Source organism: Micromys minutus (assembly GCF_963924665.1).
Source record: "Micromys minutus genome assembly, chromosome: 26".
Lineage (NCBI taxonomy): Eukaryota > Metazoa > Chordata > Mammalia > Rodentia > Muridae > Micromys > Micromys minutus.
This window is the reverse complement of record NC_137961.1, coordinates 42733705-42874282: the sequence shown is the minus strand read 5'-3', so window position 1 is coordinate 42874282 and position 140578 is coordinate 42733705. Positions and strand designations below refer to the sequence as shown.

The following is a 140578-nucleotide window of genomic DNA, read 5'->3' as shown; positions in this document are numbered from 1 at the left end:
CTCTCTTTCGCTAGCTCTCTCTCCTCGGTCATTCTCTCTCCTGTTCTCTCTCTCTACTCTCTTGCTCTCTCCCTCTCTCCCTCTCTTGCTAATTTCAAATTGCTCTCCATCAGATAAAAGGATTTAATAAACTGCATTTCAGCTCTTGCCATTGCCTTGGTGCCTGTGTTCACCACCATCAAGTGAAGCTGCACATTCTTTTGCCTTCTTTTAAATTGTAATCTTTTCTAAAATATTAACAGATATATTTTCTAGCACTTTATACTACATAAATGTGCATTTTACTCGTTTCATATTCACAGATTTGATTTATCTTTATTTTTCTTATAAAGTCTTTATCTGTGTTCATTTTACAAAAGAAAACATGAAGGAAAGAAATGTTTGCGTCAGTCTTTATATGCTTTAAGTATATACTCATAACCATATGTGCACCATCTTATTTGTGTGCAACTAGCTTTTACCACACCACCCAAAAAACAGCCTTACTCACCAAAGTTACAATGTCAGGGAGCACAGTGTGTGTGAGAGACAGCAACATGCGTGTTTTCTAATTAAAGACATTGGTTAACTTTCTAATTCTTCATTCCTGAATGGAAAACGAATATGCATTAATTCATCCTCAGTATTAGAAACATCTCACAGAGAGAGACAGAGACAGAACATGTAGCATTTACTATGTGTAATTTAAAGCCATATATATCAAGGAAATCATTGATAATTGGTGGCATTTAGCTCATTTTCTACTATGTTTTTTCTTCATGGCTGATTATAAATCCCATTAAATATATTTTTTAGCATCTTTGGATATTTTAACCCGCTCGAATTAACATCTTGCTTGCAAGTATTTTAGGTAATGAACAGTTTGTATTAATGATTGGGAAAAGTACTAACTACTCCACTGATCATTGTGTGGCTGGCAAGAATTGTTTACACTATTTTTTAACTTTATTTTAAAAAATAAAGATAAATGTACAGATTTTTAAGCATTTTTGCATAAAAGTATACAAATACATCTTTATAAGGTTGTAATTAATATTTATGGGTACTTATACATACACATATGTTTATATGTAACAATACTATAGGAAAAGAGGTTATTAATTTGAGGGGATAGGAGAGAAACTGGGAGGGGCTGTATGAAAGAAAAGGGGATGTGATACATTACTATTTTTATTAAAAATATATTCTATTTTTTTATGAACTTCACCCTGTCTGTGAGTTTTATCTGTGTTCAGAGCTTTCTGGGATTAGTATCCCATTATCACTGTCTGCATATTATGTCTGTTCTTTTGTGACTGGGTTATCTCACTCAGGATGATATTCTCTAGATGCATCCATTTTCTTAAGAATTTTGTTAAGCCATTATTTCTGATAGCTGGGTAGTACTCCACTGTGTAAATGTACCACAATTTTTGTGTCCATTCATCTACTGAAGGACATCTGAGTTCTTTCAGCTCCTTCAGTCCTTTCTCTAGCTCCTCCTTTGGGGTCTTCATGTTCAGTCTGATGATTAGCTGCAAGCATCCTCATCTGTATCTGTAGTATGTAGTATGCTGCAGTAGTTTTACTTCTTGTTTTGGTGGAGATAGAGTAGGTTATGGATGAATTGCCAAAGTAAACTATTTCAGAAAGAATCAAAAAATGGTCAAAGCAAATATTTATTTCTATTTTCCTAGAATTTTATAAGAGCTTTTACATAATGAGAAATAGATTAGGCTGTTCCATAGTGATTTAATATTTTTCTAAGCTGAGTATTTGGGCTATTACTTACCTTCACACATAATCTGAAGTATACAAAAGCCATGCCAATTTAAGTATATTTGCCTGTGCTGCACAGGATGATAAAATACTGGAATTTACATGAAAATACATGAATTAGTAAATAGGTCTGTAGGGTGTCAAGTTATTTGTATCTTGTTAATGGTCTCAGCATGACAATATTGCTTTAAATATTTTACTCACTACATGATAATCATATGTTTCTAATTAAATCTGAAGTTGGAGAACTTTAATCCAGAGTAAAAAAGGAGTTATGGGTTGTTTATAATATAAAATTAAGACTGGGATGTGTGTGTGTGTGTGTGTGTGTGTGTGTGTGTGTTACACTAATATTAGTCTTTAGATGAGACCAGAAATTTTCAAATTGTGGCACATAAACCTTATGAATTTTCTGACAGTCTACAATGGAATCTGTGAAATGAAAATATTTTCAACTTATCACTTTCTTCTAGTTCTCTCAAACAAAGTTGAACAATTGAAAACAATAGTCTCCACACACAAACCTACACATGCACACACATATTTTAAAAACACAATATAGCTTTTTTCATAAAATAGAAATTTATTTTGTCATACTTTTTAATTTTAGATGAATTAGTACTATAATTTTTCAGTTTATTCCTAATATGTTAATTATTTGATAAATACAAATCTCAAAAACAAAAGCTTTTTGGAATCTAGATTTCCCCCAAGAATTTAAGGAGGGATCCAGAAACTAAAATTTTAAGAACTCCAGGACTGGACAAAAGAACAAGTCATCTTATCACTAAATTGGGATTTTGTCCTTGTAAATTCTGTATATTTTAAAGCCTCAATATTGGATTTAATACTTTCTGAAGTGAAGTAGAACAATGAATGATAATTCTTGAAACTAAACCTAAATAAATTGATCGGTAATGAGAGCTGTTAAGTTTGCTGGTCATAGAAAACACTATTTCCTTGTCATGAACAGCTGCACTAACCACAAACTTCATGAAATTTTATTTTATGCCTTCTTTATTGTGTTTGAGTCGAGTTTAGGTTTCACACTTTTAAAATCCCTTTGCTACACTTCTGGTATTATAGACTGAGTTTCTTAGCATATATTTTATAACTAAGGGACTTATCAGGAATAAGGATATATATTTTTATGTTTTGCCTTTCCTACCTGATTGATATTGATTTGCCTTTGATCATTTTTAATAAAGATTTATTTTTGAAGAACATATTTAATGCCTTTCTAAGCAGCAAGTGAGTCGAATTCAACAACTTATATTTAAATTAAAAACTCTGCTCAAAGTTCCTCCAATAGAATGACTTTCAAACCTCCAGCTACATTGTTTGTGTCTGGAATCCTTGAACTGGTGCTTTTTTGAATCCTTGCTATAAGAGTAGCAATGAATTATATATGTTTTGAATAAATGACTGCTTCTTTTCCTGTTGACTAATAAAAGAAGAGAGGTGATGTTTGTTGATTGCTAATGATAACTTCTTCAAGACGCCTGACCTGATCCAACAACTATGGAAGAAGGGTTAACTTAGTTCTGTGCAAATAGGATATATTTTAATTCACATTTTCAAATGATTGGTTTACATTAAATTATGGTATTAAACTTTTTATGTCTATATGAGATATAATTGTCTTATTTTTCTGTGGTTTTGGTATGCTAAATAAAGCTATTTTTAAACCCAACAGTTTATTTTTCTTATATATTAATAATTAGATAGAAAATAATGTATAAACTCTTAATAATTACATTCTTTTATTAAGTAAAATTATTATATTTTTATGAAATGGTATAATATCACTGTACAGAAATCAGAAATAATCAAGTGCCAACCTCAGTTTTTTCAGCCCTAAAATCTTTCTATACAATTTTTTAATTGTGTATAGAAATGGAAACATCAGCTTCATCTGAGACACCCACTATTGTGTATTTTGTGAACTCAGAGTAAAAATGATTTCTACAGATATTTTTTAAGAAAAATCTGGCTTTTTGTGCTTAAGATAATTTGCTATTGGGATTTTGCAAAAAGATGCCACATGAGTAAAATATGTGAGCACGTGGAATTCCTCCAAGTTTAGTTAACTTAAAATAGCAAAGGCTGATTTCAATAAAATTAAGGAGGTTTTTTAAACACAGGATTCGATCTTTCTGATTATAAAATGTTATTTATACTTTTGAGGAAAATTTAAATATAAATTTTAAGAATATATCTTTAATTTGGGGTAAAAATTTTTGCTTAATTATGCTAACCATGAATCTAGTGGCATCAAAAATGCACAGCAGCCCAGAAGACATTTCCATATGTACAACATTGTGACCTCTCTATAGTCACACAAATATTTGCTAACTAGTCATTAGAGCACAAGAACTGATTACCCCTGTGGCTGAATTGGAGGAAAGCTGAAAGAAGTTGAGGAGAGGTGGGCAGCACTGTAAGAGGATCAAGGGTTGGTATATATATATATATATATATATATATATATATATATATATATATATATATATATATATATATATTCCAATATACAGATAACAAAGCAAGATATTATATTGCTGATGCCAAAATGCACTTGCTGACAAGGAGTCTAATATAGCTATGTCCTGAGAGGCTCTGCCAGAGCCTGAGTCCCCAGCACTGGAAGGACTGAAGGTGCATAAGGGGTTTGCAACCCATAGGAAGAACAACAATATTAAGCAATCAGACTCCACAGCACACAGGGACCAAACCACCAACCAAAGAGAACACTGGAGGGACCCATGGCTCCAGTTGCATATTTAGCAGAGGATGGCATTGTCAGGTATCAATGGGAGGAGAGGCCCTTGGACCTGAGAATTCTCAATACCCCAGTGTAGGGAAATGCCAGTATGGGGGGTGCGGGGGGTGAGCATGCTTAAAGCACTGGGGGAGACAAAATGGGACATGGGGTTTCCAGAGGGGATAAGTGGGAAGAAAGGGTATAACATTTAAAATGTAAATAAAATATCCAATGAAAAAAAGACAAATTCCCTCTAAAATTTTTATCTGAGACCAGTGTTTTGAGATTGATATCTTGTGGAATTCTTCTCTGGCAATCCTTCTTAGGACTCACCCTTCTTCCTTTTGCTTTTCAGCTTCAACAATTTCAAAACAGTTTTTTTTTCTTACCTCCAGTAGGTAGGACAGGTTGTTGCCTGCTTCTTTACTATCTGATTCTGAGATTTTGACTTGGTATTTTTGCTCTGTACTTAATATTATACTGTTAGTTTTTAATTTAAAAATATGCTTTAATGTGCCATCATAATTGCTTTAGCTTTTTTGCTAAAAAAAGAAAGCAGTTACTACTGCATAACTTCATTTAGTATGTATGACCATATACAAAGTACATTCATTATACATTTTATCAAAGTACGATTGTACAATTTTTCTATACCTTATCTTTTGTAAATGGTTTCTCTTGTCTCACCTAGAGTTGGTGACCAAATCCAGGGCTTTGTGCTTTGTAGATAAGCTGTTTTACCACTGAGCTCAATTTTCAAACCCTAAACTCGCTTCTTAAGAGAAAAAAATCTGCACAAGAATACTACTGTTTTTTTAAGTTATATTTTATCTGAGCCCTTTTATATTTCAAATGCTATTTTCATATAATACTATAATATATTTAATTTCTCCAAACTAATGAAATGTTTTAAAGCAAGGGACTCTTTCTATTTTTTCCCCAGAGAGCAACACACTGTAACTTTATTTTCTATTTTATCTAGCCCTACATTAAGTGCTAAAACATGCTTAATGTTTGGAGTTGTGTATTGGATAAATTCAGTAAACAGATAAGCAGTAATATACCAAAGGCAGGCATTTTAAGGATGTTTTTAAAGTAAATGTCTTTTTAGAATAAAATGTTACAAAATCCAGAATTGGATTATAATGAAACAGTTTACTAAAACAAAGCATAATCTTTAAGGTAAAATTATGAAGAAATTATATAAAGTTAATATAAGATATTTTTAAATAACCTTTGGGGGAAGAGGCATGAGAATTTAAAATAGGGTAAACATTCATCATAGAATATTAGCCATAACATAGTACTACCTGAAGATCCAGCTATTCCACTTCTGGGCATATACCCCAGAGACACTCCAATATACTACAAAGATACATGCACCACAATGTTCATAGCAGCTCTATTTATAATAGCCAGAAGCTGGAAAGAACCCAGATGTCCTTCAGTAGATGAATGGATACAAAAATCGTGGTACATTTACACAATCGAGTACTACTCAGCTATCAGAAACAATGACTTAACCAAATTCTTAAGAAAATGGCTGCATCTAGAGAATATCATCCTGAGTGAGATAACCCAGTCACAAAAGAACAGACATAATATGCAGTCACTGATAGTGGGGTGCTAACCCCAGAGGCTCGGACTGCCCCAGAAACAACTCACAGACTGTGTGAAGTTCAAGAAAAAAAGAAAACAAAACAAACAAAAAAAAAACATTATGCTCAATCCTTACACACCAAGAAAACGTTGAGTAATTCCGGGTTACATCCTGTTTTACATGTACTTTTTGCTCATTGTAACTAGTAAGACCTTAATGCAGAGTATCAAACCTTAAGAGAAAGAAAAAAAGCCCTCCCCAGACATGGCCCTGGGAGGCGGCAGCACGTGGCGGCCGAGGCGGCCGTGAGCACGCCCCCGGCCAGCCCCAGCCCGCCCTGAGGCTGCCAGCGCCCGCTGGCCGCGCCACGGCCCCGCCGCCCCCCGCCCCGCCGCCGCCATGGGCGTGCAGGGCTTCCAGGACTACATGGAGAAGCACTGCCCGAGCCCGAGCGCCGTGGTGCCGGTGGAGCTGCAGAAGCTGGCCCGGGGCAGCCTGGTGGGCGGCGGGCGGCAGCGGCCCCCGCAGACCCCGCTGCGCCTGCTGGTGGATGCCGACAACTGCCTGCATCGCCTGTACGGTGGCTTCTACACCGACTGGGTGAGCGGCGGCCAGTGGAACCACATGCTCGGCTACCTGGCGGCTGTGGCCAAGGCCTGCTTCGGAAGCAACATCGAGCTCTTCGTCTTCTTCAACGGTGCGCTCGAGAAGGCCCGGCTGCACGAGTGGGTCAAGCGGCAGGGCAACGAGCGCCAGACAGCGCAGCAGATCGTCAGCCATGTCCAGAACAAGGGCACGCCACCGCCCAAGGTCTGGTTCCTGCCTCCCGTCTGCATGGCCCACTGCATCCGCCTGGCGCTCATCCGCTTCCACGTCAAGGTTGCACAGAGCATTGAGGATCATCATCAAGAAGTGATTGGCTTCTGTAGAGAGAATGGTTTCCATGGCTTGGTGGCGTATGACTCTGATTATGCACTGTGCAACATCCCCTACTACTTCAGTGCCCATGCCCTGAAACTGAGCCGCAACGGGAAGAGTCTCACCACAAGCCAATATCTGATGCACGAGGTTGCCAAGCAACTGGACCTGAACCCAAACCGTTTTCCTATTTTTGCTGCTCTGTTAGGAAACCAGATACTACCTGATGAGGATCTGGCTTCCTTTCACTGGAGTTTACTTGGTCCAGAGCATCCACTCGCCTCACTGAAGGTCCGAGCCCACCAGCTGGTCTTGCCACCATGTGATGTAGTGATCAAAGCTGTAGCTGACTATGTCCGCAACATTCACGACACGTCTGACCTGGACGCCATAGCTAAAGATGTTTTCCAGCATTCACAGTCTAGAACAGATGATAAAGTCATTCGATTTAAGAGAGCAGTTGGATATTACTCAGCAACTAGCAAGCCTATGCCATTTCACCCACCACATTACTTAGCCCGACCAAATCCATTTGGAATGCCTGGGATGGTGCCACCATATGTTCCCCCTCAGATGCTCAACATTCCACAGACTTCTCTGCAAGCAAAGCCCGCGGTCCCACAGGTGCCCAACCCAGGGGGCACACCAGGCCAGGCTCCATACCCGTACAGCCTCCCTGAGCCTGCCCTCGCCCTGGACACTAGCGGGAAGAACCTGACAGAGCAGAACAGCTACAGCAACATTCCTCATGAGGGGAAGCACACACCGCTGTATGAGCGCTCCTCGCCCATCAACCTGGCCCAGAGTGGCAGCCCCAATCACGTGGATTCTGCCTATTTCCCTGGCTCTTCTACATCATCATCATCAGACAATGATGAGGGCAGTGGCGGGGCAACCAACCACATCAGTGGGAACAAGATTGGCTGGGAGAAGACAGGAAGCCATGCGGAGCCACTGGCACGGGGAGACCCAGGAGACCAAGTAAAGGTAGAAGGTTCATCTACTGCCTCTTCGGGAAGCCAGCTAGCTGAAGGCAAAGGGAGTCATATGGGCACTGTTCAGCCGATCCCGTGCCTCCTGTCCATGCCCACCAGGAACCACATGGATATCACCACACCTCCCTTGCCCCTCGTTGCACCTGAGGTGCTGAGAGTGGCTGAGCACAGACACAAGAAGGGACTGATGTACCCCTACATCTTCCACGTCCTGACAAAGGGTGAAATCAAAATTGCTGTTTCTATTGAAGATGAAGCCAACAAAGACCTGCCTCCGGCCGCCCTGCTCTATAGGCCAGTTCGTCAGTATGTTTACGGAGTCCTGTTTAGTTTGGCAGAAAGCAGAAAGGAAACTGAGAGACTTGCTTTTAGAAAGAACAGACTTCCACCAGAATTCTCGCCACTGATCATTAAGGAATGGGCAGCTTACAAGGGGAAGTCTCCTCAGACCCCAGAGCTAGTGGAAGCACTGGCCTTCCGGGAGTGGACCTGCCCCAATCTGAAGAGGCTTTGGCTGGGCAAGGCGGTGGAGGACAAGAACCGCCGGATGAGGGCCTTCCTGGCCTGCATGAGGTCCGATACCCCAGCCATGCTCAATCCTGCCAATGTGCCCACTCACCTCATGGTGCTCTGCTGCGTCTTACGGTATATGGTGCAGTGGCCCGGAGCTCGCATTCTGCGGCGTCAGGAGCTGGATGCCTTCCTGGCTCAGGCATTGTCCCCCAAACTCTATGAGCCGGACCAGCTGCAGGAACTCAAGATTGAAAACTTAGACCCCCGAGGAATTCAGCTGTCAGCTCTCTTCATGAGCGGAGTAGACATGGCACTATTTGCTAATGATGCATGTGGGCAGCCCATACCCTGGGAACACTGTTGTCCTTGGATGTATTTTGATGGGAAGCTCTTCCAGTCCAAACTTCTTAAAGCCAGCCGGGAAAAGACCCCACTCATCGACCTCTGTGATGGTCAGGCTGAGCAAGCTGCCAAGGTTGAAAAGATGCGCCAGAGTATCCTGGAAGGGCTCAACTTCTCCCGGCAAAATCATCCACTCCCCTTCCCGCCACCTCCTGCTCTGCCCTTCTACCCAGCTTCTGTATACCCTCGGCATTTTGGGCCAGTCCCACCCTCACAGGGCAGGGGCAGGGGCTTTGCAGGAGTCTGTGGCTTTGGAGGCCATTATAGGGAAACAGTAGCGACAGGCTCTTACCGTGCCTTCCGGGTGACAGCAGCATCGGGACACTGTGGAGCCTTCTCAGGCAGTGAAAGCGGCAGGACTAGCAAGTCCCAGGGCGGAGTCCAACCTATTCCTTCTCAGGGAGGGAAGCTAGAAATAGCTGGCACCGTGGTTGGCCACTGGGCTGGGAGCAGGCGGGGCCGTGAGGGCCGAGGGCCCTTCCCTCTGCAGGTGGTGTCTGTGGGAGGACCAGCAAGAGGGCGTCCAAGGGGTGTCATTTCCACTCCAGTGATTAGAACGTTTGGAAGAGGTGGAAGGTACTATGGCAGAGGCTACAAAAGCCAGGGAGCAATTCAGGGCAGGCCTCCTTATGCTGCCTCAGCAGAAGAAGTGGCCAAAGAACTGAAGTCGAAATCTGGGGAATCCAAGTCCTCTGCTGTGTCCTCAGAAGGGTCTCTGGCTGAAAACGGAGTGATGGCCAAGGAGAAGCCAGTGCCCCAACTTAATGGGAGCACAGGTGACACCAGGGCCCCCAGCCACTCTGAAAGTGCCTTGAACAATGACTCTAAAACGTGCAATACAAATCCTCACTTAAATGCACTAAGTACAGACAGCGCCTGCGGCAGGGAGGCTGCTCTGGAGGCAACTGTCTTAAATAAAGAAGAGTAAACTTATTTTTTATAGAGGGTGAAGGATGCTGGAAGGTAAGGATTCAGGACTATCTGGAGAGAAAGAGAGCCTGCAGTTATGTACATTTTGTCCTTTCCGTAAGACAATGAGGACTTTGGAAATTCAGATCCCTCTTTGATATCAGAGATTTAAACAACACTTTTTTTTTTTAGTTTTAACCAGTTGTAGTCAAAATGCTACAATAAAACAAAAAAGAGAGAAAGAAAATGAAGAGCATTTGACTCCCGCACTTAAAAATGAAGTACACAAAGTTTAACTGGTTATGACAAAAGCCTAGAGTTGTGTTTCTAGAACTATAAAGAAAACAAATTTTGGCAATGTTTAAGTATATATAGCTTAAAATATAATTTTTAGCATTTGGCACCATATGTATGCCATTATATTTGATTTTTGCATTACTGTTTCACAATGAAGCTTTGTTTTAAGGCTTTGATTTATGATTATGAAAGAAATAAGGCACAACCACAGTTTTTCTTTCTTACTTAAATTTCATCACTGTTGATGTGGTTCTTTTGTGTTAAAAGAAAAGTGCAACTATTGAAACTAAAAAAAAAAACTTTATAGAGTAAACTGCTGTTGTGCTGATTTTGAATACACAGTACATCATACATACTTTACAAGCAAGTTCAATGGAGATAAAGTTGAAATCATAGAAGATGCAAATGACCTTTCAAAGTCAAAACAATGTTCTGAAACTTCGTGACTAATACCATACATCTGTGATCAGTGAGCTCCGTGGTTTGGAATCGGACGTAGACCATTAGTGCTACTACTTGAGCTAAACTTCTGCATGGTTCATAATTTCTAAAGTGTGTAGTTAATATTATGCATGTTATCGTCCGTTCTTCCATTCTTACCAGTATGTGCCCATTTGCAAAACAAAATGCTAATAATCAGTAATAGTCCTATAAAAGATGTTAACTCTGTTTAGTCACTGACTGATCTTGCTCTAACCTTAAAATTTTGTGATTATTGACCTCTGTTGCATTTATTCTAAACCCCCCAAAATTATCTAGCCGTTTGGAATATCAACATTACCCTGGTGTACTCACTGCTGTGTGCATTATTGTTCTTTGTTGCTGTTTTATGCCTTCATATTCATATTAGCAAAATATGAAATTCTGTAAAGAAAAAACCCCCCTATGATCTTAAAAAACAAAACATCCCTCCCCCTCTGTAGCAGGAAACAAATTGCTTGTTCTTGAGAAGTTTCCCATCAGGAGTTTAGTAGAAGCAGGTATACTTCTATCATTTTGATGTTTTGTTACTGTTTCCAAACAATGTACTTTGAATCAGAATCACTTCTTATGTTCCATATACTTCCGATGCTCTTCATCACATTAGTGATCAGAAATGAGGTGTAACTCCCCAGCCCCTGCCCGCAAGAGCTAAGTAGGATCTTACTGTAAGTTGAAGGGAGTTCTGCCCTAACTCATGGATTGTGAAGAATGAACTGCTGTTGGGTCTGATTGACTGTTGATGGATTGTGATGTGGCGTATCCAGAAGCTATTGAATGCAACTTACAATGCTTAATAAAAATCTTTATTCTTTTAGTATAAAAAAAAAAGAGAGAGAAAGAAAAAAAAAAAACAAGCACTGACAAAAATGTATTCGTTTACATTTATGCAAAAATGTTTAAATTTTTTCTTTTATCTTTGTTTTTTAAAATAAAGTTTAAAAAATAAATAAATAAAATAAAATAAAATCTACTGAATTCTACCCCCACTAAAAAAAAAGAATATTAGCCATAATAAAGTAAAATACATCTGATACAATAGAACTCTATTTTTTCCAGAAAACAAATTCCACTATTGACTATTTCTGAGTTAATTTTAATTATGTATATACTTATACTAATATTTATAATACAGACTTTGAGTACAGAAATGAAGATGTTAGAGCAATGATTTGACCAAACAAAAGGAAATATTTTTTCAGCATTTTGCTTTTGAAAGCCCTGCCTGGAAAGAGCTTTCCCCATTATTCTTTTGCTTAACACACACACACACACACACACACACACACACACCACAGTGGGTTGAGAATGTGGCACACCTCAACACAAATCTAGACATGACCTTTAGAAATCGACTACCCTATAAACACTGTTTCTCAGAACAGCTGTGCTGATCATGTACACTGTGCACAGTAACTCCTAACTATGTCCATATGCAAAACCAACCAACTTCATTAAGGCTTCAATGTCAGTGAACAGCAATGCCAACTCATCTAAGAATCCCTCGGCTAGAGATTTAAATAATATATTCAATTTATTTATGGCCAAAAAAACCATTTATATTCTGATGAATGAGCAACATTCATTAGACTATAAATTGACCAAAGTAGCAGTGTTTCGCCAGCTGACAAGCTTGAAGTTTATATTTTAGCTATAATTATTATGGGATGTGTAGATGGTTGTTTTTGTGCGTGGGATACAACTGTGGCTGTTGTTTAAGCTTTACAACTAAGTTATAAATGAAAAACTACCCCAGAAGTAAAGACAAAATGTAAACAGCCATCGAGGAGAAAAACAGTGGATTGCACACAAAAATATTATCCTGAATCTTAATGAATAAAGACTGGGATGCACTTTTGTGCCTTATTACTGTGGGTTTATTGTCACCTTGGTTAGTTATATGAATGTGGCCTTAGATTACAACTTGCCAACTGGATCTTGATAGGAGAGTTCCCAGATTGAGAATCCCAAGAATTCAAATCATATTCAAAAGAATCCCAGGAAAAAAGCCAAACTCTATTCTAAGAACACAGGGTCTAGTGCATAATTGCTGATTTAATTTAGAGAGGAGACGGGGGGGAGAGGGAGGGAGGGAGGGAGCAAGAGAGAGAGAGGGAAAGAAAGAGAAAGAGGAGAGAGAGGAACGAGAGAAAGCAAATGAGAAACAGAGACAGAGAGAGAGAGAGGAAGAGAGAAAGAGAGGGGAGAGAGAGCAAGAGAGAGAGAGAGAGAGGAGAGAGAGAGAAAGATAGAGAGGAGTTAGAGAGCAAGCGAGAGAGAGAGACAGAGGGAGAGAGAGAGGAGAGAGAGAATGAGGAGCAAGAGAGAGAAGAGAAAGAGAGAGAGGAGAGTGACAAAGGATAGAGTGAGAAAGAAGAGAGAGAAATTGAGAGGGAGGGAGAGAGAGAGGAGAGAGAGAGGAGAGAGAGAGGGGAGAGAGAGAAAAGAGACAGAGAGGAGAGAGGGGTGGAGGAAGGAGAGAGAGAGAGAAATCAAGAGAGAGGTAGAGCGAGGAGAGAGAGAGAGAGAAGGAGAGAGAGAGGGGAGAGAGAGAGAGTAGCCAGTGTGAGTGCGTGCACGAGTGAGAGAGCAAGAGAGAGAGAAAGAGAGAGAGAGGAGAGAGAGAGAATGAGGAGCAAGAGAGAGGAGAGAGAGAAAAGAGAAAGAGAGAGGAGAGTGACAGAGGAGAGAGTTAGAGAGGAAGGGAGAGAGAGAGAGAGAGAGGGAAAGAGAGAGGAGAGAGAGAATGAGGAGCAAGAGAGGGGAGAGTGGCAAAGGAGAGAGTGAGAAAGAAGAGAGAGAGGAGAGAGAGAGAGAGAGGAAGAGAGAGGAAGAGAGGAAGAGAGAGAGGAGAGAGAGAATGAGGAGCAAGAGAGAAAAGAGAGAAGAGAGAGAGGAGAGTGACAGAGGAGAGAGTGAGAAAGAAAAGAGAGATTGAGAGGGAGGGAGAGAGAGAGGAAGAGAGAGAGAGAGATCAAGAGAGAGGGAGATCGAGGAGAGAGGGAGCAGAGAGAGAATGAGGAGCAAGAGAGAGGAAAGAGAGAGAGGAAAGAGAGAGAGGAGAGTGACAGAGGAGAGAGTGAGACAGAAGAGAGAGATTGAGAGGGAGGAAGAGAGAGAGAGAGACAGAGACGGAGAAAAAGAGGAAGAGAAAGTGGAGAGAGAGAGAGAGAAAGGAAGAGAGAGGAGCAAGAGAGAGCGGGAGAGAGAGAGAGGAAGAGAGAGAGGAGAGAGAAAGGAGAGAGAGAGGAGAGAGAGGAGAGAGAGAGAGAGAGAGAGAGAGAGAGAGAGAGAGAGAGAGAGGCGAGTGAGAGGAATGAGAGAGACAAAGACAGAGAAAAAGAGGAAGAGAAAGAGGAGAGAGAGAGAAAGGAAGAGAGAGGAGCGAGAGAGAGCGAGAGAGAGGAAGAGAGAGAGGAGAGAGAGAATGAGAGAGAGAGGAGAGAGGAGCAAGAGAGTGAGAGAGAGAGAGAGAGAGAAAAGAGAGAATGAGGAGCAAGAGAGAGGAAAGAGAGAGAGAAGAGTGACAGAAGAGAGAGATTGAGAGGGAGGAAGAGACAGAGAGAGACAGAGAAAAGAGGAAGAGAGAGAGGAGATAGAGAGAGGAGAGAGAGAGAGAGAGAGAGAGAGAGAGAGAGAGAGAGAGAGAGAGGAAGAGAGAGGAGAGAGAAAGGAGAGAGAGAGAGGAGAGAGGAGTATAGAGCTGGACAGAGAGAGAGAGAGAGAGAGAGAGAGAGAGAGAGAGAGAGGAGAGAGAGAGAGAGAACAGAGTGACATGTGAGATTTCAGAAAGGAAGTAGCTTGCAAGGATGAGAGCCTACTGGAAATGACAAATAAATGGTTTTCATTGTCTGCTTTTGGTTGGTTTTTTATTCCTCTCCTCTTTTCTCTCTATCTCAGGAACTTCTCTTTATGCTTTGCATATCTTGGTTCACTCTGACAATGCCTGAATAACCAATCACTTGTCAGTCTTGTTATCTTGAATGCTCCTCGAGAGATGGTCTTGTCTCCGACTGGAGCTTGTCCATCCTTTGGGCCTGTGACTTAGGAGTGAGAGAAGTGCTCCTTGGTGCTCAGCTCTCTGCAGAAAGGTTGTGTGTCCCCATGGCCATGGGACAGCCCTAGTTCTGAGCACAGCTGGAGACCTGAAGAGTCAGGTCCCAAGTAGTATCTTGATTCCTGTGCCCCATGAATTCCTGGTGGATCTCTCATTGGAAGAGAATCTCTCAGTGAAGAGAAAGTGGGGTCTCCTCTCTTAGTCAAAGTTTCTCTTCCTGCACAAACATCATGACCAAGAAGCAAGTTGGGGAGGAAAGGGTTTATTCAGCTTACACTTCCATATCACATTCATCACCAGAGGAAGTCAGGACTGGAACCCAAGCAGGTCAAGAAGCAGGAGCTGATGCAGAGGCCATGGAGGGATGTCACTTACTGGCTTGTTTCCCTGGTTTCTCAGGCTATTTTATTATAGAACCCAGGTCTACCAGCCCAGGGATGGCAGCAGACACAATGGGCTAGGCCCTCACCTTTGATCTAGTTGAGAAAATGCCTTATACCTCGATCTCATGGAGGAATTTCCTCAGCTGAGGCTCCTTTCTCTGTGATAACTTCAGCTTGTGTCAAGTTGACACAAAACCAGCCAGTACAACTCCTATGGGTTGTGGCCTTAGGAGTGAGAGCTTTCCGAGGTACTCAGTTCTATGGGGGCAAGTTGTGGGTCCCATGCAGTAAATTCCATATTTATGAGGTCTATAGCTTCTCAGGCGGTACTGACAGTAGGCAAAAAAGGGAGAAAAAACTCCTGCTATATAGAAAGCATGTAGAAGAGGTCTATATAGTCCCATGTGCCACCAAATGACCGTGGAACATGCCAATATATCCCAATATGATTCACAAGACATCTAAAAGAGGTGATAGGTCTCAAACCACCCAGAAGAGCTGGATACATCTGCATACAGTATCCCAAGCATCTAGAAGTGGGGAAGAAAGCCACATGCAGTATGCAGAGCATTAGAGTCCACTGCATTACGGAGAGCAACTAGAAGAGCAACTAAAGCATCGTGTAGTACTCAAGTCATGCAGAAGAGGAAAATGCCTTCCCATGTGTACCTTCCAGTAGTCTCTTTAGGTATATAAAAACAAATGAATTTGTATGGTTCAGTGGCATAGGACCAGGAGAGACCATGATGACGTCCACTAGAGATCTGAGTAAGAAGGAATGCTTGGAATCCACTGATACCCATAAAATTAGGACTGCTATCCTCAAGCTGGGATCCCGTTTCCAACCACTGTGGTTAGACCTGTGCCTTAGGCCATACTGCATTCCTACCGGCTCTGAATGGCAAAAGCTAGCCCGGAAGTGCTGCATTTGGAAGACAATGCCAGCTAATATATGATGTAATACAAGTAGGTCCAGAGTACCTAGTGCTCAGCACCACCAAGTTGTAATTGCCTTTGTCCAAGAACAAAACACCTTAATGTCTGTGACCTTGGTGCTTGTCCACAAGGAGTTACCTTTCCTGTTATTGGCATCAGCTGTCCATGGAACTTAAAGGAATCCACTAAGGATGCAGTGCAGCAAAAGCCTACTGACAGACATTCCTCATAGAGGACACATGTATACACACACACTCTCTGCCTCCTCATTGGATGCTTGCAGTTTACTCTGCTCCAGCAGCAGTTTTCTGTTCGAATTCTGCAAGATTCTTCCTTTGTCCTTCAATTGAGTACATTTACTTAGGAGGTGACAGTGCCTCATGCTGAACCACAAACAAATGTTGTAAATTCCAGCCAGCTTCCAAGTACCATCATCCTGCATAGGACCTGATCCCCAACTAGAGCCACAGTGTACCTGTTAGAACCAATTAGAGGCAGGTCAAATCCAGAGACCAGCCACATTGCACATGAATCAAGGTACTTCTGAAAATCCTGACACTAAGAAGGTTTATGTACATGAAGGAAGAGGAAATAGACTGTATGGGAGCACGTGATCCTGGTATGCTAAAACCATCAGCAGATAGAGGGCAAATCCCATCTGAGAGATGAGAGAAAACTCAAAAGTTATAATCTTTCCATGTGTTTCTCATGGATCTCAAATTTTTAAATCTCCTGTCACAGCCCTAGAGGTTCAGGGTTGATTGATATTCCCATCATGGTGCAAAACCTTTCTGTACAGAAGATCCTAAATTTGGAAGAATAAATAGTTGAGGGTCTCATACACTCTTCACAGTTAAGTCAACTGAGTCCGAGAGGGAACCTTCAGGCAGGGTTCCTGCTAAGAGGCAGACAGTGTAGATATAGAACCCTGACTTATGTTCAAAGTCCTAGCAGGACAGAAGAGTTCCCTCCCTAGTGCTTGGGTCTCAGCTCTTTCAGTGATTCACTGGTAGGAATTGTTCTCTTCTATGATCTCTTTGCACTTCTCCATGGCATCACATATCGAGCGGGTCATTTTCCCCGTGTCCATCATTTTTTTCTCAGGTTGTGATTTAAGCAGATGGAATTCATCATTCAGCCTGTATTAGGGCATGGCCGAAGAAACAAATAACTTTCTGAACTCAGGATTCAAGAATTATGTGAAATCTGGCAGTATCCTCTACTACCCCGGTCCAGTATATGCTACACCCTTGCTCCATCATAGGTCCTATTGGTGATGATTAAACTAATTACCCTGGTCACAGGACAGCAGAGTGAGAGGAGCAAATGGAGAGAGCTGATGTTCAATAACTCTGCAGATAATCCTGCAGTAAGAGACCAGTTCTGTAAGAAGTTTCCACCATTCTGTGTCACTGGCTTGGGTCCAACAGATAGTTCTGATGACATTTCTCTTGTTTTTATTGCAGGGATTCTTAATTCTAGTTTCCTACTGTTCAATAAATTCCCAGAGGACATAACAAGTTTTGACAGGGAAGAAGTTTTATAACACCTGATCCCACAGAAAATCCCTATGTACCACTAAGGTAAGCATATGAGGCAAAGTTCTCTGTTGATCAGTGTAGGCCTCCATGGACTCATCACTATCATGACCTGCAAACTGTGCATCAAACAAAAACTCAGGCCCCATCAAAAGTGCCAGACCACAGGATCCTGACCAAATACACACAAATACATTCACATACATTCAACCCAACACATACAAACACAATTACAATGTCAAATAAATCCAGGGAGGTGCCATAGATTCAGTGTATTATGAACAAAATTAGAGTAAAGCAGTCATGACCTGCAGGAATTTCATTCACACACTGAGAGGCAGCAAGTGTGGCCAGGTCCTTCCAGCTGGTGACAGAACCAATCAAAAACCAAGCACCTCAAACTCAAGTGCAAAAGTTGGCCATAAACACACAGCACCTAGCTTATTTAACAAGCCATCACCTGTCAAGGCATCTTAAAATCCAGCATGAGATGTGACACTCCTTGGATGTGAGGAAATCTTGGGTTAAGAGAAAGGATACATACAGTCAACAGGGTACTGAGTATAATGAATACCTGTATTTCAAATCATTATAATTGTAGAGGCTAAGAACTTGACAAAATTCATCCCTCTCACGGGTCATCATCTGAATGGCTAATTTCACTTCCTCCTATTTTCTCAGCTGCTTCTCCTTCTTACTGATGTTATTTTGGGAGGATGCCTTCCTATAAGACCCTGTAGATAATTTTTTTTAATTGCATAATTGATGGTTTAAGGTTAGGAGTGACCATTCTGATCTCTAGTCAGAAGGTTGAAAAACAAGAAAAGCTAAAGACATGAAATAAGAGAAATGTTATCTTCAAGCTGAGCTACTGAGCTCTGTCCCTCTTCCCTGCCACCCTCTCCATACATGTACCACACTCCCTATTACAGCCCCCTTGCCCTGAAATCCATACGCTGTCTCAGACATAAAGATTTTGAGAACATTATCAGCTCATATCAGATGTGGTACAGGTAAATTCTGGAGGTTATAATTCTTAGCTTCGTAACAAAACGCATACTTAGTGGCTGAGTTGTTTAAAGCTAATTATACACAATGGAAACCAAAGAAACTTGCTGCTGCTTAGGGACACAGAGAACATTACAGGGCCATGCCTATTGCCCTCTGGTGGCAACTTAGATAAAGTATGTTTCATTCAGCTACAACGGATAGTTTTGTTTCTGTGAACTGAATGTTAAGCCAATATGACAAACTAATGAAATCGATTATTCACCAAGTAAAGCAATGCAGTTGTGAACAAAACTCATCAAACATTTGTGAAGATAATGTTTGTGAGCCAAATGTTCTGTTCGTTTTGTAACAAAACACATACTTACCGGCTGAGTTGTTTAAAGCTAATTATACACTTGGAAACCAAGGAAATGTCCTGCTGCTTAGGGGCACAGAGAGCAACGCAGGGCCATGCCTATTGCATCTGTTTCTAGTGGCAACTTAAATAACGTATGTTTTGTTTGGCTACAACGAATGGTTCTGTTTCCGTGAAGTGTATGTTAAGCCAATATGAAAAACTAATGACATCCACTAATCCCCAAGTAAAGTAATGCAGGTGCAAACAAAACTCTTCGAAGGTGTTCTGTTCGATTCGTAAAAAAACCACATACTTACCAGCTGAGTTGTTTAAAGCTAATTATACACATTGGAAACCAAAGAAACATTCTGCTGCTTAGGGGCACAGAGAGCAACACAAGGCCATCCCTATTGCCCTCTGTTTCTGGTGGTGACTTAGATAAAGTATGTTTTGTTCAGCTACAACAACCTCTGCTCCAAGTGCCCCATCCTCAGAGGTGGTCCTGTCTGGGAGCATGGGCAGTGTGAGCAGCCTGTGCCTGAGTGGAACCACCATGAGCATACCTAGCAGCAGTATGGGGTCACAGCCATGGTGACCTCAGGTATGTACCCCAAGTTTCTCACCTCAAGTGTGGACTTCAGACCTATACCTTTACCCCCAAGAAGCCTAGGAGCCTCACTGAAGTGGGTAATCCATTGTGTTGGGGTTTTTTTCTCTTTGTAGGCAAAGCACCCCCAAACCTGCCTGAAGAGTTGCCTCCTCTGCTACACAATCAGTACTTCGTGGGCCCTGGAGGGCTGCTTCCTGCTTACCCGATGAGTAGATCTAACTCCTATTTGACCTGACAGGGCCTCCTGGTGACAGTCATTGTGAGGTAGGCCTGTCTCTGTCTCTCTCATACCTGATGTATCCTTCTCTTCTATACTCTACTTAGGTAGGATCTTTACCTATAATGCCTGACCCAAGTCCCATTTTTGAGTGTGTCTGCAGCGTGTGGTCCCTAACATATGCACTGATTCTCCTGCAGATCTATGGCTATGATGAGCTCCAGATGCTGCAGTCACGGCTGCCAATGGTGAGTGACAGATGGCTTAGTGAGGACTGTGGCAGTTGAGACTCAGAGGTCCCTTCCTTCCTTCCTTGACAGCCACTATGCTTGGCCCTCAGGATCCTCAACTATAGATCTCCCCCATACCAGTGGTGATGTTCTTGGTTTGGCTGATGTCTTGGCAGATAAGGGTCATTGCTCAACCCTGGAGAATGAGGGACTCTGGAACTGTGAGCACTCACTAAAAGACATGGCTTGTACCAGATATATTATTTTTCTGCTCCATTTAAAAACAAAACAAAAACAACCAGAAACTAAAAACAACTCAACGTGGAGGCATGCTCCTGTAGTCCCAGGATCTGAGAGACCAGGCTCGAGTTCAAGACCAACCTAGCTACATTCTGAGATCGTGGCTCAGAACAAACTTGTACAATGTCAGCCTTGCAGGTTGTGCTTGGGAATGTGGTGCTCTCTTTATCTCACGCTTCCCTGCATGGCTGCGTCCACAATGGCAGCGCTGCTGCAGGAGAAGGAGCTGCACAGTATTTACAAATATTTACGGCCTCACCTCGGCCAGGGTGGTCTGTGTTCTGACTCTGGGTCTAGGGATAAAGAAATGCATCCTGTGGGAAAGCCTCGGAGAGAAGCAGGGCAGCAGGGCGCAGGCCTGTTCTACATGAGTAGGCTTGCCCTCCGGGTAGACAGCCGCAGCCTCATACTCTCTAGGGAATATGTTAGTGACAGATGCACAGTGTGGTCTTTCGTGTTCTCAGAGGAAGAAACTGCCCAGGCGTGGGGCTATCGGCCTGCGGTTACTGCACTGCCCACTCCTCCTCTACACCCCTCCCATCCCTGTGTTGTCTGTCTTCTGCCAGGTTTCAGAGAGGCTGGCTGAGGGCCTGCTTAACAGTCACCTGAAGTGGCACTGAGAGTTGGACCCATCCTTCCTTTGGGGTTTTTCTTGCCTCTCTACCCACACCCATGAGCCTCCTTTTTCTTTAATTTTCTGTGCACACAAGTTTGACTAGTATTTATGTAGATGTGCCACACATGTGGCTGATGACCACAGAACAGATGACATATCCCTGCAACTGAAGTTACACAGTTGTAAGACACCATGCAGGTTAACCACTGAGCTATCTCTCCAGCCCCTCCTTTTTCCATTTTAAAAGTTGTTTAAAGTTTTTCTTGGGTCATGTTTAGCCTTCCTTTGGGGCTAAACTGCTGCCTTTGAATTTCCTCATATATGATGGGGTCCCCTTCTGGTCTTCATTCCTACCAGTCTCCTTTGTCTCTACCTAGTTCTGGCAAGCCCCTTGTCATTTGGATAATTGTTGCAATATCCTCTTCAACCCAAATAAACCCATTCAATGAAAACACAACTCAGTAATTAGGAACACAAGCTGCGCATCTATATTGGGCAGATTTACCGCTATACTCTATTTCCCTCCTAGGAGATCCCTTATCACTTGCCTTTAACCATCCTCCTGTTTCCATTCCTTCCTCTCCTTCCCCTCCTCTGACTCCTCCTCTTCTGTTTTCTCTCCTTTTTCCCACCTCCTTTCCCTGTCCAATCATGTATTGACTTAACATAAATCTACAGATAGTTCTTTGTGTCTCTTGGAATTCTGGCTGAGGATTCCATGTTTTCCTGGAGTTTGCCTAGACTTGAAGCCTAAGGGCTATGCTATGAGTGCTGTTCCCCATGTTCTTGTCTAGCTTGACCTCAGAGCTCAGGCAGCCCAGAGTCCTGGGCGGTCCTTACAGGACATCTTCATGCTCAGAGTACAACTTCTGCAGCTTTGCTTTGCACCCTTGCACCTGCCGTTCTCACCTGCCATTTAGCTCTGTTGCTGGAGCTAAATGAGTTGGCAGAGGCTAGACTACTTAGGGCCTAGACCCATGGTCTTGTGCCTGCCTAGCACTACTTTCTGCCCTTCTTTAACTCTCTTTTACCTTTCCCATGGCTGTTCATTTAGTCTCTCACAGTAAGGGCCTGCAGGGTTGCTTTGGCCCGTGACATTTACCAAGCCTCCAAGTGTGCTATGGTGAGTTGTGAGGCTGGTTGTGTCTGCCCACATTAGCTAAAGCAGGGGTTTTGAGCAGCACACCCAGGATACTGTTGTACTTGTAGCTCTCTGGATGGCTGCATACATGTTCTGACAGCTGGAACAGCTTTCTATGGGAGTGGGATGAGACCATTGCTCAGTGAGTCTCCTTGCTCTTTCCTAGGATTACTATGGAATTCCCTTTGCAGCACCCACAGCCCTTGCCAGCCAAGATGGGAATCTAGCTAATAATCCATATTCAAGTTAGTTGGCTCAGCGGGCAAGAGTTGGGGAGGTGATGAGCTAGCCTTGCTAGCCATATGGGGCCAGAAGATGGATGAGGAGGGCTGAGGCAGTCTTTGAAGGTGTGAGTACTTGAGCTGGCAGTTTGAGCTATTCCTGCTTGTAACAGCTAGCCTGGCCTTTCCCCTGGTGATAGAAGTGACGTCACAAAGTTTGGCCGAGGAGACTCTGCATCCCCTGCACCTCCAAGGACACCAGCTCAGGCACAGCAGAGCCAATCTTAGAACCACCACATGGCCCAGCAGCTCTTTTTGAATCCTGCTCTGCCACCTGGCTACAGCTATACCAGCTTCCTCACTACACAGGCATGCCCAGTGCCTTCCAGTATGGGCCCACTATGTTTGTGAGTATTTCTGCAGATGATTTTCTGGGCTGTGGGTTCCTCAAAGGTTTCAACTTTGGGCATGTTTTCCAGAATGTCAGCAACAGATGAGTGTAGCCATGAGCCCATTTGGTTACATCTAGCCTTTGAAGATTGTTCAGAGGTCAGATTCCATTCCCCGGCTCCTTTAGATTCGTCATGACTGCACTTATGAAAAAATACTGGTCCTCTGGTTCTGACTTGCTTTTGCCCCAGATAAACCAAAGCTGATCTCCTCTTTGTCTTATTTTTACACTCAAACCTCACCTGTTTGTCAACCAGGTCCCTCCAACCTCAGCAAAGCTGCACAGTGTGACCCCTTTCCAGCAGGCCAGTGGCTATGGGCAGCATACTTACAGCACAGGTAAGGACCACACCATAAGGACTGAGGGGCACATGCTCAGATAGACCTGCTTGGTCCATACATGTGTCTTGTGCCCTGCCGTGCTGTTATGATGATTTGACCCAGGGGACAGCGTCAGGAGACTACACCAAGGGTGGCTATGGTGAATCATCTCAGGCACCGAACAAGTTGGCTGGTTCTGGGCCTGGCAAAGGAGCATCTTCAGGCACTGGCTTACCTGATATGACTGGTTCTGTCTACAGTAAGACACAGGTAAGGTTGTACACAGATATACCTTTGGGCACAGGTAGATTGGAGAAAGGTGCAGTTCATGCAGTTCAGCTTGACCCTACATTGTCATCTTTACCCTACAGACTTTTGACAAGCCGGAATTTCATGCAGGGACTTCTCCACCTTTCAGTCTGCCCCCTGCCTTGGGCTCCACCGGGCCCCTGGCTCCTGGAGCGGCCCCTGGCTACGCACCTGCCCCGTTCCTGCACATCATGCCAGCCCACCAGCAGCCCCACTCCCAGCTGCTGCACCACCACCTACCCCAGGGTGCTCCGCTGAGCGCAGTGACGGAGGCAGCTTCCCCACTTTGGGCATGGGGTTCTGTTCCAGCCTTTATAGCTTTTTCTCCTCTTCCTCCTCAGAGTGGCTCTGGTCAGCGCAGCCAGCCCACCTACAGCAACTCTCCATACTGGACAAACTAGACCCTGACAAGGAGAGAGTAGGCTCTTGGGCAGGTTACCCTTCCTAGAATTCTGAGACAACTCTGTCAGCTGAGCCTCTATGGGAAGCCTGGCTTGCAGACCCACTATTGTATGTAATGTATTTATGTATGTATTTGTAAATGTGATAGAAGCCTGGAGGAGCTGGGCTGTGGCTACGGGTAGCATACATTGTGCTCTCCCAGTCTTGACACCCTTACTATAGCCAAGTAGGCCCCACCCTCACCTTTCTGCCTTCTCACCTTCCATGTGGCCCCAGCTCAGTAGGCTGTTGGGTGTGCCACTGAAGGACTGGTGGTTTGGGGCCGGGTCACTACCAATGAACAATCAGGACTTATCTCACTCCCTGTAAACCACTATGTTTTTCCCCCTGTAATTACTTCATACTTGTTTTTGAAAAACTGATCCTTTTGTCATCTGTCTTGGTCCCCCTTCCAAAAACTCAATCTGGAAATAGAAGTGCCCCCTGTGTATATGTCTGTGCACAGCAGGGGCTTCTGCTTTGGATCTGGTCCTGCTCTAGGAACTTGTCTTTTCTGACCAACCATTTTTGGGGCCAGGGCGGGAGGGGGGGGGGATCTGAACCAGGGCTCAGAGATGTTCAGCCAGTCGGCTCCTTTATAAAGAAGGGAGCTGATCTGTTTCCATCTCAGTGAAAGCCTGTTTCCAAACAAAGGCTCCTCTAACCTGTTGTGGACAACTGTTTCAGGGTTATCTCTCGCCCAAACTCCACCTAAGAAAGTTCTGAGAGAATACTGAGTCTCGGTGTGTTGTAGCTAAGGGGGATGGCTTGGGAAAGGCACTACCTCACAGGGATGACCACTTGAATTGCTCTCTCCTTCCTTCTTCAGGGCCTAAGCTGCACCCTGTCAAGTTCATGTGCCTTTCCTGTCCACCTCTTAGTAAGCCTCAGGACCAGGGACCAGAGAACAGGAGTGCCAGGTTAGTGCTGTCCAAGCCCCAACTGACTGGTCTGCAGAGAGCCAGTTGGGGAGCTACCAGACCTGTTCTTTGCTGCCGTTGACAGTCACCTATCCTCGGCTGTCTATGACTGTTGGTCAAGTCAGAGGCTGGGGACAGGGAATATTTATATCCTGAAGTGCTGAGGTTCTCAGCTCCACTGTTTCAGACCAGGCTAATGAGGAAAGGAGTGAACCTTATTAAAGTGCTTTAGGTGAGCTCCTTAGGCAGGGGGATTACTGAGTTTGAGACTGGCCACATTTACGTGTGGGATTCTTTTTTAGAAAGCAGGTGTTTGATTAATGGTCTCAAGTGTTGGGGAGACTTGGGGATCACAACATGGAACACTGCTATACAGTTAGTGGTCAAGCCATCAACATTGAAAGCTTTTGGCCCATAGCTTAGGACCCTAGGCAGAGCCAGAAGAAAAGGCAAGTGTCTAACCTGTTGCTCCTTCCTCTGCCACCTGAAAGCTGGACTGAGCTGCAGGTGCTGCCTGCTGTGCTCTAGCTTGACTCGCATTAACACAAGGTGAACACAGCTGTCGGCCCAGGGTGGCAACACCCTTCAGGCAAATGAAACAAATGTCCTGCCCTTAAGGGTCTATCTTAAGGTAGTTAGGTTCTAAGAAAAGGTCGGTGGAGCCAAGAGTAGTTTTAGCTTTTAAGCAGAGACCTGGCAATTGTCAGGGTGACAATGAGATGCTTTTTTTTTTTTTAAACAAGGGGATGGGGGCCAACCCATGGGCAAGTAGCAATACAGGTATTTTTTTAATTTCACATTTTTATTAGACATATGGGCAGAAGAGACAAACCACTAAAGGGGAAGGCAACAAAATGCATCAGATAAACTTCTCATAAGTTAAACTGAAAAACCATCTACAACTTTAGCTAAGAAAACTATTAAAGTCAGGGTGTTCGCTGGTTTCAGTTGTAAATGTAAAGCTCCTTGATCAAGGTTGGGGAGAGGGCAATTCCCCTTCCAATGGACAGGATCAAACACAAGGGAACCGGCAAGCAGTGGCCAGGAGAGGAGGGTGAAGAAGTGACTACAAAAGTAGTGTGGCTAATAGAATTCTGGAATGGAAAATTGGGAGAGACCAAGAGGAACAACGGAATCATGATAGTAAAGAGCCTTAATTAGAACCAAAAGGAATCCCGCTCTTCTCACAGCAAGTCAACAGCACAACTGTGCTCAAAATGGCTACTTACACCCAAAAGCTATCTACTCCCAAAAGGAAACATTAACATACTCAAGATTTTTCCCACAGGACAAGTTCTTAGGGACCTAAGTCTGGGCCAGCATCTTATGTCAGTTTAGACTTAGTGTCTGGCTGCCAGTAAGTCCACATAGCCTTGGAACTGACCACACCCCCACCAAGGGCTAAGAGGTGGACTTCTACTTGCCTCTGGCTCCCGGAGTCAACATGCACCACAGGCCAGCAGGGCAAGGTGCCTAGCATGCCCTGGACCTAGGTGCTTTAGTATCAGAAGGCTCAGTTTTAGGGCGCCAGAGAGTAAGACCAAACAATTGGCTACAGGCCTTCAGGGGTGGCTGCTGGGGAAGAAAGGACTTGGTGGCAGAGCTGCAGGCATTCTGGGAGCCGCAAACTGGACGTGTCTCTTCACTGTTGCCCTGTACAGCACAGCAGCTGTGTTCCTGAATCATGACTCGGGTACAGCCTGTGGAGATACATTTCACTGCTCCCTATCGTCAACACTAAACATCCTCACTTAATAACAGACCAGACTTTAGAGAAATAGCATTCATTCGGGAGTGTGAAGAATGTAAACCCTGAGATCACAAAGGAGGGGAACCATGAAAGCAGTCTACCTAACAGGAGGATCAGTCCTTCCCAGTTCCCACCTGCCCTACGGTTCTTTCTGAGCTGTGATCTGAGGATAAGGAATGACCCTGGCACACAAGAATCTTAACCCCCTATCCTTGAAGTCTTGGTTTTACTTAGTTTGCTAAACAGAACCCTCTTCAAATCTGGGATGGTGCTGCTGGGGCTCAGTCTGCAAGGAAGCCACATGATTGACACCTGGGAGACAAAGCTGCCAGAGTGAGGCAAGCCCAGGGCAAGCTCCACACACCATTCCTGCTCGCACTCCTTGGCTGAAGTAGTGAAAGGAAAAAAAAGTCCAGATCATATCCCATGAGGAAAACAACCATTCCCAAGTTGCAAACATCCACAATTATCACTATTGAGATAAGCAGCTCAAGGAAAACCAAAATCTTATCACATGCACCTAGGATTAATACTGTATTAAAGGTGGCTACATAAATAAAACCATCTTATGCGTTCCTGGGATGTATCCTCTCCCAACAGCGGCCACCAGCAGTCCCCACTCTTCCCCTCACAGGCATCAACTAACACTGGGATAGTTCTGTAATTCTGTGTTGTCAGAACAGGAAATCCATGCACACTAACCTCCACCACCACCCTGCCCCACTTTCTGATGGAAAAGCTTACCCTACCTTTAAAATAAATAGCAACCAAGTGCTCAGTTCTATGTAAAGTATGAATATTTATTTCAGGCTTTAGATCCCAATCAATTCCAAAAAACAAAATCTGATATCTCCTCAGAGTAGCTGCAGCCTCCATCTTGGGGATGGTCTCACAGAGGCAGCACGTTTCAGACTTAGCAAGAGTAAGTCCCTGATGCCCACCGCAGCCCAGCCTTAGGAAGGGAAAGAAACAAAACTCACCACCACGGGGCTGAACAAATGCACACTCACTAATGGAAAGGAGCAGCTAAACCTTGGCAAATTGGCTTTTTTTTTTAAGTTTGCTTTGTGGGTTTTTATTTTTTATTTTTTTAGGTTTTTTTTTTTTTTTTCTTTTTTTCCCATTTTCTTTTGCTACCCAATATATGCAGCACTTGTGGACTCCCAGTGGGCTCCCAGCTTTAAACACAATGTCTTAAACAGACTAATTCTTCAAGAATCTAGAAACAGACAAAGGTGTTTTGCTGTGAACTCTGCAGAGATGAGGTGAGGGGAGTTTGAGGGGTGGTGGCTGTTGTTAAAAAACAATCAATACAGTGATGGAGGGAAGAATGCAAAGATTCAGACATTCTGTGGAGAGAACTTCCTCTCCAGTAAAGGTCCATAGAAAGGAGAGAACTGAGATCTGCAAGGGGGTCAGCGGGGGCTGTTTGCTGCCCGCCCCAAGAGTAAGTTTCTGCTGAGTGGCCACTGTAGATCCCACCTGCTCCCCTCCCTTTGGCCTGAGACGTCAGGGCAGTACAGGGAACTGAAGGAACATGTCACGACTCCTCATTTCCAGAATCATCATCATCATAACAGTCGGCATCTTCTTCCTCCTCATCTTCGTCATCAATGTCGTCGTCATACAAGTCGTCATAGAGCAAATCTGAGCTGTTGTCATTGGAAGGCACTTTAGTTTTGATGCAGTATTCTGCCAGGGTTGTGGGGACCTTCACTCCATCCTTCTCTGCTTCAGCTTTTGTGGCTGAGACCTGTTTCCTGGACAGAGGATAACACAGGAATGGTTTATAGAGGTCTGCCTATCTTCAGAGGGTCTTACACCAACCCACGTGGCCTCTATAATCCTTTGGCCCTTCGTTTCCTTAGTGCTGGGATTATTAGGAAGAGTTGGATTAAGGCCGCGTGTCGAAGGCAGTCACTCACGTTTCACACGCCACACAGAACAGATGTCATACCAAGGCTCTCCAGCATCAGGGACCTTCATGTCATGGACGGTCTTTGCCCTAACACAGCCTTGTCTGAGGCAAGACCTCTTCTGCAGAGATCAGGTTAGCTAGCCCAAATGCACTCGAAAGCTCTGTCTTTTGCCTCCCATCTCCTGGCTAAGGCTTGGGGATTATAGGTGCATATGTACTACTGACTTTATTTGTGCGTTCTGAATTTTTTTAAACGTGGGTTCAGATTTGCAGGGGGTGCTGGGAATCAAACACTGCACAACTGAGCTAGAGGCCCAGCATATTTCTAGACCTTAAATATATGCAGCGGAGAAACTGAAAACATAAGAACACCACTTTCCTGAAACTTTAGTTTGTTGCCAGGCCTTGCACACTGATGCTCTTGTAGCTTCTATGGGTCTTTAGTTTACACTAACTACCCTCCATTCTTCATGTGAACCATGCACCTCAGTGGCTGACCACTAAAAATAAGCAGGGCACAGTGATGGACACTGTAATCCTAGTACTTGGGAGGCAGAGACTGGATCTCTGTGTTCCAGGCTAGCCTGGTTTAAACTGCCCCCCTACCACACACACACACACACACACACACACACACAACAAACAACCAAAGTAAACCCAGAAGTTCTACACTCCTGTCCAGTGAGTGTTCTTTATTTTTTATTGTGTTTTGTTTTGGGTTCTCTTTCAATAGCGAATTCATTAGGTTACTACTCCATAAATATAATTGAGAAATTGTTTTAAAGTACACAGAATATTGAAGTTTGAACTTAACCACTTAATTTGAGAATGTACACGATTTGCCTTACCTAATGATCTCAGCATACTCCTTATCTTTTCCTTTGCTGTCCCTCCATTTCCTGAACATGACTGAAGCATCCACATTGGCTGGAGAAAAGGTGTTCGGCTCATTAAGCAGTGAGATTACACTTAACAGGATAGTCCTGAAAAGGAGAAAAGAATCTACTGTGAAAATCCACATGATATTATCTAAAAATATAGTTTTTCAAAAATTACAATCAGTTTTAAAGTTTTTTTTTCCTTAATATTTCTGATATAAGTGTGAGGTCATACTATTTGATGACTTATAAAAAAATGGACTATGCAATTTTGTTTTCAGGGGCCAGTGAGATGGCCCAGCAGATACAGGTGCTTGCCACCAAGCCTGATAATCTGTTTGATCACTGAGATGAAAAGGACAGAGGATGAAAATTCCCCACATGCTGTTTTATACTTCCACTAACACGTCAGGACACATAGATATACACACAGTAAATGTCAAAACAAAATTTTCTTAGGACAAGAAGCCACTTCAACTACCAGAACTCCAGGTAGGCCACTCATACATGACTACTCTGTGTCCCCACACTGACACTGTCCCCAATCCCTCTCTCATCTCCTTTTCACTGTATCTTAGGCAAACTCAGGCAAAGCCTCCCTGCTGGATCAGAGGCTCTAGAACTTCAGCCCCGAACTCTGGTGGAGACCCCCCCCCCAGCTTAACACAGGCCATGAATAACAGAAACCAAGTAGGAAAATATTCCATCCAACAAAGACAAACTCAGAAATCAAATGATGCTGCTTTAACTGGATGCTTGCATGTGGAAGAATGCAAACAGATCTGTATCTACCACGATGCACAAAACTCAAGCCTAAGTGGATCAAAGACCTCAACATAAAGCCAGATAGATACACCGAACCTGAGAGAAGAGAAAGTGGGGATTGCCTCAAACACATTGGTACAGGAGACCACTTCCTGAACAGAGCATCAATAACATAGGCACTGATATAATCGATTAACAAATGGGACCTCATGAAACTGAAAAGCATCTATAAGATAAAGAACACTCTCAATAGGACAAAAAGGCATTCTACGGAATAGAAAAGATTTTCACTAACCCCACAAACAGAGGGCCAATATCCAAAATATATAAAGAACTTAAGAAACTAGACATCAACAAACCATATAATCCAATTCTGGAATACAGATGTGAACAGAATTCTCAATAGATGAATCCCAAATGACTAAGAAGCACTTAAACAAATGTTCCAACATCTTAGCCATCAGGAAAATGCAAATCAAACCAACCCTGAGGATCTATCATATACTCAGAATAGCTAAGATCAAAACCACCAGCTCATGCTGGTGAGGATGTGGAGCAAGGAGAACACTGCTCCACTCCTGGTGGGAGTGCAAACTTGTACACTTTGGAACCCAGAAAGACAAACATGGAATATACTCAACTGTAAGTGGATATGAGCTGTAAAGAACAAATATGCTAAAATCCAGACCCTCGGAGGCTAGCGAAGTAAAAAGTAGGGCTCTAGAGGGGACAAATGGATCACCCTAGGAAGGAAAAATAGAACAGGTTTTGCAGATAAGGAGGGAAATGGAGCAATCAGGGCAGGGTGGGGGACACAGAAGGAGAGAGCACAAGAAGAGACTGCTGTAATTGGAAAGCATTTAGGGGGTGATGTGGAAACCTAGTACTGTGGAAACTCCCTGGAATCTATGAGAGTGATCCTATTGAGAATTCCTAGTAATGGAGGACATGGAGCCTTGAACGGGCCACCTTCTGTAACCACGGCTTCCGATGGTGGGCCTGGGACACCAACCCAGCCACAAAACCTTCAACGTACAATTTGTTCTTCCTGCAGATGTGCTGGGGGTAAAGGTGACAGAGAACTGGTGGGAGCGAAGGCCCACCCCACAAGAAGAAGCCCATGCCTGACACTGCGCTGACACTGCCTTGGCAGCCCAGAGGCCTATGATAGGAAAACAAAACCAAAAAAAACAATTAAATGATTCCTAATGACATCCTTATACACTCACCTAATTGTCAAAGGGGCTTCTTTGCAGCTGATGGGAGCAGAGACTCACAGTCAGATAGTAAGTGGAGAGAGAGCCCAGGTTGGAGGTCTCCATCAGGTTCCTCCCCTCAGAAACCCCATGGAAGTGGGAGAGAAGGAACTATGGAAGCCAAAGGGGTCAAGGACACCAGGGGAACACAGCCCATAGAGTCAACTAAGTAGGGCTCCTGGAGGCTCAGACTGAAGTGACAGTCACAGAGCCTGCATGGGTCTGCACTAGGTTCTCTGTATATGTTATGGTTGTGTAGCTTGGTGTTCTGTGGGTCTCAACTCTGACTCCTTTGCCTGCTCCTGAGACCACGTTCTTCCTACTGGGTTGGTGTGAGGGTTTGTGCTGGTCTGATTGTAGCTTGTAAGCCATGTTCAGCTGATGTCCTGGAAGGCCTGGCCTTTCTGGTGTGTGTAAGAGAGACAGACAGACAGAGACAGAAACAGAGAGAGACAGAGACAGAAAAAACAACAACAATAAAAAAAAAAAAAAAAAAAAAAACCTCTTAAACATGTTTTGGGGATAGAGAGATGATTCAGTGGTTAAGAGCAAGTACTGTCCTTGTAGAGGACCCGAGTTTGCTATGTAGCACCCACCACCCACACCCCACATCAGGCCTCTCACACAGCTGCTTAACTCCAGCTCCTACGGCCTCTTTGATCACATGCCCATACCCACAGACAGATACATAATTAAAAATAAAATACATCTTTTAAAAAACCGTTTTCAGCAATCTGCTGGAGAATGGCACAGGTGTGTAATCTTAGCACACCTGAGGCATCTGAGTCAAACTGAGAGCCTGTCTCACACAGAGGAAACCAAGGACATTACAAGGGAGAGGAGCAAAGAATGAGATGTTTGATGTGAGGCCAGCCTGGTCTACACAGCAAATTCTAAGCCAGTCAAAGCCACATACTAAGACATTGTTTCTAAATAAATAAATATGTAAATACATAAGTACATTAAATAAACAAACAAAAAACAGCCTAGTCTTTTTTGTTTCCCTCCCCAGTCTACATATGCCCACCCTGAAATAGTATTTAGAAAGCAAAAAGAGCTCATTCTTTAAAACCTGAGCTTAACACAGGAATTTGCCGATGGGATTTACAGGTTTAGTCTAATCTGGTTCTTATGCAGTGCTGGTGTCACTGAGATTGGCTTGATGCTCTACCCTGACTCTGCTCATTGGAAGGGACTCTTGGAAAAGGCCGACAGTAATACCAAAAGATAACCCAGCTAAAACTGTCCTCATTATATGTTTCAACATGGAAAAGATATTTAAAGAGGACATCAGGGAAAGAATCTAGTTCTAACGGAGAACAGGGAAACATGTAGCAAAATATAGTAGTTTAAATGGTTGCCATGTTATAGTTTCTCTTTATGCTGCTAAAGCAACTGACATTTTAATAGTTCCTGCTGAGCAGTGCTGGAACTGTTATTGTTGACGTATTCCTAGGACATAATGCAAAAATCAAGGATTCCCTGGTTAAATGCACAAAGATATGGAATTTAAAAACTAGACTGAAAGGCCAGCCTGGTCTACATAGTAAGTTCTAGGATAGTCAGAGCTATGTAGAAAAACCCTGCCTCAGAAACAACAGCAACGACAATACTCCTCAGATGGGGCGGGCTTGCCTCTAGAGATCAAACTGAGAGCTTTTACACAAGACAGGTAAACAAAAACATAACTTAAAAAATGAGAGTGCATGAAGTGTTGTGTGCATATGTGTGCACGCATGTCATATAGGTATGAAGGTACAGACACCGTATGGAATCAGTCATCTCCTTCCCCCTTTCTATGGGCTCTGGGGACGGAACTCAGACTACCAGGTTTACAAGGCAGGGCCTTTACTCACGGAGCTAAGCATGGTGCACACAGGCAGTTGGAAGAAAAAGGCAGTACAATGAGGCGCTCTGAGCGCAAAGCTAGCATGAGCTACATAGCACGTTCCTAGCCGACCTGAACCAACTACCTGTCTCTCCAACACAAAACAAACCCTTCGTGGGCCTGTTCTGCCAACAAATGCTTGTAGCAGACCCTGGCTCTCTGCCCTTTGGGGGTGGGTTGTACAAGACTATACAGAAGAAACTCTGAACAACACCTGTGGCTGCTCGATTAGGTCCAACCATTTGCCCCTATAAGACCATTCCCCACCTTATGGAAAAGGAGAGATGACAAGCACTTCTGAGAAAGCAGCTGTCAAGTCTAAGCAGGGTCTGACAAGTGCCCTGAAGGTCTCAGCTTGGTGAGGCCACAACAAGAACTAGGGTAGGTTTTTGGTCTTTTTCCCCAACAGGACAACTCACCACCATAGTCCTCACGGGGTACCTGCATTTCAGCCCTTCAGAGATGGCAAAAACAGCAAACTGTAATAGATAACAACTGGATTTTTTTTTCTTGTTTATTGCTCTACTCAATTCTCACAACTGTTGACTCCAGCTCTTAAAGGTTCTATACTCATAAAAACCCTTCCATCAACTCTACCTTAGGGATACACACACTAACGTGCTGAACAGTCACAGATGTGAGCACAACTAAAGCAGATTCAGTTACTGACAGTACCTTAGACAGACAGACTGCGGAACCCTGACAGTCCAGCAGCAGTGATGTGATAGGAAGCTCGCCCTGCCTGCCTCCTGTCTCTCATGGGCAGCATCATTGGACATGATGAGCACTTGGGAGGCAGAGTCAGCAAATACAAGGCAAAGCTGTCTACAGAACAAATGCTAGGCCAGCCAGAGCTACACAGGGGACGTGGCACTTCCAAGACTATCCCTCAAACAAATCTAGCTATTTACCATCCTCAGGAAGAACCTCCAAGGTGTGCTGCTGCATACCGGGAATCCCAGCATGCAGGAGATAGAGGCTAAGCTAAGAGTAAAACAACAGAACAAAACCCTTGCCTCTACAAATAACAGAAGCACAAAGAACAGGAAAAAGATTCACCACTGTTCTGAGTCACGAGGGGACACTTTCCTCACTTTGCTCAAAAGACTACCAGGTGACACCAGCAAATGGGACAGTTTCACAGACTGAAGTAACAACCAACAACAGACCCAAGAAAGAAACCAGTTCTAAAGGAGGACGGCGCAAAGCCTGTGTGCAAGGGTGTGACTCCAGAGCCTCTCAACAACAAAACAGACCCGAGTAAAAGCAGAATACACTTCTGTGTTAGAAAGAGCTCTCCTTTCTCTCCCTTCTCTCTCAAGACCGGATCTTAATGTGTAGTCTTATAACTCATTATGTAGGCTGGGCTGGCCTTGAACTCAGAGATGGACCAATCTCTACCTCTTGAGAGCTAGGATTAAAAGTATGTGCCAGCACAACTATCCAAGGAAAAATAGTCTGAATTCCTGGTAAACAGGAAGATACAGCATCCAGGAAGAAATGTAATGATTGGAAATTCGTTCCAGGCTTTCTATCAGAGCTGAGGCTTGTTTCCCAGAGTAGAGAAACAGAGACATTGTTTCAACACTCAGTCTCTAAAAAGAAGCACCACCAATATCAGAAAGACCACTCCCTCAAGTGCACTTGGTCAAGCCAGGGTAGGCACTAGCCCTGTGAAATAAGCACCACACTCATACTTCAAGGGACAACCAGGATGGGGTGTGTATGAATAACTCTCAATAAATAAACTCTTAAGCATGTTTACAAGTTGTCCCTCTTACCTTTCAGGATACCTAAAACTCCAGAGTACAAAACGGGAAATGTAACACAGATCTATAATGTCCATCCGACAAACTAGGTACGGGAAACTAATAACAGAAACATATATGCTGTAATCTGAGCATTCTGGGAGATGAGGCAAAAGGGTTAGAAGTTCAAAGGGATCCTCAGCTTACAGTAAACTTAAAGTCATCCTGAACAACATGAGGCCCGCTTTTTAAATAAATAAACAAATACATAAATACAGAAATAAAGATGCTTCATGTGGTATGGTGGCACAGAACTTTAATCCCAAGACTGAGGGTCAGAGGCAGGTGGATATGTGTGAGTTCCAGGCCAGCTGGTTTATAGCATCACTTCCTGTTCGGGTGTCCCTGCAGGTATCACAGCTGACGGAAACTGAAGCTCAAAGAGATGAGAATGAAAACTCACTACAACCATACTTAGTAATAATAGACCAAAAGTTCTAGAAAGTCTGACCCTGTGGTTTAATCTTCTTACACATTTAAACACAGTAAAAGCTGATGTAAAATGAGGGTGGGGTCTCCACGTGACAATTCTCATAACAAAGCTTCAGGAATAGCTACATAAAAATTCCTTCACAAATTACCCTACTACAGCATCTAAGACCTTTATTCTAAGAATCAATTCTACTGACTAGGAAACAGTATTCAGGGCTAGGGCCTAGAGGATAATTTGTAATAACCATAAGGGTGGATCCTAATGATGGACAATACAAGGTACATAGGGCTTCTTTCATAAGGATGAGTTCTACTCACTCAAGGCAATGCCCGGTTTTTGGATTTGGGGTGGAAGCTGGCCCCCAACAGAATAGCAGAGGCCTCCATCTCTCTCACTCCAGCATTCTGGGTAACCACTCATCAGCCTAACTTCCTCTGAAGACAGCAGGCCTGTGTAGTCCCTAGCCTGGTCCTTCCCATGCTTCCTTTGAGCTGTGCCTCCTACAACTAACTTCCCTTGTGCTGGGGTCCAAGGAAAATCAAGTTCCTTTTAACAGAAAATAGTGACAGCACCCTGGTGAAGAAGACAGCCACTAAAGTGACTAACAGATGTGCAATACACACAGTCAGGACACGGGGAAAGAGGGACAATTTAAACACAAAGGTTAAGGGATCTAATGAAGAGCAAATGTTAATTAATGTAAGAGGAAGAAGCAGATTCGGGAAATCAGAGTCCCAGCCACTACTGCTCAAGGAGCCAACACTTCAAAATGATGCAGGTGCGTGTCTCAGTCAACTGAACTACACACATTCCAGAGCCAGGTGCTCCCTGTCCCAACTCCACCTTCAGTCAGCGTCATGGAAGGCTGACATGACCCACTGTCACTAAAGGCCAATGTGCTGTGCCCACTTTGGGCACTGCTGCATATCCCCCCTTTGCCCGAGCCACTCTCTCACCCCACTCAAAGGCCATCATCTTTCATATACCCCACCCTCCAATAAATCTGCTGTGAGAGCTTGTTGCATGGTGTGAATTTTGCAGCATTCCTTAGCCTGCTGATCACCGGGATACACTTTTACTTTGAAACCCTTCCAACAAGCCTCATGCCAGAGAGAGAGTTATCAAACACAGGAAAGATTCTATTCACAGGTTCAAGTAGAATGAAATACACCACACATACACCCAAAAGTAGATTCAAAGAGCAGACGTCTGTACTCCCTATGTATTTGGGAGGTTGAGGTAAGTGGCTTACTTGAGCCCAGGAATTTGAGGCTGGTCTCAAAAAATAACCAGGTTAATGGTAGCACATACATTTAATCCCAGCACTGAGGAGACATAATGAGTTCCAGTATAGCCACAGGGCCACATAGAGAAACCCTGTCTCAAAAATGAACCAACAAAAAATAAAAGCAAAATGTTAACAAAGTAGGTCTCATTTCAAACAGAACACTTACCTCACATTCTGAGTAGGGTTCCACCTTTCAGAGGGCAGCTCTCCACTCTGTGGGTCATCTACAGGCGGATGAAGAATTGAAATGCATACATCTCCATTCTACAAGACAATAACACAGTATTCAGTCAATATATAAGAGACTGATATAAGCAAGGTGTGACTACACACATCTGCAATCCCAATACTCGGGCAGAGGCAAAAGGATCTCAAGTATGAGGCCCAGAGGCCCAGCTGGGCTACAGTCTTACCAGGTCTCAAATGTAAATAGGTGTGCAGAAACACATGCACACCCAGGAATGATGAAACATGCCTTTAGCCCTAGCACTTGGTACATATATGTGAGTTTGAGGCCAGCCTGGGCTATTCAGCAAATTCCAAAACAGCTAGGGTTACACAGTAAGAAAATGACTTTAATAAAACAGAAACAAAACCTCCAAAAATGTGAATTAGGCACATCGGGGGATTTTTTTGTTTTTGTTGTTATTTTTTTTTTGTTGTTGTTGTTGTTAAAAATGTTTTGAACAAATTTTAACAATAAATTTTTTATTAAAACTTCTTAAATGTTCAAATTCTAAGCTGAAGAAGAACTAAATATTATAAAATTTTATCTGGACTAGGTATGGTGGCATATGTCAGCACTCAAAGAAGACAAGAGGCAGGACAGTCAGTCACTCCAAGTGTGAGCCAGCCTGATCTATATACATATTAAATTCCAGGTGACTTAGGGCTATTCCTCAAACAAAACAAAACATATTAGCTAGTCTCCAAGATGTATGTCCCGTCTGTAGCACCCTCTTCATAAAACAAACAGAAAAAACAAACAATCATGATACCTCCTAAATATATGGTTACAAACTAACTGCTATGGTCATTATAATTTGCATAATGCAAACATTGTAAGATCTAATCTAACAAGTACAGTCAGATTACTTCAAATACATAGGCCACAGGGAGGTATATAAATATACGTATACTCGGATTTGTGTTCGCAGCCTTCGCCAGGCCGCCCTCACTCTCTAACGCCAGCGCCGCCTCTCCCTTGCTGAGCTCCAGTCGCAGGAGAAGAGGGGTAGGTATGGAGGCGCCCATACCATGGGCAGACTGCCTGCAAAGCACCCAGAAAACACCTGGCTACAAACGCCGCTCGCAAGAGTGCGCCCTCTACTGGAGGGGTGAAGAAACCTCATCTTTACAGGCCTGGCACTGTGGCTCTCTGTGAAATCAGACGCTATCCGAAGTTGATGATTCACAAGCTTCCCTTTCAGCGTCTGTTTCGAGAAATTGCTCAGGACTTCAAAACAGATCTGCACTTCCAGAGTGCAGCTATTGGTGCTTTGCAGAAGGCAAGTGAGGCCTATCTGGTTGGCGTTTTTGAAGATACCAACCTGTGTGCTATCCATGCCAAACGTGTAACATTATGCCAAAAGATATCCAGCTAGCACACCGCATACATGGAGAACGTGCTTAAGAGTCCACTATGAGGGGAAACATTTCATTCTCAAAAAAAATTTTTTTCCTCTTTTTCCTGTTATCAGTAGTTCTGAATGTTAGGTATTTTTTCCAAGGGGTCAAAGGTACCTAAGTGTATGATTGTGAGTGGAAACACAGGGGACAGAATCAGGCATTGGCAGTTTCTCCGTGTTCATTTGTGTGTGAATTTTTAATATAAATGCAAGATGTAAAGCATTAATGCAAGCAAAATGATTCAATGAACACATTTCAACAGTTCAACTTTATAACAATTATAAATAAACCTGTTAAAATTTTCTGGACAACACCAGCATTTGGAGTTTTTAAAAATAATTTCTTATTGATGGCAAAAAATATATATATGTATACTCAATAGGAAATAATAGCTTAAGTAAAATAGTCGTTGGTTTCTTTTCTCCCCCTACTTTGCTTTTTCCTGTTGTTTTTTTCTCAAGACAGGTTTCTCTGTGTAGCCCAGGCTGTCCTGGAACTTGGTAGACCAGGCTGAGCTCAAAGTCAGGAGATCCCCCTGACTCTGCCTCCTGAATGCCATGATTATAGGTGTGTTCACTAATGCCCAGCAAGTTGTTTGCTTTTGAAATATTAAGGAGGTAGATAAGAGTTAAACTTTTTGGAACTGACATATATAGTGTGAATTATAAAATTATTATTGTAACTCAAATTTCAAACATGTACAGATGGCTGAGCTGTAGCAGCATGAACTTTTGATCCCAGCACTTAGGAGTCGGGGGCAGGCGCATCTCTGAGCCTGAGACCAGCCTGGTCTACAGAGGAGTTCTGGACAGCCAGAACTCTACAGGAAAAACCCTGTGTGGAAAAGTTAAACAAAACCCTTGTCTGCATGTGTGAGGGAGTCAGCGGCCACCACCATGCCATTTCTTCAACAGCTCTCTACCGTATTTTTCAAGCACTGAGACAGTCAACTACACTGCTTCGCTAGAAATGCACAAGGATCCTCCTGCCTCTACCTACACAGCACCGGAGTTATAGATGCGCTCTGCACTGTCATACTTGGCCTTCTACAGGAGTGCTGGGGATAGGAGCTCAGTCCTCATGTTTGCACAATGATCACTTTACTGAGGTATCTCCCTAGTACAAAGCATCTTAAAATCTGTGTGTGTGTGTGTGTGTGTGTGTGTGTGTGTGTGTGTGTGTGTGTGTGTGAGTGTTTTGTTTTGAATTTCTTACATTATATGTATGTACTGGGAGGAGGGGAGGGAGAAAAAAACTGCAGTTGGGATGCACTATATGAGAGAAAAAAAAGTGGTTTGTTTCTTTTTTTAATGCAAATGTCTGTAAATCCTAGCCAGTGTTACTACTGCTGTGATGAGCACCATGACCAAAAGCAACTTGGAAAGAGTTTTGTTGACTTACACTGCCTTATATTACTGTTCACCACTGGAGGAAGTCAAGACAGAAACCCGAAGGAGGCAGGGGCTGGTACAAAGGCTACAAAGGGATGCTACTTAACTGGCTTGTTCCCCATGGCTTGCTTATAGCCTGATTTCTTATAGAACCCAGGAGCATCAGTCAGGATCACCCCACACACTGTGGACCAGCCTTGGGCCACTGCACCTCCACACAGCCAATTTGAGGAGGGGCACTGGCCGGCCATGCCCCAGCTGAGCTCAGTAAAGGGAAGTGAAGAGGAACTTCTAGTAGCAAAAGCTTTGGGAAAGTGTTCTCTTCCCAGGCAGTGTTACAGCTCTTGTATAATATAGATGCTCTCAGATGATGGAGTAGTTTTCATACATTTTTATTCCTTCTGGATAGGACCTTACATACAGTCTTGGGGTGGGTTGAGGTCTGACAGCAGGTGCTTCCTATTGACTTGGTCTGAAATGCTAGGGGCACCTCATCTACATGTGGAGAGCTTGGGGGCGCTGCCCCTATGTGACTGATGGCCACAATTCTCTTTATGGCAGGCTGTGGCTATAGCAAGCTCCTAACATCTGTCCCTTCTGGGTCCCCAGGGCTTCAAGCCCAGCTTGACCTTACCAGGCTTCCTCTCACAATCCACCACCCCACAGACATTGATATCCAGCAATCAAATCTTTAAAAAAGAAAATAATACGGAGATGTAGCTTTGACATAGGACCCAAGTTCAGTTCCCAACACCCACATTATGCAGCTCACAACCACCTGTAGTGGATCTGGTATCATTGTCTTCTGTAGACCCACACACATTTACACACACAAACAAACACACAGTATAAAAAATATTCTTTTTAAATTTTTATTTTTATGATTCTGCCTTCATGAAAATCTGTTCACCACATGTGTGCAATGCCTGTAGCAGCTATGAAGAGTGTGGACGTTACATACAGCTGGCTGTGAGCTGCTGTGTGTGCCGGGAATTGAATCTAGGTCATCCAGAAGAGCAGCACATGTTCTTAACTGCTGAACATCTCTCCAGCTCCACAAATTAATAAAATAAAATAAAATAACCAGACCCCCTACTGTACCTGGTAAAAAGTCTGAGGCTGAGGCAGTTAGTTCTAAGTTCTCATAAGGAAGCTACTATGCTGTGTTAAGAGGACAAACTGCCTGTCAAGCTGCCTCCCAGATAACTACACTGTGAGCTTGTCTACACTGTGTGCTTGCCTACACTGTGAGCTTGTCTACACTGTGAGCTTGCCTACACTGTGAGCTTGTCTACACTGTGAGCTTGCCTACACTGTGTGCTTGTCTACACTGTGAGCTTGTCTACACTGTGAGCTTGCCTACACTGTGAGCTTGTCTACACTGTGAGCTTGTCTACACTGTGAGCTTATCTACACTGTGAGCTTGCCTACACTGTGTGCTTGTCTACACTGTGAGCTTGTCTACACTGTGAGCTTGCCTACACTGTGTGCTTGTCTACACTGTGAGCTTGACTACACTGTGAGCTTGTCTACACTGACTGACTCTTCTTCCTTACAACACAATTCTAAGAGCACATACACTGCTCTGTGAGTTACCAACAGTTACGTGGCCTTTCCAGTTACTTCACGGCCTGACCAGTTCTTGTTTTCAGTTACTCAGATGCAGCCAGCCTAGGCTGATGGACAGTCTCACTGTGGGTTCGATGTGTATTTCAGTTCATTAATTAATCAAGTTCTCCTTATATTTTCCAACAGGTTGTTGCTCATTGTGGCCTCAAACTCCGGGATTTTGGTAATTCTCTTACCTCTGCCTAAGTATATATTTGGAACTAACTTTGGCTATTTGTCAATAAGAGTAAAAATCTCTTATTAGTGAGATATTTTGAAGTTCCTTAAAGAACTTTACAGACTGAGCTGGCCTCAAATGCAGGATTCTCTTTCCTCTGCCTCTAAAGTTTATTTCTGAGCAGCTTTTGAATATCTTTTATCCTTTTTTGTTGTTGTTCATGGAAATACAACTATTAATGAGACTGTTATTTCCCACTTGTGCTAATTTTTATGTTAACTTGACACAAACGAGGCCAAACTGCTCTATGGACAAGGTTTTGGAGCATCACCTTGACGACTGACTGATGTGGATGTCGGGTGGTATCACCCTGGACAGGTGGTCCTTAGTTTTATAAGAATGATGGCCAATCCAACCAAAAGCAATCTACAGATTTAATGCAATCCCCATCAAAATTCCAACCCAATTCTTCATAGAGTTGGAAAGAGCAATGTGCAAATTCATCTGGAATAACAAAAGACCTAGAATAGCGAAATCCATCCTCAACAACAAGAAAACATCTGTGGGAATCACTGTATATGATTCCCAATATTAAGATATATTACAAGGCAATTGTGCTAAACACTACATGGTACTAGTACAGAGATAGGTACGTGGATCAATGGAATAGAATAGAAGATCCAGAAATGAGCCCTCACACATATGGTCACCTGATTTTTGACAAAGGAGCTGTAAACATTCAATGGAAAAAGGACAGCCTATCCAACAAATGGTGTTGGTCCAACTGGCACTCAGCATGCAGAAGAATTAAAATAGACCCTTTCTTATCTCCTTGTACAAAGCTCAAGTGTAAGTGGATCAAAGATCTCCACATTAAACCAGGTGCACTGAAATTACTAGATGAGAAAATAGGGAAAACCTTAGAACACATAGGCACAGGAGAAATTTTCCTGAACAGAACACCAATGGCTCATGATCTAAGGTCAAAGATTGACAAATGGGACATAATGAGATTGCAAAGGCTAAGGACACTGTCAAGAAAACAAAATGGCAACCAACAGAGTGGGAAAAGATCTTTACCAACCCCACATCAGATAGAGGCCTAATATCCAAGGTATACAAAGAACTCAAGAAGCTAGACACCAGAGAACCAAACAACCCTATTAAAAAATGGGGTATAGAGGTAAACAAAAAGTTCTCAATTGAGGAATATCGAATGGCTGAGAAACATCTAAGGAAGTGCTCGACATCATTAGCCATCAGGGAAATGCAAATCAAAACAACCCTGAAATTCTACCTCACACCAGTCAGATTGGCCAAGATCAAAAATTCAGATGACAACAGATGCTGGTGAGGATGTGGAGAAAGAGGAACACTTCTCCACTGCTGGTGGGGTTGTAAACTGATACAACCACTCTGGAAATCAGTCTGGCGATTCCTCAGAAAATTGGACATAGTACTACCTGAAGATCCAGCTATTCCACTTCTGGGCATATACCCCAGAGACACTCCAATATACAACAAAGTTACATGCACCACAATGTTCATAGCAGCTCTATTTATAATAACCAGAAGCTGGAAAGAACCCAGATGTCCTTCAGTAGATGAATGGATACAAAAATTGTGGTATATTTACACAATGGAGTACTACTCAGCTATCAGAAACAATGACTTAACCAAATTCTTAAGAAAATGGTTGCATCTAGAGAATATCATCCTGAGTGAGATAACCCAGTCACAAAAGAACAGACATAATATGCAGTCACTGATAATTGGATACTAACCCCAGAAAGCTCTGAACACCCCAGAAACTCACAGACTATATGAAGTTCAAGAAAAGGGGAAAAAAGAAAAAAGAAGAGAAAAAACCATTATGCTTAATCCTTACACACCAAGAAAACTTTGACTAATTCCAGGTTACATCCTGTTTTACATGTACTTTATGCTCACTGTAACCAGTAAGATTTCAATGCACACTATCAAACCTTTAAAAAAAAAAAAAAAAACAAGCACTGACAAAAACGTATTCGTATACTTTTATGCAAAAATGCTTAAAATTTGTACATTTATCTTTGTTTTTTAAAATAAAGTTGTTAAAAAAAAAAAAAAAGAGATAGTCAAGCAAGCCTTGAGATAAAAGCCAGGAAGGAGGCTTCCCATGCCCTCTGCATCCATCAGTTCCTGCCCTAGCTTCCCTCTAAAAGACACTGATCCAAAAGATGCAAGCCAAACATATTTGTGGTGGTTTTATCATATCAGAAATCATAGAAAGGACACTGGTGATGGTTTGCATATGCTTGGCCCAGGGAGTAGCACTAGTTGAAGGTGTGGCCTTGTTGGAGGAAGTGTGTCACTGGGGGTGGGATTGGAGACACTCGTCCTAGCTGCCTGAAGATGTTTAGCCTGTCCCTGGCTTCCTTTGAATGAGAAGGTAGAAGTCTCAGCTCCTCCTGCACCATGCCTGCCTGGATGCTGCCATGCTCCTGCCTTGATGATAATGAACTGCACAACTGAACCTGTAAGCCAGCCTCAATGAAATGTTGTTATTTATAAGACTTGCCTTGGTCATGGTGTCTTTTCACAGCAATAAGACCCTAACTAAGACAACACTCAATGAGCATGGTGTCATAACTGGGCATCATAGTTCCTGCCTATAATCCCAAATCTTGGAAAACTGAGGAAGAAAGATTGTGTGTTAAAGGCTAGTGTAGACTCCAGGCCAAAAACTGGTAACTATACATGTTCTCAATTCTTCATCGTGGTAGTACCAAACTCCCTTGATAACAAAAGTTTCATGTTTTACTTCTTTTTCAATGTTGTTTTTGCCCTGTAGGTCTCATTTCTTTATAAATTTAATGGCATCTTACTGATGTTTGCAGAGAGAGAAAGAGAGACAGACAGACAGACAGAGACAGAGAGACAGACTGACTTACTTTGACAGAAGATTATTTATGGGTCAGACTGCCAAATACTCTCTGCCCTCTTAAAGCTGTCTTTTCTTAAGAGCTCAGTTGGCAATGTACCAGCTATGAAATCATGAAAACCTAAATTCAAACCCCACCGCAAACATAAAAGCTCAATGTTGCTGGTGTGGTGATGGCGGAGGTGATGCACAATTTTAACCCTAACATTAGGAAGGTAGAAGCAGGTGACTTCTGTGAGTTTGAGGCCAGCTTGGTCTCCAGGACAGTAAGAGCTACACAGGGAGATTTTCGCTTGAACAAACAAAAGGAAATAGTTAAATGTCACATATGAGATAAAATAAAAATTATATAGAAAGATAAAAATACATACATGAATAAAGCTGAGTGTCATGCAGCTCTGTAATCCCGGGGCTGGGTACAGAGAGGTGCATCCACATCCCTGGGGCTAGCTCATCAGTCATCCTTAACTAGTTGTCCATACTCAGGTCCCATAGAGAGGCAAACCCTAAGTCAAATTATGGGGGTTTTATATAACATTTTCATATATATATGTATTTAGATCATATTCACCCCCAAACACCTTTTTTTCTATCTTCTCCTTCATGCTGGTGCCCTTTTAATTTCCAGCCATCCCTATTCTAATTTTATGCCCGTCTGTCTCTCACTTGTTTACTGTTTTTATTTTTAAGATTTGGATTCGTTTTTGTTTTGTTTTTGTTTTTCAAGACAAGGTTTCTCTGTATAGCCCTGGCTGTCTAGGACTCACTTTGTAGACCAGGCTAGCTCACAGAGATCCGCCTGCCTCATCCTCCTGTGTGCTGGAATTAAAAGTGTATAACACCACACCTGCCTTTCTCAATTGGGCTTATTTTGCTTAATGGAGTAATTGCCATTTCTGTTCATTTTCCTACAAGCGACAGGACTTTACTCTTTGACTAGATAATATTCTGTTGTGAGTACATAGTATATTTTCTTTTCCCCATGTATACTTTTGTTGTCTATTTGTCTGTTTTGAAATAGGGTCTCACTACATAGTCCTGGCTGGCCTAGACCTCTATAAGTAGACCAGGTGGCCTCTACTCAGAGCTATCCCCACCTCTGCCTCTGCCTGCAGAGGGTACAGTGAGATTAAATGTGTGCACCACCACGCCTGGACCAGGCACTGACCTGCTGCCTCTGCTTCCTGATGCTACTGCTTACACCTTGCTGTGTTAAGAGACAGAAAGCCCAATGTGGCCTGGGTAAGCCCAGGCTATCCTTCCACTTGCTGAATTCTCCTGATTCCATCTCAGTGCTATGATAACAGAAATGTTCTATGTCGTTTATGTGGTGTTGGCGACTAATGAGCATCTAACCTGATGATGTAACTTGATTGTTATGAATGGGCTTAAGGTAAGTATAGGCAGGCAGGAATCCCAATTGTATCTAACTTTGATCTCCCTGGATATACAGCAAGCAATGACACAACTAGATCACATCCTAGCTCCAACTTTTTGAGGAACCTCCATGTTAATTTTTATATTGGCTTTACCAACTCACATGCCCAACAATTATATAAGGGGTTGCTTTTTCTGCCACAATTTCTACAGCTTTGTCCTTTTCCCCTTCCTTTCTTTTTAAAAACTATGTGTATGGTTGTCTTGCTATAATATGTCTGGTCAGGACATGGTGGTGTACACCTTTAATCCAAGTACGTGGAAGGCAGAGGCAGGTGGGTTTCTATGTGTTCAAGAACAGCCTGAATTTATAGAATCCCAGGCTAGCCAAGGCCACGTCTCCAAGAATAAAAAGTTCTGATTACATTATAAAATGTACATGTATGGTGCTACAGGCATCTCTTAGCAGATAAGAATAGTTCATGTGGAGAGATGGCATAGCAGTTAGGAGCACCAACTGCTCGTCCAGAGGCTCTAGTTTACTTTAATCCCAGCAACCACATGGTGGCTCATAACCATCTACAACTTAAGCAGATACTCGCCTCTGGCACACAGGTGTACATGCAGGTAGAACACTTACATAAAATAAATAAATAAATCTTTACAAAAAAAAAAGACTACCTGATGCTAGTTTTTGTGAAAGTCCTGGGTTCCTTTCCCAACACATACAAAGTGGCTCACAACTCTCTATGATTCTGGCTTTAGGGATCTGATGACCTGTTCTGCATGAATATGATATATAAGCATATATGCTGGCAAAACATTCTGATACATAAAATAAAAATGAATGATGAAAAACTCCGCAGAGACCCTGCCTTGGGTCTCTGTGGAGTTCTGGATGTCCTAGTGCTCTCTTCGTAGAGTAGACTGGTCTCAAATTCAGAGCTCTACCTGCCTCTTGAGTGCAGGAAATTAAAGAGATGCACTACCACTATCCAGCTAAAATGAGTAAATATTTTTAAAATGCATATTCAAAGGATACTTTTTAGAGTACTGTATTTATGTCCCTTAAAAAAAAAAAAAAAAAGCTTTCTGAGCCAGGTGTGATGGCACATGTCTTTAATCCCAGCACTCAGAAGTCAGAGCCAGGTGGATCTCTGAGATCAAGGCCAACCTGGTCTACAAAATGAGTTCCAGGACAGCCATGGCTACGCAGGAAAAACTTGGACAAAAAAAGTCCATAATTCTTCTTTCTGTAGCTGTGTTCATATGAGTGTTTCATGTCTGTGTAGTGTGTGTGCAGCTGGGGCTTGTAGAGGACATAAGGGTGCATTGTATCTCCTGACACTGAGTTAGGGATGCTTTAAAACCACCAAAATGGATGCTGGGAATCAGACCAGAGTCCTCTGCAAGAGCAGTAAGTGCTCTTACCTGCTGAGCCAGCTCTCTCTAGCCTTTCATGAACCCTCTTAAAGGCCACTGAATAAAATAAATATAAAATAAATGTAAGCCTCTTCTGTGAGAAGCTCAGACCTATGCTCCTGGGTACGTCCTAAGTGTCTGTCTTTCTTTCACTTTTATGCCTAAGCTATACTAAAATATCTTTAATAAAACTGTCTCAAAGAAATCACAGAAATTAGAAATTTATGATTGATGTGAAGATTAATCTTAATTGCCAATTGGATGAAATTTGACTAGAATCTCAATGGCAACAATTTTTCTGGGCATATCTGTCAGGGACTGTTTAACTTGAGGAGGTCCACCCTGAATATGGACAAAACCATTCTGGTAAAAAGCAGAGTAAAGTCAGGCAGTGGTGGCACACACCTCTGATCCCTTAAAGTAAACTACAGACAAACCTTGTGATCAACTACCTTAAGATCTTAAGCTGCCATGGCTGTGAGTTTTCCCATCACAATGAGCTGTACCCTCAAACTGTAAACCAGCATAAACTTTCTCTTCTGTAAATTGTTTTGTATTTTATTCACAATAATAAAGAAAGCAACTAGCTTTGGAAAATAAATAAATAAATAAAATAGAGATAGGAATGTGTCACAGAAGTGAAATCCAATCACTGGAGATGCTGAAGCAAGATGCCCTGAATGGAAACTACCTAAGCTAGAGTGTGCGTGTGAGTGTGCGTGTGAGTGTGCGTGTGAGTGTGTGTGTGAGTGTGCGTGTGAGTGTGTGTGTGAGTGTGCAGTGTGTGTGTGTGAGTGTGTGTGAGTGTGTGTGTGAGTGTGTGTGTGAGTGTGCGTGTGAGTGTGCGTGTGAGTGTGTGTGTGAGTGTGCGTGTGAGTGTGTGTGTGAGTGTGCAGTGTGTGTGTGTGAGTGTGTGTGAGTGTGTGTGTGAGTGTGTGTGTGAGTGTGCGTGTGAGTGTGTGTGTGAGTGTGCAGTGTGTGTGTGTGTGAGTGTGCGTGTGATTGCACAGGGTGATGCAGGATAATGAAAACAGCATTAATGTTCTATAGTGAGTTCTTTCAACACCCAGTCTCAAAACAAAGTAGAAATGCCTCAACAATTAATCACTGGCTGCTTTTCCAGAGAACCCTGGTTCAGTTACCAGTACCCACACAGCAGCTCAAGGGATCTGACACCTTTCTTATGGCCTCCACAGGCACTGCAAATATGTGGCACACAGCCACCCACACAGGCAAACATCCATAAACATAAAAAGATAAAAAGACCAAGATCCACAGCAGAGTACCATGCTCTAACCTATGAATTATCGGGAACTGTAAAGCAGAAAGAACAGGCAGAGGTGGGATTACAGTGACTTCAGACCAAACTGGGATACTAAGACCCTATCTCAGTCTTACTCTCCCCAAACCCAAACCACCAAACAAAAGGATATGGAGTGGAGATACCCACTGGGAAAGACTAAGCAGGGACTTGAGTGTCTGTGTTACCTAAGGGAATGAATGTAGTGAGACACTGCCTCAAAATATCCAAAGTGTCAACTGTTTCTGTAAACCTTTCTTTGGCCTTTAAATTACTGTCTATGAGTATCATACTTCACATGAATCTGTAGGCCACATGTGTGCCTGGTGTCCAGAATGTCAGAAAAGGGCACTGGATCCCCTGGAATGATGGACAGCTGTGAACCATCATGTTGACGCTGGAAACTAACCCTGGATCTCTTAACCACTCATCCATCTCTCTAGCCCCATGTAACTTTTTAAAATCTAAAGTTGCTGCAAAAATTGTTTTTACAAGCTTATCTAAATGGTTTTTAATGTGGCTAAAACATTTTGACAATGGAAACAAAACATATATAGATCTTAAAATCTTTTAAATTTTGTATTTAAAATTCCCATGACTTTAATAACAATGATAGCTAATAATTTCTCTAATTTAAAAGGTCGGAAGACTGCAACTGTATAATCTGTATATTAAATTCTAATGTATTATCTTGAGTTTTGACAGGCGATTCCTAATTAGGATAAATCATTAAAGTTAATATTTAGAAAAATTAGAAGTTGTACAAGATAGTAGATAATTCTACTACCTAGAGAATAACTCAACTTAGTGAAATCAATATAATGAACATAGACAGTCAAGAGAAATGAGAACTATCTCATGCTCTAAGCTTTGCAGCTGTTGAGTTCACTACCTAACAATGGTCTCATTAGCCCAATAACGACACAGGAAAGGCTGTGGGCACAGGAATGTGCCATATGCTGCAGAGTCCAACACTGACAATGTAACAGGGGGAGGGAAGGAAAGCAGTGAGAAAGGTGAGGATACGGAAAAGTAAACAGATTGCATGGCCAGTCCCAGGATTCAAATATATTTCCTTTACATAACCACTATCAAGACAGCAGATGCCTATTTTGTTTTATCTAAGCCTTTAGTTCCTGGGCTCAGCCTCTCATGATACCAGGTTCTCCCATACACTATAAATTGAGGTTGTGGGGTGGGGTAGTAATGAGCAGCAATATTTTATTTGAGTTATCCTATCTATAAGGTTTGTAATCATTTGTATGAATACAACAGTGCTTCTAAGTCCAATAGGATTCCAGTTGTATGCTTTTGAGCATAGTAAAACATGTAACTGGAAAACTACTTAATAAAAAGACAGGGTCTCACTATCTAGCTCTATCTGACTTATGCACACCAGGCTGACTTCACATTCACAGAGATCAACCTGCTTCTGCCTTCCAAGAGCTAGGATTACAGTGCAAAGCATCACATCCTGCTACAAATATACTTAACAATATGTAACAGCAAAAAGTGGAAAAGAGTCTGTTTTTTTCTTCAAAAGATTTTACATAAGTGCTCAGTCTGCATGTAAACCTGCACACCAGAAGAGGGCATCAGATCTCATTACAGATGGTTGTGAGCCACCATGTGGTTGCTGGGAATTGAACTCAGGACCTCTGGAAGAGCAGTCAGTGCTCTTAACCGCTGAGCCATCTCTCCAGCCCCATGCAGAAAGGAATCTTGCTGTATAGTATAATCACTGATGGCAAATCCAGGTTAAATGTATTTTATATTTAAAGACTGATCTTTAATTGTGTATGTGTAGGAATCTGTTGGTGTCAGATTCCTGGAGCTGGTGTTACAGCTGTGTGCACCTGACAAGAACAAAGGGACTCAACCTGGAGCTCCTGCAAAAGTGGTGCTGACCCGTCTCTATGGCGCCAATAAACTTCTGCTTCTATGTTTCTCCTTCATTTTTATACATTTCATAAACATGGTGTTTTTAAAGGAATTAATTCACAAATATTACAGAAAAGTTTACATCTTTTTGGGCCATAACAGTACTTAATAAACTATAATCAAAGTTCAATCTCCCACTCCCCATACAGGGTTTTTCTGTGTATCCCTGACTATCCCAAAACTCTCTTTGTAGACAAGACTGGCCTCTAACTGAGATCCACCTGCCTTGTGGATTCACTGTAAGAGCAACAGTGTTGACTCCATCTTTTGTTTTTGCATGTATGTATTTACTGGGGGAGGGTTCTATGGTGTGTGTAGACAGAGGACAGCCCTGAAGAGTCGGTTCTCTCCACCCACCATGCAGGTTCTGGGAACTAAACTCAAGCTGCCAGGCTTGGTAGCACCTTTACTTGTTGAGCCTTCATGCAGTTCCTTAGTATTATAATTATGTTAAATACTAAAAAAGAATATTGCAGGAGGCTGTTTCTGAAGAGGTAATCACACATCACCCTTTTGTCATGTTTGTTCTATGTGGAAAAAACAAAAACAAAACTGTGTATGCCCAGAACCCCACTTGGGAGGGCCCAAGGACAAGTTGAAAGACAGCCTGAAATACATTAGAAAAGCATATTATGGTCTCAAACATAAATTAAAAAGGAAAGGCAATGAAGACACTTCACAGGAAAGGTGAATGCATTACTCCAGTATTGTCATGATTAGACCAAAGCTAAGTATGTTTCATGTTTCAACCAACAGTTTTACTAGAAAAGCTGTCTTCAGGCACACTGACTTGTCCACAGAAGAACCTCACCTTGGATTTATTTCAAAAGAGGTTCAAATGCTCAGCAGTAACTCCTGAAAGGAAGCCAGTCCAAACGAAGTAAGATTAACCCCGCCCCCACCCTCAAAATCTGAGCCTCTGCCCATAGCTGAACCTTGTTATGGAGTCAGAGGACAGGCACACAAACACATTCATATGACTTCACTGAACTTGTAAGATGCAAATATTAACACATGTGCATTATGATCTTAGCAATGAGCTGCAAGGGCTCCATCTTTGACTGGATTATAATTACTATATATTATAAAACTACCCTTGATTTTAATAATTAAACAAGACACTACAAAGTATAGGTGTGAAAATCATGAATATTTCTCTATGGTTAGAGCAAAACAATTTACTGAAATATACAATCTAATTTAAAGGTGGATGGGAGCTGTGCTGTTCTGACTGAATCCAGGTCCTTGTGCATATAAACAAATGCTATACCACTAAGCCAAGCCCTCTAGCCCAAACTACTTACTTTATGTGGTACTGATGATCAAATTCAGGGCCTTGACAGGCAAAACCCTAGTCTTTTTTTAAAGAACTAATCTGAACAATAAAAGTTACGACAAATGTCTCTTACCTCATAAATGTTGGGGTGCCACATTTTGGTCAAGAATCTGAAGGTAGGTGGTGAATATGGGTAGTCAATAGGAAATTTAATATGTGCCTGAAAGAAAAAGAAGATAAGCTAATAAAAGAGACAAGTTATTCATCTGCCTAATAATTCATTCTTTTATATCCCAAATAAACAAAGTTCCTTTCTAATGAGAATAAATTATTTATGTAAGAGCTACTAGCATGTTCTTTTAGCATCTCATCAAATATCGATGTTAAAGTCCCCAACTCAAAAGGACAAAAGGTGGAATATGCCCAATACTGAGGTTGCTGTTCCACGCAAGGAATGGGATTCGGACCACTGAATACAGGTGTGCACTCTGCACCCATGCCAGTCCTGTTCTCTGCTACTGTTATTTTATGTCAGACAAAACAATTAATATGGTTTTCTAGTAAAGAATACAGAATAAATAATTTCCTTTTTTATCGACATCATGCAAGCATCATCTCCCCACTCAGAAGCACTAATGCTGACCTTCTGATAAAGTTTCCCTCCAGGGCTTTCCATTAAATATACTGTTTCCATTGTTTCTATTATATATATATATATATATAGTGTTTCCATTACATATATACTGTTTCCATTATATATACTGTTTCTATTATATATATAATGTTTGCATTACATATATACTGTTTCCATTATATATAGTTTCTATTATATATATATATACTGTTTCCATTACATATATACTGTTTCCATTATATATAGTTTCTATTATTTTTATATATATATACTGTTTCCATTACATATATACTGTTTCCATTATATATAGTTTCTATTATTTTATATATATATATACTGTTTCCATTACATATATACTGTTTCCATTTTATATATATGTATGTATATATATATATATATATATATATATATACACACACACACACATACACTGTCTGTCCCCCTCCAAGCCTCATAGTGCCAACTCATATGCATCTCCCCAGCACTAAGTAAAGATTTTTAAACTTACTTTTAAACTTAACTGTTTTATTTGTACTGAATATTTGTATGTATGTGTACCATGTGAGCCAGGTAAATGTGGAGGTCAAAAGACAGTGTGGGCTCTGGAACTGCAGTTACTGATAGGTTGTGAGCCACCTTATGGGAACTTGGAATCAAACAAGAGAAATGTGTGCTTTGAACCACTGGGCCCTGGGTGTAGCTCCTCTTAAAGCTGTTTTTTAAAGCAGGCTAGGAATGTAGCTCAGTGATAGAACACTTCCCTAGCATTCCACTCTAGCCCTAAGTTCAATTCTAAGCACTGACAAAAAGAAAATTTTGACATGGGGATAATATAGAGACAAAAATGAGCAAGATATAACAATGTACATACGCATATAAAAAGTCACAACAAGTGCATTTATGTTAACAAAAAAAATGACTCAAAAGGAAATTTCAACATGTAGACATACTGAATTCTGCATTCTATTTTTGCCTATATCACATCATGAACATATTTTTAATCATAAAATATTATTATGCTGGGCCAGCCTGGGCCACTTAAGATTGTCTCAAGGTCACTTTCTGTGGCAGGGTGAGTTGAAGCAGCTGATCTTATATTAGACACTACAGAAGAATACATGCTTGTTTTGGCAGCACATACACTACAACTAGATTGTACTCACATTAATATGGCCCATTCCCAAGAAGATGCCCAGCTTATGAAATATTTTTATAATAAGATAATATTCTGAGGGTGGTTATTAGTGTAAACATAATACTTGATTATATACATATACAGATGAAACCTCTTTTGGAGCCAGGCTATAGCTGTGTAGCCGAGGCTAGCCTCAAGCTTGCAGTCCTCCTGCCCATCATGTACTAGCTAGGATTATGGGTATGCACAGGAGTTCTTTCTTTCAAAAGTGCTTTTCTTACCTAGTGATAATTAGGTTATTCCTTGCTCTTTTGATATGATAAATATCTTACAATATATGTTCTTAGCAAGAATTCATTTTTAAAGTATTACGAAATATAAAGTAATATATATGTTATATATATATTATATATATATTATATACATATATAAAGATATATTATATCTTTATATATAAATATAAAGAGAGATAGCTAAGTAGTTAAGAGCACTGACTACTTTTGCAGAGGACCCAGGGTTCAGTGCCAGCAATTACACTGTCTGCAACTTCAGTTCCAGGGCATCTAACATTCTCCCCTGACTTCATCACTGCATGTATGTTACACTCAGACATACATGCAGGTACAACACTCATACACATAAAATAAAATAAATTGGGCTGGAGAGATGGCTCAACGGTTAAGAGCACTTCCAGAAGTCCAGAGTTCAACCTCCAGAAACCACATGGTGGCTCACAGCCATCTGTAAGCTGCACATGCAGCAAACAAACAAATAAAAGGCACTTTTTAAAAAATTAATAAGAATTTTTTTAAAAACAATCCAAAATAAGAACCCTTAGGAATTCCATCATAGAAGCAATGAAAATATTTTATAAAAATCAGCTACCTCACAATTCTAGAAAAATAATCAAAGCCAGGCCTGGTAGCACACAGATCTGTGTGTGTGATACAAGCACTCAAGAGGTCAAGACAGAAGGGCTGACAAACTCTAGACCAACACCAGCTATATAAGGAGACACTGTCTAAAATCAAAAACCAGAGGCTAGTCACAAGAGGGCAGAACTCTCCCAAAAACAACAACCTTTATGGCTTAACTCAGTCTAGTCCAATCTGCTATTGCAAAAGCTTTAAAAACAAATATTTTATAAATTCAATCTAAAAAAAAAAAAAAAAAAAAAACATGGAGTGGGATGTGGGTGAGTGGGCATGCACTGTAGAGAACCTGCTCAAACCACGACCCCACCCCAACCCCTGAAAACTCTTTATTTGACCCTTCTATGTGTTTTCTAAAAACCTCTATTTGCAGAGAGAATCTATATCCTGTAATTTGAAACGGGCCCATCATATAAGCAGTTCCCCTTAGGGTTTTTCCTGAAGATTACTGCCTAAAATTGATTATGTTCAAATGTACCATAAGCAGAGAGAAAACACACACACACTCACATACACACATCCATAATCCTAATCCATAAATCCCAAGTAAATCTGTATCATCATTAACAATGTTAAACTGAAATCAATGGTTCTATAAAAACCATGCTAAACAGACTTTAGAAAGTAGGCCAAAGTCACTAGGCAAGCTAACAATTACAATAAGCACATTAAATGTTGAATACAGACTCACCAGTCAGAAGATGGTTTGATGGATAAGGCAACTGCTACCAAACCTGATGACCTAAGTCTCCAACCCAGCAGGGTCCATATGGTGGGAGAGAACCAACCTGACCTTCACTTGTGCACAGTAATGTGCATGTACACAGACCTATATGAACAATGCCCTCTTCTGGTGTGTCTGTAGGCAGCTACAGTGTACTCATCCATATAAAATAAACAAGTAAAAAATATATATACAATAGATCAGAGGTTCTATGTTTGGGTCCTGATACAATTTACTAATTCTATTATTTAAATCTCTTGACCTTTTCTTGTCTTTTTCCTTTTTAAGACAAGACCTCATTGTAGTAGCCATGGTTATCCTGGAACTTCCAGGTATCTACCAATCTCTGCCTAGTCCATGTCTGTGTACCAAATAGGTAACTAGAACAAGAGGACATCAGGTAGCCTCAAACTAGTTAATGATGTTGTAAGCCACCATGTGGATGCTAGCAATTAAACCTGAGTTCTCTAGATGAGGAACAAACACTCTTAACCACCCTGTCAGTTCTCTAGTCCTCAATCCCAACCCCCTATCGGTGGACTGCTTGGTAGATAAAGGTCCTGCCACCAAGGCTGATGGCCTAACTAGGATCACCCTGTGAGCCTGAGTCACTGACTTCCCTAACTGTTCTGCCCTATACTTGTATACCATGGCCCATGCATACCCACACATATATACACACACAAAATATGAAACGAAGTACATTTTCAAAATGCTTTGTTTGTTTGTTTTTCGAAACAGGACCTCTCTATATAGCCCAGGCTGACCTGGAACTCACATCCACCCGCCTCTGCTAAATGCCCAGTAGCATCTGACTTTTTGTTGCTGTTGGGTTTTTGTTTGTTTTCGGGTTTGGTTTCTTGTTTTATTTTCAGACAAAGTTTCCTGAAACTCACAGGGATCACCTCCCTCTGCTTCATGAGTGCTGGCACTCACCTGGCCTGTATCTTTTTAAGTGCCTGACAGATAGGCTTAGTAAAACATATCTGTAATCCCAGTAATCATAGCTGAGGAAGGGCAACCTTGAGCTCAAGGCTAGCCTGGGTTACATAATAAGATTCAAGTTAGCCTGGGCTATAAAACCAGAGTCCCGAGAAAGGGAGGAGGTGGGGGGCAAACAGTTCCATACAACTAAAATGAGAAAAAAAGTAGATTTTATTTGGCATAGTAGAATATACTGAGGAGCCAGAAGAGGATCAAAACTTCAAGCCTACTAGGACACTGAGATGGTTCAGGGTAAGAACATTTACCAGCCTGTAGTGGTGGTGCTGGCTGTGCACGTCTTTAACCCCAGCACTCAGGAGGCGGAAGCAAGCAGATCTCCAGGACAGCCAGGGCTACACTGAGTATAACCCTATCTTAAACATCTACTGCTTCTGTAGTGTTTCCCAGAACTGGCAGGAAGGAACCAACACCTTTAGCCTTCACAGGCACCTGCACTCAAGCAGAACATATAAACCCAAAATATTGTTTGCATTTTGTTATTTCTGTTGTTTTCGGCAGGGGGTGTTGAGACAGGGTTTTTTGTTTGTTTGTTGCTTGTTTCTTGTGCACTTTGTTGCTGCTGTTGTTGTTTGTTTGTTTGTTTGTTGCTTGGTTTTTTCCTGTGTGTAGTCTTTGCTGTCCTAAAACTAGTTCTGTAGCCCAGACTGACCTTCAACTCAAGAGATCCACCTGCCTCTGCCTCCCTGGAATTAAAGGTGTGCACCACCACCACATGGCCTACACATAAATAAAATTTTTAAAAAAGCAAGGCCAGTCTGGGTAAGTTAGAGAGAACTTGTCTCAAAACAAAGTAAGCAAGCTTGGCAGTTAAGAGCACTAACTGCTCTGGGAGAGAATTTGGTTCCTAATACCCACATCCGGGTAGTTTCCAACTAACTTTAACTAAAGTTCCAAGACACCTAAGGCCCTGTTCTGGCTTCCATGAACACTGCACACATGTAATGCATATGCATATACTCAGGCACACACAAACAGTTAAAGTAAATAATCTTTAAAAAATAAAATGAAAGCATAGCTCATTAGCACATTTGCCTAGCATACACAAGAGTTCAAACCCAGTCTCTCTCTCTCTCTCTCACTCTCTCTCTCCCCCCTCCCTCCCTCCCTCTCGAGCGTGCACACACACACACACACACACACACACACAGACACTTGCACAACACTATTTTTTTTCAAAAGAACTAAGCTGTGATGATTAGCTCTGTCAACTTGACAAATCCTAGAATCAACAAGGAAAAGAGTCTCAAAGACAGATTGTCTACAGTGAGGCCCTATATAGATATATCTATGAAGTAGTTCGTATCTTAATGGGAAAACAGAGCCTACTATGAGTGGCACCATTCTCTATGTAAAGAGTCCTGAACTATATCCATGGAGAAATCAAGCTGAGTCTAAGCAAGCAAGAAAGTGAGCAAGCACACAAATACTCCTTTTTCTCTGTAGTCTTACCTGTGATATGACAAGGCTTTGCCTTGACTTTCCCAGTCTTAGACTGTAAACTAGAATTGTGAACTGAAATAAAAACTCCTTTTGCCCTAAGCTGCCTTTAAAAGTATTTGATTACAGCAACACAAACCAAACAAGTCATAAGCTCATTATTTCGCATGTATGGGTGCCTTATCTGCATTTATGTGTATGTACCACATGCACACAGAACCCACAAGACCTAGAAGCCAGAAGATAGAATCAGATCTCATGGGAATGGAGCTACAGATGGTTTAAGATGACATGTGGATGTTGAGAAACAAACTCAGGTCATCTGAAAGACAAGTCAATGCTCTGAACTAAAAACTGAGCTACCTCTCCAGTCCCCGTTAAATAATTTTATCTACTGATTGTCTTAGTCTCTAATTCTCTAGTTTGCTACGTAGCCTTGAGCTCTTGATCCTCTCACTCCCACACCAAAACCCTCAAACTACAGATTACAACCAACTTGGAAAACAGCATTTTAAAAACTGAAATATTTAGCTGTACAGGCAAGTGTCTTCTGACTCAGCTAAATATTTCAATTTTCATAATACTGTCTTCCAAGTTAGTAGTAGTTACACATACCTGTAATCTGTCCTAAGTTTGAATATTTGGTACATGTGAAACCTTAGGGTAGAGTCCTAGTATGTATCTGTCTGTCTGTCTGTCTGTCTATCTCTTTACCTCTCCTCCTCTGGCCCTACCTCCTTCATTTGTTAATTTGAAGAAACATAGGAAATACTTTAGACATGACTTGAGACTGACCCTACAGCCACATACATGTCAGACAAGTGCTCTCTCTACTACTAAGCTATATTGTCAGACCCCACTTAATTTTTTTCTTTAAATACTCATCTTATTTAATGTGTACAAACATTTTTCCCTCAGTGGGTATGAAATATTCATCTTATTATTTAATATGTATAAACATTTTCCCTCAATGGGTATGGATGTGCACCAAATGCAAGTCTGATGCCTAGTTGTGAAACTAAAATCGGGCATCAGATACTTTGTAATTAGTTACATGTGATTGTGAGCTTCCATGTCCTACTGGGGAATTGAACCCAGGTTCTTTGCAAGAGCCAGGGGCTCCTAACTACTAAGCCATCTCTCCAGGGCCCCAACCTCCCAAGTTTTGAATACAAAGTAAAAATCATTGACTGTAGTCAACACATCTACTCACCTTCACAGTCAAGGCCTGGAAACAAAATCTGTCTTCGAAAGCAAGAGGTAACAAAAGTGCTCAGTACTCTCCTGGACCAGTCAGTCCTCCAGGACTGTGACAAAGAACCTTGGCATCAAGAAACCTCACAAAAAAATGCTGCCAAAGCTTAGAAGTCTTTGCCAACTAGATTTGTCTGCATTAACATTTTTATAATGAGGTAGACCACTGCCACCAGGTGGCAGCAAACTGTCATGAAGACCAGATTTAGATCACAAGGATTTCCTGAAAGTCCAAGACAAAAATATCTCATATTTTGTGTAAAGTGTATAATAACTCCACTTATCCCAGTGAGGTGGAACATACATACCACCATTCTAGAATATGATGCTCTGGGCTTAATACTTTTATACTGTTATATATAAAATAAAATTAAGCAAAATTATGCCAGCTCAATATGCATGCAATAGACTCACGCAGGTGCATTCTTGAAATAATAGTTCCAAAAGCTATGGTAAAAAGACTGAATTCAAAACTATTCCCACTACATGGGAGATCTTATTTGGGGGCAGACAGAGGGGGCTCTGGCCATGAAACAATGATAGACTAAGTACGTGCAGCAAAACCCAGGCTGCACTTTCTAAACCGTAAAACAAAATGTAGGGTGTCCTGATACTAAGGTCCTGTTCCCCAATTGGTTCTTGACCACTTGGTCAATTAAAATGCCAAGGGCCAACTGCTGGGCAGAAAGAAAGAGGTGGGACCTCAGCATCCCCATAGGCAGGCTAAGAGACACAGGAGGAAGAAGAGAGATTTTCTGATGCTTTAGAGGGAAAAGGGCCATCAGCCATGTGAGATCTAGAGTGGAATAAAAACTGAGGGCAGACTCAGGGTGCTGAGCTAAGAGAACTAGGAAGGGCAAGCTAGCTATGGGAGATCAGAAGCACCCAGCAATTGAGCCAATAATGCAGACTGAAAGTGTGTGTGTGTGTGTGTGTGTGTGTGTGTGTGTATGTATGTTTGTGTGTGTGTGTTTTACCCACAGATCCAAGGGAACCTGGGAGGCCTGGTAGAGCAGGTTACCCAGAGCTTAAAGCTAGGTAGCAAACTTTACATGGAACAGATGATTCACAGCATGGTAAGGGAGAATCCACTACTGACTTAGGAATCCTAGGATACTATATCCACATGCAGATGATATAAGTCTAGATGAGGGAGAACTGGTTTCTCAACAGAGAGCCTAGTAACCTTGGCTCTAGAGCTTGAAAACTAGAACAAAGGAATATCTCCAAATCCAAAGACAGGTTATGCAGAGAGGCTGGAAACTCCTGCTATGCAGCCAGGCTGAAACTAGGAGAAAGCCAGTGAGACAATAAAAGCTGCCTGCTTCCTACAAGCACATAAGCAAAGATCAGACTTAAAATTTGGTTTCACTGCTTTTAAAGACAGAAGGGAATATAGATTTTGCCAAAGCCACATGGGGGTTTCTTCCTGCCATTCAGAACTGAAACAAAGAGTTTAGGATGAGAGGCAGGAGGAGGATGGTGGATGCAGCAGATATTATACTCCACAGAAGAGAGAAGTTAGGGAGCATGAGCAAGTCTTTAAAGATATGCAAAAGTCTTTCCAAGACAATTTCTAGGGATCTTTGAACGTGGCCAACACTAGGGACTGCTTTCGCCTGGTATGACACAATAGAGCCTGGAAATAGGTGTATACAGTAAGCAGAAGGAAATAAAGTCAATTACAGAGAAAAATATTGGTGAACCCAATATTAAAAAAATTAGGTCAAAGGCAGGGGGGGGGTAGGTCACCTAGCCTATCTCAGACAGGAGAAAGTTAGGCCTTGAGAAATTATACAGAGAGCCTAGAAACAGACTCATACAATAAGTAAGCAGATATTAAATTAATAATTTAGGACTTGATCTCATGAAGGTCAAGGCAGGAGACAGCAACAACGCTGTCTCATTGGTTAATATTTGTTTAGATTGCTTTATTTGGTTTGAATTGTTTTACTTATCAAAATGAACGTGGTTTTGAGTTTGGTGGTTATATTAAAATTCCTCTGGAAGAAGTCAAGATAAACATTTAATGATTTCGGGTTACTGGACAAAGGACTTGTTATTTTGGAAGAGAGGCTCTGTATTTGTGTTGACAGGAAAGGAGAATAGGCTCTGTACCCCTTCCAGAGTCATATGGATCAGATATGACAGGGGAGACCCCAAAAAAACTAGAAAAACTCAAGAGAATCAAAAAGAACAGGCAAAGATTCCTCATGCCAACCTTCATATGGCATAAGTGAAGACTCATTACAATGGGTTATTATTAAAATTAACTCATAAAAAGGACAGCTGTCTTTCACCTGTTTAAACAAGGAGCAGAATTTCATCCTCAACTGAACTGTGTACCCTGTACAATCCATACTAACATCCTAATGGTACTGAAATGATTCGTACATTACAGAATGTACAACTTCAGTGAGATTCGTCCTTGGAGATGCTGAACTGACCTGCTTGGCCCCCAAAATAGCTTCAGTGGTTGCTGCTGATTCCAAGTCATCTCACACCTTTCACACGAACCCAGTCAGAACTTCAGTCAAGCTGAGCCTTCCACATGTGCAGACTGGATAACAGATGCTAAAGCCAGCCTTCATAAGTCTAACCAGTTTTCTAATTTCCCTGCCCCTCCCATCCCTTTAGAGAATTTCTCATCACTCCTATTCAGCAGGAAGAAGCCATGGAGAGTCGTCAGCACAATTCCCTATGTTTGGGTGTCTGGTAATGGTTATTTTACAAATTATAGATAGGTTATCATTTTAAAGGATAATTTTAAAATGGTCATGATTCTGAACAGGAAGAAAATAGATGGGATGGATCACTAAATTTTATCCTTGAACAAAATATGTGTAGCCATAATCTTAATTGGTGGAAACCTTTATAACTGATACAAATTGAAGTTATAATTTCTTACATTAGTACAGAATTTATATTGATAAAAATTTAAGGTTTTCATTGGTGTGAATTTCTTACAGATACAAAATTTGAGATTAATATTGTTAGGCATTGTGCTTACACAACTCATTAAAGAATACAAGACTTAGACCCAGACTTTCTATAGCTGTTATTACAAACTGTTTATGATAATTAAGTAACACCAGTTAAGGGCCAGATAGTAAACTCATGGTTATGTTATATTCTAATTTAATTATAATAAAGCACCTTCAACTTATTCAAATAGAAATGGCTAATAGTACCTAAGGTTTAACAGTTCAAAATGCTTAGATGGTCTTCAAGAACACCAGATATCTGAAGAATGTGATATTTAATGTTATTTCATTATTAAGAATCATTTGAAATGAGACATGTCTGCTCCAGACAGTTTCCCCATTGTTTTCAAAGAAAAACTGAACACCTTTACCTCCAGGCGAGGTTGCTTATTGTGGCAAGAAAGCCACTACACAGGACTCTTCAGAGGGAGAAAAGGCCACCAGCCATATGAGATCTAGGGTGGAGGGGCCATTGGCTGGCTACTTCCCTGACTGGGTCTCAAGTAGCAACTAAAACTGAAGGCAGATTTAGGGTGCTGAGCTAAGAGTATTGGGAAGGGCATGCTAGCTGTAGGAGATCAGAAGTGCTCAGCAATTGAGCCAATAAGGCAGGTTGAAAATAAGTTGTGTGTGTGTGTGTGTGTGTGTGTGTGTGTGTGTGTGTGTGTTTCATCGAGGATCTGAGGAAACTTGGACAGGGCTGGTAGTGCAGTCTGCCCAGAGCTTAAAGTGGGGGAGCAACTACACAAAACACAAAAATATAATACTGTTCACTTAACTGATATTTACTAGACACCAATATTATTCATTTAATAAAATAGTAACTATATAATCCAGCTAAAACTGAAAGGCTAAGGCAGGACAATAAGTGCATTACAGACAAGCCTGGACAGCATGAGACCCTGCTTCAAAATAATTGCTTACCCACTTGAAAACCAGGCAATGGAGCTAGAGAGATGGCTCACTGGTTAAGAACACTTACTGTTCTTCTAAAGGATCTGGGTTTGGTTCCTGGCACCTACATGTACTGCCTTACAACTGCCTTCAACTCCAATTCCAGGCATACCCGACCTTTTACTGACCTCTGCATGCACCAGTCACACAGGTGGTACATACATGTAGCAAACACTCATACATAAAATAGCTCTTTTTTCAAAACAGGAAGTTAAATTCTAGAGAAATTAATTTAAAAAAAAAAGTTAAGTGCTATATAGTCTCAGCACTTAGAAGACTAAGAACAAAAAGCCATGTTCAAGCCAGATTTGGCTACAGAGCAATTTTCATGGCCAATGGAGTCATAAAGTGAGACCCCTGTCTCAAAAATTAAAAACTAAAAAACAGGAAGTTGAATAAGAAATGTGTGGTGGTTCGTGTTTAGAATCCTAGCATTCATCAGATAGAAGCAGAAAGAGTAAGAGTTTGAGGTTAGCCTGGGCTACATGAAGAATAGGAAGGTGGAAGAGGAGATGGAAGAGTGAAAAGACTAGAAATAGAACTTTATACACTATGAAACACACTAATACCCACAGTCAAATAGCCTGGCAGACATCTACAATGACCAAGTACATGAGCCACCTTACAGGATACAAAGAAAGTGAAATAACTTCAACTCTAGCGGACAAGACAGTCTAGCAATAAGTGAGTCCTAATGACTAATATCAAGGTTGTGAACATCTAGGACAGACTGGGAATGCTAATCTGCTGGCAGGGCCTACAGACAGGATAGCTAAAAGCAGAAAAAGACCCAAGTGCATTCTTTTTTTACCATCACTTTAAGATAACTGGACACATTTGATGGGATCTGGGAATTAAGTGGTATTTATTTCTCAACCTTAATGTCTCTTTTGGGGAAAAGGTAGGATAAGAGGTCTTGTTCTGTATCCCAAACTAACTGCAAACTCAGCACCCCACCTGCCTCAGCTTCCTCAGTCGTGAAAGTACAAATGTGTGAGTCACCATTCAGCTTTACTTTAGTTTCTTTATTGAAAATAATTGTGAATATGTACAATACCTTTATTTATAGGGTATGCTAAATTATTCAGAGGAACAGTAAAACAAATACCTTCAAATGATTTCCCAAAAAACAATTCTTGTTCTTGTCTCATAAGTATCTTTTTTTTTTTTGGGGGGGGGGGTAGTTTTTTTTTTGTTTGTTTGTTTTGTTTTGTTTTTGTTTTTTTGAGACAGGGTTTCTCTGTGTAGCCCTGATTGTCCTGGAACTCACTTTGTAGACCAGGCTGTTCTCAAACTCACAGAGATCTAGCCTACCTCTGCCTCACAAGTGCTGAGATTAAAGGCATGTGCCACCACGGTCCTACTTAAGTGTTTAGTCCTTTAAGAATTAAAGTATCTAATAAAGAATATATTAGAATTGTTGTCCAAAGTAGCAGGAGAAAAAGAAATAGATGCATGGGGACCAGCAAACAGAAGGCCAAAAACAGCCAAGGTCATAATGAACCATAAAATGGGGTTTGAGATACAGCTTAAGAAGATCTCAAGCTTCAAACCCTTGGTTCCTTCTCAGAAATGGAGTGGGGAAACTATGAACTTAAAATAAAAAGCATGATTATGATCTCAATGCTAGAAACAATTTTAAAGATTTTTCAGTACTAACCATGACTGGAGCCAGGGCTAAAGTTCCCTTCATGTGTGGTTTTATGAGGAGGTGATCAAAGACTGCATTCTGATGGAACTGAATGATGTTGCTACTGGTCAGCTGGTGTGCTTCTGTGAATGCAAATAATGAGTAATCTGGATTGGCAGGGTTTGGAAGAGAGGTCAAATTTTAAGAGGTTAAAAAAAAAAAAAAAAAAACAGAATGAAGGAATCCAGACAAGCAGGTCAGTTAAGTCTTCAGCTACCAGCCACATAAGTGATACACAGTGTGGCAAAGGGCATCTGAACCTGAGTCCAGTAGCTCGGGAGTTATCAAGGTGGTCTGGCTTCATCTCCAGATAAATGGTTACATGAGGGAAAACTGAAGCAGCCAATGACACTTTGTAGCACTTCACCCTACTGCCTTTAAACCATACCTACATTGGCCTGCTACTAATTCTGACAGACGATTCTGATTTCAATTTAATAGTCCAGACCCTCAGCTTTGGTGCCATCTTGAACAGTCTATTTACTAGTTTATAACCTCACTTGTCAATCACAGACACTAAATTCACTCCAACTGAATTTTCTCTGAAATATACTGAGCAAAGTGTGGGTAGGTCAGTGGGAGAGCACTTGGCTAGCACACACAAGGCCTTCAACTTAAAACCTAGCACTGCCTACCTGCTCCCCAAATGTTGTAATGTAATGAACAGGAAGTATACTTCCTGGAGGTTATATTCTTTCTCCCAAACTACAGTCCAACAAGGATCTCTATGGACCTCTTTCCACACAAACATCTAACTGCCAACCACAGCTGAACATCCAAGTATGTGCTTTGAATAGAGCAAAATATAGTTAAGGCACACAAACTTAACACGCTACAGAACCAGGAATGCAAACTACTCTGTGTGACCCTGGAAAAGTCTCTTAAACTCCCTACAAACCTTAATTCTACTCCTTACCCCCATTTATAAAACTATAGTAGTGATATCTCACCAAATTGCTGTTCAGATTATATAATGGAAAAGAATGGGAAGATGGCTCCCTCAGTGAGTAAAGTGCTTGCTGTGCAAACATTGAGGACCTGCACTAAGGATCCCCAGCACCGTTCAAAAGCTGAGCATCTGTAATGCTAGTAGGAGCCTGGGAAGTAAGCGACGCAGGATGATTCTTTGGTACTTCCTAGCTAACCAGCGTAGCTGAAATGGTCAACTCAAGTTTCAGTGAAAGACCCTGTCTCAAAAAATTATGTAGAGAGTAAAGGAAGAGAACACCCAACTTCAACCTCTGACCTCTACACAAGCATGCACAGACAGTGTATCCAGAGACACATGCAGACCTACATCCACACACAAAAATACATGTATATAATAAAAATAAGAAGCTATCATTCACTAGGCATTTCCTCTATGCTGGACACTCTTCTAAAATATATTACATATGTTAACTCACTTAATTCCTAAAATAACCCTGGGTTATCATCAAAACCTGTACATTATTTATATAAAGTTCTCTTTTCCCCCTCTCCACCCCACCCTCTCTATATAAATACAACACAGATAACATATGTCCTGCCCATTTTAATGCAGAGCAGGGCAAATGCTAGTAACACAATGAACAAGTGTCGTGTCTTTGTTCTTCTGTATTAAATAAGACAATTTTATTATATGGAGAGGTTTTGTTTACTTGGGGTTCTTTGTTTATTTGGTTGGTTTTGGGTTTTTTTGTTTGTTTGTTTTGTTTTGTTTTTGGTTTTGGTTTTGGTTTTTTGGTTTTTTTCAAGACAGGGTTTCTTCTCTAGTCCTGGACAGTCCTGGAATTCACTTAGTAGATCAGGCTGGCTTCAAACTCAAGAGATCTACCTGCCTCTGCCTCTCAAGTGCTAGCATTAAAGGTTCATCACTAACTGGGGGAGAAAGAAGGTGGATCTTTGTGATTTTTAGGCCAGCCTCATCTGCAAAGTGAATTCCAGGACATCCAGGGATACACAAAGAACCGGAATCTTGAAGGGGGTGGGAGGAGGTGTATCACTAGACAGGCTTATTTCTTAACGAAGCTCCTCCCCGGGTTTTAAAGAAAAGCTTCTCCTTCCCTTTTGGTCTTATGTCAATGTTACTACGTTATACCTTTTATGTCTCATCTAAGACAGGGTCTATCATGTACGCCTTGTCTTCCTGAAGCTCAGAGAGCCACCTGCTCCTTCTAGGACTAAAGGTACGCAGTGCCATGCCCCACACGCCTCTCCTCTCTAATGCTTTCCCCTGAGGCCCTTTCTCCTAACAAACCTCATTTCCTGAAAGATAATTCTGTGTTGGCTTCTGTGAACCAGTCCATTCTTTCCCTATTATATCTAATAAAATAAAATAAAATAAAACAAGTGGACAGCATCTGAGGAGCAACACTCAAGATTGTACTTAGGCTGCCACCAGTGCCACAGCTAGCTATATAAAGAACAGCAATTGTCCTCTGACCTCCACATGTCTTAGTTAGAGTTTTACTGCTGTGAACAGACTCCATGACCAAACTAAGCAAGTCTTATGAACGACGTTTAGATTCAGTTCATTATCATCAAGGCAGGAACACGGCAGCATGCAGGAGGAGCTGATAGTCCTACCTCTTCATCTGCAAGCTGCTAGCAGAATACTGCTTCTGGGCAACTAGGATGAGGATCCTAGCTCACACCCACACCCAGTGACACACCTACTCCAACAGGGCCACAAGTTTAAATAGTGCCACTCCCTGGGCGAAGCACATATCAACATGACACACACCATGGTATAAGTGCACAGCTTACAAGTGTAAGCATGCGTAGCTCAGGCTCTCACAAAAAGGACATTGTAAAAATGTCGGAGCAAAAGTTAATTTCCAATGCCATTTAGGTTTTATAATTCTCCTTCAGAAAACTGTTTTGGCACTGTACTTTAAGAATAAAAATCACAATACACTAAACACAATAGTACATACTTCCTGTCTGGGCAATGCAGTGAATTAGTAGCTGGAACTACAGCGGCAGCTGTCGTCATCCCACGGAACTGCTATGTACAAGGTGTCAGCACACTCTTTGGGAACACACAGGTGAATGTAATTCCCCTCTCATCACTACTGGCTTATTATACATATTATTCAACTATTTCGCACTCTTAAAGTATCTGCTAAGAATAATACAAGAAGTAATCATAAGCTTGAAACATATATTACATTTCCTGTGTTCATCATTCTGTTAATTTGCCTTTTTCTGTTCCATATGCATTTTTACCATACTCAGTTTTAATGGGTCTTAGAGATTCCTCTTAGGTGTCCATTCTACTGAATTCTTGACCAGGGTTCTTCCAAACAGTCATTCACACAAATTAATTCATTTTGGTTTTGGTTCAAAATGAGCAGTATAAAATAACATGTAACAAATCCCATCCGTCTAGAGCCTAGAGACAACTACTTGAAATCACTTGTGTATCTTGACTGACTACTGATGTTGTTGTCAATATCAACTTGTTCAGCAACTGTCCTCATCAAAAGCTAATCATCCTAAACATGTTTATCTTCCTAGTGTTGGAATTAAACACTAATTACTTCACTACTGGTAAATGGTTGTCCAACTAGTTGCAGTTTTAGTTTGTCCTGTTTACACTGGTGTGTCATCTGCATGTCTATGTGAGGGTGCCAGATCCCCTGGAACTAGAATCACAAAGGGGCTGGGGACTGAGCCAGATTGTCTCAAAGAACAGCCAGGGCTCTTAACTGCTGAACCACCTCTCTGGCCCTTCATTTTCGTTAATTGTTTGAAATTAATTTATGTATACAGCATTCTGCTTCAATGTACGCCTGCAGGCCAGAAGAGGCACCAGATCTCATCACAGATGGTTGTGAGCATCATGTGGTTGCTGGGAATTGAACTCAGGACTCTGGAAGAGCAGACAGTGCTCTAACCTCTCTGAGCCATCTCTCCAACCCCCTCATTTTTAATTTCATAAAGAAATTGTTGAGATACTCCATCCCAATTCTCTAGGTTTTTTTTTTAAAAACAATTTCACTGTGAGTAGAGACTTTTATGAGGAGTGTAATCTGATGTCTATTCCTCTCACATAGTTACATTGTGATGACTTAACAGAAACAATGTTTTGCCACTTAATTTGATGACAAAATCCTCCACTGTGCCTGGAGTCCGGCATTTGAAATCAACTTTTGTCTTTTTATTTTTCTCTCTTTTTTGGTTTGAGAGAGGACCTCACTCTGGCTGGGCTAGCCTCACCCTGTGGCAAGTCTTCTGCTTCCACTTCCAGAGTGCTAAGATTATAAGCACGAGCTAGCAACGGGTTAAGAAATGATAACAACCAAAAGTTTAAAATGGCAAATATACATGCCAAACAATACCACCAACACAACTACAGCTACATCAATATTGTTTTTTGGTTTTTAAGTGTTTTGTTTTTCAGACAGGGTTCTCATTACATAGTCCTGGTGGGACTAGAACTCATTACATAGACCTCCACTGTGGCCATCCTCCTGCCTCTGCTTCTGGGGTGTTTGGATGATAACTATGAGCCACCACAGCTGAGTCCATTACTGGGATTTGTAATTTACCATATGGCAGCATGAACAGAGACCACCTGCATATCTCCTGTGCAAACTACTCAATTTTGCCATTGGAGCATTAATAAATGCAAAGTTTTAGCAAAAAAAATTTTTATGGACACTGAAATTTAAATTTCATATAATGTTCATGTGTTAAGAATATTATTCTTTTGTGTTTGATTGCATTCTCTACCCCATAGATCATTCCTTCCAACTACTTTTGAAATAAGGCCGCCTCCTTTCGTCTAAAGAAAAACTTTTTCTCAATTTATCTCTGTGCACACACGGGAGAATAAGTGCCACAGCACATGAGGTTGTGACACACACCTTAAATCCCAGCACTTGGGAGACAGAGGCAGCCAGATCTCTGTTGAGTTCAAGGCCAACCTAGTTTACAAAGTGAGTTCAAGAATTGCCAAGGCTACAGAAAAATAGCCTGTCTTAAACAAATAAATTTCAAACACAAAAAGGGATTTGGGAGCTGAGCATGGTGGGGCATGCTTTTAATCCCAGCACTAAAGGGAGGGCAGCCTATTCTAAATGAGTTCCAGGACAGCCAGGGCCATACAGAGAGACCCTGTCTCCAAAAACAGCAAGAGGAGAGTGGGGACACTTTATATAAAAATATGTTTATGGGGTTTTATGTGGTTTTCTTGATCTGCCTGCCTCTGCCTCCTCAGCACTGGAATTTAAAGACAAATTGACATCTTAAAAAAGCATTTTACTGGCTGGAGAGAGAGCTCAGCAGAAAGACTGTTCTTCCAGAGGTCCTGAGTTCAATTCCCAGTAACCACATGGTGGCTCACAACCACCTGTAATGGGATCTCAAGCCCTCTTCTGGTGTGTCTGCAGACAGCTACAGTGTACTCACATACAATAAATTCTTTTTAAGCATTTTACTAGTAAACTGCAAATATGTATTACTTTTAGCTTAAAGTTGGAGGGGATGAAAGCTAGCTCCACCAATAAGAATACTTGCTCTTACTTGTTTCCCAGACCTGACAACCAATCCATAACTCCAGGGCCAGGGGATATGACTTCTTTTGGCATCAAGTGCACATGAGGTACACAGGCAGACAAAATGCTCATACACATAAAAATAAATAAATCTTTAAAATAAAACAAACAAACCCTCGGTGCTGGCAAGACAGCTTAGCACTCACCACCAAGCCCAATGATCTGAGTTCAATCCCTAGCATGTACACCATGGAAGAAAAACCTACTTCTGTAAATTGTACCCTGATCCCCACAAACACACACACATACACACACACACACACTCACACACACGCTCACACACACATATACACAACCTTTTTTAAAAAGCTCTCTGAGGGATGGACTTTACCATAACTCAGTGGTAACATTCTTGTTTAGTGAATGAGGTCCTGGGGCTCCATCCCCAGTATTACAAAAAAAATCTAAATTTTAGAAATCTGAAGGGAGGTGGATAAGGGGATGACTCAGACAGTAGAGTGCCAAGCATAAGAACCTGAGTTGAGCACCAACACATACATAAAATGCCAGGAGCTGTGACAAGTGCTAGTACCCCAGCACCAAGGAGACAGAGACAGGAAGATCCCTGTGGCTCATGGTACCCTAACTGGTGAGCTCTCAAAGAAGGTAGGTAGTTCCTTAGGCTCATACCCAATGTCCTGTAGCCTACAGACACACACAGGCATGCACATTCACGCACACATGTAAGCATTTTTAAAAGGAATTTCAGTTTTTAAGGTAGAGGAAAGCAGGGGAATGTCTCAGAGGATAACATGCTTATAAGATAAGGAGAGAATTGAATCTGTAAAGTTATCCTCTGTGCTCCACATATCCACCATGGCATGTATGCGCACTCCACATCTTGTACACACTCTTTTCAAACACACATACGTGCACTAATAATGTTTTCAAAACACAAATGGGAACGCAGAGGACATACTGCACAGTTGAAGTAAATGGCAGTTCACGATCATCTCCTACAACAAAGAAGATTTTAATTACAAAAACCATTAACTAGAATAAACAAAAGCCTTTGAGAATTATATGACATGAATACATTTGTTAGTATGTTTTATTTGTATTTACAAATAACCATAACAAACTTTCTGAAAATTAGGCCAGAAATATCAAAAGGAATGGCAGGAAACTTTTAACATGTATATGTATTATTTAAATTGAGAAAGTATAACTCATACAGGGTAGTGGTGGTGTAGCATGCCTTTAATCCCAGAGTTTAGGAGGCAGTGGCAGGTGGATCTCTGTGAGTTTGAGGCCAGCCTAGTCTACAGAGTGAATTCTAGAACAGTTAGGGCTACACAGAGAAGCCTGTCTAGAAAACCAAAAGAAAAAAAAAAAAGGTATCACTCATAACAGTACTTTAGTTATAAAGGCAACAAACATGCTTCATATAGTAACAAACACAAACATACTTCTACATGACAATTCATTCTTCCAACATGCCAAGAGCAAGACAGATGTTACCTTTCACTCTCTATTTTACACAGGAAATGAAGACATGCAGGAACTAAAACATGTGCCCACCAACACAATGTGGAGCCTGAATAAAAACTGAGTTGCTCCAGGGCCTACTGTGTCCCTCTTCCCTTCCCCAGAGAAGGTTTCTCTATGTAGCCCTGGCCATCCTGGATCTATAAATCAAGCTGGCCTTGAACTCAGAACCCCTCTCCTCTGCCTCCCGAGCACTGGGCTAGAGGCGCACAGCAGGCATTAGTGCTCACACCCTGAACCACATCTATTATACTGCCTTTCTAACAATAAATTTTGCCAAGACGTTTGTTTGAGAGACAAGCCCACCCTGAACTCCAAAACCTCCTGCCTCAGTACCAGAATTATAAGGATATACCTCTACACGTGCCTCAAGATACCATTTTAAAGCCATTAGTTACAGCATACACACACACAAAATAAACATTTTTTAAAAATTTAGGGCTGGAGAGATGGCTCAGCAATTAAGAGAACTGACTGCTGCTCTTCCAGAGGTCCTGAGTTCAATTCCCAGAAACCACATGGTGGATCACAACCATCTGTAATGAGATCTCATGCCCTCCTCTGGTGTGTCTGAAGACAGGTACAGTGTACTCATAAAATAAAATAAGCCTAAAAAAAACATTAAAGAGATATGTTCATTGTTACATACTTGAACATGATAAACTATTCCACCAACCCTATAACCTCATTATCCTGTTAATTAAACTTAAGAATAAAGGTTTAGTACAATAAAAATCAAAAGGTCAATAAAACTAGACTGCTTGGTCTTTAAGTCCAGTAAAGATACATATTGACAGTTTTAAGTGGCACTCTTGAGGTTTTTATCATCATCTTTTATGGTTGTTTGTAGACTCTAAAAAAGACACTATAAAAATTCAAGAAGTTACATGCAATAAATCTAACTTTTAAAAAAATTCCAGGGAATGAGAGGAGAGGAAGTCTACAGAAAGATGGAGAATACTGAAGGTAACAGAGTGTGTGTAAGGCGAGCAGAGGGAGTTATGAGGGAGGAAGATCCAGATGGAGGTGGGAAGAGCGTGAGGGAGGGCAGTAGGGGTGGGAAATAAATGAGGAAAAAATATATATATATATACACACACATACATATATATGTATATATATACACAAATATGAATAAAGATGCCATAATTCAACCATTGCTTTGTATACTAACCTAAAAATTAATTTTTTTTAAAAGGAGCTAAACATGATGGTGCACATACCCCTGAGGCTAGCAAAGAAAGAAAGAAGAGAGGAAGAAAGGATGGAGAAAGGGGGAAAGGAAAGGAAAGACGTAGAGAAATGATGGCTCAGCAGTTAAAAAGCACTACCGCTCTTGCAGGGAGTCTGAGCTCAGTTCCCAGCACCCATTTCAGATTCACAATCACCAGAACTCTAGGTCTTAGCCTCCATGAGCAGCACACTAGCCAGACTACCTCAGTTTAGTGCCAGGAAGAGAGAGAATGGACTCCTGAAAGCTGTCCTCTAACTTCCACATGCATGCTATGGCCCCCATACTAATAAAACTCAGAATTACATGCAGAGATTTCCACCAGATTTTCACTGTAAGCCATAGATTCTGATTATGATAACGTACAAGCTGGAGCCCAGAAATCTGTATGTCTGTTGTGGAGATGGATGTGTCTTTCTATATAGTCCGACCAGCCTTGAATTCTAGCCTCATTTAAAAAACAGACTCAGACAGAGGACAGAGAAAAACAGGCAATTATTTTACATCTCCATTGCTTAACTATGTGATCCTAGCTGGCATGTACCACCTACCCAGGTATTAATATTCCTTTTCAACTATAATTTTCAAGTTTCTAAAATGAGTTAAGTAGTTTAGCACTCCATCAGATGCTTAATACTCTTTTAGAATACTGCCATAGGTCCCATCTAAAATGCACTAAATGAGCCCCATGGCAAAAATCACCTCCACCAATATTTGAATACCTGAATTATGGAAAGCACAAATTTGAAATCCTTAGTATAATTTGATTTGTTCTCCTGATCTAGTTTCTATGTAAAAAGAGATTAAACTGGTATTCAAATCCTTTAAAATTTAGACATCAGCTATCACTTAAAAAAAATTTTTTAAATCTAAATACCCTTCATGAACCTGCTACAATTTTTTTGTAAAAGTATTATATTTACTACCTAAATCTTCAGATGTAAACATATTCACCTAAAAAAACTTACTTCTATAATGCTAAAGCTAAAACCAAGAAACATCTGTGATATTAAGGGCAAGGCTGGATGGTGGTCATACGAGCATTCATTACACTAATCTGTTCATTTTCCTTCTGAGATGGAATCTGTGTATGCTGCCTAACTGGCTTGAACGTATATGGTTCTACTTCCTCAATTCTGTCAGCATTGGCTGTACCTCTGAATTGGGCTATATTTCTAAAATCTTCAGTATTTCACTGGATAAAAATATTCTCAGCATGTATGAGATAAAATTCTTTAAAAATTTTTATATTAGGATAAAGCAAAAGAGTCCAACAATATATATGCTACAAAATTATAGCATGTATACTAAAAAGCAATTTTTAAAACTGCAGCACAAACTAAACATGGTGGCATGTTTGTCATCTCAGCACTTAGGAGGTGAAGAGAGGAAGACTGAGAGGTCACGGTTATCCTAAGATGTTTCAAAAATAAAAAGAAGAATAATTAAATGTGGGATAAAGATATAGGTCAGCAGTTAAGAACACCTGTTGCTCTTGCAGAGGACTTTGGTTCAATTCTCACTGCCCACATGGTAATGCTACTTCCAGAACCACCTGACACCTTTGACCTCCAGGAGCACCAAGCAGACATATGATAAACATACATATATACAGAACATTTATACACAAAAAATTAAGTGTAATAATAATGATGATAAAGAAAATTAAATAGAAAGGCATAAAACTGCCATAATAAAGGAGGCTCAGGGGCTGGAGAGATGCTCAGCCAGTGGTTAAGAGCACTGACGACTCTTCCAGAGTCCTGAACTCAATTCTCAGCAACCACAGGGTGGCTCCCAACTGTACTGGGATCTGATTCCTTCTGGGATGAAGGCACATATGCAGACAGAGCATTCATATGTATTAAGTGAAATCTACAGAAGAAGAAAACAAAGAAAAGAAAAAAAAAAAGCCCAGAGTGGTATGGTACACATTACTTGTAGTCCTAACATTCAGGAGACTAAGGAAAGAGTCTAATCCTTCACAATCAGAAAAAAATACCATTCACATCTAATGCAAGTAGTTCACACATATGACAATAGTGAGATCTCCTGAAAAAAAAAAAATACAATTTAAAAGCAGAATTATCTGGCTAACATTTTAATCTCACCTCAGTCGATCATTGTGTGTAAGCCTGAGTACAGGTGTGTACTACCATGCCAGGTGGCAGCTTCTAACTTTAGAGAACACAGATACGTGTACATATGCATAGACTTTCTGGAGCACTACATTTTGAACAGTTAAGTGGCTTTCAGGGGCAAAAAAAAAAAAAAGATTCATATTGCTTGTTTTTCTATACTACTCCTTTTAAAAAATATTGTGTTAAAAATCACTGTTACAAAACTTGAATTTCTGTATAGTATCTACAGTGATAAAATTATATTCTTCCTATCTTGGAGGTTTTTCCCTTACCAAATTTACAAACCTAAGTTTTTTTAAAGAATATTTAACTCACTAAGTTTTTCTTTCTAGTGTTAGTGTTACAAATCAAACCAAAGGCTTTGTTTTATGCATCCTAAGTAAGCACCCAACCACTGAGTTACACCTCATGGCGCTGACAGCTCTATTCTGAAGCTCAGATAAACAAGGGTTAAAGGTTGAAATCGAGAAGGAAAAAGAGGCAAGGAACTTAACAGGGTTAGGGCTCCAACTTTCCATTATCACCTTGCCACAAATACCTGATAGCCGCCAACCTTAGGAAAGTGGCCTCACAATGTGTCAGTGCTATAAGGAGTTCTAAGTATAACCAATCCAACAGTGAGCTCCATGAAGCTATAGGTAGCATCCTAGAGTTAAGCAGACTGTTACAAACTAACTTTTTAGAACAGAAAGAGGTGGCTCAGCTGCTGGGGGATGACTGTGTGCACTGTGCATTCAGATGCTGGTTTCTGTACACAGAGGTCTGGCTGCAGTCCCACTGTCACTGTTATTAAAGCATCTGATGTCTCAATATTGTATGAAAATTGTTCTCCATCACCTCTGATTAGTTAATAAATACCAATATTTATTTATTATTGGAGAGTTAAGACCCAACTACCAATCCCAGTGAGGCAGTCCCAGGTGGACAAGGGTTTTGGGATAGGGTCACACACACACTCCTATCTACTTACCTATCACAAAAGCCCATAGCATGATTTCACTTACATGAAATGTCAAACCTAAGTTAGATAATTGGGGAGATGAAGGCAGGAAGTCAAGATCACCCTTGGCTACACAGGAGAATCCAAGACCAGCTGGGCTACCCTGTCTCAAAACATGAAAAGGGCTCAGGGGTACTGGCACAGGCTTTAAGCCCAGTACTTAAGGGTAGGGGATGGGGGTTGTGAGTTTGAGGCCGACCTGGTCTACTGAGCAAGTTCCAGAATAGCCAGAACAACACAAAGAAACCCTGTCTTGGAACACCCCCACCCCAAAAACAAAAAACAAGAACAAGAACAAACAAAAAAAAAAAGAAAAAAAAAACAAAAAAAAAAAAAAAAGGAGACAAAAGATACAAGAAAAAGAACCTAGTTAGAAGTATATTATAGTCAGGCCTCTTATCCTAGCCCTGGGAATGCAGGTAGATCTCTTGAGTTCCAGGCCAGCCTGATCTACAGAATAAATTCCAGGACAGCCCAGGCTACATAAAATAAACCCTGTCTCAAAAACCAAAACCAACAGACTAGAGAGATGGCTCAGTGGCTAAGAGCACTGACTGCTCTTCCAGAGGTCCTGGGGTTCAATTTCCAGCAACCACATGGTGGCTCACAACCATCTGTAATGAAATCTGATGCCCTCTTCTGGTGTGCCTGAAAACAGTTACAATGTACTCATATACATTAAATAAATAAATCTAAAAAATCAAAAAAAAAAAAGAATAGGAAGGAACAAAAAAAGGAAGAAAGGAAGAAGGGAAGAAAGGAAGAAAGAAAAGAGGAAAGAAAATATAGCCTTAAATTGGTATGGGGATACACACCTTTAATCCCAGCAGGCCTATTCCACACAGCCTGGTGGATAGCCAAGGCTACAGAAAAAGGCCAGGTCTCAAAATTCCACATTCCAACATAGGTAGCCTTCAAAATGTTTAGGGTGGTGGTGGTGTTCAGGAGGCAGAGGCATTCAGATCCCTTGAGTTCAAGGCTAGCCTGATCTGCAAGTAAGTTCAGGCTAGGGCCAGCAAGATGGCTCAGCAGGTAAAAGTACTAACACAGAAGCTTGACAGCCTGAGGTCGTCCTTATAGCTCACTTGATGATGAGAACCAACTTCCACAGCTGTCCCCTAACCTCCCTATGAAGGTTCTGGCACCCACCCACATATACACACCTTATGCCACACTCGCACACACATACATAGGCATGCATGCATACACACACACACACACACACACACACACACACACACACACACACACACACTTTCTCTCTAAATGAAATATTTAAAAAGAACTACCAAAAGTGAAAAAAACTATTTGGTTAATTTTTTTCAAGATTCTTTAACAAAATGTATGCATGTGAGTATTAACAAAATCAAGTTGCACTATTAAAATTATATACTCTTAAGCAGCCAGGCATGGTGGAGAAAACCTTTAATCCCAGTATTACTAAAGCTGAGGCAGGAGAATAACTAGTTTGAATTTAGCTCCATTGGGGACTGGAGAGACTGCTGAGAGGCCAACAGCACTTGCTGCTCTCACAGTGGACCCAGGGTCAACTTCAGGAATGCATGGTCATTCACTACCACCCTAACTCTATTGGATGCTCCCTGATGACCGCTTTGGGCAACAGGCACATATCTGATACATATGCATACATGCAAGCAAAACAACTCATACACACTAAAAACATACTTAGCCAGGGGATGGTGGCACACAGCTTCCACCCCAGCACTCAGGAGGCAAAAGCAGGCAGATCTCTGAGGCCAGTCTGGTCTACAAAGTTCCAGGGCAGCCAGGGCTAAACAGAAAAACTTGTCTTGAAAAACTAAAAACTAGCTAACTAAATAATCAGTTAATAAACAATCCTGGTACTTGGGAGGCAAAAGCCAGCTACATAGAAAAATCCTGTTTAAAAAAAAAAAACTAAAATATTTTTCAAATAATTAAGATTAGCTCTATTTTGCTCATTCTATTTATGTACCTTAAGTAAGTACTTTTTTCCTTTTTAGTGATATTGGAGGTTGAACCCAGAGCCTCAAACATGCTTAAACACCCACTCCACCACTTAGCTACACTTGAAGCACAGAATTAATTAGGGATGCCTCCTGGTTAGAGGCAACATCTTTTTCATGTATTTAAAAATTATTTAATCGTACACTCATAAAATTAACATATATTCACTTACTTTTTGTATGTATGTGCACCACAAACCCACTTGGTGCCTGCCAGTCAGAAGAGGGCACCTGATCCCCTGGAACTGGAGTTACAGATGGTTGTAAACCATCATGTGGATGCTGGGAATTAAACCCTTCAAAAACATAACGGTTCAGACATTTGTCCAGCACACTGTTGCTTTGTTTTTTGGGGGTTTGTTTGCTTGCTTGCTTGCTTTGAGACAGGAGTCTGGATTTAGGCTGGCTTGAATTCACTTTGTAGTTGAAGAGGATTCTGAACTGATCTTTTTGCTTTGACCACCCAAGTGCTGGAATTATAGGCAGGCAACATTCTGTCTTGGGAATTTATTTTTAATTGATTCTTTGAGAGTTTACTACACAGTAAATCTTTGCCTCAAAAATCAAAGCAAAATCTGCTTTTATACTAGATCTTAACTTATAATATTGTAAAAGTTAAGGCAAAAGCACAACAAGCTTTGTTTTGTTCCTTAGATTCTCCGAATGAGGTTAAGCAATCTTCATTTTCACGGGATAGCAGTAATCATGGTTGTTACTGCTAGCAGGTCTCGCTGATACCCTCACTATCACTGTTGTAGAATTCTTAGCCTCCCCTACATACATTTAGTGATAGAAGATGCTAATCTGCAACATTAATATATGACCAAGATACCCATCCTCTTTCTTGTTGTTGTATTTGCTGTCTAGCCAAACCTTCAGTCATTAAGATCCTAAGCTCTCAAAGAGGCAACCCAACAAAGAGAGCAAACTCCAAAATAAAATCCAATTTCTTCCCAGGAGGAAAAATGTGACCAGTCCAAATAAACTCAAACCTTAAGCCAACCACCTGAGTTCATTTCATTTAAAAAAAAAAAAAAAAGTGATTAGTAATTCCTTATCAGAATCAGGGATCAGGCTGGGTATTGCAACACTCGCCTTTGATCTCAGCACTGGGGAAGCAGAGGCAGGAAGACCTCTGAGCTTAAGGCCAGCTTGATGTATAGAGTGAATTCCAAGACATTTAGGAAGGACTATATAGAAACCCTGGAGAGGAAGAGAGGGAGAGAGGGAGAGAACACACAAGCAAGCAAGCAAGCACTCAAAAATATAATACTTAAGTAGTATCAAAGCTGGACTCAGCTACAACAGGAGGAACCATTAAACCATCCTGCTTGAGCCCAGCCTGGACAACACAGTAAGACACTGCTCAAAAATAAAACTTCAGGCGTGACGACATGCCTTTAACTCCAGGGGTACAAGTAAACTAATTTCTGAAATCCAAAACAGCTTTTTCTACAGAGTGAGTTCCAGGACAGCCAAGGCTACTCAGAGAAACCCTGTTTCAAACAATAATAAACAAGGCTTTACTGAGATAGGAAATCCCTGCAAAAGCAAGAGAGGAGACTTTCTTAAATTAGAATTTTGTAGTCTTCACCTAATTTCCTTTCCAGTTTACCACTTACTATGTTTTTTTTTCAGTAACCTCTTTAATTACACCACATTTACCAAGAGTAACTTCAGTTGGAGTTGTGATTCAGTGACAAAGTATTTGCATAGCATACACAGGTCATCAGCCTTGGCAGCAAGCACCCTTACCCAGCTAAACCATCTTGTCAGTCCCTGTGCCAACTTTTAAACACAGCTGTAAAAAAACAACTTAAAGCCGTGTTTTAAGACCAAAAAAAAAAGTACTGAAAAAAAAATGATCATAAATTGGCCTTTTTCCAATAAAGAACTAATCAGATAACACAAGGGGGGGGAAGCAAAAAAATGCTACAACAATTTTCTCACCAAGACTGAAACAACCTGTTAACAGTTTCATGTTTGACCAAAGAGCTGGCTCAAGAGGTAAAGAAAAGCATTTGCTGCCAAGCCTGATGACCTGAGTTCAATCTCTGGTACCCACAATTTGTCTTCTGACCTCCACATGTGCAGCATGCACCATATACATACACGTAAATGAAAAATTCAGGGTTAGAGAGATGGCTCAGCAGTTAAGAGCACTTGTTCTTGCAGAAGACCTGGGTTTGAGCCCAAGCATCGCTGTGGTTGCACACAGGTTGGACATCTTCAGATCTTTCTGGGCACCAGGCACACATGGTGCACACAGACATACACACAAGCAAAGTGCTTATGGCTTTTTGTTGTTTGTTTGTTAAAGGTGCAGTGTGATAGCTCAGCTGCAGAAGCACTTGGTTCTCTTGAGGAAGCAGGTTCAGTTCCTGGCACTCACTCAGCGACTCACAACCACCTGGGACTCTGGTTCGAGATCCAATGCTCTCTTCTGGCATCCTCAAATAGCAGACAGACCACGTTACACATACATATATGCAAGAACTCACATATACACACCAATTTTTTGCTTTTTGAGACAGGGCTTCTCTACACAGCTCGAGTTCACTTAGAACTACGTAGACCCAGCTGGTCTCAAACTCAATTTTGAGACACCTGTCTCTGCCTCCAGAGTACAGGAGTTAACAAATACACTTAAACACTCAAGAAGCAACATCAGATGGAGAGCTCTGAGGTCCAGGATAGCCAAAGCTACAGAGAAAGCCTGTTTCAGAAAAACAAACTAAACAAGTGTGAGTGTGTGTGTAAAATACAAAAAAAAAAAAAAAATTTAAGAATTTCTGAGTGCCAGGTGTGGTGGTGCACATGTTTAATGTCATCGTTCTGCAGGTGATCTGTGAGCTCCAGGGCAGCTGGGATTTTTAGAAACCTTTTTTCAGTGCTCCCAGTTCTATAGTTATGGAAACTTGCTGTTTCCAGCAGCCTTGTCAGAGGGCTGTAGCCCTCGCAGCTCCAGTTCTAATGCTCTCTTCAGGCTTCTGAAAGCACCGCAACCCTGATGGCAAACACTCACATAAACACATACAAATTATTTTTTAAAGATTTTTTTTCTCAATTTTGAGGTTGAGGATATAACTCTATTGGCAGAGTGCTTGCCTGGCACACACCCTGCCTTGGGTTCAATCTCCTGCACGCCATAAATCTGGCATGGTGACAAAAGACTGTACTGCCAGCACTTGGAAGGCAGGAGGCCAGGAGATCAGGATTAAGGTCATTCATGGCTGTGTAGTTCAAGGCTGGGCTGTGGTGGTCTATACCTTTAATCCCAGCACTAAGGAAGAAGCAGGCAGATCTGAGTTCAAGGACAGCCTGGCCTACAGAGTAAGTTCCAGGACAGGAAGGGCTACAACAGAGAAACCATGTCTCAAAAAAAAAGGGGGGGGGAGGGGAGAAAGGAAGAAAGTTCACGGCCAACCTAGGTTATATGAAGCATGTCTTTAAAAGGGAAAAAAGTATTTTCATACTTTACCAGACCAGGGTGGCACAGACCTATAATCCTGGCATTGGGAGGCTAAGAGGGTTGGTGAGCACAGTTCCATAGTGAGTTTTAGGTCATCATGAGCTACATAACAAGATCCTACCCAAAATAATCCTTTGAGACTGGATCTCATTCTGTATCTCAGGACGGCAGAGACTACAAATATGGACCGTGGCAGTCGGGGGTTTTGAATGCTGGCAGGGAACAGGTGTCATTTTTCTTAAAATGCTTAAGGCATAGCTTCAGTGGCAGACCTGGAGAAGCCATGGGTTCAATACCCAGCATAAAAAGTAGTACAGGGGCAGAAAAGATGCATCAGCAGGTGAAGCTCCTGTCATACAAGCCTGAAAATCTGAGTTTAACCCCCACTAGGACCCACACAAAAATGGAAGAAAAAAACTGCACCCAAAATTTGTCCTCTGAACTCCACAAACAAGCCATGGCTTTGTTGTTTGCATAAACATCAAGGCACACACTTTTTGTCAAATTGGGATGGAGAAAAAAAACAGGGCAAGCATATCCTAATATTAAAAATTTTTAAGCCAAGCAAGGAGGTGCACTCCTTTAATCCAAGCCAACTGAGAAAGCAGAGGCAGATGGATCTCTGAACTCAAGGCCAGCCTGGTCTACAGAGTTCCAAGCACAGCCAAGGCTACAGAGAAACTGTCTCAAAACAACAAAAACCACAAGGAAGGAAGGAAAAAAAATTTAAACAGGGACTGAAGAGTTGGCTTAGTGGCTAAGAGCACTTGCTGCTCTTACAGAGGACCCAGGTTCAATTCCCAGCATCACATGGTAGATGACAACCATCTGCACCTCTAGTTTCAGAAGATCCAATGCCCTGAAGACACAAAGCAAGCATACAACATGTGGTATACATGAATACATGAAAGTAAAACATTAATATACATAAAACAGAAAGAAGTACGAGAGAGGATTAAATGAAGGGAAAGGTGGTGTAAAATTTATAGTCTCAAAAAAATGAAAATATTTTTCAGAAAAGGAATTTAAACTAAAGCCAGGTGTGAGGGTATGCCTGTGCTCTGACCTCAGCACTTGGAAACAGAAGCAAGTTACTCACTGTGAGTTCCAGACCAGCTACACAGGGATAAACAGTAAAGCTCTATCTCAAAAAAAAAAAAAAAAAAAAAAAAAAAAAAAAAATATATATATATATATATATATATATATATACACTAAATAGGAAAGAAAGCCTCTTTCTTTTTCCTCCCTCTGGGGTTACAAAGCCCTGGATGGTCTAGAACTTACTATGTAGAGTCGGCTGGCCTCTGATTTGCTTGCATAACCTCTCCTGCCTTTGCTTCCTGACTGCTCAGGGACACCTCTGGGTCTGGGCAGAACTGGAGATGGAGCCTTGGGTTTAGTTAGACAAGCCCTCTACAACTGAGGCACACCCCAGTCTCCAAAGTCAATCTTTTCACAGGACTCAAGCTATGATTTGTTTATTTTGTTGTATGTGTGTTGCTGGAGTTTAAAAAAAAAAAAAAAAAACCCTCATGCATGCTAGGCAAATATTCTACCACTGAGTTACAGTCCTTGCCCAAAGCCTTTATTATTGTTGTTGTTGATTGAGACAGGGTTTCTCTATGTAGCACTGGCTATCCTAGAACTAGCTATGTAGTCCAGGCTGGCCTCAAACTCAAAGATCCATTTGTTTTTGCCTTCTGAGTGCTGGGATGAAAGTGTGAACCACCACTACCTGGCTTTATTTTAAATTAGTATATGCTACAGGGAATATTTCCATTTTTATCAATTCCAAATCATCAGTAAGCAAAGTCTTATTTTCATAGTTTTAAAAAACAAGTTCTAATAGAGTAACTACCATGTATCTTAATTGTTCCAGAAATAATACTTTTTAGAAATTAAACTGTATCATTAAACCCAGTGGCACTTTAATCCCGAACTTGGAGGGTGGAGGCAGAGGCAAAGGCAGAAGCGGGGTGATCTCTGTTAGTTCAAGGCCAGCCTGGTCTACAGAACAAGTACTGACTGTACTCTTTTAAATTAACCAATAGTCTGCTTTGAAAATGTTTTCTAGGAAATGTATCTTATAAACTCCACTTTGTGCAATACTCCCAATATCTAAAAATTTAAGTTTATATTTGACAGTGCATATAACATACCTCAACATGGAAACAATACCCTTTCCAATCTATCACTAATAAACTTGAACCTTTATTTTTAACTTTAAGCACCTGCATCTAAAAAGTATACCTGCCTGCTGACCACAAAAGATGAAGTCAACAGTTGTTAAGGATACCACTCTTACATAACATTCTAAAAATGCCCTTTTACTAAGCATTCAGCAACTATCAAATGCATGAATGTTAAGCATTCCCTATCAATCCTATTTTCAACAAAGTTGACCCAGTTTAAAGCCTGAAATTTGAGGCTTTTGAACGGTAGAAAATAAGTAATTGGGTAGTCCTAAAAATACACATCACAACTACATGACTAAGATATTCATTTAAAACTTGTGCCAAGATAACCCCTCCCTTCAAAACAAACTAAAATTGACTCATTGGCCTATTTTACCTAATTTTGGAAATAAACTAATAAATGGATTCCTAAACACCCATTTCCTCTGTCTCTAACCCCACTCCATCTTCACTCGGGGATTCTACCCTCCAAAAAAAAAAAAAAAAAAAAAAAAAAGCTTCAGTCTAATCAAGACAAAAAACTCAATATCTCAAAGTACTGAACTCAGGAGTAATTCATGAAAAACAATAGAAACAAGATCTATACATGAGCTGCCTAAGGAACCACTCCACCATGAGAAACCCTGTCACCTCCGGTGTGGCTCATCTGTGGCACGACCCCATTTGCTGGAGCTAACTACCTAAGCAAAAGCTTTTAATCTTGTCTCCCTAAAGTAGGAAACTATCAATCTGCCTGATGTGTTCAACCCTTTGTGGATGTTTGTACATGGGGTGGGGGGTTGCTAGTAAACTTGGTAGGAAAGGACAAAGGGCATTTTGGAAGAAGCAGAGACTGACTATAAAGTAAATGGAAAACGAGGACGGAAAAGAGGACTAACTTGAAGTCCCCTCAAACAGATGAACAGCAAGACAACACCAGCACACCACCCTCTCTTTTTTGGCCACCCCCAGGGTCTTTTTCCATATTACCACCTACTGTAATCAAAAGTTGAACTACTACTACCTAAATCCTCCAAATGTCAATGGTACTAGCCGCATAGGGAATGACAGGCTAATATTCCTCCTCCACCCCACCCCCCCAAAAAAAAGAGAAAAGTCCAATCCAATAAGGGCAGGTCACCCTGCCCTCTGGGGCAGTTCCAGCCTGCGCAGAGAAGGCTCCGATGGGTCGAGAAAGAGAAGATAGACCATCTCTATATCCACACACGCCTCAGCTGGAGAAACAAAACAAAGACCTCTTTCCCGGTAGTCACTACCCCAGTCACAGAGGTTTTCCTATTTCCCGGTGCAGTCTAGCCTCCCACCCCCGCCCCATGACAAAGAAAAGGCACTTGGTGAGCAAGGCCTTCCTGCCTCTACGGATGGGGGAGGGGGCTACGAGGTGAGGAACCCCCTCGGCTCCCCCAAGCTCACGCTCCCGGCCAGCGGCAGAAAGCGGAGACCCGGGAAGCTGGGCCAGGAAAGGGTGGCGGTACCTTGAAGTAGCCGCCTTCGTAGAGGGTGTTAGGGGGTCCGAAGATGGCCACCTCCCAGTTGTAGAGGTCGGACTCATCCACCAGGGTGATCCGGAAGCCCTCCACCGGTTCCTCCTGCAGGGATTTCAGCTCAAGCATCAGGGCTTTTTGCGAGCTGGTCATCTGCTGCTGGGCCATCGCGGCGGCGGCCGTGCGGGGCCGCGGCCCCAGTCCTCGCGCACTGGCCGGGCCGGACCAGGCCCCTCCCCTCCGCTCGCCCTCGGGCCGGGCCGGGCCCCTGTCCTCACACGCCTGGCGGGGCCGGACCAGGCCCCAGACGGCCCGCGGGCCTGCCCGGGGTCCTCCTCACTCACGACACAGGCCGGCCCGGGCCCTCCTCACACTCGGGCCGGGCGGGGGCGGGCCTAAGGGACTTGGGGGAATCCGCTCCGGGCCCCGGGCCTCCCCCCCCCCGGAGGGGACCTCTACTTGGGGGGGGGGACTGGAGGTGGAAGCGAAGGAAGGCGGCGGAGGGCAGGCGATGGTGAAGACAGGGGGGCCGAGCCGGCCCGGGATCGCCGTGCTCGCTTGCCCTCTCGTTCTCCGCGGGGACCGGAGGGGCGCACGAGGGAGGGCGCGCCGTGCGCTGGGGTCTCGGGACGGCGGCGGCGGCGGCGGCGGCTGCGCAGGGGGAGGGGCGGAGGAGGAGAGCGAGAGCGCCTTGCGCCGCGGGAGCGACAGAGCAGAGAAGGAGGGAGGGAGGGAGAGGAGGAGGGGCGCGCGCCGGGAGGGGGGCGGCTCGCGGCGGCAGCGGCCCGGTGCGCGTGCGCGCGCCCCTCCCTCCCCCGTCCTCCTCGCTGTGCTCTGCTCTACCCTGCTCCTGCTCTTGCTCCTGCCGGCTCGCCTCTCCCCCGCCAGGCCCCACGGTGGCTGCGCTTTGTGACGCCTGCGCGTGTCCCCCACCCTTAAAGAGCCAAGCGGAGGTGGGGAATCAAGGGCGGGTCGTAGAGGATCGCTTTGGGCCCTAAGTGACGGTTGTGCGGCTGGACGCCGCGGTTCCAGAGGCGTGTCCCGGAAGGAACCTCAGCTCCTTAGGCTCTCGGCGCTATCGCCCTATGTGTCCCTAGGCCTCCGCAGCCTTTCTGTGAGGAGCCCTGGTCCTCTGCCGGCTCCCCTCTGTAACAACCAGGCTGTGGTCCTTACACTTAGCAGTACTTCAGTAGATTGCGTCGCCCACTGATCGAGCCCCTAGACAAGACTCCTACCCCAGGGAAGGCACTCTCCCAAAGCAGAGCTAGAGAAAAGCAAGCTACCCTGCTTCCTTTTACCGAGAGTAGGTTGAGAATAGGTTGTGTAGAAAACTAATGTAGAACCTGATTACAGGGTCTCCATGAGATTTGGGGAAGAGTGCTGGCTATACCTTAGTTTGCTTCTTTGCAAAATGTTGGTGTTGGCCTGGTGTGGGCTTGGAAGGAGGCAAAAGCAAAATGATCAATGTGAGGCCAACCTGGTCTACTTACGTAGTTCCTTGCCAGTCAGTACTACATACTGAGACCCTGTCTCTAAAAACAGAAGCTGTAGTTCAACTTTGACCTCCTGCGGATCTATCTGGACATGGCATGGCTAGGAAGACACAGTCTTCAGTTCCTGCGTTAGAATATTCTAGGTTTGTTTGTTGTGTTGGTGACACATGCCATTTAATCTTGGCACTTGATAGGCAGAGACAGTCTGATTGTGATTTCAAGGATAGCCTGGTCTACAAGCAAGATCCAGACAGCCAGAGCTATATAGAGAGACCCTGTCTTTAACAAAAAACAAAAAAGAAAAGAAAAAAGAGAAAGAAGTTTAAAAAGAGGAACCAGACACTGAGATAAGTTCCAAACAACCCATTTTGGGTTCAGAAAGCTTCATTATAACTCCTCACTTGAAAAGATTCTGTAAAAGATTAAATATGGGAGGAAGGGGCAGGAGCGGGGATGGGAAGGGGGGACTGAGAAGGAGGATAATATTTGAAATGCAAATACATAAAATATCCACTAAAAACACACCTAACAAAAGGAATTATGATGATTAAATTAAATGTACAGCTTGTAAGACTATTCTTGCATAAGATTTAGATTTACAGAAACAGTAAAGTTCTCTGTCTTCGAGTCCAGTTTCCCTATTACTATATCTTCCACAGTATAGAGCAGTTACTGTGACTTAGAAACCAACTGACATAGTGCTACATGCTTGTGATCCCCAGGTTCTGGAGGCTGAAGCAGAAGGCACCTGATTTACAAAAGAACCTGTAAAATACAAGTGGGCACAGTGCAGTGCAGCACATCTTTAATCACAGCATTCTGGGAACACTGTCTTCAAAAGCAAAACAAAACAACCCAAGTGGCCCTGCTGCTCACCTGCAATCCCAGCACTCTGGGATTACAGACAAGAGCGTCAGTTCTAGGCCAGTCTGGGCTAGACATGACCCTGTCTCAAAAACAAGGAGCCTGTGAGAGCCTAGGTAAAAGGAACTGCTGTTAAGCCTGATAACAGAAGAGTCCCAGTATCCACATGATGGAAGTAAAGAACTAACTCCCACATGTTGTCCTCTGACCTACACCCAGCTCTTCCTATGGCACACAGTAAATGGATATATACATAATGTGATTTTAAATTGTTTAAATAATTTAGATGTATTTTATTTTGTGCACACACACACATGCATGTTTTTGCCTGATGTATGTTTATGTGACACATTCAAGCCTAGGGACTAGAGAGATGACTCACTGGTTAAAAGCATATACCTCTCTTCCAAAGGACGTAAGTTCAATTCCCAGTACCTACATCAGATCATAAGCACATACAACTCTAGCTCCAAGGAATCTGATGTGCCTGGCCTCTAGGGGCACCCATACTCACATGCACTTACCTACAGAGAGATATACATTTACATATACACTTTTTAAATGTAATAAGGAGGGCACTGGAGAAATGGCTCAATGTTCCTGTTCTTGCAAAGGACCTGGATTTAGTTCCCAACACTCACATCATGACTCAAAAACACTTGTAACTCCACTTACAAGGGAATCCAGTGGCCTTTTCTCACTTCTATGGAAACTGTATACATACGGTGCACAGACAAACAGATAAAACACCCCCACACACTATATTTTTTATTTATTTATTTTATTTATTTATTTTGATTTTTCCAGGCAGGTTTTCTGTGTGGCCTTGGCCATCCTGGAACTTGCTCTTAAGATCAGGAGTCAAAACTCAGGGATTTGCTTGCCTCTGCCTCCCCAGTGCTACAGTTAAAGGCCTGTGGCACCATTGCCCAGCTTTGAAAGATTTTTTTTAAAACCCCAAATGTATCTATTTCTACTGCCCTCTTTTTCTTTAAACAGTGGGCTAGTTAGTGGCAGATGCCAACATGCAGATGTCCATGAAGACCTGAGGATTAAGACCCTAGAGGTTGAGCCCAATGATGCCATCCATCCTCAGGGCCACCGTCCGAGATAAGGAATGCACCCTATACAACCAGCAGCAGCTGATATTTGCTACCAAGCAGCTGGAGGATGGCCACATCTTGTCAGACTACAATACCCAGAAAGAGTTCCCCCTGTGTCTGTATGGTGGCATCATGGAGCTGTCCCTTTGCCAGTTCACACAGACCATCTGGGACAACATGATCTGAACAAATGCTACTCATTCCTGTACCCAGGTGCAGTGCAGTCTACTGTTGCACCCAAAAAGAAGTGGTCAAATCAAACTGAGGGCCTGCTTGGCCCCGGGTAGTAATGTTCATCAATCACCTGGAAAACACATGTGCCCATCTGCTGCACTACTGAGGCTCCAGGTTTTTATTTTCTGTCTTTTACCTATCGTCACTTTTCTATTTTGCATCCTATCTTTTTTGCTTGTTTTTTTTTTTTTTTTTTTTTTTCTTTGTTTTGGTTTGGTTTTTGGTTTTTCAAGACAGGGTTTCTCTTTGTAGTCCTGTCCTGGCTATAGACCAGGCTGGCCTCAAACTCAAAGAGATATGCCTACCTCTGCCTTCCAAGTGCTGGGATTAAAGATTTGCACCACTAGTGATTGACCCATCCACTCTTAACTAGTACAGTTTCTTAGATTTTCCTTTGGGTGACTTAGACAATCTTAAAGAATGTTGGTTTTGTTTTGTTTTTTGATTTTTAAATTTTGTATGACGTTCATAAGTGATTTCTCTGCATGTATGTCTGTACAATGTGTGCGTTCCTGGTGCCCTTTGAAGAAATAAGAGGACATTAGGTCTCCAGCGACTGCAGTTGTAAAGAGCTGTGAGCTGCCACTTGGGTGCAGGGACATGAATCCAGGTCCTCTCAAAGAGCAGCTAGCACTTTTGATGGCTGAGCCATTTCTCCATTCCTGAGTTTATTTCTTATTTCTTATGGTGGTGCTGAGAATTGAAACCAGGGTCTCTGCCCTAAATAATTTATGTCCACTTGATATAACCTACAGTCATCTGAAAGGAGGGATCTTCCACTGAGAAAATATCTTCTCAGAATGTGGCTGTAAGGCATTCTCTTAATTAGTAATTGTTCAGGGGGAAGTCAACCAGTTGTGAGTGATGTCATCTCTGAGCTGGTGGTCCTAAGTTCTGTAAGGAAGCAGGCTGAGTAAACCAGGCTGAGCAAGCCAGTAAGGAGCACTCCTCCATGGCTTCTGCATCAGCTCCTGCCTTCTAGTTCCTACCCTGCTTGAATTCCTACCCTCACTCCTTTTGATGATGAGCTTTTGTATGGAACTATGAGTGACCATGAGTCAAAAGCAACTCCCTAAGCTTCATCACAGCATTAGCAACCCTAACTAAGACAGCCTCCAAACTAAGGAAGCATCCATGTATAGCCCTCAGCCATTTTGCATTTTGCTGCTGCTTTTTCAGGCCCCCCTTTCCCGCAAGAGGATTCCCTTTTTATTTACTTATTTTACTCTGTATGTGTGATGTGTCCCATACGTGGTGGTTAGAGACAGCTTTCTGGGGTGGGTTCTCTTCTGCTACCATGTGAATCCTGGGGATCAAACTCAGTCCTCAGACTGGCACCAAGTGCTTCTACCCATTAAGTTGTCTCTTGCTCTTTTTTACTTCTGCGGGGACAGGATTTTACTATGTAGTGAAGAGTGACTTCAATTAGCAGTCTCTGTCTCAGTCTTTGCAATGTTTATTATAGGAGTAGGCCACCCCATTTATCTAGATCAAGAATTTAGTAGACAATACTCAAAATTAGGATTTGTAATGTTTTACTATTTGGGTTTTTTTTTTTTTTTTTTTTTTTTTTTTGGTTTGTTTTTTATGAAAGGGAGTGATCACAAATGTAAAATACCATTGCACCACATCATACCAAGGGCATAGAACAGAGCTTTGTTGATGTTGACCTTGGTCACCTGGCTAAAGTCGTAAGTCAAGTCTTTCCACTGTAAAGTTACTCTGCTTCTCCGCCCCATCTTTACTGCATTGTTTGGAAGGAAGTCACTGGACAAAAATCTACTTAATGAGGCAATTATTTATAGACAAGTCATGTTTTTGCTGTATAACCCAAGCTGGCTTATAACTCAGTATGTAACCCAATTGGCCTAAGACTGACAAGCCTCCTGTCTCTGCCAGTCTAATTCTGGGATCACAGGCATTGCCACCACCAAGCCTAACTCCCCCCACCCCATAGCTGAAACCCCAATGCTTTAAAAAATCATTCTTTCATCCCAAGGTCATCTTGAGCTATGTAGTTAAAATCAGCCAGAATGACATAGACCCTGTCTCAAAACACTTTTAAAGGATAATTGACAGGCTCCCAATTTTGTCATGAGACGAGTTCTACCACTAGAATTAGAACTCTCCTCAAGGAAGGAAAATATTCTCATTAAAGCATCCTCTCCTCCCAAAATGATGACATATGCCTAGTTCTAGCTTCCTTTCCTCCACTATTAAATTTAAGGACAGGAAGATTATTGACCTAGAAACCTGGGAGATGGTGTTGACACCTTTAATAGCACAGCTGTGAGTAGACAAATAAGCAGAAAGATCACCTTCAAAGCATTTCACCCACACACCGTCACCATAGCCCCACCCTGACCTATAGGATTACAGATCCCTAGACTAGCCCACTGAAACATCTACCTACATTCCTGGGCTCACATCGATTCACAACTCATACAGTTGGTATCTACTACGGGCATGGCTCTAAACTGGAAAGCTGGCCTCTTCCTGTCTTACTGGGTTTTATACTCAGGTCTATCCATTATAGGTACAGAGATGCAGTCCCTCCAACTAGCTACTGTTTTAGTCTAGCCAGTCAAGACTTTATCTTTTAGTAAACTGCAACTGTTTCTTATTCATCTCTATCTCAATCAGAGCATGACATCTGATACAAAGTAGATACTTGGGCATTTAGCTATTTTGTTGCTTTATTATTACATTTGTTTAGTGTAGAGAACCACATGTAACACTAGAGTGGGGTGTGGAGGCCAGAGTTCAGTTTACTGGAATAGGTTATTGCCTGCCATGGTGTGGATCTGCTAGAACTCCCTCTGGCCAGGCTTGGGAGCCAGTGCCTTTACCCTTTGAGCCATTTTGCCAGCCTCTGTTGTTTATTTTCTTGTTTTTTGAGGGGGAGTCTTCTTTTATAGCTAAGGTCACATAAGTATTTGTTTTCAAAGATAACCAAGTTTGGTGGCATAGTCTGTAATTTTAGCAGTACTGCATGGGAAGACTAAAGCAGGAGGTCCAGAATTTGAGAATGTGAGTATTTGAGTGGCTAAAGCAACAGGAGAGTTACAGCATCTAAAGAGGGTCAGGTGAACCACAGCTACACAGCAAGAGAGAGAGAGAGAGAAAGCGCCAGAGCCAAGAAGATAATCAGTATCATAAAATAACACATTGAACTCCACCTTCTACCTCCATGGCTAATCTGTCTGTTCAAGACAAAAAATCCATAATCATATTTTTCTAATATTTTTCACATATTAAATTCTGAAATAAACGTTGAAAAATCTAGTGTTGCAGGGGGAATGGAATAGATGGAGGCTGGTGGAGGTAGGATTCCAAGTTCAAAGCCAGATAGAGAGTTAAAATCAGTCTGGGCAAGTTAGACCCTGTTTCAAAATGAGAGAGTCTAGGAATATATAGCTCAGTGGTAGAGCACGTGTGCAACAGACTCACAACTACCTACGTTCAAAACACAACTGGGGTTGGGATTTAGCTCAGTGGTAGAGTGCTTGGGAAAGAGACAGACAGACAGACAACTACCACAGCAAATGACTGGCAAAACTACAAAACATTCTCTACTGCTCCTTAACGGCAAGAAGAGACCGACCTGTTTGACTGGCGCCCTCTTGTGGGCAGGAAAACAATATTCTCAGTCCAAGGCATCGCCTTCTGTGACCCAAGCCAGGAACTTCTGTAGCATCCATTAACTTTATCTCCAGTGAGAAAAAGCACAATATACACAGAGAAAGAAGTACTTCGTTTAGGATAAATAATCCATAGAGTAGCCCAGGCTGGCCTTGACCCATCTATGTAGCTGAGCACGATCTTGAATTTGTGATTTTCCTGCCTCCACACACTTATTCAAGTGTAGAGAATTCAAGCTGTGTACTGATGTGCCCATTTTAGGATATTTAATTGTGGTTTTTTTTTTTTTCAGCTAAGGTTTCTTGTATCCCAGGCTGGCTTTGAGCTTGCTATGTAGTCGAGGCTGTCCTCAGACTCATGCCTCTACCTACCAATTTATGGGATTGTTGGTGTACATTGCATATCCCAGCTGTCAATGTTGGATTAAAAGATTGAGTTAAGAATGTAACTGAGTGCTTATAAAAATATGGGAGGCCTGCATTCAACCTCCATGCACCCCATGGACATTTGTTTAAAAGTTTATTATCTGAGGCTAGAGAGATGGCTCAGCAGTCAAGAGTACTGGGATGGAGTCCCAGAGGATTCCCAGCACCCACATGCTGGCTCACAATGCTCTGTAGCTTTATTTCCAGGTGATCTGACACCTTCACATAGGCATACATGTAGGCAAAACACCAATATGCAGAAAATAAAAAATAAATTTTAAAATTCTATTTAGTTTTCAGGCTTATTCATTTATTTTTCACCCAATATGTTTACCTAAAGCCAAGTGTAGCATGCATGACTGTCCTCGGAAAACTTTGAAAGTGGAGGTAGGATACCAAGAGTTTAAGCCTAGTCTTGACTACAAATTTTGTTCAGGAGTAACTTGAATACATGAAACCCTGTCTCAAAAATCTATGCCTAGGGCTGGAGGGCTGGATGTGTGGCTAAGAGCGTGCACTGGTTTTTGAAAGGACCTGACTTCAGCTCCCAGCACTCACACCAGGCTGTTCAACTGCCATGAATCCAGAAATCTGATGCCTCCAGCCTTGGCAGGCACCTGCATTCACACCTTAGAAATAATTAAAGTAAATCTCTATAAATGAAAGGAAAGCCTGGCCAATCTCAGCACACAGGAAGCAGAGGCAGGCAGATCTCTATGAGTTTGAGGCCAGCCTGGTCTACAGAGAGAGTTGCAGGACAGCCAGAGCTACACAGAAAAACACTGTTTTGGGGAATGAAGAGATGGCTCAGAGGTTAAGAGCACTGGCTGCTCTTCCTAATGTCCTGAGTTCAGTTCCCAACAACCACATGGTGGCTCACACCCATCTGTGATAAGATCTGATGCCCTTGTTCGATGTGCAAGTGCATATGCAGGCCGAACTCTATACATAATAAATAAATCTTTTTTTTAAAAAAAAGGAAACACTGTCTCAAAAAAGCAAAACAAACAAAGGCAATGCTATTAGAAGCCACATGTTAAACATCTATATGTGATAGTTTCTTTATATATAATATCTCTGTTAAACATCACAAAATCCATTACATGGTCATTCATTTTACTGAGCTAAAGTACGGTTTGCAGAGGTTAGATAACAACTTCCCAAGGTCACTCAATTGGCAAATGTCAGAACCTTGAGTTAGCCTCAATCATCCCACCTCACAGATTTGTGTGTGTGTGTGGGGGGGTCTTTCTTGCAATGTAGCACAGGTTGGCCTTGAACTCCTGCTTCATCCTCCACAGTGGATCTCAGGTGTGCACCATTACACCCAGCTGCAACCACCGCCCTTCAGCGAGAGGCTGTGAACTGTTGTTACTAATACGATGAAAGCTATCTGTGTGCGTCACAGCACCACCCAGGCAGTGCCAAGTGTGCTCCTTTACTTCTTCCTCTCAGCCGTCCAGACGCTCTGGAGAGAGTCATTCATTCTTTCTGTCATTCAACAAATATATAGTTGAGTGCTTCTTGTGTGACAGGCCCTGTGCTAATTGCCTGGAACACAGCAGAGAATAAGGGTCCCTGGCCCTGGCGGTGTATCTATGACGACAGCGTTTGGAAAATGGAGACAGGAAGATAAGAACTGCAAGGCCAATCTCAGCTACAAAATGAGTTTAGGGCCATTCCTGGTGACTCAGAAACAAAGGAAGAAAGGAGGGAGGGAGGAAGGAAGGAAGGAAGGAAGGAAGGAAGGAAGGAAGGAAGGAAATAAGCAAATATGAATCATTTTAAGGCACTTGCTCACCAGCAAGCCTAATGAAAAGATCAAACCAACTCCTCTGAGATGCCCTCCACATGGATGTCACGGCACAAAATAAACATAAAAATATAGAAACAATGAAACAAGTAATTGATTAGTGTTATTATCCGGTAGGTTTGCACTCTAAGGGATGAAATAGAAATAGAGACAAGCAGACAATCTCAGTGTGGTAGTGCTTGGGGGAGAGAGGCAAGAAGGTCACACACACACACACACACACACACACACGATTTACTTTCAAGAATGGAAAGATGGCTCAGGAACTAAGAGTTCTGGCTGCTCTTCCAGACGACTTGGCTCAATTCCTAGCACCTACATGTTGACTCACAACCAACTGTACCTGTAGTTTGAAGAGATCCACTGAGCTCATCTGGCCCCCACCTGCACTGTACACACATAGAGAATATACTTGGAGGAATATGTATGTGCCCACACACACAAAATAACACAATTGCAGTAACTTGCATGGTCAGATGCAGATGAATCTCTGTGAGACCCTGGCCAGTCGTGTGTGCATAGTGAGATACTTTAAAATGTATTTACATACAGGCATGTGTGCCTCGGAGTTCCCCATGCTACATGGGTTCTGGAAACCAAATCTCAGTGCTCTGAATGAGCCCTCGGCCATGTCTCCAGGGTGGAATTCTTTTTTGTTGCTGTTTTGTAAAACTCTCCCCCTGCCTTAATTATGTGTGTGTGTGAAGGCACAGAGGTATCACATGAAAGCACTGTGAAGGTCAGAGGACAATTCCCAGAAATCACTTCTCTCCTACCAGTGTAGGTCCTAGGCCTTAGTGGCGGTTACTTTTATCCACTGTTCTCCTATGTTCTAAGGTGCCAACTGGACCTCCTCTACTCCCCGCTACTCCCCTCTGCTTTATCTTACTGTGTAGTTCTTGCTGGTCTGAAACTTCCTGTGTAGACTAGGCTGGCCTTGAACTCTAGAGATCTGCCTGCCTCTGCACCCACCCCCCTAGGGCTGGGATTAAAGATATGCACCACCCTGCCCAATTTATTTTATTGAGCCTGGGTATCCTTAGATAGCCCTGGCTGGTCTAAAACTCCATGTAGACTAGGATGGCCTTAAACTCAAAGAGATCTGCCTGCCTTTCTCCTAAGTGCTAGAATTAACGGATAAGCACCACCTCACTTGGCCTAGATATTAGTGTTAAAAGGTAGATGCCAACATATCATTTTGAGTACCCTTCATAGTTCAGGCTCAGCCTCGTGAATATTGAGATGAACTTCCATGTCCAGTTCCAAGTAATTTTTAAAAATAATATGTAAATACAGGTAAATTGACGAAGTCTTTATAACTTCGCTATTACTATGTTTCAGTGTTTAAGGTGTTTGTGTTTGAATAAGCTCTTACAGTTTAAGAAGAAAAGGCTGGAGAGAAGCTATGTTAGAATTCTAGATATTTGAACTAAACCTGGCTGTGAAAACAGAAGAAAAACAGTGAGGATATATTCTGGAGGTAGAAATCACGTAACTTGCTCATAGACACGGTAAGCTAGATGCGTAGAACCACTAGCGAAAACACAAAACCCACGACACCGGAAGCCAATGCAAGCTCCTCCCTTTCCCTTCGGGAAGTGAGGAAAAGAACGCGACCTCCTAGAGTCCCAATCGCTTCCGGTTTAGTGCCGCGTAGGGGCTGTAAATCGGCGAACCTTGTTTGGTTCCTTCCACAATGGGCGGTCTCCTCCGAACAACTGGCCAATAGTGAGCGAGATAGCGTGCACTAGCCCTATGGCCCTGCAGTGGGTGGGACCTGTGGCAAGGGTTTGTGCCCTGGAGTTGGCGTTTAGGCTCACGTGGGGAGCTACGGGATAGATTCGTCTTAAATCCCGAGTGTTGGAGAGAGACCTGCTGTGAAAATGGGACCGGCTCCCGCCGGGGAGCAGCAGCGCGGATCAGCTGGGGAGCCAGAGGTTGGTTGCTCAAAATGTTCTGTATTTTAGCTACAGAGCCTGAGATAGTCAGGCCTGATAGCTAGCCTATGAGGGACTTTAGGGCGGCCCACTATGGAGGAATCGTGTTTCCACCTCTTTTCTAATCTAGATTACTAGAAAAAGACTTTTAGGGAAGTTAGCCATGGCAAGATCTGGATAGAGCAGGAGTAGAGGTGATATTATAGTGGGCGTCAGCATAAGGATGCTGTTTACTACAGAGTTTACTAGTCATTGCCCTAAGTAGTGTTCCAAAGCCCAGACACCACAGATCTTTTGCTAAGATAGGCTTGGGCCTTTCTCAGGAACTAGAATAGATAAAGCCTTTACCCACAAACTTTAGCCAACAGATATTCCCGATTTCATGTTGGTTTTTGACTCTCTGGTCATAGGTGATGAATCTTGACTTAGAAGGCTTGGGCAAAGAGAAGGCATCCTCAAGAAAGCGTGCAAAAGCAGAAACACCTGCTGAAGGCCTCCTGCAGCCAGTGAAGCTCAGTCGGGCAGAACTGTACAAGGAGCCTACAAATGAAGAACTGACTCGCCTCCGAGAGACGGAAATCTTGTTCCACTCCAGCTTGCTTCGTTTACAAGTACTTGCTTGGGTGGCCAGGGCATAGGTTAGAGGGGTTTATGTGGGGTCCAGAGACTCAGAGATTCTTCCCTTCCCTCTCCTAAAGGTGGAGGAATTACTAAAGGAAGTCAGACTGTCAGAAAAGAAGAAAGACAGGATTGATGCTTTCCTGAAGGAGGTCACCAAGAGGATCCAGAAAGTGCCCCCAGTCCCTGAGACTGAGGTAAGATAGATAGCCTTGGGGAGAGTGAGTCATGGGATACTCTTTGTTCTTCTCCTAAGAAACTGGATTACTAAGGAAATTCTCACTGCAAGAAGACTTAACCAGGACACAGGTCATGCATTTACCTCTCAACAAACATATGTCTTGTACAAATTTTGTAAGTGTTTTGTTTGTTTGCACAGGATCTTGCCCAATCCCCTTGGCTGGCCTTGATCTAGTAGTCCTGCACAATTCCCAAGGACTGAGATGGAGGGCCTGAGCCACAGTTTTTAAACAGGTTCTTAACTGTGTTACCCATGTTGTTCTCAAGCTGGTGGTAGTCCTGTTTCAGCCACCCGAGTGCTAGGATTGTAATCATGAACCTTCCAAACAAAACTGGGTATTTTATTTTGTGTATTTTTTTATTGGGACTTGTACAGTCTTGTACAATCCAGGCTTGGCCTTGAACTTGATTGCTATGTGGTCAAGGGAGACCTTGAATTTCTGATTTTCCTGCCTTCCTAAATGCTGGGGTTGCAGGTGTGAGCTACCATTCCTAGCTGGAAGTGTGTAACAATAGAAATAAATCATGGTGGCTTAGATGTCATCAAGTTGTCTTCACAGGAGGTGGCCATTTATGGAAGATTGTGAGTCATAGTTTCTAACAGAACAGCATGCTGTCTACTAGATAGACATCAGAGGCTTTCCGAGGAAGGTGATACAGTCCATGCATTTCCTGCTCTGTCCTCACAGCTCACTGACCAGTCATGGCTCCCAGCTGGTGTCCGAGTACCCCTCCACCAAGTGCCCTACACTGTGAAGGGCTCCTTCCGCTTTCTGCCTCCATCCCAGATCACTATTGTGGGCAGCTACATTCTGGGTACCTGTATCCGACCAGATGTCAATGTGGATCTGGCACTGACCATGCCCAGGGTAAGGCCCATGGTTTGGGGGATCCCTTTGGAACTTCGTGTTCTTTGTCTGAAAATTGGATGTGTTCCTCCTGTTGATTTAGTCAGTGAAAAAGCCCCCTAGGTCTTAAGCCTAGCTTTGACCTAGTCCCTAGTTCCATGAACACTTAAGTGTCTGACCTTCTCTCTCCTTCCCTGACTCCTCCAGGAAATCTTACAGGACAAAGATGGGCTGAACCAGCGCTACTTTCGCAAGCGAGCCCTTTACCTGGCTCACTTAGCTTACCACCTGGCCCATGATCCCCTCTTTGGCAGCGTTCGCTTCTCTTACCCGAGCGGATGCCACCTGAAGCCCTCACTGCTGCTGCGGCCACATGGTGGGAGTCACTCTCTGGGCTTAGTGTACAGTATGGGATGGTAAATCTGGAGGGGGGAGGGGCATGAGGTCCTCAAGGTCTACGGGAGTAGGAATAGAAGCCTCGAGGCCAAGAGGTCTCATTCTAAGGTCGGAAGTAATGGATACTCAAGTATGAGAGGGCACTAAGGGAATCCCTCTGATTCTAGGACTTGTAGAATCTCAATATTCTGTGTCTCTACCTAGGGAAGGATGAGCGCCTGGTTACTGTACGTCTGTATCCATGCCCTCCTTCAGACTTCTTTCGCCCCTGCCGCTTACTGCCAACTAAGAACAATGTGCGCTCTGCCTGGTACCGAGGGCAGAGTTGTCCAGATTATGGTAAGCAGACACTGGTGTTGGAATGTGTTGGTGGGACAAGGGTTTGGTGGAGCCTTCCCTTCTAATAGTCTCTTTGTTTTTCCTCTACAGATGGCTTAGAGCCTCCTACCCCCCACTATAACACCTGGATCCTGCAGGATACAACTCTTGACGCTCACATGCACTTGCTGTTGAGTGTGCTGGACTCTGCTCAGGGGCTGAAGGATGGTGTGGCACTTCTGAAGGTTTGGCTGAGGCAGCGGGAACTGGACAAGGTGAGTTGGGGGTGGCCTGGTTTCCTCACCTCATTGTGTGATGGATTGCTTTTGAGCTAAGTTCAGTCATGCCTCTCTTTTCAGGGTCTGGGTGGATTTAACGGATTCCTTATCTCCATGTTGGTTGCTTTTCTTGTGTCTAAACGAAAGATCCATACGACCATGAGCGGCTACCAGGTCCTAAGGAGTGTCCTGCAGTTTCTGGGTAAGGCAACTAGACTGCACAGGCAGGGGTTCCTGGGGGTTCTCTCATCCTACAAGAGCTCCATTGTCACCACAGAAGAAAACTGAATCCGAGATAGGCAGTTTCAGCCACCCAGTCTGAAGGAAGCAGGGAGGGTATCACTGGCTAGGTCCCAAAGGGACCTTCTAATACAATAACTAACTACCTACCTTCTCTGGTTCACTTCAGCCACTACAGATCTAACGATCAACGGAATCAGTTTCTCTCTCAGCTCAGATCCCTCCTTGGTGAGTTAGGTAAGGGCAGGCGTGTGCCAGTAGGCTTGTATGTAAAGCTCAACCCTGATTGGCTTCTCTCTGCCCCCCAGCCATCCCTGGCTGACTTCCACCAGCTTTTCGCCGTTGTGTTTGTGGACCCATCAGGCCGCCTCAACCTGTGTTCGGATGTTACAGCTTCCACTTACAACCAGGTACCCACGGGCTCTCCTACTGCTGGACCCTCCATGCCTCAGCTCAGGCATTACCGAGTCAGTGCAGAACCTCAGAGCCCCATCCAAAGGACAGTCAGATTGTGACCTACTCAGCCAATGAGTGTCATAGCTGTGGTCCTCACCCTGTGGCCAGGTGCAATATGAGGCGGAACTGTCTATGGCGTTGCTGGACAGCAGAGCCGACGATGGATTTCAGCTGCTGCTGATGACTCCCAAACCCATGATCCAGGCTTTTGACCACGTTGTCCAGTGAGTTTAGGGTGATGCAGGGTTGTTAGGGAGGAGGAGTCACCGACCTAGTGGGTTTTAATTAGTCGTCTTTGTCTGTACCCTCCAGCCTCCGTCCACTGAGTCGCCTGCAGGCAGCATGTCACCAGCTAAAGCTTTGGCCAGAGCTGCAGGACAGTGGCGGGGACTATGTCTCAGCAGCTTTAGGCCCACTAACCAACATTTTGGTGCAAGGCCTGGGGTGCCGTCTGCATCTGTTGGCTCACTCTCGGCCCCCAGTCCCAGAGGTGAGACCATGTAGACTGGGAAGTTTGTGGGGGTCTAAAGGGACACACAGCATGCTGCCCAGCTGGTCGGTTTCCAGACTAGGCTTGGGGACTTTTGGGTTGAAATCCACCTGTTTACATCCTACAGTGGGCTGTCAACCAAGATCCCCCGAAACACAAGGATGCCGGAACCTTGACCCTGGGATTGCTTTTCCGGCCCGAGGGACTGACCAGTGTTATTGATCTCGGTCCAGAAGCTGACAAGCCTGAGGTGTGGAACTCCAGCCCATGGAGAGGAGTGGGTGGCTCGGCCTCATGCTGCTCAAGCTGAGAGGCCTGGCTTCCGGGCTTGGAATTGAGCTGAGGGCTTTGGGTGTCATTAGGCCAGCCCTCTGTCACTGAACTGCACCCTCTCATTCTTTATTGATCTGTCTTACCGTCCGTTGCTTCTTTCCAGGCTGCTGATTTCCGTCAGTTCTGGGGATCCCGCTCAGAACTTAGACGTTTCCAGGATGGAGCCATCCGGGAAGCTGTGGTATGGGAGGCGGACTCTTTGTCTGAGAAGCGTCTCATTCCTCACCAGGTGGTCACCCACCTCTTGGGACTGTGAGTGTTACCATCTTCATGGCTGAAGGTTGCTGTGGTCAGGGAAGCCTTTCTCAGTAGGCGTAGCCACTGATACCCTCATTGTATCTGTTCTTCAGCCATGCTGACATCCCAGACACCTGTATCCACTATGTGGGTGGCTGTCTCGATGCACTGATCCAAGGCCCCAAAGAGGTAAGTAAGCCAATGACTGTGAAGGAGTGCTGCGGCTAGGTTGCATCTCCTGGTGTCCAGCAGGGGGCACCACAGTCCCGCCATAACCTTATGGCAGGATCCTAGATGGTGCTGGGCTTTTGTAAGACCCAGACTTCCTCCTGAGTGTCTTCTTTTCATCAGACTTCCAGCACAGGTGAGGAGGCCCTGGCATTGGCTGTGCGTTGCTATGATGACCTCAGCCGCCTACTGTGGGGGCTGGAGGGTCTCCCCCTCACTGTGTCTGCCGTTCAGGGAGCTCACCCAGTGCTGCGTTATACAGAGGTAGGGTGCAAGAGGGCAGGAAGTCCTTTTCAGTTAGTGCCCCCGCCCCAACCTCCTGTCAAAGTCACTACCCTCACTTCTTCTACAGGTATTCCCTCCAGCTCCAGCCCGACCTGCCTATTCCTTCTATAACTGCCTCCAAGAGCGGGCCTCACTGTTGCCCCGGCTGGATAAGCCCTGCCCAGCCTATGTGGAGCCTATGACGGGTAAGAGGGTGTTGGGAGAGTGGGAAAGGCAGCAGGCTGCAGTATCGGATCTCTCACTCCTTCTGTTCTTCAGTGGTTTGTCACTTGGAGGGCAGCGGGCAGTGGCCTCAGGATGCAGAGGCTGTGCAGCGGGTCCGAGCCGCCTTCCAGCTGCGCCTGGCAGAAGTGTTGACACAGCAGCATAGACTACAGTGTCGTGCCACTGCCACACACACTGATGTCCTCAAGGTCAGGCAGTGACAGGGTTGTGGGCTGGGGGACCAGGCAGCAGCGCACCCCCAAGTGCTCTTGACATCCATTTTCTTTGCTGCACCTTCCCACAGGATGGGTTTGTGTTTAGGATTCGAGTGGCCTATCAGCGGGAGCCACAGATCCTGAAGGAGGTGCGGAGCCCCGAGGGGATGGTCTCAGTGAGAGACACTCCTGCCTCCCGCCGCCTTGAGAGAGACACCAGGCTGTTGCCCTTGCTCACCAGTGCCCTGCATGGGTAAGGTCACGTGCTTGAGCTCTTTCTGGATGTAGGCCTCCTCCTGCCCCAACCCGGGCGGGCCAGCATTAGTAATAAGCCCCAGATGTTTGCCAGGAGAGCATGGAAGAAGATAAGTAACATGTGGCGGTGCTGGCAGAGGGCAGTGTGTCTCGTTGGTTGGGGCTCTGGGTTCCCAGGTCTCACTGCCAGTCCTTCCTCCCTCAGACTCCAGCAGCAGTACCCAGCCTTCTCAGGTGTGGCTCGCCTGGCCAAGCGGTGGGTGCGTGCCCAGCTTCTGGGTGAGAGCTTCACTGATGAGAGCCTGGATCTGGTAGCCGCTTCGCTCTTCCTGCATCCCGAGCCTTTCACCCCTCCCAGGTCAGAACTTATACACCTCCCTTACACAGGAAGTTGCACTTCGGGATGCAGTCTTTATTCTAAACAGGGGAGGATGTTTTCAGATACCTCCCACAAACTTCACTGAGGGATTGGAGACATGAGGCCTTAAATCCTTTCTCATTCTATCTGCTCAGCGTCCCCCAGGTTGGCTTTCTTCGGTTCCTTTACCTGGTATCTACTTTTGATTGGAAGAACAACCCTCTCATTGTCAATCTCAACAGTGAGCTGACTGGTAAGTGGTAGGACTCAGATCAGACCACTGGAAGAACTTCCCCGTGTAGGTGGCACAGTAAGTCAGGTGGTCCTCCTATAAGTTTGTCTGGGACACCTCCCTCATCCCGGATGTCTAAGCATAATGGTCTGTCTTGGGGAAGAGAATTGTCAGGTGGAAGAGGCAGAGGCCCATAGCAAATCTGGCTTACAGAGCTTTGCCTATGTGATCCACGACAAAATTATTACTACCCAGGAGGCTGTGGAGCAAGGGGAGAGCAAAGAAAAGCTGCTTGAATTCTGGGTGGGAGGTCTTGTGTGGGAAGCCAGGAAGTTAGACTATGTGCCCACACCTTGGAGGTAGGGTTGTTGGTTTCCCATTGTAATCTTAGGAGCTCTTGGGTCTCAGCAGAAAGCAGGGTGTCGAGTTCCTAATTCTCCAGGTGTGTGAGAGCCCAGGATGGGGGGGGGGGGGCGCCTTGGGCAGGCCTCAGCAGGCCAGAAGCTAGTGGGGGAGGGGTTTACAAGCAGTAGGAAACTGCCTCAGGGCTGAAACTGGGAGATTAACACCCCACCCCATTAACTTGAATGTGGTGTCCCTTTTATAACCTTTGTTCTTTGGAAAAGGGGTATTGGAAAGTCCCTGTGTTGGGCAGTTGCTGGGTCCACAGTGGGAAGACCTGAGGCAGTAAAGGTGTTTTGGAGGAGGCTGATTTAGCATCCCCTGTCATCTCTAGCTGAGGAACAGGTGGAGATTCGAAGTAGTTTCCTGGCAGCTCGAACACAACTCCCAGTCATGGTCATCATTACCCCCCAGGACCGCAGAAGCTCTGTGTCGACACAGGATGGACCCTCTGCCCAGGTTCAACCCCTTTAACCTGTCCCTGAATTAATGAATTTGCTTGTTTATTTATCTATTTATTTCTTTATCTACTCATTTATTTACTTACTTACTTATTTACTTCTTTTTTACCCGAAGAAGAAAATAGGCCCAGCCTAAGCTAGGAGAAGCATGGTCAATCTCAGTGTGATTTTTCTGTGTCCCAGATTCTTCAGCAGCTTGTGAGCCTAGCAGCTGAAGCCCTCCCTATCCTGGAGAAGCAGCTGATGGATCCCTGGGGGCCTGGGGACATTAGGGTAAGGATTTGACTCAGAGAAACTCTTGGACCTGAAGTCTACAATTCAAGAGGCCTTGTCAGGATGACTAGGTGCTCACTCTGTTTGGTGACACACTGAATGCAGGGAAAGAAGGCTTAGAGGTTGCCATGCTGCCTGGTAGTAGTGACGCCTGGTAGGAATCCTGGGCATCCTTCCTGACTGACTGGCCCTGGCTGTTCTCTCTGGAGTCTGTTCTTTTCGTGTTCTTGAGGCATGCAGTCTATAATGGATGGCTGGGCGTATGAGAATGAGGACGTGAAAGAGTAACGTAAAGGCTTTCTTAGACAGTGTTCCGGCCTCCCTTTGACATATATGATGTACTGATCCACCTGAGTCCCCGCCACATTCCCCGGCACCGCCAAGCTGTGGACCCCCCAGCTGCTTCCTTCTGCCGCGGTCTGCTCACTGAGCCAGGGCCGTCGTCTCTGATGCTTGTCCTGGGCTATGATCCCCCTCAGCTCTATCTAGCACAGCTCAGGGTGAGTAAGTCCTTAAAGGCCTTGGTTGGCCTGGCGAGTGTTGTGGAGCTACAGCCATGGAGGAGGTCCTCAGGTGCCTATTGTAATCTTGTTGTATTCTGTCCTTTCTAGGAGGCCTTTGAAGATCTGGCTCTTTTCTTCTATGACCAGCATGGTGGAGAGGTGATTGGTGTTCTCTGGAAGCCCAGCAGCTTCCAGCCCCAGCCTTTTAAGGTACGCTGACTAGTGACACTGTCATGTGTGGCCAGGTGTGTACACACAGATCTCTGTGGGTTTGCATTCCAGTGTGGCCCTGAATCAGGTATGTGGATGGGGCTCACATATCTATTGACACTGCCCTAACCTTACATCTCATGGTATGCCTTTGTAACACTTCATCTCAAATTTGCTGATTCTTCAGGCCTCCAGCACAAAGGGACGCATGGTGGTGTCTCAAGGTGGGGAGCTTATGATGGTGCCCAACATAGAAGCGATCTTAGAGGACTTTGCCGTGTTGGGTGAAGGCCTGGTACAGGCTGTAGAGGCCCGAAGTGAGAAGTGGACTGTGTGATTTTAGTCTTGGGCTAAGCAGTAGGTGGGTCATGGGACGTTGGACCTGTGGGATGCTCTCGGTGCAATATGGACGCCTGCTGAACACACGGAATCATCCATGCCCAGAGAAAGCTCTGCAGGATACTTCAGTCTGATGCTTCAGCTCTGAGTCAGGAGCCATGGTATCCTGTGTCCCCTACACCTGACTGTCCAAATTCCCAGAGGAGGAGAGGAAGCCAGCTCGGAGGGAACTCTGAGTCCATAAGATCCATTCGCCTATCCATCCTGAGTCAACCTGGACTGTTTTCTCTCCATTTTCATCTTCCCACTGGCAGTGTGCTTTTTCCCTGTTGCTGCTTCCGGCCTTTAGATTAGACCCCAAAGAAGTTGTGGCCCCTGCTGGGGGTTGGCACCAGCACTGAGCAGTGGGAGGGAGCTATGTGTGTATGAATGGAACTCACTGGATAGGCACAGTGCCCTAAGGGTGGGAACAGTGGAAAAACACAGACCAGGTAGGCTGGGTGCTGCAGCCTAGCCTCTTGAGTTCTACCCACTCCTTGCTGCTGTGCCACACACCTGCTCTCTGGAGCTCTGAGGGAGGCAGGATGCTACCTCTCAGCCTGATCTACACCCCCTTCTGGCCTCCACTCCCTGCTTTTCTCCCCTAATCCTGATGGCTCAAATAGCACCCCTCCTAGTCCCTGCCCTCACCTCCACCCCTTTCCGCTCTGTGAACTGTGAATGTGATTACTCCTTGAGTTCACTTGGCAGGCGTGCATACCAGTATGCACCTTCTATTGTCCTGAACTCCCATTTAAAATTAAATTGCTTAATTCTTTCTGGGTACCTGACTTGCCTTTTCTTGTGATTTCAGCCTGGTCTGTGAGAAAACTCTGCGGACAGAGCATGCGGAGTGCAGGCAGATGACTTGGTGTTTCTCACAGCACCTAGAATGAGGCTCATAGAGCTGTATGTAAGGGGAGCCCCAGCCCAAGCAGGTGGAGGCTAGGGGCACCACCGCAAGGCCATAAGGGAGTCAGAACCTGTGTACTAAAGTGTGACCAGGCAAGGTGGTGAAGGAAAGCCTACAACTGATGGAGTGTAGTGTTGCCATGCTTTTAATCCCAGTGCTCTGGAGGCAGGGGCAGGAGGAGCTCTCTGAGTTTAAAGCCAGCCTCATCTACAGAGTGAGTTCCAAATTGAAGGTCAGTCTAAGCTACTGAGACCAAAAGCAGTAGAGACCCCATTTGTCTAAAAATGGAGTATAAAAAGCCTGAAGGTCTGGTTAAGGCTCAGCTGGTAAAGGTGCCTGACACCTGAGTCCTAGCCTTGGATTCACATGGTGGAAGTAGTTCCGTGCTTGGCAGTCAGATTTGTGAGTTCGAGGCTAGCTTGGTTTACAGAATTCTAGATCAGGGCCACACAGGGGAAAATGCTGTCTCAAAAACAAGACAAAAAGACACATTAGTTTGATGGTACTTGTGTTTGATCTCAGCAGTAAGAAGGCAGAGGGTAACCTAGATGTTCAACAGAGGAATGGATACAGAAAATGTACATTTACACACTCACCTATTAGAAACAATGAGTTCATGAAATTCTTAGGCAAATGGATGGATCTAGAAAATGTCATCCTGAGTGAGGTAACCCAACCACAAAAATACATCCATGGTATGAACTCACTGATAAGTGGATATTAGGCCAAAAGCTCTGAATACCCAAGATATAATTCACAGACCACATGAAGCTCAAGAAGGATGACCAAAGTGTCATTAGTAGCTTCAGTTGTTAGAAGGGGGAACAAAAATATTCTCTGGAGGAAATATGAAAACAAAGCTTGGAGCAGAAACTGAAGGAAAGGCCATCCAGAGACTGCCCCACCTGGGGATCCAGTTCATATTCAGCCATCAAACACAAACAATACTGCTGATGCCAAGAAGTGCATGCTGACAGGAGCCTGACATAGCTGTCTCCTGAGCAATAACAAATACAGAGAAGGATGCTCACTGCCAACCATTGAACTGAGAACGGGGTCCTTAATGGAGGAGTTAGAGGAAGAATGGAAGGGGTTTGCAACTCTGTAAGAACAATACCAACCAACCAGAGCTCCCAGGGACTAAACCACTATCCAAAGAGCACACATGGATGGACCCATGGCTACAGCTGCACATATAGCAGAAGATGGCCTTGTTGGGCATCAATAGGAGGTGAAACCCTTGGTCTTGCCAAGGCTTGATGCTGCAGTGTAGGGGAATGTCAAGGTGGGAAGGAGGAAGAAAGAGGATAGGTGGGTGAACATCCTCATAGAAGCAGGGGGAGGGATGATGGGATAGGAGATATGGAGGGGAATCCGGGAAAGGGGATAACATTTGAAACGTAAATAAAATATATCCAATACAAAACAAAAGCAGAGGGGTAGATCTCGGTGAATTTCAGGCCAGGCTGGTCTTAAAAAGAGAGAGAATCCACTCCTGTAAGTTGTCTTCTGATCTTTACCTTATACACTTGTCTCAACACAAATAAATATAATAAACCCCCCCCCCAAAAAAAAAAAAGCCTGAGATTTAAAAAGCATACTAGCAGATTGGATAGCTGGCTCAGTGGTTAGGAGCACTGACTGCTTTCCAATTGCAAAGCCCTCCATGCAGGCCATGGTTTATGGTCACCTCTGACTTGTCTCCGCCCCCTTTGCCCTTGGTTCCTAGGTCTATTTCTATAAGTTCCTCTGTGAGCTCCAAGGGAAGCTATGGTTGGCTGGCCAATTTCAAAACCATTCTACTTTATCCTCAGGGCAACTAACCTCAGGTCCTGTACAAATCCTATTGTAGGAAGGGATAGGTAGTATGCCCTGGAGGCAGGTCTGTAGCACGTGGTGTTAAGAGGTATAGATACCAGTACCCACTATGGCTTGGGCCTTCTTTTGGCTTGGTTCACTCTTTCCATCTATATGCATACAATGGCTTTGTTGAGTGCACTCTGCATGCCCAAATGGCAGAGGAAGACACTGAGATCTCAAAAACCTGCCCAAACCACTCCTTCCTGGACACTTCTCTTGCCAGACACAGGGCAGGAAGCCTAAGCTTTCTTTTAAATCCCTCACATGGCAGTTCCAACCTGTTTTCCACAGATCTTTTCCAGGAGTCAAGGAAAAGAGTTGACTCTACCCTGACTCCTTGCTACGGTGCAGGAGCCATTGTTGGCCATTCATGTCTCAGTCCACTGAGGGGGAGCTACTCCAGATTTTTGTTTATTTTTAAGATTTATTTATTTTACAAATATTTTATATACATGAGTACACGGTTGCTGTCTCAGACACACCAGAAGAGGGCATCAGATCCCATTACAGATGGTTGTGAGCCACCATGTGGTTGCTGGGAATTGAACTCAGGACCTCTGGGAGAGCAGTTGGTGCTCTTAACCACTGAGTCCTCTCCAGCCCTAGAGGTAGTTTTAAAGATAGATGGTATCTGACCTTCTACCTCTTAACTATACTGAATGCTTGTGATAACTTCTTTAAAAAATCCCCAAAATTTTCTTGCTAATTTTATGGTTGACTGGCTTGGGCCATTAATGCCTGTTGCCTAGCATTGGGGAGCTAAGTTAATAGATAGATAGATAGATAGATAGATAGATAGATAGATAGATAGATAGATAGATAAAGATAGGTAGGTAGGTAGGTAGGTAAGTTAGTAGATAGATATCATTCTCTTCTCTGTCCAGGCAGCTAAAAGCCTCTCTGGCTAGGCTGGTTAACTCTTTGTTGACCAGAGAGGAAGGAAAGGAACAGAACTAAGATGCTTTATTCAGGCAAATATCCACAGGCACACACATTCACACACATTTACATTTTCATTCACATTTTTGTTTGCACACTAACACATTCACATTTTTTGTTGCGGCCCAACCACCTGTCTAATACACTCCACAATTATTCATGCATGCTTACTTACACACATACAGACAAACAGACATATACATTTGGATGGATGGATGGAGCAGAGCTCCCCAAGCCAATAAAGAAATTTTATTTCTTTTCTCTGGCTTTTTTATACCTTCTCAGACAAAAAGTTCTTTAGAAAATTAACTCAGGGATAAAATGTTCCATAAAAAGGGAGTTACAGAAGGGTGCTGATAGAGGTTCGATGCTGTGTTTCATTCTCTACGTTAGTTCTAAGTTCAAAGCAACAGTTTTCACATGGCCTTGCCTGATCAAGGTGCACATCCAGGGCTATATCCTTGGACCTGAATGTTTTTCTTGAACACAGATTTTTTTCCCAAGCCTATTTCTCTTTTTAGTGTATTTATGAAAACTGCCAGAGAGATGGCTCAGAGGTTAAGAACACTGGCTGCTCTTCCAGGGGTCCTGAGTTCAGTTCCCAGCAACCACATGGTGGCTCACAGTCATCTGTAATGGGATCTGATGCCCTCTTCTGGTGTGTCTAAAAACAGTGACAGAGCACTCATACAATAAAGAACTAAATCTTTAAAAAAAGAAAACTCACTCTATTTCTTATTATGCGGCCTTTATTTACTATATGAGTGAACACATTCTAGTCTTGATTCTAACTTTATTGCATCTTTCAAGCAAAAGAACTAAGACCATGTCCAAAAACTTTCTTCCTAAAATTATTTTAATCATATCAGGAATTCTATAGAATCATTAATTCATCTAAACAGCATTAATTCATGAGAGTTCATCTTTATGTTGATCTGCAGAAAATCTGGTCGATAGGATGGGCTAATGCCCAGTCATTATTATATTAATTTGATAATGACAAAAGGCATATCAGCTGTAAGAAGCGACCCTGAGATGAAGCCTCTTTGGAACCCTGCCATGGAGCTCACCCATTGTAGACCATACAAAATTGGTGGGCCACCTGCAGGAAGGCCACTTAGATGGCTCCTGACAGGAAAGGATGACAGGAGAAAAAAACGGTCCCAGGTAAGCAGTAGGAGCCCTGGGCTCCTTCCTGTGGCTCAGAAAGGCTTTTCCCTTTGGGAGGGGGATATTTAGAGTTCCAAAGTTCTCACTTTTGAATCTTATTTTGTTCAGTGTGATGAATTCTGAAATGGCCTTTCTTTCTAGAAGCAATATACTCAACTTCCTCTCAGTCTGAATCTTCTTAGCTGATGACCCTGTTTTTCTCTACCCAGCTTCTTACTTTGGAAGAAAAAGTACAAGTCCCCTAAAACCCAGGGCCTGTGCATCAGGCTGTGCTCAGTGACGTCTTATTAAGTCAGATTTGGGCTAACTAGCTTCTCCCCAATATACATGACATGATACCCCCCAACATCCGGTACTTACTTTGTGAGTCAAGCATTAATCCGGCTGAGTGATAAGGGAGAGGAGAGCCATGAGTCATCCATACCCTTCACGGGGAAGACTGTCCTGCCTGGTTCAGAGCAGGAGAAGGCACCTCATATTGCCCCAGGGAACTAAGTGAGATCAAGAAAAGGTGTTTTAGAGGAGACTTCCTCTTGCTCCTCAAGTTCTGAGGGGTGGGTGGGGTACACAGGTTTTCTGGTTTGTATGACATTCAGCCATGCAGGAACTTGTCCAGGGAACAAGGGAGTTGGGGGTAAAAGCTACACTGGCCATGCTGAGCCAGCCCTTTGGGCTAAGGGAGAGATGAGATGAGATGTGGTAAAGGGAGTAAAGGAGAGGGAGGCCTGGAGGTCTGCCCAGAACCAGGAGGGAAGCACATGGACCACTGCTCTCTTCTGGCCAGATTGTGCCCTCAGCTCTTTTCCAGGCCCTAAAATATAACTTACAGCCAAGACCTAGATGGTCAGAATCGAGGGAAGGGGCAAAAGATGCTCAGCTGCACCCCAGTTCCTCAGTTCCACAGAACAAGCCTTGAGGCTCCCAAGGACTGAAGGGGTCAAGAAAGGGTCTTGACTAAAAGACAGCATTGGGAACTAGTCCCCTCAACCCCTTCCACCAGTCATTCAACAGTGTTCATGAAAAAGACAAGCAGGGGCTGGAGAGATGGCTCAGTAGTTAAGAGCTCTGACTGCTCTTCCAGAGGTCCCGAGTTCAAAAGAAAAAAAAAAAAAAAAAAAGACAGGCAGATATAGTTTCCTGGCCTTTCTCTAATTGTCCTTCCACAATATGTCTCCTGACCCCAATACCTAGAGATCCTTAGGAAGAAATTTGTGGAGCTCTAACTGCAGAATCTCCTGGTGCATCCTGCCCCCTCCCTGCAGCCTTCCCGTGACTCCCTTCCCTCCGTGGTACCTAGCAGCTACTCTGTAATGAGCAGTCAGCCTGGACTGTGATGAGAAGAGGACCGGGGACTCAGGCAGCACATGTGTAGCCGTTTAAGCAATTCTCACATAGTGCTTCCTGCTGTGAAATGCCTAGGTAAGAACGCACCTTCTGTTCTGAGGTCCTTCCTAGAGTCATGGTCTGACTGGTCCCTGGTTCAGACTTCACTTCTGCCCACCTACCTCCTCACTAGCTCCTCAATCCTCTTCCTCAGACCATTTTCATGCATCTGTTCTTTTTCTTTTTATGACTCCTCCTAGGCCTCCTGGCTTCAGTCCCTTTCCTTCCTACCCATCATCCATTGGACAGCTGTCAAAATCCTTCCCAGTGCAAACGCAGAAACCCTTTGCAACAACTATTAGCCACTGTTCCTAGTGGGTGAACATCTGCCAGAAGTTCTGGCTTTCATTTTTTTCTTTTTTTTTTTTAATGTTTTTTTTTAAAGATTTATTTATTTATGTGTACCCTGTAGCTGTCAGACACACCAGAAGAGGGCATCAGATCCCATTACAGATGGTTGTGAGCCACCATGTGGTTGCTGGGAATTGAACTCAGGACCTCTGGAATCTCTCCAGCCCGAGATTCTGACTTTCCTACTCTTTCCCTCTGGCTGCATCAGTCTCTCACATCCTCAGAGTCCTGGAGCTCAAATAAACACAATTTAAATACCGCCTGGTTCCTGCATGAGACCTAAGCTCTCAGTGTAAAGTCCCAAACCATCTATCTCCCTTTCCAGCCTCTCTATGGCTGCTCTCTCCTTGCTACACAGATGGTCATCCAGCCATCCAATATCTCCTACCTAGAACTGTCTCATTCATGCATACTTCTACAGGAAGCCAATTAGTCTAGCTTTCTTTTCCTGGCTGCAGAAGTAGAGCACTGACCCAATTCTCAGCTCCAGTTTGGACCCAGGAAACTGTGGGCATTTCCATCTTCTTCACTGCTGGTCTTATCCTCTCATCTTCTGGAAGAGGCCACTTGGCCCCACAAGCTTTCCTGTCAGTGAGAAGAAAAAGGAGAAATCAGAAATCAGGGCTTCATGGATTTGGTTCCTAAAAGGTGAGCTAGAGAGAGCCCTCCAGACACCCTGGGCCAGGTCCCAGGGTTGGCTTGGTTTGTGTCCTCTCCATATATTAACTTTTTTGCCCCAGCAGCTAGCAAGAGGTAGGTTCAAATGTTTAGCAGTTTGTCTGCAGAACTTTCAACAGATATCCCTCCATTTGTCCGCAGTTTTTCTAAACAGCAGATGAAGACCAGGTCCTAGCAGGGACACACATGAATATGCCAATAGGTACACATATGCACACATGAATCTTCATGAACACCCATACAGCATGCACACATGTCTAAGCATGTACCTGGCTGTACATGGATAGTCACACATGTACATATATAGCTAAAGATCCAGCTTTTGGGCATGACCTTTGATGAAAACGTGGTACACTAAGCCTGAGATATTTCTAATATATTGTCCAATTCTTCAGACACACCAGAAGAGGACGTTGGATCCCATTACAGATGGTTGTGAGCCACCATATAATTGCTGGGAATTGAACTCAGGACCTCTGGAAGAGTAGCTGGTGTTCTTAACCACTGAGCCATCCCTCCAGCATATTCTCCATCTCTTACGTAGGCCCTAGATATGCTTCTGAAGAAAACTTCCATGGAACCTTCAGCTGAGACTCTCAAGGACCCCCAAGTGGCCAAGCCCAAGTTAAAGTTCAGATTTTGGGTCTGTCAGAGGTCCCTGTGCCACCAGCCTCGTCCATACAACTCTGAGCTGTTTCTTAGTAAAGACTCTAGGCCTTGTCCCATTGTGTTTCTTCAAGGCTTCATTCTCACTTTTCCAGTGTCCTAACTGTCAAAAGGTATTGAGAGCAGCTCAGGGACACCAGTAGTTGAACTGAGTCCTGGCAATATAGGCTAAATGGCCTATTTTCCAGAAGTCCAACTTGAAATCTATAAAGGTGCCCAAAAGGATTTGTATTTGTGGAATCTGGGCCACCCCACCTGTCTGGAGATGGGAGTAATTCTGCTTCTACATGAGGAACTGCCCACTGGGCTTCCAGAATGGGAGATGCTCATAGCAGACTGATTCATTTCTATTCCCCCTCTCTGAACTGTAGTCAGCTGCTGGCCCTCAGCATCCAGAATTAGGTACTATCTAGCAAAGGCATACTCTGGAAAAAGGGCTGTGCAGAGGGACCTCAGTGGTCCCTGCTTCCCTTGGGCCTCAGAACTGTGGTTCTCTCTCCCTCTTTTCTCTTACCTTGTCCTGCCAGCCTTCCACTCTTTTCTGGTTTTGTTTTGGTTTGTATTTCTTTGTTCTCTTTTCTTTGAGGCAAGGTTTCTCTACATGGTCCTGGCTGGCCTGTAACTCTACATAGGCCAGGGTGGCCTTGAGTTCCCAGAGATCTGCTTGTCTCTGTCTGTCTCCTGAGTACTGAGATTAAGGCATGGGCCACTGTGCCTCCCTTTGTTAATGCTCTGGAAATGGTTAAGAGGTTGGGGAGTCTTGGGGGACTCTAGAGTGAGTTTCTATTTATGTTTCTATCTCCTCTCTCAGCTCTGCTCTTTGACAGTTTAGACTTGCTTTCTTTTTTTTTTCTTTCTTTCTTTCTTTCTTTCTTTCTTTCTTTCTTTCTTTCTTTTTCTTTCTTTCTTTCTTTCTTTCTTTCTTTCTTTCTTTCTGCCTGTCTGGCTGTTTTCTTTTTTTTCTTCCTCTTTTAAAAGACAGTTTCTCTGTGTAACAGCCCTGGCTTGCCTGAAAGTGTCTCTGTAGGCCTGTCTGGCCTTAAATTCACAGAGATTTGCATGCCTCTGCCTCCTAAATGCTGGGACTAAAGGCACAGCACCACCACTAATTGGCCTCTTTTTTTTTTTTTTTTTTTTTTTTTTTTAGGACTAGTGAAATGGCTTAGTGGCTATAATCCCAACACTTAGGAGTCAGAGGCAGGCAGATCTCTGTGAGTTTGAAGCCAGCCTGGTCTATAAACTGAGTTTCAGGATAGCTAGGGCTACACAGAAAAACCTTGTCTTAGAAAGAAAGAAAGAAAGAAAGAGAGAGAGAAAGAGAGAGAGAGAGAGAGAGAGAGAGAGAGAGAGAAAGAAAGAAAGAAAGAAAGAAAGAAAGAAAGAAAGAAAGAAAGAAAGAAAGAAAGAAACGGCTTAGCAGTTAAGAACACATAGTGAATCCAGAGGTTTGAGAGTTCAGTTCTCATCACCAACATAAAGTGGCTCACTAATTCCAGCTCCAGGGATCTGGTACCTACTTTTGGCCTCTATAGGTACCCGCAATCACATGCACATACTTCTTCTACACACACACACACACACACACACTTTAAAAGTAAAATAAATATATTTTGAAAAAAATTATTGTAGGGGCTCAGAGCAGCTAGTCACACAAGTGGTACACAAACATACATGCTGGCAAAATGCTCATATACAGAAAAAGTAAATAAATACAAATCTATTTCAATCAGATCAGATATGGTGGTATATCCCTTTAATTTCAGCATTCAGGAAGCAGAGGCAGGTAGATCTGAGTTTGAGGCCAGCCTGGTCTACAGGGTGAGTTTTAGGATAACCAGGGTTATACAGAGAAGCCCCATCTCAATAACAAAACAAAACAACAACAACAAAAAAAAAAAAAAAAAAAAAAAGGAGAAGGAGGAGAAGAAGGAGGAAGAGGAGGAGGAATAGGAGAAACAAACCCCTGAACACTTATTTTGACCTGCTCTGCTCTGTTTTGAACCTAGGCCAGTTCACCCTTCCTTAGACACCTACTCCCAGAGGGTTACCATATTGATGCTGAACTTAGTGAGGACATGGCACAGTGCATTACATCTTAGAACTCAAATAATCCTCCTGCCTCAGCCTCCAAAGTAGCTGGGAATATAGACATGCACTGCCATGCCCAAAAAAACATGTTTTCGTTTTTATTTGTGTTTGGAGCTGGAGTTCAGGTTGCTGTGAGACACCTGCCTGAATCCAAGTCCTTTGGAAAAGAGGCAAGCACTCTTAACTATTGAGCCATCTCTTCAGGACCTGGGCTGCTCTCATTCAGGCCAAACAAATTGGGGGGCAGGAAATGAAGGGTGTGCCAGCCACCCTCATCCTTTGAAGGGCCCTAGCCAGCACCTCTGGTCCAGCAGGCTCAGACTTGCGCATCCCTAGGCTGAGAACCGACTTCCCCAGCTCTGCCTTAGAGGAGTCATGACCTCCCACAGTAGGATGGGCTGACCATGCCCCATCCTTCACTCAGCTTCTTGCCTAGGTGAGACATAGGCCTTGTTCAAGATGTCCTAGGAAGAGGGAGAGCCATCTCCTTGCCTCTCAGGAGCTCTCAGAAGAGCTAGTTGGCCGCGTATCAATCTTGGCTCTCTTTCACAGAGCCCAGAGGACTCCAGGTAAGCTGTGTGACTCAGAGGGTTGGGACCAACCTTGCCAAGGTGACTTTTCTCTGTGATCTTCTTCTGCCTTGTGTGTATGTATTCAGGGCAGGGGGAGTACCAGTCATATTAACTACACTGAAAATAATGCCCCAGAGTTACTCAGCAGGGAACAAGGGAGTCATTTTCTACCCCACTTTCAGACCAGTCTGGTACTTCTATACACATGTCCATCATCCTCTCTTGCATCCCGTATACAAGAAGAGCTGACAGGTATAAGGGACTTTTGGAAGTCATCCTTTCTTATCCATTAGTGAATACTCATCTATGCCATCATGATTTGAACCCTGCCCATCCTAGTGGGCCTATGTTTGGATATGTGCATAAATCATGGTCATGGATACAAAAGAGTTTGGTGAAATTACGTGGAGTTAGAATCCTGTATGGTGGTCCTGAGTAAGCTGAGTAAGGAGACAAAGACTAAGGGTCTTAAGATCCTGACTTTGAGTCGGAGAGTGGTACCCACCTTTAATCCCAATGTTCTGGAGGCAGAGGCAGGTGGATCTCTGAGTTTGAGTCCAGCGTGGTCTACAGAGGGAGTTCCAGGGCTACACAGAGAAACCTTGTCACAGGGGGAAAAAATCCTTGCCTTGTATAACTTACTAAGTTACGTGCCTTGGGACAGGGCTGTCTGGAGGATGTCAAAAAGACACTCAGTGTTGATCTGCAGCAGGTACATTTATAGTGACACACAGAGTCACAGACACACTGAGTCTGTAGAACTGCACACATCTAAGCAAACAGAGCTCTACGAGAATTAGACACACATATTCCTCATGTGATCCTATGTGAGCTGGGTACAGACTCCTGGTACAGGGCCCTCATTGTACTCAGGTATACATATTATACATGGACACATGTTAACATACAAACATGCACCTGCTTTTTTCCTTTGCTCTGGTTCTTGGGCCAGTCTCTGCTAGTGACAGGCTAGGCTGGGCAGGGTGTGGATGGGATGCTGAAGACTGAGGTTTTTTATCCTTTTCTTTGAGACATGGTTTCTATGTAGTCCTAGCTGTCCTGGAACTTAATGTAGACCAGGATGGCCTTGAACTCAGACCCTCTTAAGTGCTGGGATTAAAGTTGTCTCCTTTTCATTTTTAAGAATTTCTGCCTTCTACAGTCTTTGCAGATCCACCTGAGGCAGTGAGTGTCCTAAAAGCACAGCAAGGGTGGAGAACAAAGAGCAGCCTGGCAGGAGATGCTCCCACTCCCACAAACCGCAGCTGGAGCTCTGGCACCAGATGTCTAGTATTCTGTCTTGAGTCACAGGTTGACAACAGAGTCAGCAGGCAGGGACTCAGTGATGGCTGCCTGATTCACTATGGAGCCTCCCAGCCTAGGCGGGGAGGGGTGTCTGGGAAAGGGGCATCTCTCTGGGCTGAGGACTATGAGAAGCTTCATGTATTGGCTCTATATACCTGTGAGCCTATGGGCAGGCTCTTATGCAAATGAAATCCCTTCAGCAAAGTAAAGTGTCTATAGGCAAGAATGTAAATTACAAGCTGTGTGTGTGCATGTATGTGTGTGTGCATGTGTATACATGCATGTGCCTGAGCAGTTGTGAATCTATTGCTAAATCTCAACATTAGAATTTTCTTTTCCACTTGTTTTGTTTCTTTTAAGATTGGTTCTCACTATGTAGCTTTGACAAGCCTAGAACTTGCTTTATCGGCTGACCTCAACTGCCTCTTCCTCCCACAGGCTGCAGTTACAAGTGTAATTACACCACTACATCTGGCTTTTTCTTTCTTTTAGTATTTTTGTTTTTACCATTATTTATTGGAGTGGGGGGGCATGCCACAGTGTCCTCTGACCTCTCCTGCCACCATGTGGGTCCCTGTAACCTCAGCTCCTCGGGCCTGGAGTGGTGAGTTCCCTTGCTGTGTTTACTTTTGGGCAAAGGTCTCCAATAGCCCATCAAGTGCCCAATCATGACAAGAGTGACCTTGAATTTGTAGCCAAGAGTGACCTTGAATTTGATTCTTCTGTCTCCACCTCCCCAGTGCTGAGATTATAAACTGAATGCCTCTCTACCTTTCATATGGTAAACCTACTTTCTGACACTCATTCTTCAGAGTCCTCAGGGTCCTTAGCTCTTCCAGATTAAGTCCTCCTGAAAATGTAATTTCTTGGTCTTCTCTGGCAATGAATGCTTCTATACAGACTATGGAAAAAAACAAATTTCTCCTGGTTGTAAGGGAGCACGTCTCAGGCCACTATGCCTGTTTCTATATAATTGGTTGATTGATTTATCTTTCTGATGCCAGGTATCAAACTCAGGACCTTGGACATGCTAGGTAAGAATTTTACCATTGAACTACACCCTCAGACCAATTTTCCAGTTATTAAATGAAGCATTAAACTGTGTATAGTGGTTCATGCCTGGAATCCCATCACTTGAGAGGTTTAGGTAAAAGGTTGTCAAGATGGAGGCCAGCCTGGACTACATAGTGACTTCATAGCCAGTTTGGGCTATAATTTGTGTGACCTTGTCTCAAAAACAAACAAAAATCAACCAATCAACCAGCCAAAAATAACTGTAAATAAATAAACAAATGCGGCCCTGGGTGTGTATGGTGCTCAGTGGTACAATGCTTAGGGTGCCGTGCTCCACGCCGGAGCAGGAAGAAAGAGAAGACGGAAGGCAGGCAGGCAATGGTGAGAGAAATGAGGGAACATCTGTAGTTTGATGTAATCTCTCTCTATAGTTTAGACTTTGAGACACAGTCTCTCTTTTTTGGGGGGTTGGGGGAGCAGAACAGGGAGTGAAACAGGAGAAATCTTACCTTTAAAAAATTATTTACTTAATGTATGTGAGTGCACTGTTGCTGTCTTCAGACACACCAGAAGAGGGCATCAGATCCCATCACAGATGGTTGTGAGCCACCATGTGGATGCTGGGAATTGAACTCAGGACTTCTGGAAGAGTTCAGTCTGAGCTCTTAACTGCTGAGCCATCTCCAGCTTGGGAGGAGTCTTACTATGTAGCTCTGGCTGTCCTGAAACTCACAGATCTACAAAGAGCTTGGGAGTAAATGCTTTCACCAATATGCCCCTTTCAGACATTTAAAAATATTTATTTTTATTACTTTTAATTATGTGTCTGTATGTAGTTTTGCACACTTGGGTGAAGGTGCCCACAGAGGGTCAGAGGCACAGGATGCAGGCTCTGACGGTGGTGAGCCACCTGTGTGGGTGCCGAGAACTGGACATTGGTCACCACTGAGCTACCTCTGCAGCCCTTCCCACACCTTTTTTTGTTTGTTTGTTTGTTTGTTTTGTTTTGTTTTAGGTAGGTTGTCCAGGCTAGCCTTGAACTCCCCCTGTAAGACAGACATGCCCTGAACTTGTAAGTTTCCTGTCACCTTCCCAAGTGGCTGGTGAACAATCTCTTTTTGAGACAGGGTCTTATTATGAGACCTACACTAGTTCCAAATCCACAACTTTCCTACCTCAGCTCCTGAGTGCTGCTAGACTATGGGTATGTGCCACGATACCTGGTTCAGTTTAATATCTCTTTTAAAAAATTAATTATGCCAGATGTGGTGGCTTCTGTTTTTCAAATCCTAGCACTTGGGAGGCAGAGACAGGTGGATCTCCCTGAGTTCAAAAACTGGTTCTATATGGTGAATTCCAGACCAGTCAGGGCTAAGTGATAAGACCCTGTTTCAGAAAAGAAAAAACAAAAGATGGTGTATGTGCGGGCACACACACCACTATGAACCTGTGCAGTTGGTTCTCTCCAACCTTCCTGTGGATTTCAGGGATTGAATTCAGGTCACCAGGCTGCCATGGTAAGCACTCTTCCTGTTGAGTCAACTCCGTGGGCCCCAGATTAATTACTTGAAAGGGTAGATTTACTTCAATGGGAATGGGAAAGGAAAGAGTTAAAAACAGCTGGAATTCACCCTGTTGGCATGATGTAGCATGTGGCATGTCGGGACAATGGCAGATCAGCCTCTGGAACCAAGGGACCAGAGAGGAAGGTCCACCAGGAGAACGCCCAGGTATCGCGGCCTGCACGCGGCGACAGAGACCATGCTGACCAACACATGCAACCCGTGACATGTTCCCAGAGCACAAGAGGGACTGGTGAATTCTGATTAGAACTCAGCATACATCTGTCTACAAGGGTCCACACTGTGAGGTCTCTTCCTGCTTGGGGCCCAATAGCCTCCTTCTCAGCAGCCGATGGAAGACCTGTTCTATCCTGTCATCTTGTAGCAAGCTGGTTCCTCTCCTTTATAACAGGTCTCACCACTATCGTGAGATGATGCCCACAAGGCTTACTGTGAGCCTGGGCTCAGGAGACCGCTTGCTTTTTTCTTTTTCACAATATTTCAGTCCTCTCAGTTCAACACTCACTCCCCTAAGAATCCTGCAGAGCCAACCCACCCTTAAAGCTCCTTAGGACCCTCCTTACAGCTGTCACCTCGCGTCCCCACCAGAGCCTCCAGGCTAGTCGGAGGGTGGCGGCCGCACTCCGCCCAGCGGGGCTCCGCGGGTGGGGCTCCGCGGGCGGGGCCGGCAGCCTGAGTATTTGCATATAAAGGGCGCCACCTGCGCTCCCGGCCCTTGCTCTCCGCGCCCTGCGCTAACCGCTTCGCACCCTCACTCCCCGGCCGCGCCGCTGCCTGCCTGCTGCCTGCCTCGCCATGGGTCGACAGAAGGAATTGATGAATCGTTGCGGGGAGGTGCTCCATATCCGCTACCGGCTGGTTCGCCAGGCTCTGGCGGAGTGCCTGGGGACCCTCATTCTTGTGGTGAGTGCAGGGAAGTGAACAGCCCTTTTTATTTTCAGCCCCCATGGTCCCCTTCTCCTTGCTCACTCCAGGGACAGTTTTTCAAGGCAAACAAGACCACTTCCCCAGCTCTGTTCCCGAACCCTAACCTTCAGGGTCAAGCTGACCTCCAAAGCCTTCAACAGTCTTGACAGTTCTAATTCAATTTGTGACAGTGTTACTCACCAAGAACAGCTCTTCTATGTTGCCTTTCCTCCTGGAGACGGAGACCAAGTTCCTGAGTATGAGACCTTCAGTCTCTTTCCCTTACTTACCAGTCTTCCAGCTTCCCAGGGCTCAAGGCACAGGACACAGTGGAGGCAGAGGCAAACCCCTATTAAGTTATTTGGGTCTTGGGTGTCTGGCCCCTAATGAATAATTAAGCCTCAGAAAGTCCAAAAGTTGCAGTGAAGTGAGGGCACATTACACAGGTAGGGGCAGAGGGCACAGGCCTGTAAGCAGCAAAGTCAGAAGGAGGGAATGTTACGGAGACAGGGATTGTGGAAGGAAGGAGGGCCCGAACAAGAGCTCTGTGTGTCTAAATTGGTTGTGACATGTCGTGGTCCTCAGATCCTGTCTGTGACCGGATGTTTCCAGTTGCTCTTCTGGCTTTGGATCCCTCCTTTGCTCCTCTCAGTGGCTCCTGGTGAACTCCCTGGCCCCCCAGGTTTCTGCAGTTTTGCCCTGAGTTCTGGGTAACTTGGTGTACTTCTTCGTTAGATAGGCACTATTTCCAGGTTTTCATTTCCTGTCCCATTACTCTGATTTTCAGCCACTGATTTGTTTTTCTGAGTCTCTTCTGAATTCAGTTGTTGCTTTGAGTTCCAACAACAGACTCAGTCCTGGGTGATACACTTTAGTCAGCTAGTGAGAGATCATGGCGGGGCAGGCTACATGTGGAGAAGACGGCCCAAACGTGCCTCTGACTTCAGAAACTAGTGGCCTATCAGTTGTTCCTACTCCTCCTCTGCTCTGTGCGAAGAAGGGAGAGGGGCACTTATCACCCTCCTGCCTTGGTGGTTCCCTGTGTCCTATCTTGATTTGTGAGTGGCCACCTGTTCCGGAGCAGCAAGGACAAGGGAGGGTGTCTCACACTTTCAAAGAGGGACCTCCTTATCCCTTCCCAGGTCTCAGAGCCACTCCACTATAAAAAGAACAGTCAGTCCCCACTGAGTCCCAGGATCATTCAGCTTAGTCCAGACCACAAAAAGCAGATGCTGGATTTGTGAAGGCTTTCAGGCTCAGGTAGATGTGATAGGTGTCCAGTGTCAGTGAAAAGCAGAGCTTGGGGACCAGAAAACAACTCTAGTGGATCCTCTGGTGACTTGGGGGCTTGCTTATGTACCTGTGTTGGGACCTTATAGTGTCGGGATCCAAGTTGACTTTGGGGTGAGGAAAGCCCCTTTATCTGAGGTGTATAGTTGGGTGGTATATGGGGTGAGGGGCTGGCTAAAAACCTGGAGGTGGGTGAGAGGGGAGGATAAGGAAGAGGAAGATTAGCCCCAAGGTGGTGGAACTGGCTTTGATAGCTCCTCCCTCCAAGGCCCCTTGGCATAGATCCAGGTCTGGGCCTCAGGCAAAGAACTCAGGCCAGGGTCTGACTGGACATAGTGCCCCAGACTTCTATGTGCCTCCACCCCCTACTCTCACAATCTCTGACCTTTGCTCTCACCTGCCTGAACACCTTTGACCTACATCACCACCACTGGCTTCCCTGCTTCATCTTTCTGAGTGATAATAATCAGTGCTTAACAACTCAGTACACAGGCTTGGACCCATTAGAGTTAATGAAGCACAGCCCGCTGGCCAGCATAGCACTTCATTGTTTTTGAGGCTGGGTCTCACTCCCTAACCCTTAGCTGTTCTGGAGCTCACTCTGTAGACAATGCTGGTCTCCAGCAGGGATCAGGCCTGGCTCTGCATGGCATTGTTTTAGTTATGAAGAGCTGGGATGGAGGATCTTGGAGGGACAGCACTTTACAGTTGGTGGAGAGTATTTTCACTCTTGAAAATATATTATGTTCTGTACATGCTGAACTCTATCCCAGGTAGAAGGGTTAGAACAGATTTCACTGGACCTAGAGAGAAGAGCCACTTAAAACCTTGTGTTTCGGACTCTACAGATCTGAGTGGGAATCTACAGATCCTGGAGGCAGTGGGCTAGAGAAAAAGGGACAGATGCGAACAGAGTGGCTGTGGGTGAGGAACGTGTGAGGATCAGATTCATAGACATTTCTACATGCAGGAGTAGGTCCAACCTCACTTTTGTTTTCTCTCTAATCTCCATGTCCCCTACCTCCTCCACTATGACCTCAGCTTTGGAAGAGTCCAGGATGATGGGTATTTCCTACCTCTGTGTGCCAGATCTGGAGGACAGGCAGAGACTGTTATTGCTGTAGTGATTGCTCCCTCCCATGGCTTCTGGGATTCAAGACAAACCAGTGGATGTCATTTAACCTGGCTTCCCAGTCATATACCCAGTACAGGTCCCTCAACTAGGGCTCTGCATGTGTCCTCTCTCTGGAACTTAATTACAGCAGGAGGGATTTGGGTCACACACCAGGAAGGACCTCTAGTTTTCCCTGTGGTGTCTGATCTCGGTGGGACTTCATTTGCTTTGTTTTTCTGACAGATGTTTGGCTGTGGTTCCGTGGCTCAAGTAGTGCTCAGCCGAGGCACCCACGGTGGCTTCCTCACCATCAACTTGGCTTTTGGCTTCGCCGTCACCCTTGCCATCTTGGTGGCTGGCCAAGTGTCTGGTAAGGCCTCAACCCCAGCCTCAGCTCTCAGTCCTCATCAGTATTTCCAGCAAGTGCCTGGCTAGAGAGCAGAGAGGGAGGGCCCCCCAAGTGCTCGTACTAACAGCACCTCAGCTTTGGGCCTGTTGGAGGCAAGGGCAGAAGAGCCTTGACAACCTTTGACTCACAGCTTGACTCAAAGATCAGCCTGTGACAGTCCAACTGCCATCAAGGCCAAGGAAACCTACCTGCACCCCAGAAAGGAAGAGCACATGGGAGACCCAGCCTGCCCATCCTTTAGGTGTGGCTAAGATGCTGTCTCCTCTTTGCAGGAGCCCACTTGAACCCTGCGGTGACGTTTGCCATGTGCTTCCTGGCACGGGAACCCTGGATCAAGCTGCCCATCTATGCACTGGCACAGACGCTGGGCGCCTTTTTGGGCGCTGGCATCGTTTTTGGGCTGTACTATGGTGAGCATTCCCATCCCGCCCTTCTCCATGCACTTTCCCTCTTTAAGTACTTGTTGGCACCAAGCCCATTGATGACAGCCGGGGCCTGCCCAGGCCCCGGGCTCATGACTCATTCATGAGCACTCAGGCCCAGGTTGGGGGCTCTAGGGGAAAGAAACAAGTTGGGCAACAACAGAATCTCAGGTCCTCCACCCTACCCCGCCCCCTGTTCCTCTACAGTAATATGCTTACCCATGACCCCTGGTAGGGTGGGGAGGGCAGCTCTGAGAGGAGAGGCTCTGCCCTTACTCACAATGAGTCTAATCTGTCACCAGACGCGATCTGGGCCTTTGCCAACAATGAGCTTATTGTCTCCGGTCCCAACGGCACAGCTGGCATCTTTGCTACCTATCCCTCTGGACACTTGGACATGGTCAATGGCTTTTTTGATCAGGTATGGACTGGGGACATGTGAAGTAAATGCAGAGGGAGGAACGGTCTTGTTTTGGAAAACACTCCTTGATCGTAGCCGATTTCTCAGTTCATGGGAACCCTAACATGGTGGCGGGTCTTTTGTATAGGATCCCCTACCTCAGAACATGGTGGAGGACCTTTTATAACACATGGAGTTCCCCAGTGAATTCTTGTTTTTGCAAGCCTCCTAGAATCAGGACAAGACAGAGGAAAGGCAGGACTGGAGCATGGGGAAAGGAGCTCACCCTGTTCTCTCCTCTCTCCCAGTTCATAGGAACAGCCGCTCTCATTGTGTGTGTGCTAGCCATTGTTGACCCTTATAACAACCCTGTGCCCCGCGGCCTGGAGGCCTTCACTGTGGGCCTTGTGGTTCTGGTCATTGGAACCTCCATGGGTTTCAATTCTGGCTATGCTGTCAACCCAGCTCGTGACTTTGGACCTCGCCTTTTCACCGCCCTGGCTGGCTGGGGCTCAGAAGTCTTCACGTAAGTATAGTTCTTACTCAGCTTACCTTAGCTTGCCTTCCCTCTTCCTGCCGACCTGTCTCTGATTACCAGTGTTTTCCCTCCAGGACTGGCCGGCACTGGTGGTGGGTACCTATCGTCTCTCCACTCCTGGGTTCCATTGGCGGTGTCTTCGTGTACCAGCTCATGATTGGTTGCCACCTGGAGCAGCCCCCACCCTCCACTGAGGCAGAGAATGTGAAACTAGCCCACATGAAACACAAGGAGCAGATCTGAGTGGACAGCAGCCACCCCACTCCCCACTGTTCACTCTCTTGAGTGTCAACTGACTGTGTGGGGGCCACTCTATAAAAGCCCCTTGTGTTGCCTCTCACAGGCTAAAAACGCTCCCCGTGCCCACCCCTGCTGGATGGCCCCTCCAGAATTTCTACAGAACTCTGCCCATTAGGTTCCCACCCTTAAGCCAAGGTAGGATAGCAAGTAAGACCAAATATTCTTTTGTTTCCCAAAAGAAAGGATGTGCAGAGAGAGAGAGAGAGAGAGAGAGAGAGAGAGAGAGAGAGAGAGAGAGAGAGAGACAGCCCATGTGTGCATGTGTGCCGTGCTGTTTTCCAGGTTGAATGCAAGGGCAAGGAACCAAGTTTTCAAAACAAATGGTAGCAACTCAAGGGAGCCCAGGAGAAGGAAAGTGCCATGCCTCAGGGACTCCGTGGGGGTGGACCCAGAAGTGTGTTTCTAAGTATGTGTGTGTCTACTATTTTTCCAAATGGACTTCTAGGCTTGGGGAGGGGGAAGGGATAAAAGGGGTGTAGCTCATATATGGAGCTATGATCCTGGACTGGGGCTGTGTAATTATGTTTCTGTTATAAGATAGACATCAGGAGGGGGCTGAAGTCCAGCTCGTAAATTTCATAATTTGTTTTTTTAATATATACATACATATATGTTACAGTTTTATGAATAGGGGCGGGAAACTCCACTTTTTAAAAGGGGTTTTCTCCCTTTAATTCTCCAACAATGTACTGTTGCCTTTTATATATAAGAAAAGAATAAAATGTATACATGCGACAGGAACTGTGATTTTCTGCTTGGTTTTTTGTGTTTTGTTTGTTTTCAGGCAGGGTCTCTAGTCCTGGCTATCCTGGGACTCACTCTGTATACCAACCAGGCTGGCCTTGAACTCATGGAGACCCCTGCCGGCATCAAAAGTGTACGCTACATCAGAATCTGCTGTTTTTCTGGGACTGGTGTTTGAGCTTTGGTTTTATTTAACTATAAATTTCCAGATGTTTAGTTTAGGGTCTAATCTCAGCTTGTATTCAGTGGTCCCAGATTCTACCCTCTTGAGCATCTTCCGAATCCTCCTATCTTATCCCCTTCCGCAGGGAGGAAGTTTGGAACCTCTATGGCAGGCAGAACTGCCCAGAGAATGGAGAGGCCAACAAGATTGAGGAACTGTCTTGTGTTCTACAGTTGCTTATCATCATCCAGACTCTTGTCTGAGACACTCTTAGCCTCCCTCCAAGGGGTCAGTCCACACAGGTTCCTCAGGGTATCTCTCTGAGGGTAGGGCTCTTTCCATGGTCCATCCGCACCGTTCTCTATCCCTATCCCTACCTACTCTACCACATTTTACCTTTACTCCTGATTACTTTCTCCGTTTTTCTTGTCTCTCCTCTAGGAAATTGGGTTACTCTTACTCTTCATCTTCCAACCTAAAAGTCACTTGCCTAAATCAAGAATGTCTCATGTTGAGAAAGTTCCCTTCTGAGACATGTCAGTTCCCAGTAAGGCAAGGGTTATGTGACTAGCCTGGCACACCTGAGCCCAGGAAGTGCACCTCATTTCTAGTTTCCTTAAAACATCTGACTTAAGTTTCACCAGGAATAAGAGGAAAAGCTTCCTGAAGTATTAACCCTGTAGGAGTCAGAGAATCCTGTCCTACATGATTGTGTTCTGTAGATTTGCAACCCCATAAGAACTACAATACCAACCAACCAGAGCTCCCAGGGTTTAAACCACGATCCAAAGAGTACAAATGGACAGACCCATGGCTCCAGCTGCACATATAGCAGAAGATGGCCTTGTTGGGCAGCAATGGGAGGAGAAGCCCTTGGTCCTGCCAAGGCTTGATGCTGCAGTGTAGGGGAATGTCAGCGTGGGGATATGGGAGGGAGTTGGTGGGTGTGTAAACATCCTCATAGAAGCAGGGGGAGGGGTAATGGGATATAAAGGGGAATCTGGGAAAGGGGATGACATTTGAAATGTAAATATATATATATATATCCAAAACAAACAAACAAACAAACAAAAACAAAAAAAATCTTGCTCTGTCGCCCCTTCACAGATGAACCCATTCCCAGAAAGGGTAGCCAACAAGTTCAGATCACAGAACTAGAATTATGACTGGAGTCATATTTTGGTCCAATTCCTTCATGGACCCTTTCCTTGTTCCCAACTCCCAAGAGACATCTCTGGAATGCTGGAGTGACCTGAGCCAGAAGGAGTGTCCCTTTCCCAGAACCTGAGGGAAGAATGTTAACCTTGGAAGCAGTGCTTGCAGACTTTTCTTCAGTGTGCCAAAGCAGATTCATTCACCTGTACCAGTTCCCCTCAGGATCCAAGACCCTGCCTCACCATCTTTCCTTTCAACCAGTGGGAAGCAGGGAGCCTTACAGGTGCCATCACTATAGGGCAATGCCCATCACAGCTACAAGGTGTGTTTGTGTTCCTTCTCTGGACCTTAGCTTCTTTATCTGTGACTCTCAGGTTAATAAAAAAAGTAAATAAGAAGAGATGATTCATAGAAAGGGCTTAACATGGGCTGGCAAGAAGGCTCGTGAGTAAGGCACCTTGCCATCAAGTCTGACAAGCTAAGTCTGATTGATCTCTGGAACCCAAAGAGCAGAAGAAAGAGCCAATTCTGCGGAAAGTTGTCCACTGAGTGCCACACTTGCACTCTGGTCTGTTCATACACACACATGTGCAACAGTAAATGCAATTTAAAATATAAGTGAACTTAGCAGTGACCAGAAAACAAATAACAAATGACTGCTGGTGACTGTACTTGAAGAACCAGGATAGGGTGGAGGCAGGGGATTGTTTTGTAAAGGCCATTGAATTTAACATGCATGCTTTACCTCAGATCCAGCCGCAAGGGTGGATTTACTGAGAGGGGAGGGGAAGTGGGGTGGTGGTTTGCCCTGCTGTGTCCAGACCCCACAAGGCTCTTGGGTTAGGTAGTAGAGAATGGGTATAAGAAAAGCAAGACTGAGCCACAAGTGTGCAGGGCACAGGCTGGGACATGAGGAAAGAGCAGTTTGTGACTCCTCCAGACAAGGAACTCCCCATAAACCCTTCACTCTGAATAGGCAGAGGAGTGGCTAATAGCAAATTTTGGAAGGAAAATGCTCTACTTCCTTTAAGAAAGCTTCTCTACTTCACAGAATTTATTTTCAGGGAAGCTAGGGGGAATTGCCCTATAGTATAGCTGCTTTATCTCAGGGCTTGCCCAGGGCTCTTTATGCTTATGTACGAAACCCTCATCACACCCTTAAAAAAAAGATTTATTTATTTTATGTATGTGAGTATACTGTTGCTATCAGACACACCAGAAGAGGAATTCCACTACAGATGGCTGTGAGCCACCATGTGGTTGCTGGGAATTGAACTCAGGACCTCTGGATGAACAGTCAGTGCTCTAACCACTGAACCATCTCTCCAGCCCCACCACAACCCTTTGAAAGAGCCAGTTTTCTTTTGTCTGTCTGTCTATCTCCACCCCATCTCTTCATTTTTCGAGACAGGATTTCTCTGTTTAGTTCCTGGAACTCACTCTATAGACAAGGCTGTCCTGGAACTCATAGATCTGCCTGTCGCTGCCTCCAGAGTGTGTGCTACCACCACCAGGCTGAAGCCATGCTTCTTAAAGCAGCTGATTTGCACCCATGGAATCATCACCCTGAGACGTGAGCTTGGCTGCTGTTTGGGTACCTGGCTTTGTCTGTGCACACAGGTGACTGTGCATTTCTCAGCGCTTTTTGTGGACCTATTTTCGTCTCACCGAGCCAGGCTGTCTGAATCTCTGGTTTTCTTCATTTTCGGCTCTGTGTGTGTGTTACCACCTAATTTATCATGTACCTCTTAAAAGGCATCTCTGTATGTACCCTGAGTCTACTTCTCTGCACTTGGACTGCACCTCTAAGTGCAGGTTATACCTGCCAATCATCTCTGCTCCAGGGCATGTCTTCTTAATTCCTGGTAATGAGGTTCGGCTTTCAGCTAACTCTCCTAGACTTTGTTTGTTTGTTTGTTTGTTTTCTGAAGAAGCTAGGTGGGGCACCCACAAGCTTGGAGAAACTTGGGGGAGGTAGAGTTGGGTGGGATGGGAAGTCGAGAAGAAGACCAACTCCACCCAGTATAGAAACGCTAGAGCAATGGTTCTCAACCTGTGGATTGGGACCTCTTTGGAGCCACATTGTACATATCCTGCTTGCCAGATATTTAATCACAACTTTAACAGTAACAAAATAATACAGCTCTAAAGTAGCAATGAAATAACTTTATGGTTGAAGGCCATGGTAGTATGAGGAACTGGATTAGAGGGTTGAAGCACTAGGGAGGTTGAGAATCACTGCCCTAAACGCTAGGGAAGGCATGGAGATCCCAAGGATCTAAGAGGCTGGCTGAGGAAAGGAGGAATAGCTAGTGCTGGGCGGGGGGTGTGAAGGAAAGAGGGCTGAGATTTACCCACCCCTTAGACCTAACAGGTTTTTGATAATAGAATGCCTAAATCCTAAAAGGCCAGGTATCTGGAAGAGGGCTACTCAAGGACCTAGGGAGGCTCTGCATGAACGGAGCTTTGGCCATAGGCATCAGGGTAGCAGCAGAAACAGAAACTGGTTTAGGCACCTTCTTTGTTGCAGGGGGCTTCAAAGAAACACCTCTTCTCTTTGAAGAAAGCAAGTATTAGACTTGCAAATCTCTTAGGATCACTTAGCAGAAGGAAGAGCAGATCTCAATCCAGACCTCTAGGTCTCTAGGATTGCAAGTTGACCCTTGCCAGCAGCAAGACTTGGGGGCAGGCAGGAGTCTGCTCCATGCCCAGGTGACACTCATGTACCGTTTCACCTCTTGCTATGGTTTCCAGTTGACTTTGGCAAGTAGGAGGCGGATCTAGGAAATAAGAAGGCAAGGAAGGTGAGACAAGAAGGTTAAGGCATTTATGCCCATTCCAAGAATCCATCTTCTGCCTTTTAGAATGTTGACCATCTTGCTTGCTCCTTCTGAATGAGAAATGGTTGTTGCCCTTCGTTCTTGATGAATCCCAGTAAGGATCCTCCACACTTCTGCTGGATCCCTTTCTGTGGACAGGTTCTTCATCTGTAATGTGGCATCTACCTCCTTAGATCGCAAGAGGTGAGGATGGGACAGGGAGAGGGACAGAGGAGGAGAAGTACCAAAGGTGATGACAGGTCTCCTCCTCTTCCTTCTCCTTCCCCTCATCCTCCCTTTCCTCCTCCACACTGGAGAGGAGGAGGTGAGACACCAAACTCTCCAGCACCAGGACCCTGCGGTTGGAATTGAAAACAGCTAAACCTGGAATCTCCAGTCTCCCACTTCCATCCACCCCATTTCCTTACCCAGCCACAGGCTTCTCTGGGGAGAAAACCTTCATCCATCACTTAGACTGACTTCTGACTTCTTGAACCCCTGCTTTGAAGACAGCATTTGTGTATGGTTTGCTACACTGACTCTTGTCAGTGTCAGTCCCTCCCACTCCTTCCTTCCCTCATCTCTCAGCCCTGTCTGTGGTGCTAGGGATAGAACCTTGGGCTTCATGTGTGCTAGGCAAACCGCCTTAGTCCTGAGCTTTACCCCTCCTGTGATCTGTGCTGAACTCTGATTTCACTTCCTCACTGTTCAGAGCTGCCGAGGACGGAGAGAGGACTCCGGAAGGCCTGATAATCATCTGGTTAGAGTTCACTGCTTGTCTCCATGGAAATGTCCCCCATAGTTGAGAAGGTACTTGGAATGTCAAGGTACACCTTCCTTAGCTTCTCTGCCCAGGTCACTGCCGAGCCTGGAAACCTGCTGAGGAAGGGGGGAGATGCCACGCTTGACTCTACAAGCCTGTGGCCACAGACTATGGTGGCTCTTTACTGATAGAGGTAACCTTGAGCTGAGAGATCTCTGCTTCATGTCAGGGCTGGAGAGAGTAGTCTGACCCTTGACCCACAGACAAAGTAATTCCTTTATCAGGCTAAGGGTTTATAGCTTGCGACGACTTCAGCCCTCAGAGCTGTGTGTGTCTACATACATGAACTGGAAGTGTGCATATGGTCACACTGGCATGTTTACCCCCTTTCTCTACCCTTTCCAATATCCATCACATAACATGGCCTACCTACTTTCAGCATGCTCTTACTCTGATATCAGTGCTGTGTGGCTTTTCCTGGGGAGACGTGAGCAAGGTCTGCTCATTCTAGATAAGGCACCATGGACAAAACGAAGCAGCAATTCCATCCAAGTCTAGCTTGATCAACTTGAGTTTAGTTGTGGCTATTTACAGAAGCATGGGAAATGCATAGACGACACCACCAAAGAAAAGTCCCCCGATTTATATATCCTCAGGAGGAAGCAGAACTTTTATTGCCCTCCCCAACTTCCCTGGGGAAATATTTGTGGGTCCAGTCCTGTGAAGGTCATCTGGAAGTCACTACAGCTCCCCGGAGCTTAAAACAGAAACACATTTACTCAGGTACACACTCAGACTCGGACAGATGCTGCGGCACACTCAGATATACCAACACCCTTATACCTCCACATTCATCGGCTTGCACACAAACATCTTACATTCATGCTTAAGCATGTGTAGACACTCCTTGGCTCACTCCCACTCAAGTACACACCCACACCCCTCCCTGTAGGGGCCCAAAGCCACACATTAGTGTGCTAAGAATAACTGGAAATGCTGTTGTGAGAGTACTGTGGGGTGAGGAGAAAAGGTCATCAAGTGGGTTTGATAGGCTGGGGAGATGACTAAAGAACACTTGTCCATTTTACATAGGAGCTGGGTTTGGTTCTCAGCACCCACATGGTGGCTCACAGCTGTCTTTGTAATTCAATTTCCAATGCCTTCTCTGGCTTTACACACAGATGGTGTACTTGTAACCTGCAGGGAAAACACTCGTACATTAAAAAAAAAATTTTTTAAGGTGGCACTAGAGTAGTCTTTTCAGAGCAAGAGGTAAAGAAGCCAGGACAGCTGACCTTCTTCTTCTTCTTCTTCTTCTTCTTTTTTCTAAATAACGTCACTTTGTAGTCCAAACTGTCCTTGAAGTTGAGAACCTCCTGCCTCAGCCTTGAAGGTTTGGCATCTCCTTGTCTGGGTGGGGCACACAGACACTTTCAGCAGATACTTGCTGGATAAGCAAGTAGCAGGCTTGACTAAATCTCAATATTTCAACAGGAAGAGCTCAATATTCAACTGCTCTGTCTCACAGAAGCTTAGTGTCCTAGGCAACCACCGAGTCACTGAGTCCATGGACTTCCATGTATTCCACAGGCCACAAAGGTGAGTCTCAAAACACAAGGAACTTGCATGAAGCTTCTAGGTAAGGCAGTGACCGAGACTAGATCTGGATTGTCAGTGTAAGGCATGTTTCCTGAGGACGTCTGATTTCTGACAAACCTCAGAGCCCAACTGGCTTAGGTGGATGAAAAAAATGACTGTTTTGGGTTGTGTCAGGGATTTGGGTCCTAGCATGGAGAAAGGAGGTAAGATTTTTTAAAATGTATTTTGAGACAATCTCATTATTGTAACTCTGACTGTTCTGGAACTCATTCTGTAGACCAGGCCAGCCTCGGACTGATAGAGACCTGCCTCTGCCTCCTGAGTGCTGGATTAAAGGTGTGTGCCACCACTAGGCTTCCTTTTTATTTATTTATTTTCAGTTTTAACTTTTTACTTGTGTGTGTGTTTACATATGCTACACATGAAGTTCAAAGGATAATTGTGGCGTTAGCTCTCTCTTTCCACCATGGATCCTAAGGATCGAACTCAGGCCATCTTACCTTCTATCCCCAACCCTCACCCCAGCAGCCTTTCTGGCAGAGGGTTTGGGCTAATTCGTCTGTTTATTTGTTCATCAAATATTTCTAAAGAGATTTATTTATTTGTTTTATGTATATGAGCACAAGGTAACTGTCTTCAGACATACACCAGACCCCATTACAGGTGGTTGTGAGCCACCATGTGGTTGCTGGGAATTGAACTCAGGACCTCTGGAAGAGTAGTCGGTGCTCTTAACCGCTGAGCCATCTCTACAGCCTTCATCAGATATTTTTATATTTTTTGGGACAGGATCTCATGTAGTCCAGGTTGGTCTTGAACTCTTTATGTAGTCAAAGGTGACCTTGAATTGCCTATTCTCCAGTTTTTATCCCTCAAATGCTGGTGTTATAAGTGTGGCCCACCAGGCCAAGCTTGTGTGCATGTCTGTGTGTATATAATTGTGTGTTTGTGTGTGTGTACCTGTATGTGTCTGTGTGTGCATAATTGTGTGTTTGTGTGTGTGTACCTGTATGTGTCTGTGTGTGCATAATTGTGTGTGTGTGTGTGTGTGTGTATCTGTGTGTGAGAGAGAGAGAAAGAGAGAGAGAGAGAGAGAGAGAGAGAGAGTTGCTGAGGATGGGATTCAGGGCCTTGTGTGTGCTAGGCATGCATTCTGTCACTAAATGACATCCTTAACTCAAGTATCTTTTTGTTTGTTTGTTTAGTTTTTCAAGACAAGATTTCTCTGTATTGCCTTGGCTGTCCAGGAATTTGCTCTGTAGACCAGGCTGGCCTCCAATTTAGAGATCCTCAAAGGTATGAGCTACCACCTCTTGGCCTCAACTATCTTTTTTATGGCAGACTATGATAAGTTCCATGAATAATGTGATGGGCAAGATACATGCCACAGTATCTAGCAGGAAGTAACTATATGCAAAAAGACTTCTGATCCACATGCCGTAGGAATTAATGACAGTCGGCAGAGACAATCGAGAACTCAAGATCAAAACTGCAAACCCAACACCCACAGATCCCCATCTCTTCCCCTTTTCCTTCCATGCTGGCAGCCTTGTGATAAGGCCCAATCCACATGGTTTCAAGGACCCAGGAGCAGTTCCCAGTACCCACATAGCAGCTCATAACCATCTGTATGTGACCCCCAGTTCCAGGGAATCTGAGAACTGGCCTCCATGTGGCTCACAGTTATACATGCAGAGAAAGCATCTATACACAAAAAATAAAATAAGAATTAAGAGATGTTAATGAATTAGGAAAACAAGTAAAACTCAAACTTTGACAGAGAAGACGTTGGAGGCAGGATTGGAGGGGTGGAAAGTCTGCCAAAAACATGATCCTGTCCTGAGATGGACCCTAACTGTCAGATTCAAAGAGAGAAAAGCAGATGCCCTAGCATTCCTGATACCACCTTGGCTGAAACCCTACGACCCCCAGAACCATGCCATGGTAACTAAGGTTCTTTATCCTGCATCACTGCTGGGGTGCAGGAGACAAAACAGGGACTCTAGGCCACATTCCTTCCTTGCCGCCATGGGGTGACAGACTCGTGGGAGCCCTGCTCAGGGGAGGCAAACATGTAGGTGAGAAATGGCACAGCCTAGGGCTGATTGTTTGGATTTAGACTGAGGTTGGTGCAGTAGCTTTGTCCAAAAACAAAAGTGGGAAGACAGAATGTCAGTCTTCAGAGTGGGAAGGCCTGGGTCTTTTGGGCTACTGCCAGAAGCTAATGGGCCCTGGGTCAGGTCTTTGTTTAATCCAGAGTCCCTGTGTGGGTCTGTGTGGGCTGCCAGCTGTGCTATTTGGCAGGTGGGTAGCCCCAGGTTGGGCACCAAATATGGTTCTTTGTTCTTTCTTTCTTTCTTTTCTTCCTTCCTTCCTTTTTTCTTTCTTTCCTTCCTTCTTTCTTTCCTTCCTTCTTTCTTTCTTTCCTCCCTTCTCCTCCCCATGATTAATAGCAAGCTTTTGAAAGGGCTGGAGAGATGGCTCAGTGGTTAAGAGCACTAACTGCTCTTCCAGAGGTCCTGAGTTCAAATCCCAGCAACTACATTGTGGCTCACACCATATGTAATGAGATCCTATGCCTTCTTCTGGTGTGTCTGAGGATAGCAACAGTGTACTCACATACATAAAATAAATAAATTAATTAAAAAAATATATGAAAGCTTTTGAAAGCCAGAAAACTAACAGGGTGAGCTGTGGATATAGCCTGGAATAGATAATGCTTCTGTAACAAGGTTGTGGCAAAAGCCGAATTCTCCATATTACAAGAGCACCTTGGTGGAACACATCGGGTGTATGTAGACCCAGAAGAGAGCAGGCACCAGCGACACTAAGGTTCCATGCCTGAATCCCTCCAAGAGCAGGGGCACAGCCGGGGTGAGCACTCAGCCCTCCCTACTGGCTGTGGCTGTGCCTGGAGATCTTATCAGTGACAGGGCTGCTACATGGAACTGAGTCACAGACCCCAGGCCTAGAAAATAGTTGCCATGTTGAAACAGGTCCAAGGGAGAAGGTAGGGTGAATGTTACACCTGATACACCACCAGCACACCCATTGCCACCCACACTTCCTGTCACTCTGGGTCACCTTGGTTGTCATCACTCTTTTGTGATCCTGTCGTCTTCCTTCCTGTCATCCCTGTGTGACATCACGTCTACACCATCACCTGACTCCGTTCTCATCACAGTGGAACATTCTCCAACCCACACCTAAGGTTGTTGCTGACCTTAGCCCATCCTGCCCCCGCTCAGCTGTGTCCACCCTGGTGCTGGCACTTGTTCACTCATTCCCACTTCTCTGTCACCTAGACTGTCCTCGCCTGTGCTTGTCGCCTTAGCCATCTTTGTCAGCCCCTCCTGCTCCTGTGTTTCCCAGAACAGCCTCTCTGCTCATAACCGCTTGCTTTAGGCCATGTCACCTCTAAGTCCTCTGACTGTCACACCTATCTCCACCCTGTTGTTGGTTCGTCTTCGCTGATCTGGCTCTGCCCTCTCCTTGTCAACTCCTTTCTTGTCTCGGGCGCCTCACTTGGGTCCCCAAATGGCTCTGCTCTGCTACCCCATCACCTTTGCAATGTGTCCATGTGAAGGTTTTTAATTTCTACCCTGGGTTTTCTGGGCTCTGGGACCAGGTTCTTCTCAGGGCTCCCAGGCAGAGGATTGCCAGGGATTCCGGAATCTCTCCTCAGCTACTGTGCTTGGCAGTTGTTTCTGCCCAGTCTGGCTCTAATATTATCCTTGTGTTTCTCTCTCTGAATTGGAGCCACAGTAGGTGTCACTCTGGCTGGCTTCAAACTTGAGACGCTCCTGCCTCTGGAGAGCTGAGATGATCGATCCTAGGCTTGAATAAATTCTCATTATGTTAACTGTTATTCCCTCATGCTCAGTCCCCAGTGCTTCAGATAATTACACATCTGTCCAGATATCCCAGCTCCCCCAGTGCTTCAGATAATTACACATCTGTCCAGATATCCCAGCTCCCCCAGTGCTTCAGATGATCACACATCTGTCCAGATATCCCAGCTCCCCCAGTGCTTCAGATGATCACACATCTGTCCAGATATCCCAGCTCCCCCAGTGCTTCAGATAATTACACATCTGTCCAGATATCCCAGCTCCCCCAGTGCTTCAGATGATCACACATCTGTCCAGATATCCCAGCTCCCCCAGAACTTGACACATAACATTCATGATAACCTCTTATTTGGGTGTTGTTTTTAAGGCAGTCTCAACCAACAGGATCAGTTGGAAGGCAGCAACTGTATAGATCTTAGTCACTGACAGGTTCCTGGGACCTAGCATAGAGCCTTGTTTCTGGTAGGGGCCCAGTGAATCCTGTTGAATGCCATGCACTGACCCCTTAGCCCAGTGTGGCAATGTACTAAGTGCTTAACATCTGTCAGTTTGCCTTGTTTTGTCCTGTGTCTTTTTAAGTTTTGAGCCTTCCTTCAAGAATTTTTAAATGATTTGGCACAGACAATCCTGACAAAGTTCAAGCCAGAAGCACATTTCCAATTACTCATCAGAAAGTGAAGAAACAGAGAAGGCGGGTTACTCACAGAACAAGGAGAACACTTTCTTGTAATTAGGGCATGGAAAACCTCTGGCTTGTAACATCACCTCTTGATTATATCTTTTAGCTTCCCAAGGAAACTGAAGACATCAAGGCTTGAGGGGATAGGTTGGGATCTGAAGAAGAGAGCTCCTAATCCTTAGGAGGCAAAAATCAGATCCTTTCCTCATATCATGAAACTGGCATATTCAAGAAGCAAATATAGAAAGAATGTAAATTTACCTGGATATTCCATGCGATTCGTCCCACCTACACTATGTCTGAGGATTTGTCCTTTGGAAAAAGCTCAGTCAGACAAAGTCTTTGCCAATTGCAGACTTTCATGCTACTTTTAATATTTAAATTCATAAATGAATTCATAAGAGCCAGCCTGGTCTATTGAGAACATTGCACAGCCAGGACTACACAGAGAAATTTCAAAGGAAGAAAAGTTAAAAGAAAATGAAATTCACAAATTATGGTCGTGCCGTGGTTACTCAGGTCTTGGGTTTGAAGAGTTGATCACTGCTTTTGAATCCCGCTGTGAGAGAGGCACTATGCCGACAGGCGTATATGGAATCACTTTCCATGATGGCCAGACGGTGGGTGGATGAAGGGATGACATTACAGGCATTGTGCTGTCACCGAATATGAGTAGCTTCTGCAGTTTTTACTTTCTGTAATGGGCATCATTACACTTATAATTTTACAAAGCTCTGCCCTCCCAAACAGAGGTAAAAATGATGCTTTATGTGAAGGTGTTGGTGCTTTAGGATCTTGTCTCTCACTACCTTTTGTTTTACTAGACTTCAAATCCCGTGAGGACAGAGTCTTTGCCTGTTTCCCAGCAATATGTGCTTTTTTTTAAATTTACTTTTTACTTATTCACTATACATTCCACTCATGGCCTCCCTCCCATGTGTTGGCATTTTTTTAGGCTCCACCCCACAGTGGAGTATGCCTGACTCACTATGAAAGGGGCTGTTTGCTCCCCTCCTCACTCTCTTGTTCTTCTTACTTTCTTCCCTCTCTATCCTTTTTCTCCCCATTCCTCTCCCCTTCTCTCTCCACATGCTAATGGGCAGGCCTCTACTCCTCTACTCTCTCTCTGCCTTTCTCTACTACCTCAGCCCCCTTCCCATGCCCTAAATAAACTCTATTCTGTACTATATCTATATAGATATTATGTAATATATAATATGTGGGGAAAGGATGCTTCAACCTGGGCCCATAGAGCACCCCTTCACCTCACTTTACTGCACCTTGCCTCCACCAAACACATCCCTGGCTTCTTTTTCTTTTTTATAAAACATGTGCTTTCAAAAAAAAAACTTTTATTTTCTTTTCATTTTGTTCTTTTGGTTTTTTTTAGACAGAATTTTAATGTGTAGTCCTGGTTATCTCATCAGGCTAACCTCAAACTCATAGAGATCCTGCTGGTTTCTGCCTCCCAAGTACTGGGATTAAAGGTGTGCACCGCCACTGCCCAGCTGAATTTTTTAAATATTTATTTACTTTATGTATATGAGTGCTCTATGTGCATGTACACCAGAAATTATTACAGATGGTTGTGAGCCACCATATAGTTGCTGGGGAATTGAACTCAGGACCTCTGGAAGAGCAGCCAGTGCTCTAACTACTGAGATATCTCCCCAACCTTTTTTTTTTTTTTTTTTTTTTTTTTAAATAGACAAGTGTTTCACTATGTAAAAAGGTTGGTTTGGAAGTTACTATGTTATCCAAGATGATTTGCAATTCACAATGTAACCCAGGATGCTTAAACTTGTCAAAATTCTCCTGCCTCAGCCTCTGGAGTTGGTGGATTATGATGCCACACTTGACTTTTTAGGTTTTCAGAGTAATTCTTGCCTGAATGTTTTGCTGGCTGTCTTGATCTCCAAACCCCAACCTGCACGTGGAGCAGCTCTCTTCCTTTTTTCCACTGCAGCTGGAGTCTCAGGATTTCCCCAGCCTCTGTCCATTCTTCCTCACAGACAGCCATGCCACGTGCTGCAGCCACTCCCTTCCCTCATCTGCATGCTGCTCCTCCTACCCAGTGCTCTGTCCATCCTGAATCCCTGTCTCCTGGGCCATCACCACGCCTTCGAAGTTTTAGGTCACACATCTCCTTTTGCCACTCCCCCATTCACAGACTTCTAATGACTTCCCATCACTCACAGGAGTAAGCACAAGACAGTACAGGACCCAGGCAGATGGAGCGTGCCTATGGCCTTCTTGCTGCATGTGTGGGAACAAGAAGACCCACCCCTTCTTTCTACACCCACCTATTTGCCTGACTTCATCTTACCCAGCTGTCGTAGTGGATGCCCTCTCATTTAGGAAAGTGTTCTTTACTTCCCTCACCCCCAAATTTGGGTCAGTGCCCAACTGAAACTCCCAGAGGCCCCGTGCTTTGCTGCCTGCATTGCAACTCCTTGTTTATGAAACAGCTTCCCATGTGCCTCGCAGGCCTTTCCAAGCTGAGGTGGACCAGCTCTCTATCTAACCACTGGCACTCAGGAAGGGATCCCACTACTGTGGAAAGACTGGAGAATAACAATGAAGTGCCCTCAGTGAGTACTGCTTAGGGAAGGGGATAAAGCTCCAGAGCTAAACCCATTCTCAGTCTGCATAAAATCCAGTGTAATCCCCAGCAGAGGAACCAAAAAAGACTTAGTAATTCCCAAGGAGTTCAGTATCGGCATACATGTAAAGTTGACATACATGTTTCATCTTGTACACTTTTTCTGTAGCTCAGCATGGCCTAAAACTTGCTGCCACTATTCCTGCCTCAGTCTTCAGTGTGCTCAGCGAGGGAGTACAGAGGAGGCCCGCCAAGTACAGCTGAGAACCGAGTACAGCTAAGAACTAGGTGTTGGCTCTTTCTAAGCCGGCACTCTGTGAGAACGAAGCCATGATCAGCTCGAGCACCAAGATTGTGCAGTCCAATGGCGAGAAGCCGGACGAGTTCGAGTCTGGCATCTTTCAGGCGCTGCTCGAGGGAGATGAGCTCAGATCTCAAGGCGCAGCTGCGGGAACTCAACATCACCGCGGCCAAGGAAATCGACGTTGGCGGTGGTCGGAAGACCCTTAGCATAATTTTTGTAGCAGTTCCTCAGCTGAAATCTTTCCAGAAAGTCCAAGTCCGGCTAGTTCGTGAATTGGAGGAAAAGTTCAGTGGGAAGCATGCAGTCTTCATTGCTCAGAGGACTCTGCCCAAACCAACCCGGAAAAGCCGTACGAAAACTAAGCAGAAGCGCCCCAGAAGCCACACACTGACAGAAGTACACGACGCCATCTTTGAGGACTTAGTCCTCCCAAGTGAATTGTGGGTAAGAGGATCCGTGTGAAACTGGAGGGCAGGCGGCTCATAGTTCATTTAGACAAAGGACCGCAGAAAAATGTAGAGCACAAGGTCAAAACTTTTTCTGGTGTGTACAAGAAGCTCACAGGCATGGATGGTAATTTTGAATTCTCAGAGTTTCAGTTGTAAAGATAATGACTAAATAAAATAAATGTCATTCATAGTAAAAAAAAAAAAAAAAAAAAAAAAAAAAACTAGGCTCTGGTTTCTGCAGAACTGGATGCAGAGCAAAAGCAGTTTCCATATGTGGACAGCCGAAGGGAAGTCAGCCTGGTTAGGAGAGTCTTTCTGGGCAGAGGCAGAAGTTCTGTGGAATATGGCCGGGGATCCTCAGAGAGCAGAGCCAACTCTCAGATCCTCCCCTTGCCTAATAGAACAACTGGTGTGTGGTGAACCAGACTTCAGGGTCCTTCACTGGCCAGCCATGGAGACAGCATAAGTTGCCTTCTCAGAATCTTCATGCTGTTCTCTAATTTAAGTGAAACATTCTACCACAGGGGATGGCCTGGGTTGGGCACATCAGGTAGCAAGACAGAAG

At 43.9% G+C, this 140578-nt stretch overlaps 4 protein-coding genes and 2 pseudogenes across 7 annotated transcripts; 5 read left to right on the top strand and 1 right to left on the bottom strand.

Moving 5' to 3' along the window:
* Positions 1-6521: 6521 nt before the first annotated feature.
* On the top strand, positions 6522-9878 carry LOC308437646 (constitutive coactivator of PPAR-gamma-like protein 1; the record flags this gene model as incomplete). Its single annotated transcript, XM_080938756.1, has 1 exon — positions 6522-9878. One exon carries the CDS (start codon positions 6522-6524, stop codon positions 9876-9878), a length of 3357 nt encoding a protein of 1118 aa, XP_080794882.1.
* A 9608-nt stretch (positions 9879-19486) lies between these two features.
* Positions 19487-23714, top strand: LOC308437573 (ubiquitin-associated protein 2-like; annotated as a pseudogene). Its single transcript has 8 exons — positions 19487-19499; positions 19622-19713; positions 19926-19973; positions 22179-22261; positions 22434-22640; positions 22941-23022; positions 23135-23274; positions 23376-23714. The product of its transcript is annotated as a ubiquitin-associated protein 2-like (transcript).
* A 3489-nt stretch (positions 23715-27203) lies between these two features.
* Positions 27204-85650, bottom strand: UBE2R2 (ubiquitin conjugating enzyme E2 R2). Its single transcript, XM_080938675.1, has 5 exons — positions 85007-85650; positions 51837-51923; positions 36825-36922; positions 29191-29325; positions 27204-28184 (listed from the first exon to the last, which is right to left on the bottom strand). The coding sequence occupies exons 1-5, from the start codon at positions 85181-85183 to the stop codon at positions 27965-27967; spliced, it is 717 nt and encodes a 238-aa protein (XP_080794801.1). The 5' UTR covers positions 85184-85650; the 3' UTR covers positions 27204-27964.
* On the top strand, positions 84679-105775 carry NOL6 (nucleolar protein 6). 2 transcript variants are annotated; one of them, XM_080938674.1, is made up of 26 exons: positions 84679-84776; positions 96937-97137; positions 97225-97341; positions 98074-98253; positions 98440-98608; positions 98833-98967; positions 99058-99221; positions 99306-99426; positions 99634-99692; positions 99773-99874; positions 100029-100144; positions 100233-100410; positions 100538-100660; positions 100847-100995; positions 101094-101169; positions 101332-101472; positions 101561-101678; positions 101752-101906; positions 102002-102165; positions 102373-102525; positions 102681-102778; positions 103494-103618; positions 103804-103893; positions 104199-104393; positions 104505-104606; positions 104794-105775. In XM_080938674.1, exons 2-26 carry the CDS (start codon positions 96940-96942, stop codon positions 104941-104943), a joined length of 3378 nt encoding a protein of 1125 aa, XP_080794800.1. In that variant the 5' UTR covers positions 84679-84776; positions 96937-96939; the 3' UTR covers positions 104944-105775. The 2 variants fall into 2 exon arrangements, with proteins under 2 accessions (XP_080794800.1, XP_080794799.1); XM_080938673.1 differs by lacking the exon at positions 84679-84776 and adding an exon at positions 96398-96526.
* Positions 105776-120251: 14476 nt separating this feature from the next.
* On the top strand, positions 120252-124828 carry AQP3 (aquaporin 3 (Gill blood group); the record flags this gene model as incomplete). The annotated part of the gene is made up of 6 exons (XM_080938601.1): positions 120252-120409; positions 123060-123186; positions 123498-123635; positions 123950-124068; positions 124356-124573; positions 124660-124828. The coding sequence occupies exons 1-6, from the start codon at positions 120302-120304 to the stop codon at positions 124826-124828; spliced, it is 879 nt and encodes a 292-aa protein (XP_080794727.1). The 5' UTR covers positions 120252-120301.
* Positions 124829-139590: 14762 nt separating this feature from the next.
* LOC308437365 (small ribosomal subunit protein eS7-like) lies at positions 139591-140169 on the top strand (annotated as a pseudogene). Its single transcript has one exon. The product of its transcript is annotated as a small ribosomal subunit protein eS7-like (transcript).
* The last annotated feature ends 409 nt before the right edge of the window (positions 140170-140578 follow it).

Excerpts from the sequence above, each read along its gene's own strand:
- NOL6 (XM_080938673.1), top strand. The coding sequence starts at position 96,473 with ATGGGACCGGCTCCCGCCGGGGAGCAGCAGCGCGGATCAGCTGGGGAG. Across the intron at positions 96,527-96,936 it reads GATCAGCTGGGGAGCCAGAG|GTGATGAATCTTGACTTAGA; the intron begins GTTGGTTGCTCA and ends CTCTGGTCATAG. Across the intron at positions 98,254-98,439 it reads TGGCACTGACCATGCCCAGG|GAAATCTTACAGGACAAAGA; the intron begins GTAAGGCCCATG and ends TGACTCCTCCAG.
- UBE2R2 (XM_080938675.1), bottom strand. The coding sequence starts at position 85,183 with ATGGCCCAGCAGCAGATGACCAGCTCGCAAAAAGCCCTGATGCTTGAG. Across the intron at positions 36,923-51,836 it reads GGCACCCCAACATTTATGAG|AATGGAGATGTATGCATTTC; the intron begins GTAAGAGACATT and ends ATTGTCTTGTAG. Across the intron at positions 29,326-36,824 it reads AACCCTACTCAGAATGTGAG|GACTATCCTGTTAAGTGTAA; the intron begins GTAAGTGTTCTG and ends TCTCCTTTTCAG.